This window comes from Eretmochelys imbricata, chromosome 2, assembly GCF_965152235.1.
Source record: "Eretmochelys imbricata isolate rEreImb1 chromosome 2, rEreImb1.hap1, whole genome shotgun sequence".
Classification (NCBI taxonomy): domain Eukaryota; kingdom Metazoa; phylum Chordata; order Testudines; family Cheloniidae; genus Eretmochelys; species Eretmochelys imbricata.
Genome location: NC_135573.1, coordinates 250393962 through 250538140, shown reverse-complemented (window position 1 = coordinate 250538140; position 144179 = coordinate 250393962).

The following is a 144179-nucleotide window of genomic DNA, read 5'->3' as shown; positions in this document are numbered from 1 at the left end:
GTTCCCAGGATGGCTTTAGCATTACAAAACATAATAGCTCTGCAATAATGCACATATTAAAAAGTCCCCAAGTATGCATTTACAAGTAGTGTCTAATACACTTCCTCTGAGATGGTAATGGCTCCGAAGGAGTTGTCATGATCTCAGTGGAAAAATACTAACATAATATGGAATTTCAGAGCTAGCCATTGAGATCTAGACTTTAATGATAAAGTAAGTTGTGAGTGTTTTAGTTCTCTTGAACATGAAGGACCAGCATAAGAATATCATTACTTGGGCGAGGGTAAAGATTGCACAGCTAACTTCTATGCAGCTTCTCAACACTATTTAAACAATACATTTTGATGCTGACCTGAAATCACTCTGCTGTTCCAGTCTTGGCCTCCTCTTGCGTGGTGTCAGCGAACCATGCTGAATTGTGGCAACCTGTCTGGTGGCCAAATGTGGACAAGTGGGAATTAGCAGAAGATTAAACAACTCTTTTCTACTAACTCAGAATTGATGGAGGGAACAGTTAGGGTAAATTAAGAGCCATCCTAAACCTTTTTGCACAGTTCAAAGTTCTTGGTTTTGAAGAAGTTCTTTTTATGCCACATTAGCTTCTTCTGCTCTTGTGGAAGTAGATGTGGTCTTTGCACATCTGTTATGCTGCCTCATGCACTCAAGATGTACTCAACATCTTGTCCATAAAGCAACCTTCCTCTCGTATTTCAAATCCCTCCTTACAACGTATTTCATACAGAAACACTTCCCACTTTCTCCTCCTTACCTGTGACTTTGTCTTGTCTGTTTCAGACTGAGCTTTTTCCTATATGTTTTGTAACACCAGGGCTGAAATCCCAGCCCCAATGGGGATGTCCACACTGCAATGTAAGCCTGAGCTGACATTCAGGCTTAAGACCAGACTCCACTTCCATCTATACAAAAATCTCTCAGACTTGAGCTCAGACCTCGAACCCTGTAGGAGTGGAGGGTCAGAGCCCAGTTCAAGCCAGGATCCAGGGTTTGAGCCCTATTGCTCTGCAGTGTTGATGCAGCCCCACTTGACTCAGATCCTGGGAGTCAGCCAAAACTATCCCCACAATCCCATAAGCCAACCTTCTTTGTCCTCTCTAGCCCAAGAATCTCCAATCAACTCAAATGAAAATGGAAGCAAACCCTCTTGGTGTACAGCAGCAGTTCAGGGAGTCAGCATTAACCCTTCCACTGGCTTCTGACCACCAAGTTGCAAACACACCATCGGAGAGCCTTCTGGGTTTATAATGGAGACGGACCAGAACAAATCTTTTGCAAAGCACTCTGCTTCGTGGTCATGGGAGCACAGTCAGATTTCAGTGAATCTCTGGTGTGAGGCCAGCAAAACTGTGGACTTTCGTAAGACTGCCAGGAATGATCACGCATACCAGCAAATATCAAAGAAGCTGACATCTTTGCAAACTTATTAGACCAGTGAGCAGGGCAGGGAGTGGATTAAGCAGCTCAATAGTGAATACCAGAAAACCAGGGACCAGAACCGCACCTCAGGCAAATCACCAATATCATGCCCATTTCATAAGGTGTTTGACCAAGTGCTGGGCACTGTGCCCATCACAGAGCTAGCCCTGGTGCATGATGACCTGATCAGCTGGGATGGTGCACTTCTGGCCCCAGAATCCAGCATGGGAACTGGTAGCCAGCAGCAGGCACCAAATGAAGACCATTAAGTCACTCTGTTGCTGAAACCAGTCCCAGAGCAGGCTTTCTGGCTCCACTTTAATGTTCATTAATACAATAATAGGAGGGACTTCCACTCTATGAACTGATGCAAAAGTTATGAGAAGCCACAGCCAGCAGCATGTATCCACTAATGGAAGATTGTATACTGGCACCTTGGTGTCTTCTCTGCCACTCCACTCCACCCACCACATGGAATTCAAAATGGTGACCGGGAAATACAAAGAGTGGAGAACACCTTGAAAGAGTATTTTTACTGGAAAAGCACAGAATTTTGCTAGTGCCATTCCTATTTCTTAAAAAAAATAAACTTATATTGCTGTGCTTTAAGTTTACCACTCTGTAACCACTCAGTGGTCTATGGTTCCCACCTGGGAACAAACACAACGAGGAGTCCTTGTGGCAGACTAACACTGCTACCCCTCTGAAACCTGTCACCTGGAAACAATGAACTCTGAGGGGAGGGGAAAGTGAAAATGTTTTCCATTTCCAAATCTAGTCCATTTCAGTTAGAGGCAGGCCATGCAGGCCAGGGGTGACAAAATCATTTGTCCCAAGTACAACTAGGGTTTTAATATTTGTCCAGAAATGTGCTGGGGGAGGGGAGAAGAAAGGCTGTGAGGTTCTATGTGTTTGGGTGCAGCCATAACAGCATAAGCCATGTGATAGCTAGCACCTGTTGGTTTCCTCATGAATTCTGATCCAATCCCAGGTGCTGATAGCTGCAAAGGTTTCCTGAAGCAGGAATTTCAGCTAGGTAGTCACATTGCAGGAAAGGACATATTTTCCAGGGCCACCTCGACAGCTGACCAGCCCACTACACTCACAGATGTGATGGTCAGTCACTATAGATTTGCTATTTCAGCTGCATAAACTGCAGGTTTCCCACCAATAGCTTGGAATAACATCTCCTTTTGCCAACGGGGCACCACAAGAACAAATATGTCCTCCAAAATGTGAAAGACCTGAAATGATTGAAAAAGCTTTTGAAGCAAAACTACTCACCACCCCTTCCCCAACCCAAGTAGCTATGCAATTTTTCTAAAACAAAACCAGCTTTGAATTTTTAACTTACCATTGTCTCTGCATTTCTTTAACCACCATTAACCAAGCTGTGTCCAAGGAGATTCTGTGGCCTGGAGCATCCCTTCCATGATATATTGAAGTTCAGTTTTGAAATGTACTATTTCATGTCCTGGAAATTCTACACGAATATTTTCTGTGCTCCTTCACTGAGCTATCAGAGACAATAACCCACTGTGTCTTGTCCTATTGCAGGCCCCTTGGCTTCTATTGGCTGCTGTACCTCCACGGCTCACCCACAATACAGGACAAGCCTGGCCCAACGTACTTTCACAGACCTTTCCAAGCGGAAGCACTTCCATGGTAAACTTATGGTTGCAGTTCTGGAGAGGGCCAACAAGAAGTTCCAGTGCCAGAAATAGACGGACTTATGACTAGAGGAAAAGCCTGCCAAGAGGCAGGAGGGAAGGCTGAGGCTCGCTGCACAGCTTGAGGACAGGGTTTCAGTGCGGGAGCAGGCTCTTGCAATACAGTTCCCAGAACAGGAATGGTGGCTTAGGGAGGAGGGAAGAACTCAGCAGAGAGAACTGTTGGAGTGGTTCATCTCAATCATGGCTGCAAGCATACAGGTTCCTGCTGCCTATCCCACACCACCTCTTTATTCCCCTGTGATGTACCCTCACTTCAGAAACAGCTTGAAAACTCTATGGCTGGGTGGCACATGCAATCAGGCCCCATGAGCAGCTGGGCAGGATAACTTAGCCCCATGAAGTCCTCCATCTTGAGACCCTATTCTGTGGATGGCCCCACCCCTGTGCCAAGTGCACAGAAATTGGGGAGTAAAGGCAAAGGAGAACCAGGGGCCGGGGACATGCAGTGGTAGGGAGTTTCTGTCAGGTTTGTGCTTGTTCATGCACTTCTTTAATTTTGTTTTGGAAAGGTTCTGTTGTAATGTCAGCAGGCGGGCCTGGCAATGGGTGAATCTTGTACTGTTTTATTATATGTTTATGAATAAAGCTTTTTATGTCATCAAGAAAATTTATTGCTATCACTGCATCTCATCATACAATCAGTATTTGACATAATAAAGCTAAACACTTGATCAGGAACAATTAGGAATTAGTAAGCAGACACTATTCCTTTGTTAGTTAGGTACAGCAATCCACATCAATCACTTCCTTATATGAATCATCCCCCACTCTCACTCCATTTCATAAGTCATCATGTCATTCATAAGTACGTTGCATGACAATCAAGCCCCCACCCCTTCAAAATATTCAACCCCCCCAATCAATTAGCACCACCCCCGCTCAAGCACATTCATAGAGGTACGATTCCCCCTCTTCCCTGGGGCTGTGCAAGTCCTCAGTGTGGAAGCATGAAGCACGGCCTGACTTCTGTTGCCCAGGTACAGCTCCAGCAGTAGCAGGTGCACTTTCTGGCTGACGTTTACCAGTTCAGAGGCCCCTCACTGTCATAGGTCCACTGAGGGGGGAAATGGCTCACCTCTGGCTGCACAAGGATTGTGAAGACCATAGCAAGCCACAGTAGACTTCCAAACAGGTCTGTAAACATCTCCAATTGAGATTTCAATCTGCCCACAGCACATTCAACAACCAATCTTCACATGCTTAGAGTGTAATTAAACCATCTTTTGCCAAGGGCCTCTGAAATAAGGGCATGGTTTCATAAGCCAAGTCTATGAATGTAGACTCCTGATCAGCAAAAAACACTGACATCATGAACTTTCCCAGTGCAGCCCACACGAACGTTCATAAATTGACATCTCTGGTCAATGAGGGCCTGCACAACAGTAGAGTCATACCCTTTTTGATTTATGTATTCATGTGCTCCTTGAGAAGGGAAAACTATGGGCACACGAGTCCCATCAGTAGCCCCAGAGCAGTATGGAAACCCTATTTTCTCAAAGCCAGCAATTACTTCAGGAATATTTTTTACGCCCACCTCCTTAAGTTAAACCACATGGCTGGTTGCCTCAGAAACCTCCACCACCACTTTACCTATAGTCAACTTTTCAACACCAAACTGGTTGGCAACAGATTTGAGCCCAGGTTAGAAAATTCTTAACATAGGGTTAAGAATCAGTGTAGATGCTCAAGCCCTGGGTTCTCTAACCTGGGTCAGCTGACTCAAGTCCCACTAGCCCTGGGCTTACATAGCAGTAATGACATACCCATTGATATCAATGCCAAGACTCCCATTGACTTCAGTGGGGCCATGATTTCACCCCAGATATTCAAACTAGGCCTTTAGCTGGACTTAAGTAGAGCATAGGCCTCTCTGCACAAGGATGAATCTCATCCACTGTACGCATTTAAAGCACATTGTGCACATGGCACCTGCACTGTACATAGAGCAACACATGTTTTGTGTTGCACTTTTTCCTGAAATAAATGTAGTCTGACAACAACATAGTATCTTAGTGTGAAAAACAAACTAAGAAACAGTTTTATATGTAATATATATAAAGCATTTTTTCATTAGCTGGTGAATGTATATATTTGCAGACATCTTATCTACATGATGCTGTTTTCCTGACAATACATTGAAACATATTTCGTGGCAACACAGTGTATTTTTCTCTCCCCCCCACGTACTTGCCACGTACATTCAAATACAAATTTTGAAAAGACTTAAGATTGAAAGGGGGGAATAATCTTATTATGCAACAATTTATTGTCCTGCCAAAAGAGGGTGCCTTGAAAGTCAAGAACAGCCAGCCAGCACACCTGTGTACATTGGCATGAAGTTAAATCAATAACAAAAAAAAATAGGCTAACAGCCAATTATCTGCCACAAAGAGATTCATTTTAAGTATTTAAGTGGAGTTTTTACAAGCACAAGTTGAATCATTTTCTACTTAGAAGATAGTCCACACAGGATATTTACAGACACTAAAATGTACAATGATATTTATCTAAAATTGGTCCATAAAATTAATAATCAGCACCTAATAATTGTAATACTACTGTTTGCCTCTGGAAAAGTTTATTTGTGTAAATGAGTGTTCTGGGGTGTGAATTTATTTTCAGTCAGTGGGATTTCTTGAGATCATCATTCTGGAGTAGCTGAACATTATTGAAATATGTCCTGTTTGCTCTACTGCTGGAATTTAATAGTCCTGCTTAGCATGTAAATGACAACGTCTTTGTAAAATATCAAAATCAGCCCTTCAGTTATAAAAAAGCAGCTGAAACGCCATAGAAACCTTTTATTAGCAAACAACTCCATTCTTGTAAGACATTAGGGGCCAGATTCCCACAGTTACACAGGTGGAAATCAAGGACAGTTTCATTAGGTTGGTGCAACCTCTTCCTACCTGGGAAGCAGATGTCTGCTGCAGAGCACTGCAGACAGGAGTCAGAGATAAGGCTTCCCCTCCTATTCACCATTTCTGGTTCCCTGTGGGGAGCACGCATAGGAGCACGTGGGAGGGAATAGTTCTTCTATTCTCTCAAACATGGGGTCCAGGTACTTCCATGACCCATGCCATGGCTAGAGGCTCCTTGCAGACTCTCCCATCCCATCTTTGAACCCCCACACAAGGACCTGCCACAATCTGGCCCTTAATTTACAAGATATTTTATGTATAGTACATTCAATTAACTCTCCCAAATGACCAATAGGTAGCTCTGTGCTACAATTTCCCTGTAGGCCAGTCTAAAGCACTGCCTTGCTGATACTTCCCTCCAATACAAGCTGTCATGGGCAGGCTGGCCATCTGAGCATGACTTAGCAGCTATCTCTCAGCCTCTTGAAGAGCTGGCAACATAAGGGCTAATTAGTGACTCCAGCTGGGTGTAATGGGGCTTAATTAGAAAGACTGACCCCAGCTGTGGGGGTGAAACAGGGAGATCGCTACCTAAATACAGCTGGGAAGTCAGTACAAGACCCTGGAGACAGGAAGAAGGGGACTTCCCCTCTACCAAGCATGTGAGGAAGTTAGACTAGAGGCACCCACAGGGAACAGGGTATGCATCTGTAGGGGGTGGGAATCTTGAGTTAGGGGCTGTAGCAAGAGAAAGAGACCCGTAGGGAGCAGAGTAGTTTCTTGTGGGGGAGCCCTGAGATGGGGCCTACAAGGGGTAGGGAGATCCACAGAGGTAAACGGTTGGAGTCCCTGGTAAGGGAAGCAGTGGGAGAATCTTGCTGAAGAAAAAGCTATTGAAGAGACTCTCTGCAGGGGCCAGGCAGCAGATTTCAGTCAAGCCCAAGAGGGGCAGAAGAACTATACGTTTGGACATTGTGAACTTTAAGTTGCACCTGTAGTTACCCCAGAAGGGGAGTGAACCGTTATGTGACTTGGCTGAAGGTCTGAGCAACAGAAGACCAAAGAAGAGGCTCAGGAGTAGACACTGTTGACCCCCAGAGGAGATTGGTTGTATCCTGAAGAGGGTAAATGGGCCCAAGGGCTAATCTCTTCTATACTTCTCCCACTCACAAAGCTCAGGGGAATCTTGCTTCCCCTGGGTACCCACCCAAGGACCCTCCTCTGCCTTTCCCCACTGCATGGCCCCCTGTAGCCCACCTCTGCCTGATTCAGACCCTCACCCGGCTCTAAGAGATTCATTACTGGCTCCAAGTCTCCTGATCCATGTCCTGAGCCCAGCTCTGAGCTGTCCCCATGGAACTCATGTCCACAGCCTGGCAACCACTGCAGCATCACAAAAGGCTTGCATCCATGTTCAGAGTGGCTGACAACCCAGGTTAGCAGGGTCAAGGGGAGTGGGACACGGACTCCTTGTTTCTGCCCTGAATGTCACCACCCCGCATGGCCACCTGACCTCCTGCCATCTACCGGTACAACTGAAGAGTGTATTGAAGGTGTATGCCACCCTCCTGGAGGATCACCTTACCTGCAAGGATCAAGCTCAGCATAGTTAACTAACATTTTATAACCCTGAAGATAGATGGCTTTTCCACCGCATGTGTCCACTGTGATAGTCTCACATGGTTCATAGTTTTTCAGATGATTGGAATTGCATGGTGATTGCTTTTTGCTGAATACTTGTACAATTCAGGGCAAGCTTTAAAAATTTCTTTTCATACAGTATGATATTGAAAAGAGTGAATGCCACCACCATCTTCTACAATGATAAAGCCATTTTATTTTTTTACTGCCACTCTACCTAGAACCGCCTCCTGTAGAACATGCAGTTTATTTGTACTGATCTGTTACATGACAATCTCCCAGATTCAAAGTTTTACTTTCAGTGACCTGACAGTTTTTGACTTTGGCCCAGCATGTCTAAACCTGCTGTTGTGTGATGCAGATCTATAGCATAGTCTACAGGGAAGATGACAGTCTTTTTTTCCTTTTTCTACTGAGATTACATGAGACATGCCAGTAAGAATCCACATGCCTGTCTTTATCTCCCTCTTTCTCCAAGATCCTATCATCCTATTCAATCTGTCTACCTACCTATTTATGACCTCCTTCACCATAGTATCTGAGCATCAGTGTAGGGGCCTGGTAAATACTGTGCAATCCTATGCCCTCAATACTGTCCATTTAAGGTAAATTTATATGCGAGTATAAATTGAGGCCAATCAACTACTTAAAGATAGTAGTAGTCTGTGTTACAGGCATCTTTCAGGAAAGCTATAATGAATGATACTACTTCCTGAAATCTTCTTCCTGGAATCCTGAAGAATGATTTAAACATGACAAATCAACAATGCCCTTTTGGCAAGTCACATGAGTCTACAACAAGGTAGCTGCATGGCTATGCAGGCATATTTCTGTGCACTTCATGTCAATTCACAACTTGACATGCTTGAAAGGTATGACAGTATATCCCACCTACATACCAGTTAGGAGTCACTATACCTTAATCTTAACTACCTTAGAATGAGATGTCCTCTCTGTTGTTCTTTCCAATGTTTCAAAATTGGTGGATTTGATCAAAATACATTTGCATCATCCTCAGTTCTTGTAGAGTGCAATATTCTTTAACACTGATATCTTCTGAGTTTTTGTGGGCTGTGGTGCTTACTAGATGTCGGTGTATCTCATCATGCCAGAGATATCAGAAATTAATTATTTTCAGCTTAATAGTACCTTATGGATTGGAAAAGTTGTAGTTTTCCTGACTATTAGATGAGCTTGATCAAGTTCAGTGTTACCAAAAAGAAAATTTACAGTATGTTATTTTTTGTACCATTGAGTACATTGACAATTGTTGATAGGGAGAATTCTCCCTTATGGACATCTTATTATTGTTCCTCATGCAAATGTAGACATCCTCTGATACTTTTTAGTATAATTAAAAAAGTGACTTCAAGATATAAGATTTTCCCCCTCAAACCGAAGTTGCTACTGTTTCACATTCCTTAATCTAAAATAAAAACTGCAAATTAATTATACAAAGATGTCTCAATATTCTATAGTGTTAATATTTTTATATGTATCCATTCTAGAATGGAATTCACCACCACTATAAACACCTACAATGTGATTGGGCAATTTACTCCATTTTACTGTATTAATGACCCCTTGACTGGATATACACATCCAGGTATCTAATCCAAAACTGTACTATTACATAATCTAATATAAGCAATATAGCACTCACCTCATTTTCTTTCTGGTTCTTTGGGTCCTGAATTAAGCCATATTATTCTGAATTTTCCACATTGTTATACTTATTTATGGTAGATGTTATTGTGGAATCATTAAGCTTCTGTGGCTGCTGGCTATTAGACTTTAGCTTGACTTTACCTTCATTCCCATCAACATCATCATCTCCCAAATTCTGGTTCTGAACTATGTCTACAGCAAGAAGACCTTGGATTCTCCCTAGTCTACTTAATGTCTGCAGTTCAAGATGCTCCCACGAGTCCTGAGGACACACAACATTCCTGAAACGTGGCCCCATAGTAATATCAGCTGTGGTTAGAGTGTGTGGCAGGATCCATGTAGGGAAAGAACATTTATCATATTCTTGGGACCTAGATATCAGGTTTCCTAAAATTACCAAGTATTTTAATATTAACACAGCCATACATTATACCTCAATCATTGCCAAACTACCAGAGACTCATAGAAGCCAGAGATGTGAAAAACCTATTAGGTCTCCTAGCCCACGTCAGTGTAGAAATGTTCCACACACTATGTTCCAAAGGGTAGAAAGTTTTTAATTATTTAACCCAGGGAGGTTTTGTCTGTTATTTCATTCTAACTGTTAAAATGCAACACACACATAAGAGATATGATTCACCGCTGCATGACTCCAATTTCACACCAGCATTACTCCATTGATTTTGGACTATAAGGTGGATAGAAAATTGGCTAGATTGTCGGGCTCAACAGGTAGTGATCAATGGCTCCATGTCTAGTTGGCAGCTGGTATCAAGTGGAGTGCCCCAAGGGTCGGTCCTCGGGCCGGTTTTGTTCAATATCTTCATAAATGATCTGGAGGATGGTGTGGATTGCACCCTCAGCAAGTTTGCAGATGACACTAAACTGGGAGGAGAGGTAGATACACTGGAGGGTAGGGATAGGATACAGAGGGACCTAGACAAATTAGAGGATTGGGCCAAAAGAAATCTGATGAGGTTCAACAAGGACAAGTGCAGAGTCCTGCACTTAGGACGGAAGAACCCCATGCACCGCTACAGACAAGGGACCGAATGGCTCGGCAGCAGTTCTGCAGAAAAGAGCCTAGGGGTTACAGTGGACGACAAGCTGGATATGAGTCAACAGTGTGCCCTTGTTGCCAAGAAGGCCAATGGCATTTTGGGATGTATATGTAGGGGCATTGCCAGCAGATCGAGGGACGTGATCGTTCCCCTGTATTCGACATTGGTGAGGCCTCATCTGGAATACTGTGTCCAGTTTTGGGCCCCAAACTACAAGAAGGATGTGGAAAAATTGGAAAACGTCCAGCAGAGGGCAACAAAAATGATTAGGGGACTGGAACACATGACTTATGAAGAGAGGCTGAGGGAACTGGGATTGTTTAGTCTGCGGAAGAGAAGAATGAGGGGGGCTTTGATAGCTGCTTTCAACTACCTGAAAGAGGGTTCCAAAGAGGATGGATCTAGACTGTTCTCAGTGGTAGCAGATGACAGAACGAGGAGTAATGGTCTCAAGTTGCAGTGGGGGAGGATTAGGTTGGATATTAGGAAAAACATTTTCACTAGGAGGGTGGTGAAACACTGGAATGCGTTACCTAGGGAGATGGTGGAATCTCCTTCCCTAAATATTTTTAAGGTCAGGCTTGACAAAGCCCTGGCTGGGATGATTTAGTTGGGGATTGGTCCTGCTTTGAACAGGGGCTTGGACTAGATGACATCCTGAGGTCCCTTCCAACCCTGATAGTCTATGATATTCTAAGACCTTCTTCTCTCCTGGAGTCCTCTCAAAAGTCAATATTACTTCCTGTTTCCCAGCTATGTGTACCTGCTACATCTCACAAACAACCATTAGGTGGCTCCATTTTACAACCTGTCTATAAACAGTCACATGACAAAATGTCTGCTCATTTATTGCCGAGGTAATAAAATCTAGTAGAATCCCAAGAAAAAAAAACAATGGTTTCCAAAAAAGAAACAGAAAGGATAGAATTCTCTTAAATCTGATAATTTTCCAAAAAGCTTTGATAAAAATGTACACTAACTTTTCCCAGCTTTCATGTTGGAAGTAGTGTAATAAACATACATTCTAATAGATGATCACTATTAGGAAGCCTGTTTGAAGCTGCAGAAACAATAAATAATTTACACTTATTAATATGTGTTAAGCTCTGACCATGTGCTCGGATAGATAGTACTATAAGAGGCTCTGGGGAACATCAGCAGGGTTAGTACGTTATGTATGACCATCAGGGTCAGTTCACACAGCATATGAAATATGAAGCTGCAGGAGGCTCCTGGACTGGTGCTGCCAAAGGCAAAGCATCATGCATCTTCTATGAGAGTTCACTATGAAAAGAAGGAAGGAGCTGTGTGTGCACCTTAGACAGCATAAAGGCTCTTGAGGTGATCAGGTTGAGACTGCTGAGTTGCACTTCTTGCTTGCTGGGATATCTCTGCCCCCAAGTGCCAGATCAGACCATAATAGTGCCTTGGGAATGAACAAGCTGACACTGTGTTGAGAGTCCTCATGTGCTGTTAGGCTGGCTTGAAAGGGGCAGGGTTGATTTCTCCAGGATAGCGTCTCCTCACTTCCAAGACTATGATAGAGTAAAATTCCCAGTGGGTCCTTTTGCTGTACTTCAGACTGATAAGGTGGAGGGGGCTGATGTATCACTTCAGCAGGAAAAGCCTGAGATGGAGAAGCCTTGGTTCAGAGTGACAGGGTTGATCTTGGCAGCATTACTTTTGGGCTGCTGGACTAGAGAAAAATGAGAAACGTTTGAATTTACCCCTTTGGGAACAAGTCCCTTTTTGTCAGAAAGAACTGAGACCTCTCTCACAATTTATAAGCTTGCTCCCAGGTCAGGGAAATGGCAGAGACACAGATAGGTGGTGATGACTTCAATCTTCTTCTAAGGAGCAGGTCTGCATTTTTAACTTCACACTTATTGCATGAGATGGTAGTTTTACTTAGACAATAGAGGGGTGCACAGAACCTCTGTAAGACAAACATCAGACTTAATTTCAAGTTATCCCTTGCTAAGATTAAGTCCAAGGAGGATCAATATAATGCCTCCCACCAGTAAGATTTTTCCCTTATTTCCTCAGACTTAGTGAAACCATTTTAAAGGCCTAGTCCAGAACCTTCCCAAGTCAAAGTAGAGTTTGTAATTGCTTTCATGAAGGCAAAAGTCACAGTGATGTTCTTACACCGTGATCACTACGCATTCAAAGATTGGCTCCAAAACACAACATAGTCAATGCTGAAACATGGGGATTTTTAAAGAGCACAATTAGGATGGTTTCATATATAATCTTTCCACACCCATATGGTTGGGTTTGGGAGGGATTTGGGTAACAGGTGCTATTGTGGAATTTCATGTTTGTAATTGTTGCACTCAGTGTAGGGTGCAATTGAGATAAAGATGTTCAAATATTGATAACAATATGTTTAAAAAACTGGAAACTCACATTTTTTCACATTTTGTAAAAGGCTTGAAAAGTACCAATGGGGGGGGGGGAGTGTTGTTGAGTATTTTGGAATTTTGAGGGGTGAAAATGTGCCTGTGTTTGAGTGGAAAACATTACACAAACGTTTGTTTTCAGTGCAAAAACAAATACTACAGTGAATTTTCATTCATTTTCAGAGAGGTACTGTTGATGGTACAAAAAGTGAGCAAGTTTTCACACAAAATGTAATGAAACAAATCACTGCATTCAGCAAAAATCTCATTTGAGACCAATCCTGACTTTTATGATCACTCTAATTCAAAATTAAGAAACAATAACTTTCCCTTTAAGTGTATATTGATGGAGCATGTAGGAGTCCATATGTTTGCTTAACTGGCCCTGCAACCAGCACTGCTTACAGTAAAACCCAAAGTTCCAACTTAATTCCTTGCTTTCAAGTATGCCCTTCAAACAGCAAATATCAGTTGATTATCCCTCTAAAACAGGGTACATCTTAACCAGGTGTAACCCTTCTGCCCATCAGAGTTGGCAGCAACAAGGGCTGGGTTCAGTATCTAGAGGTTTCATTCCAATAACACAATACAAAACCGGCTCGAGCCCCCACCCAGTGACTTGGGACAAATATATACCACCCCCGCTGGGCGCCTCCAAGAGGCAATACTTCCCCTCTCACAAGCACAGAGTCTGAGTGTAGCAAAAAGCCTTTTAATAACAGAGAGAAACAATGTGGCATTATGTTGGGGAAACACCACCAACAGGATTCATAACACAACCTATGAGCAAAAAAACCCACCCCAAGCAAATTTGGGCGTGTTCTTTCCCTTTGGTTCTTGAGTCCAGCAACCCAAAATCACCCAAAGTCCCAAAAGTCCAACGACCCAGAAGTCTCTGTCCCTGGTCAGGGCAGCCCCAGAGTTCGAAAGTTTATCTGCAGAGTTTTACCTCCCAACCTGGGTGGAGATGGGGGGGGGGGGGGAAGAGGTAAGGGGTACCTTACATGATCTGAAGCTGACTGCCCCGCAGCTCCATAGGGCTTCACTCCGATCCGCTCCACGAGCCATCCCACGAACTGCTCCACTCTGCTCAGCTCCGCTCAGCGTCCCACAAACTGCTCCACCAGCCGGTCCACAAGCCGCTCCAGCTGTCCCGCAAACTGCTCCACAATATATTTTCAGGCTCCCCCACTACTTAACACAACACTCAGTGATTTCAGCTCTTAGTCAGCTTAGCTCTTTTGTGATTTCAGCTTATAGTAGGGGAGCCTCAGTGCTGGTACACCATTAGCCCAAAGTGAATTCAGCTCAGCAGCCTGTAACTAGACTCCTAATAGAATCAAAATTAGTTCTAATATTCTACAGTGGAGAGAGGAGGAAATGCAATTAGCATGTAATGCCCTCCCCAAGGGGTCCAGGCCACCAAGTATTAATAGCTGTCCCCAGCCTCTCTCTAGTCACTGGATTTTGGAACCCATGACCATTGCCTAGCAAGCGCTGCTTAGTTGATGGTGAGTCCTTCCATCATTACAAAAGGCCAAGTACAGTTCCACTGTCCTTGATTCCCATAATCAGGGTAATAACAATTTATTCTTCCTGCCCCAGTAACAGAGACACTGGGGATCCCACAGCAGCCAAAGTGAGCGTTTGGGCAGCTATGGCCTCATTCTAGGTGGGGTGGGTGTGCCTATGCAAATGAAATCAGCCCCTGAAGTTCTTCTCCCCAACTTGCCACACCTCACCACCAGATGTCAGGGTGGAGCTCATCCTGACTCTGCTTACACAAGAATATATCCAATATATCCACATCAAGGTTCCTTGCACATAATATACCAAAACATTTTACTGACATTTTTAAACATACTTGCCACCAGCAATAACTGGTTGCAGTGTGTGTGTGACAAAAAAAAAACCCTGTATTTCTAAGTACTATAATATCCTGCCTGCTTCCTAGTCTTGCAAATATCCTTGAAGTGGAACAATATTTAACAGAAGGCAATGCAGCTAGAAAACAAATAAATGGGGGGGGGTCAGTCAAAGTAAACGGAAGAATATATCTTGCACCACCAAAGCCACAAGCATTATACAAACATTGACCTATTTTTAGGGCAATCACAGTTAGCTATTGCCCAAAGATTGCAGAAGGTTTCCAAGATTGTTTAATAATGCATGAAACCAAAGACTGAGGTATTATTGAAGAACTTGAGGTAACTTTTGATAGTGAAGGACAATATGATGACAATGTCCTATGTTCCCACCTTTTCTGCCCTCTGCCTGAAATATTGTGAGTGCTTACTGTGAAACACCATTGTGGAGCTTTTCAGCTGAAGTATGAAACCACACAGATGAGATGCTGGTCAACATTGTGATTGAGGGTATGTCCACACAGCAACTAGAAACCCACAGCTGGCCCATGTCAGCCAACTCGGGCTCACAGGGCTTGGGCTGCGGGGCTGTTTCATTGTTGTGTAGACTTCCGGGCTCGGGCTGGAGCCTGGGCTCTAGGACCTGCGAGGTGAGATGATCTCAATGCTTGACCTCTTGCCTGAGCCCAGAACTCTACAGAGCAAAAACAGCCTTTCAGCCCAAGCCCTGCAAGCCCAAGTCAGCTGGCACAAGCCAGCCACGGGTTTTTCTTTGCTGTGTAGACATACCCATAATGCCATCTGTTTTTTCTTTGTCTTCATACTTTAGTACATTATTTATTTGTTTATAAACATTTCTCTGTTCTCATCACCCTAGCATATCAAAGCATCTCACAAACATTAATGAACTTGATCATCCATCTGTTTGCATATTTCTGATGTCTGTTACCTGTCAGTGGAAAATCTGAGCAGTGAAAGTTTCAATTAAAATATATTTTGTGGGCATATTGGCAAGAATCAGAAGAGATTTTTAAAATGCAGCATTCACACTGAATGAAACTGTGTTTACCACTCTTATTCAACTCTTTAGAACCATATAAAGATAAAGAAACATGCAGTGCCTTAGTGGGTTTATTCAAAATGGCAGTCATTCATCCCATAATTCTTCAGTAGTAGAGCAAAACTGAGCCATGAATGAGTTAGGTGAGATCATCCCAAACTGCTCAGTGTCAAAATTATTTTGGCCTTCTTTTCAATGGATTCAACACACTGAGCACTTCAGATGATTATGGTTGTTCGTGATAAAGCAATAAAGGTAAGTTTGAGGAAACCCGTTATTTTTTGCAAATGATATTATTGAGCAATTTTGAAATATTCTACTTAGAAAGACCACAAGAAGAATACATGGTGAAGAGGAGTGTGAGATGAACCCACAATTCACAAGTGGCTAAGCCAACCAAACCTACAAATTGTTTGGAAACAATTTTCCTAGAGCCTATGGGTGAAATCCTGGCTGCATACCAATCAATGGGAGTTTGGGCATTGACTTCAGTGCAGCTAGGATTTCACCCTGTAAATGAAAACTATATCACAGTATCCTTGTGTCACACGCTACAGTTTATTTAAACAATGCTTTAAGAATATGCTATCATCTATAAGTATATTAACAAACGGCTACTTACTGAAGTAGCTTCTGTTCTCCAAATGTATTGCCTCTGCAGGTCCAGCCTATGGAACAGTTGTCATGCCATGCAGCAATGGAACCCATTTCAAAGCAGGTAGCCATAGGGGAAATAGGTGACACTATGTTCCAGTATTCTAGAATTGATTACATAAAGGCCCCCACCCTGCAAATGGACCTCATTTCCTCTTCAATTCCATCCAAATCCTTTAAATTTACAAACCAGAAGCAAGAAGTATGAGTCATTATGAGTCTATGGACACAATACTTTTGGAGGACAAAATTACTTTGCTCGATAACCCCTTTTTCTCCTTCACCCCTTTGCCTCTACAGATTCCCACTTTAGAAAATTAGCTAGCAGTGCACTCCTCAGGAGAAGAAAGTGTGGAAGGGAGGGTAACTACAACACTTCTCTCTTGAATGAAGCATCCAATCTGGTCTGGACCAAGTATTCAGCAAACAACATTTTGTAAAGAGATGCACTGAGCTCCAGGTAGTAGCCTTTCCGGCAATGAGATAGCGCTGAAGATGCTTCTCCATCTTATATAAAGTCATGAAGTCCTTCCAGTACAAGAACATCAGGGAGCACATAGCTTGTCTGCTTAGATCATTTCTCGACTGTCCCTTGAATTTTCATAAGAAGCCACAAACATGCTTTTTAAAAGGTATTGCTTACATCTTTGACAGGAAAAAAAGTCCTTTTAACATCCAAGATGTGCAATGACATATAATTTGGAAGATCATGAGTCTTAGCAAAAGTACAGACAGAGAAAAATTCTGATTTAAATGAAATTCCAAGAACACTATAGTCAAGAATTTCGGATGGGTTCTAATGTCTATCACAAGATTTCTGCTTTAGAATGTTGGACCACTTCATCCTTGGAAACATTTGTATCAGGAGTTATCTGCCACTAATGGCTGCAGTTCTGAAACTGTCCTGAACAATGCTATTGTCAAAAGTGAAGGAACCTTCAATGACAAATGCAAGAAGGAGCATACACAAAGAGGAGCCTGCAGAGAACTTGTGAGACCAAGATCTCAGTATCATGCACTTGCAAGTTATGATTCTCAATATACACTTTCATCTAAACTTCAGTAGAGTATATTGTTTTCCAAAGGATGACAAAAGGCTGAGAGCCCCTTGCACAGGCACATAGAAGGCAGAGATGGCAGCCAGGAAACTTTTGGTCATACCTCAAGGCAATCCAGAATCTTTCAATAATAAAGGATAATGTAAAGTGACCAGTAAAGGGACAAGGGACTAGATGCACCTCTTTGGACTATCCAAATCTTTAAATATTTTCCACTTACAGACATGACCCTCTAATGAAAGAGTTTTGTGTACATGTTTGACTTTCCCAGAGAAATACAAGAATTTCTCTTTTAACAACCTATCAACCAGGCCATCAGATAAAGTGATTTCTAGAGTGAGGAAAAACCTGGATTGAAATCCTGGGCCTACTGAAATCCATGGGAGCTTTACCATTGATTTCCATGGGGCCAGGATTTCATCCCTGACCTTACTGCTGAGGCCAAGTCTCTAAGTAGAAGGACAATCCCCTTTCAAAGTCATACCAGTCCCACAGACCCATTGCTATTTGACACAACTGTGGTATCCCTGTCTATTCAAATAAACCATTGCACAGAATATTATCTGCGAGACCTACCCCTGCTGTCCATCTAATCAGGGAGAAAAAAAAGCATGAAATGCAAGTCAGATGGACTTTCAGCCCCAATTAGTTCATGTGTCTTGTTAATACCAGTTGGGGCCACTATGTCTAGATCTCATTTTTGAGATCACCTACCAGAATTCTTCCCAGGATATTCTGAGAAGACAGACTAATGCAGGGAAGCCTTTATAAATCTTGAACCTGTGTGGAACTAAGACCAACTTTCCCATATTCACTCTTATCCTTAAAATGCTGGATAGAGAACAAGTTATCCTTAGAGTATAAATCATGCCCTGATAAATTCAGGCCCTGAGAAGCCAGTTGTGTATACATGGAAACACCTGCAGTCCTTGATAACAAAGGTTAGCAGCCACACCTGCCAGACACCCAGCAAACAACCTTATAGTTGCTGCTCTCCCAAGTAAGTATTATATCTGGTACAACCACAATGTCCTCATTTAACCTGAGGTGCTTCCTGTGCTTCTGTTGAGATATGGAACTGTGTATCCAGAAGGCCCTGACCGATCTTGAGAAGTCAAAGCAGGGATCTTTCTCCTCAGAGATGGAAAAGAAAGAATTGGCACTAGCGCACATTCTGTAGCCTCCATTTACAGAAGAGATTGGGCCACACCCCACAGAGTCTTTTTGTAACGAGACCACTCAATGCAACGAAAATAAATCTATTCATAGCACTGCAAGCTAGGAACTTGCTATTTAATTTGACTGCATCACAACAGCATGCAGGGAATACTGCCATTAAGTAAACAGGATGTGAGGGTGGATGAAGCATGACTCCAACCCATAACACCCAGTCAATCCTTAGTGACCATTCTGCTGCAATTATCATGAGCAAATAGAAACAGAGGAGATTTTGTTTTGGTATGACCTTAAACTATTGGATGAGGATTCACTGATTCAGAAATATCCTCCTATGCCTGTAAAAATCTGGACTACTGAAAACTAAAATTAAAGTCAGTTCGAGGTTCTCTAGAATCAACAGAAAAATCAGACAAACCCAAGCTGGGCAAAGATGACCATCTACATTTCTGGCAACCTCTGATTTTTCCCCCCACATTGACTAGAGAGCCATGATGGACCTGGAATCCCCTTTGAAGAAGAGGAGTGGAAAGATCAGGCTGTCTGATATCAGAAAGAAGCCTGCAGCTTCTTATGCAAAGATCAACAAATTAACCAGGAAGGCATGGACCATGGGTTAAAAGATGGCTGTCTACATTTGGGATATAACTGGACCTAACCTTTGACTAAGTCCTTACCAGATCCAGAGGTGTACATTATTGGATGCTTGTTCACCTCTATGTTTCCTGTTCTTCCTAAAAAGGGAAGCAGGTAAATCCAAAGAATCCCAATTCTTAGAATACATGGCTGCTTTTCTCACAGGAAAATAACCTTAAGACCTTGTGTCCTGATGTACAAAAGAACTTCTCCAAAAAGGCTGAGACCTAGAAGAGGCTGCCAGGAGCAGGTCTCTTCCTGATGGATGTGAAGATTTCTTAGGCAAAAACAAGTAGGCCTGGGACCTTTCCCACTGAATACGCTAACTCCTTCTTAGGCAAAAACAAAAATTTTAAACTAAAACTATTCACTAGCAGAAATGCTGATTGTGTAAGGAAAAGATTGGGTTCCATTCTGATCAGGCTGATGGAAAGAAAGGAAAGTCAGTGTTGGAGTTTCAATACCCTCTTTCTAGACTGTTGGAACAGAAGGGCGTATACATTCTCCTCCATTGGCTAACTGCTTTGAAATGGATCCAGTCATCATGTGGCCAGGCACGCAATCTCATAGTGGGGATCTGCTGAGGCAAAGTCATGAAGAAGAAGAAGAAGAAGAATTAATGTGCTCAAGAAAAATTGCTTTATTATTAGATGCAATAGACTTATATTGTAAAGACATGTAAAAAAATAATTTAAAAATACTTAACAGATGGTGTTAGCCTGTTGCAGCCTGTTACAAAGCAATTATAAATTGGAGTACATACAATGGTTCATACATGTGGCTTCATGTCAGAATACAACATCGTAGCCTAATTTGTTAGAAAAACCAAACTCTATAACTTATATAGGTTACCTTAATTTACGTTTGCCTGATTTGATAATTTACTATATCTAGGGCCCTACCAAATTCACTGCAATGAAAAATGCGTCACGGACGGTAAAATCTGGTCCTTTGTGTGCTTTTACCCTATACTATATAGATTTCATGGGGAAGATCAGTGTTTCTCAGATTGGGGGTCCTAACCCAAAAGGGAGTTGCGGGGGGGGGAGGGTCGCAAGGTTATTTTAGGGGGGTCACGGTATTGCCTTCTGTGCTGCCTTCAGAGCTGAGCAGCCAGAGAGCAGCAGCTGTTGGCCAGGCCCCCAGCTCTGAAGGCAGCACCCCACCAGCAGCAGCGCAGAAGTCAGGGTGGCAATACCACACCATGGCACCCTGACTTCTGGGCTGCTGCTGGCGGCGGCGCTGCCTTCCGAGTTGAGATCCCAGCCAGCAGCCGCCACTTTCCCGTTGCCCAGCTCTGAAGGCATCACTGCCACCAGCAGCAGCACAGAAGTAAGGGTAGTAGTACCGCAACCCCCCCTACAATAACCTTGTGACACCCCCCCCACTCCTTTTTGGGTCAGGATCCCTACAATTACAACACTGTGAAATTTCAGATCTAAATAGCTGAAATCATGACGTTTATGATTTTTAAAATCCTATGTCTGTGAAATTGACCAAAATGGATCATGAATTTGGTAGGACCTTAACTATATCAGATTGCAGAATCTTCCCTCTGTGGAATGCTGAACTAACATAGCTGGGACATACAGATTATGTCAAACCCATCCAACTCCTTGAAGGATAATTACCATAGACATGTAACCACATGGTCAATCTCCTATGTGTTTGTGTAGGGAGAGGACATTAATTTAACAAATTCTCCAGCAGCTGAACTTTTTTCATATCTAATAGTGGACCCTTAGATACGGCCTTCCACCGAGCAGCTGCAGGAGGCTCACCACCATGCCCATGACATCTCCCTGGAAAAGCTATAAAATACCCTCCAGATCTGTTATGTTAAGAAAAGGGCCTTGCCATCAGTTATGATGAGATTGTATGACACTTTTTATTGTTTCACAGAGAAACACCTTCCAGACCATAGACTGTACTAGGATTACAAAAGCTATATGGTAACTGATGCTGCTGTAGCATGATTTATATTCTGGTGTTTATTATTATTTTAACAGTGTTTGCTAACGTTGACTTAAAGAGGTATCAGATTTAGTGTGAGTTTCTGCAGTTATCTGCTAAAACATTATTTTCCAATATAACACAGCAAGACTCTCCTCAGTGACTCACAAAATACGTCCCTGCAACTCCTGCTACAATTGGATTAGCAGGGCGATTTCCCACAACATCTCCAGCATCAGAGATGATGAGCGTCATAAGAGACTATGCTGTCATATGTCAGGGATGTTCCTATCTTCACAATCTGGATCCAAATGGTTGGCTGGGAAGAAAATAACCAGAAGAAATGGCAAGTAACAACTGCCCATTTCTACCCATTGGAAACGTTTTTAGGTGCAATGTATAAAATAAATAAAACATGCTGCTCTTGATCTGCAGTGAAATAAGTGGTCAAATATGCCTGGATCAAGGCCAATTATGTCCCCAAGTGTCAGAATCCTATTGACAAACTTTAGGTTATTGTAAAACTGTATATTTTTGAATCTATGTCCAGAGTAGCTTATAGCTCATGAAAAATGCTTTGTCAAGCAGATTCTATAAATATCTATAACATCTATAACACCTGCAATAAAATTCATTACTTATGCAAAACTAGTAACACAAACAAAGAACATTAAATGAGAGACCTTTTACTTACCGAAAACATATCATAGCTATTTTACTTCAAGATCTAATTAGATTTAAGACTTCATTTTGAAAATAGAAGATGAAAATGAGCCTCTTACCTTAGGGAGATCTGGCAATAAGTCAACAGCATACATTTTTTATCATATAGCAAATTTGCCCATATAATAAGCAAACAAAAGAACTCTGCTGATTGTGCTTAACTGAAAGAAAAAACCTCAACTATATAGTGTGACATCAAAACATCAATTATTTGGATTATTTTTATCAATTACATCATTTTCTTTACTGCTACTCAGATGCATAAATATTTTTACAATCATGATTGTTAAACCAGTACCATGTATGCAACTATACAGTAGTTAATAATCATTGTTTTCACAGCTAACCTCTTTTTTTCCAGGCATTTCTAACTTAGACATAAATGAACTCCAAGCTCAAAACTGGCATAAACAATACCCCCAAAAAAGTATTTTGTTTTGTTTTTTGAGGGATTGCAGTATAGTAGTCTAATTATGGGATTGAGAGTTGAACTCATTAACTTGTCTATGTCTCAGTTTGCCATCTCTAAAATGGGAGAACAATTACTATCCTACTTCACCAAGAGAATTAGTTAGTTTGTGCCTGGTCCAAAGTCCACTGACATCAATGGAAAGACTCCCCATTGATTTCAGTGGGCTTTGGATCAGATCCCAAAATGCACAGGCACTTTGGAAATCCTAGGTTCTAAGCTCTCTGTACTCTATCCGCCAAATAGGTATTACAACACTTACCGGTATCTATCTCATAAGAGTGCTGTGATTTCAGGCCTAATAAGTCACCTGGTTTCTCCCAGAGACACCCAGTTTTGAGAGCCCTTTACTGGGTTCCTGAATGGTGGCCTCAATATACTTGTTTTCATGGACAGGGAGTTGCTCATTCAGCCCAACAGGGGGGCTCATGCAAGGAGATTGTCCTTATAAACTACTTGCCTTCCTTTGTGAGATCCTTAGACAAACAGCTCTATAATATAATTAATTAACAACATTCCCAGCCCAGCTGGAAGTAGGAACTATTGCAAATTTTGAAAGACAGCCTGTTCTTATGAGAATTGCAGCAGATACCAGCAGTTCAGACAAGATTTGGAGAAGTATCCAAATCCTTGTGAGTTTATCTGAAAACAGCCTCCAAATATGTTTAAGTTTAATTAGCAAGAGATTGTTTAGGGTAAGTCTGTGAGGGGAAGCCAGCATGTGAAAAATATCTGTGAGCAACAGGAGAGGAAGGAAGATACTATGGACAAATTCTGCTCCCACTTAGATGCTAGATGACCCCATTGACTTCAGTAGGCTTGTATGTTGTATGTAGACTAGAGCTTGTGGGAAAACAACAATTATTCTTCACAGGACATTTTGGAAATTTTTTAGGGTTTTTTGGAAATGTTTCAGTGTTTTTTAATTTCCCACAAAAAAATCAGTATTTCAAAACTATTTCAAGATAAATGTTAAGTGTTCGGTTTCCAGTCTTTAGACAAAAACCAGAAAAAGCCCATTTCACTTGAAAACTAATCAACCAGTTATAATATTGACTAACCTGTGGAGATAGTGTGCATTCACTTATTTATTCAGGCAAGCTGAGCTGAGAAGAATGTAGTAGCTGGTTCTACCACCGAGGTCTTGATTCTTATTAGAGATGGATCTAAACCAAAAACCCAGATCCAAACACCAGACTTTAGAAAAAATTAGATATGGATCTGGAGCAGAGCCTTTCTCTATATCTGACCCAAACAAGAATGTGAAGTTGAACATCCCCAAACTTGATAAAAGTTAAGGTCTGCAGCCAGAAATGGATATCACAGTTCCACACCATCCGGTCTTTTCGTCTTCCTTTCAGCAGGGTTAAGCAAAATAAATGAATACCCCAAAACCATATATTGTGAAGCTACCCCAGGATTACAACTAGCCCTCAGTACAGCATTTTAACCCAATAGGCCCAACACACTACCTCATTTGTTTTTCTTATTATAGGTTCAGCTTCAGTCTATATTGTGGGTTAGGGCCCTTTGTTGTTTTCCAAAAGAACAAGAGTAGAATTAATATTTGAAAATTTGCTACAGCATACAGCTTTACCCGTGATGCTTTCTAACATGCATACCATTGTCTTGTAATGGACCCACTCTGTAGAGTCATACTGTATGTTACAATAATTGATTGGTCGATTTATTGAGGCAGAAAGAGAGTGTGTATGACTACTAGCAACCTAAGGATCCTTTCATTACATCAGGGATAGTTATACCATAAAGGTTCAGCAACCCAGTTTGTTTGGATAAGTAGCCAAAACCCTTTAAACCTCATAAGTCTACAAAGTCAGGCTGGAAAACTCAGGAGAAAAGTCTTGATTGCAAGATTTCTTGTACTTCCACTTCTAGTTACTGTCTGAAATACACATGAACAGCCTCCCACACAGTATTTCGACCGTTCTTGTGCCGGTCCCAGCTGGAAATTGAATGTGAAAAAGGCATCCACCATCTCAGAACCTTAAAGAAGGGAACAGTACATGATTGGATCTAATAACTAATGAAGAGTCAGAAGTGGGAAGTTGTGTTGTTATATTTCCCAACCCTTCCTTCTCCCTCCTAGTAAGTCCTGCACTATGCTGTAACATTGTGGCTTGAGGCTACTGTGTTTGTTTCCTAGAAAATCATCCTTATAACAGCATTCCCCTATTGATGATAAACACATTTCTCAGCTCCCAATTACAGTGACATACTCTAGCTCCAGTAAAGCTCATTAAATAACCCATTAGAGAATGTAGTACAGCTATATCATTTTTGAATTATGAATATTGAAAAGCAGCAGCAAGAGCGACTTTGGTTCTTTACATAATATTCATTAAAAAAAAAGAAACTTTACAGAGGCTCATTCCTGAGTTAATAATCAAGGGCCCATTCCTGCTCCCACTATGTCCGTGGCGGAAGTCCCAAAGCAAAAAGGAATAGGCCCAAGCTAAAGAAAACAATGCCAGAGTTTAAAACAATCCCCTTGCCTTAAACAATCTTCTAACATCGCCTACTCAAGTAGATCAAGACAAGTTTTATAGCTTGCTTGCATGTTCCAACCTTAAAAAAAATGATTATTTATTTATGCCCTTTTTATTTAAGAAGTTAAATCCCCAGAGCATCTCAATTTAGATCAAAAGCAAGCTACCAAGCTTCACCTGGCACACCTGTGCCTTATGATTTCTTAATTACCTGCCGAACATTCCCAGAGCTATAAGGCAAAGATGCAGGATTCATTTAGTGCATATACAAATCTCTGAAATACACCTAATGTAACAGAGCCTTTCCAGAATGCCCGAGGTGTTAACCAGTGTTAAATGATCCCACACCTCCTAAGACACTTGCATTGCAGCAAATTGCTTTCTTCCAGGTTTCAGAAGATAGGGTGCTATCACGAGGCTATGAATCTGTGGAAAGTTATTTACTTCTTTCTGACTTTCTTGAGAAAATGTCTTAACACTGTGGTTCTCATCCAGTACATGTACTCCTGGGGGTACACAGACGTCTTCCAGGGGGTACATCAACTCAACTATATATTTGCCTAGTTTTACAACACACTACCTAAAAAACACTAGTGAAGTCAGTACCAACTAAAATATCATACAAACAATGACTTGTTTATACTGCTCTATATACTATACACCAAAATGTAAGTACAATATTTATATTCCAATCGATTTATTTTATAATTATAAGGTAAACATGAGAAAGTAAGCAATTAATTTTTCGGTAATAGTGCGCTGTGATAATTTTGTATTTTATGTCTGATTTTGTAAGCAAGTAGTTTTTAAGTGAGGTGAAACTTGGGCTAGGCAAGACAAATCAGACTCCTGAAAGGGGTACAGCAGTCTGGAAAGGTTTAGAACCACTGTCTTAATAGACTTAGCGGACTATCCAGAGTCTTCTGTCATCAGAAAGGCATTGGACTTGATCCTAATATCATTGAAATCAGTGAAGGTAGGGTAAGATCCTTTAGCTACAATAGCTACACTACATTATTATTAATCATGTTTATTACAGAAGTGCCTGGAGACCAGCCAAGAACAGGGCCCAAAGGTGCTAGACACTGTACAAACACAGAGTAGTAGAGAGTTCCTGCCCCAAAGAGTTGACAATTTAAATGGACAAGGCAGACATAGGGTGGAGGAAAGGGGTATAACACACAAACAGAGTGATCAGTGAAATGCCAGCAAATATCATTTGGTGCCACAATTTTTCTTGTTTTGATAAGGGTTGCGGGGGGATTAGTTAGGCAGGGATAATCTAAATAGAAAAATAAGGAAAGGGGAAGGAGTGAGGGGGACAGAGCAGTGGAGAAGAGGCAGGAATTCTGTTCCCAGTTACATTTTGCAAGTATGGAGTAACCTTATTGTTTTCATCTGACTTACTTTCAACTTTGACTGCTATCAGAATCTGGCCCCTGATTTCTGTATATGAGCAGCTTTGTAATTTAGTAGGACATTAGCAATAATTTCTTGTTTGCACTTGTTTTGCTAACAGTTAAACTCTTTAACCCTCCATACAAATCCACAGATCTCAGTATGTCTTAATCAAACATTACAGTTTGTTTCTTGGGCTATTTGTCAATAGTGTAATTTCACTAACTGGACAAATCACTGACTGAAGTCTCTATTAATCTGAATTTAATTTATACTGCCAAGAGGAGTTCTTTGGTTTTCCTTCTCAAGCTGAGGACATCTCTGAGGTTGGTGCTACATTCTCTGCACTGCTTTAGATGTCATCTTCGGATCAGTTGGTCTAGAGAAAACATACAGGACCTTAATTACAGATGATTAAAGGAAAACGTTATTAATTATATCATTATTATACATTTCGCAATATTGTGTGCATAGAAGCCCCAATGAGATCGGGACCGCTTACAGACACACAGAGTAAGAGGAAGTCTGTGCTATTAAGAGCCTACAGTCCAAATAGATGAGGGTGAGAGAAATGGAGTCCCATTTTACAGATGGGTGAGTAACTGAGATACAGGAAGACTAAGGCCCAGAATTCCAAGAGTATTTAGGCTCCTAACGTCCATTGAAATCAGTGGAAATTAGGAGCCTAAATTCCATTGAGGATCTGGGCCTAAGGGACTTAAAATCATAGAATCAAAGAAATGTAGCATTGGAAGAGACCTCAGGGAGTCATATAGTCCAGCTCCCTGTGCTGAGGCAGAACCAAGTAAACCTAGACCATCCCTGACTAGAGTTTGTCCAGCCTGTTCTTAAAAACTTCCAAGGATGGGGATTCCACAGCCTCCCTCAGAAGCCTATTCCAGAATGTAACTACCCTTATAATTTTTCCTAATGTCTAACCTAAATCTCCCTTCTTGCATCTTAAGCCAATTAGTTCTTGTCCTACTTCCTTTGTCATAACAGCCCTTAACATATTTGAAGACTGTTTTCAGATCCCCCACAGTCTTCTTTTCTCAAGATTCAACATGCCCAGTTATTTTAACCTTTCCTCATATTTTCTAAACCTTTTTTCATTTTTATTGCTCTCCTCTGGAGTCTCTCCAGTTTATCGACATCTTTCCTAAAGTGTGTCTCCCAGAATTGGACCTAGTACTCCAGCTGAAGCCCCACCAGTGATGAGTTGATCAGGACAATTACTTCCCACATCTTACATACAGCACTCCTGTTAATACACCCCAATATGATATTACTCTTTTTCGCAACTACATCACATTGTTGATCCACCTTCAATTTGTGATCCACTGTAACTAGGGCCCTACCAAATTCATGGTCATGACAAACATGTCACAGACCATGAAATTTGGTCTCCCCTGTGAAATGTGGTCTTTTGTGTACTTTTACCCCATACGCTACAGATTTCACAGAGGACACCAGTGTTTCTCAAACTAGGGGTCCCAACTGAAAAGGTGATGGCAAGATTATGGTAGGTGGTCCATAGTATTGCTACCCTTATTTCTGCACTGCCTTCAGAGCTGGGTGGCCAGAGAGCACCAGCTGCTGATCAGGTGCCCAGCTCCGAAGGCAGCTCTCTGTCAGCAGCATCACAGAAGTAAGAGTGACAATACCATGCCATGCCACCCTTACTTATAGCTGGCTGCCTTTGGAGCTGGGCAGTTGGAGAGTGGCGGCTGCTGGCAGCGGGCCCAGCTGTGAAGGCAGCAGCACAGAAATAGGCGTGGCAATACCATACCATGCTATTCTTACCTCTGCAAGCTGGGCTCCCAGCCAGCAGCTGTCATTCTCCGGCTGCCCAGCTCTGAAGGCAGCGCTGCCACCAGCAGCAGCACAGAAGTAAGAGTGGCAATACCGTGACCTCCCTGCAATAACCCCTTCTACAGTCTCCTTGTGAGTCAGCACCCTACAGCTACAACACCATGAATTTTCCGATTTAAATATCTGAAATCATGACATTTATTATTTTTAAAATCCTATGATCATGAAAGTGACCAAAATGGATGGAGAATTCAGTAGCGCCCTAACTATAACCCTCAGATCCTTTTCAGCAGTAATACTGCCTAGCTGGTTATTCCCCATTTTGTAGTTGTGCATTTGATTTTCCTTTCTGAAGTGTAATACTTTGCACTTGCCTTTATTGAATTTCATCCGATTGATTTCAGATCAATTCCCCAATTTGTCAGAGTTGTTTTGAATTCTAATCCTGTCCTTCAAAGTGCAACCTCTCACTGTTTTCTGGCATCTGCAAATTTATAAGCATAATCTCCACTCCATTATCCAAGTCATTCTTGAAAATATTGGCTGGTATCAGACCCACAACAGACCCCTGTGGGACCCACTAGGTATGTCCTCTCAGTTTGACAGTGAACCATTGGTAACTACTCTTTGAATATGGTCTTTCAACCAGTTGTGTCACCTAATAGTAATTTCATCTTGACCACATTTCCTAGTTTGCCTATGAAAATGTCATGTGGGACTGTGTCGAAAGTCTTACTAAAATAAAGATAGATCACATCTACAGATTTCCCCACACCCAACAGGCCAGTAACCCTGTCAAATAAGGAAATTAGGTTGGTTTAGTATGTTTATTTTTGACAAATCCATGATATATGCCATCATGTGCCAGCAATGCCCCTCTGCCATATACATTGGCCAAACCGGACAGTCTCTACGCAAAAGAATAAATGGACACAAATCTGACATCAAGAATTATAACATTCAAAAACCAGTAGGAGAACACTTCAATCTCCCTGGACACTCAATATCAGACTTAAAAGTGGCAATTCTTCAACAAAAAAAACTTCAAAAACAGACTCCAACGAGAAACTGCAGAACTGGAATTAATTTGCAAACTGGACACCATCAAATTAGGCCTGAATAAAGACTGGGAGTGAATGGGTCACTACAAAAACTAATTTCCCCTTGCTTATACTCACACCTTCTTGTTAACTGTTTGAAATGGGCCACCTTGATTACATTAGCCTCATTAGGACTACAAAAGTGATTTCCACCCCGTCTTGTCAACTGTTGAGATTAGCCCACCTTCCACCTTAGTTGAATTGGCTCATTTAGCACTGACCCCCCACTTGGTAAGGCAATTCCCATCTTTTCATATGCTGTGTATTTATACCTCTCTACTGTATTTTCCACTCCATGCATGTGATGAAGTGGCTTTTAGCCCACGAACGCTTATGCCCAAATACATTTGTTAGTCTCTAAGGTGCCACAAGGACTCCTCGTTGTTTTTCCTTATAACCGTGATAACCTGTGATCCGCTAGGTGTTTACAGTTTGATTGTTTAATAATTTGTTCCAGTATCTTTCCAGGTATCAAAATTAGGCTGACAGGTCTATTATTCCCTGCGTCCTCTTTGTTCTCCCTTTTTAAAATAGGTACTATGTTTGCTCTTCTCCAGTTCTCTGGGACTGCACCCGTCTTCCATGAGTGTTAAAAGTTCATTGCTAATGATTCCAAACTTGCTTTAGCTAGTTCCTTAAGGACCCTAGGATGAATTTCATCAGCCCCTGCTGACTTGAATACACCTAACTTATCTAAATTTCCCTATTTTGGCTTGCGGTCCTTTCCTCTTTATGTTAATATTTATTGTGTTGAGTATCTGGTCACCATTAACCTTTTAGTGAAGACTGAAGTAAGATAAGCATTAAAGACCTAAGCCTTCCTCATGTCATCAGTTATTAGCTCTCCTTCCCTACTAAACAGAGGACCTACACTTTCCTTCATCTTTCTCTTGCTTCTAATGTATTTAAAGAATCTCTTTTTGTTGTCTGTTATATCCCTTGCTTGGTGTAATTCATTTTGTGCCTTAGGCTAGATCTACACTTAAACTGCTATGACAGCAGCCCTGCAGCTGCACCACTGTAGCACTTCAGTGTAGATACTCCCTACTGTGACAGGAGTAGAATTTTTCTCTTGACTAGCACTTCACACACCTGAGAGATGTAGCTGTGTGATGTAAGTTACCATTGTAGACCAGCCCTTAGCCTTTCTGATTTTGCCCCTACATTCTTGTGCTGTTCTTTTGTAGTCCTCCTTAGCAATTTGGCCATGTTTCCATTTTTTGTAGGATTCCTGTCTGATTTTCAGGTCTTTAAAGAGCTCCTGCTGGAGCCATATTGCCCCCTTACTATTTTTCCGATCTTTCCTTCCCTTCAGGACAGTTTGCAGTTGTGAGTTTAATATTGTCTCCGTGAGAAACTGTCGGCTCTCCTGAACTCCATTATTGTTTAGGGTATGTCTACACTACGAAATTAGGTCGAATTTATAGAAGTCGGTTTTTTAGAAATCGTTTTTATATATTTGAGTGTGTGTGTCCCCACACAAAATGCTCTAAGTGCATTAACTTGGCGAAGTGCTTCCACAGTACCGAGGCTAACGTCGACTTCCGGAGTGTTGCACTGTGGGTAGCTATCCCACAGTTCCCGCAGTCTCCGCTGCCCATTGGAATTCTGGGTTGAGATCCCAATGCCTGATGGGGCAAAAAATATTGTCGTGGGTGGTTCTGGGTACATGTCATCAGGCCCTGCCTCTCTCCCTCCCTCTGTGAAAGCAACGGCAGACAATTGTTTCATGCCTTTTTTCCTGAGTTACCTGTGCAGACGCCATACCTCAGCAAGCATGGAGCCCGCTCAGCTCACTGTCACCGTATGATTCCTGGGTGCTGGCAGACGCGGTACTGCATTGCTACACAGCAGCAGCAACCCATTGCCTTGTGGCAGCAGCTGGTGCAATAGGCCTGAAAACCATCCTCATGATGTCCGAGGTGCTCCTGGCCACCTCAGTAAGGTCGGTCAGGAGTGCCTGGGCAGACACGGGCGCAGGGACTAAATTAGGAGTGACTCGACCAGGTCATTCTCTTTAGTCCTGCAGGCAGTCCTATTGTACCATCTTATGGTGAGCAGGCAGGAGAAGAGGATGGCTAGCAGTCCTATTGCACCATCTTCTGCCAGCCAAAGATGTAAAAGATAGATGGAGTGGATCAAAACAAGAAATAGACCAGATTTTTTTTTGTATTCATTTGCTCCCCACTCCCTCCCTCCATGAAATCAACAGCCGACAATTGTTTTGGTGAGGTCTGTCAGGGGCACCTTGAAAACTTTAATGGAGATTCAGTCCTACCTGAAATACCAGAGGGAGAAATAGCTTAGTGGGTTGAGCATTAGCCTGCTAAACCCAGGGGTTTTGAGTTCAATCCTTGAGGGGGTCATTCTGTGTGACAGTTATTTTTGTTTCTCCTTTATGTAAAGCCACCCCCTTTGTTGATTTTAATTCTCTGTAAGCCAACCCTGCAAGCCATGTCATCAGTAACCCTCCCTGAGTCAGAGCAATGGTGGACAATTGTTCCGCACCTTTTTTCTCTGCAGACGCCATACCACGGCAAGCATGGAGCCCGCTCAGATCACTTTGGCAATTAGGAGCACATTAAACACCACACGCATTATCCAGCAGTATATACAGCACCAGAACCTGGCAAAGCGAAACTGGGCAAGCAGGCGATGTCAGTGCAGTGATGAGAGTGATGAGGACATGGACACAGCCTTTTCTCAAAGCACGGGCCCTGGCAATGTGGGCATCATGGTGCTAATGGGGCAGGTTCATGCAGTGGAACGCCAATTCTGGGCCCAGGAAACAAGCACAGACTGGTGGGACTGCATAGTGTTGCAGGTCTGGGACGATTCCCAGTGGCTGCAAAACTTTTGCATGCGTAAGGGCACTTTCATGGAACTTTGTGACTTGCTTTCCCCTGCCCTGAAGCACATGAATACCAAGATGAGAGCAGCCCTCACAGTTCAGAAGCGAGTGGCAATAGACCTGTGGAAGCTTGCAACACCAGACAGCTACTGGTCAGTCGGGAATCAATTTGGAGTGGGCAAATCTACTGTGGGGGCTGCTGTGATGCAAGTAGACAATGCAATCACAGATCTGCTGATATCAAGGGTAGTGACCCTGGGAAATGTGCAGGTCATAGTGGATGGCTTTGCTGCAATGGGGTTCCCTAACTGTGGTGGGGCCATAGACGGAACCCATATCCCTATCTTGGCGCCGGAGCACCAAGCCAGCGAGTACATAAACCGCAAGGGGTACTTTTCAATAGTGCTGCAAGCACTGGTGGATCACAAGGGACATTTCACCAACATCAACGTGGGATAGCCAGAGAAGGTACATGATGCTCACATCTTCAGGAACTCTGGTCTGTTTCAAAAGCTGCAGGAAGGGACTTTATTCCCAGACCAGAAAATAACCATTGGGGATGTTGAAATGCCTATAGTTATCCTTTGGGACCCAGCCTACCCATTAATGCCATGGCTCATGAAGCCGTACACAGGCACCCTGGACAGTAGTCAGGAGCTGTTCAACTACAGGCTGAGCAACTGCAGAATGGTGGTAGAATGTGCATTTGGAGGTTTAAAAGCGCGCTGGCGCAGTTTACTGACTCGGTTAGACCTCAGCAAAACAATATTCACACTGTTATTATTGCTTGCTGTGCGCTCCACAATATCTGTGAGAGTAAGGGGGAGACGTTTATGGTGGGGTGGGAGGTTGAGGCAAATCGCCTGGCCGCTGGTTACATGCAGCCAGACACCAGGGCGGTTAGAAGAGCACAGGAGGGTGCAGTGCGCATCAGAGAAGCTTTGAAAACCAGTTTCATGACTGGACAGGCTACGGTGTGAAAGTTCTCTTTGTTTCTCCTTGATGAAACCCCCCACCCCTTGGTTCACTCTACTTCCCTGTAAGCTAACCACCCTCACCTCCTCCCTTCACCGCTTGCAGAGGCAATAAAGTCATTGTTGCTTCACATTCATTCATTCTTTATTAATTCATCACACAAATAGGGGGATAACTGCCAACGTAGCCCGGGAGGGGTGGTGGAGGAGAGAAGCACCGGGAGGAGTGGTGGAGGAGGGAAGGACAAGGCCACACAGCACTTTAAAAGTTTAAAACTTTAAAACTTATTGAATGCCAGCCTTCTGTTGCTTGGGCAATCTTCTGGGGTGGATGGCTGGGTGGCTGGAGGCCCCCCTACCACGTTCTTGGGTGTCTGGGTCAGGAGGCTATGAAACTTGGGGAGGAGGGCAGTTGGTTACACAGGGGCTGTAGCGGCGGTCTGTGCTCCAGCTGCCTTTCCTGCAGCTCAATCATATGCTGGAGCATATTAGTTTGATCCTCCAGCAGCCTCAGCATTGAATCCTGCCTCCTCTCATCACACGGCCGCCACCTTTCAGCTTCAGCCCTCTCTTCAGCCCGCCACTTACTCTCCTCAGCCCACCACCTCTCCTCCCAGTCATTTTGTGCTTTCCTTCACTCTGACATTGCCTGCCTCCCCGCATTCATCTGTGCTCTGTCAGTGTGGGAGGACAGCATGAGCTCAGAGAACATTTCATCGCGAGTGCGGTTTTTTTTACTTCTAATCTTCACTAGCCTCTGGGAAGGAGAAGATCCTATGATCCTTGAAACACATGCAGCTGGAAGAGAAAAAAAAGGGGACAGTGATATTTAAAAATACACATTTTATAGAACAATGGGTACACTCTTTCACGGTAAACCTTGCTGTTAACATTACATACATAGCACATGTGCTTTCGTTCCAAAGTCACATATTGCCTCCTCCCCACCATGTGGGTAGCCCCTCACCGCTCACCCCTCCCCGTGGCTAACAGCAGGGAAGATTTCTGTTCAGCCGCAGGCAAACAGCCCAGCAGGAACAGGCACCTCTGAATGTCCCTTTAAGAAAAGCACCCTATTTCAACCAGGTGACCATGAATGATATCACTCTCCTGAGGATAACACAGAGAGATAAAGAACGAATGTTGTTTGAATGCTAGCAAACATACATTGCAATGCTTTGTTCTATAATGATTCCCGAGTATGTGCTACTGCCTGGAGTGGTAAAGTGTCCTACCATGGTGGACGGAATAAGGCTGCCCTCCCCAGAAACCTTTTGCAAAGGCTTTGGGAGTGCATCCAGGAGAGCCACGAATGCCAGGGCAAATTAATCATTAAACATGCTTGCTTTTAAACCATGTATAGTATTTTAAAAGGTACACTCACCAGAGGTCCCTTCTCCACCTGGCGGGTCCGGGAGGCAGTCTTGGGTGGGTTCAGGGGGTACTGGCTCCAGGTCCAGGGTGAGAAACAGTTCCTGGCTGTTGGGAAAACCAGTTTCTCCACTTGTTTGCTGTGAGCTATCTACAACTTCATCATCATCATCTTCCTTGTCCCCAAAACCTGCTTCTATGTTGCCTCCATCTCCATGGAAGGAGTCAAACAACATGGCTGGGGTAGCGGTGGCTGAATCCCCTAAAATGGCATGCAGCTCACCATAGAAGCGGCATGTTTGGGGCTCTGACCCGGGGCGGCCTTTTGCCTCTCTGGTTTTCTGGTAGGCTTTCCTCAGCTCCTTAAGTTTCACGCAGCACTGCTTCAGGTCCCTGTTATGGCCTCTGTCCTTCATGCCCTGGGAGATTTTGACAAATGTTTTGGCATTTCAAAAACTGGAACGGAGTTCTGATAGCATGGATTCCTCTCTCCATACAGCAATCAGATCCTGTACCTCCCGTTCGGTCCATGCTGGAGCTCTTTTGCAATTCTGGGACTCCATCATGGTCACCTTTGCTGATGAGCTCTGCATGGTCACCTCTGCTGATGAGCTCTGCACTCACCTGCAGCTTGCCACGCTGGTCAAACAAGAAAATGAAATTCAAAAGTTTGCGGGCCTTTTCCTGTCTACATGGCCAGTGCATCTGAGAGTGCTGTCCGGAGCAGTCACAATGGAGCACTCTGGGATAGCTCCCGGAGACCAATACCATATAATTGCGTCCACAGTACCCCAAATTCGACCCGGCAAGGCCGATTTCAGCGCTAATCCCCTTGTCGGGGGTGAGTAAGGAAATCGATTTTAAGAGCCTTTAAGTCGAAAAAAAGGGCTTTGTCATGTGGACGGGTGCAGGGTTAAATCGATTTAACACTGCTAAATTAAACCTCAACTCCTAGTGTAGACCAGGGCCTAGAGTTTCTTCCCATGGAACCTTACCTTCCAGTTCTCTGAGATTGTTAAAATCTACTTTTTTGAAGTCCATTTTCCTTACTCTGCTGCTCTAACTCCTTCCTTCCCTTAGAATAATGAAATCTAACATTTCATGACCTCTTTCCACCTTTAGATTCACAACCAATTCTTCCCTGTTGATCAGCGTCCAGCCTAAAATGACTACCTTTCGAGTTACTTCCTCCACTTACAGAAACAATAAGTTGTCTCCAATACATTCTAAGAACTTATTAGAAATTTAGTGTTTTGCCCTATTATTTTTCCAACAGCTGTCTGGGTTGTTAAATGCCGCATTACTACCAACTCTTGTGTTTGGGATTTCTGTTACCTGTTCTAGAAATGCCTCATCCACTTCCTCTTCCTGTTTCGGAGATCTGTAGTAGACCCCTACCATTACATCACTCCTATCTTCCCCTTCTATCTTCATCGAGAGGCTTTCAACTGGTCTGCCTCCTGCCTCCTTCTGGATCTTAAAACCAGTGTACATATTCTGTATGTACAATGCAACACCTCCTCTGTTTTTTGCCCTATTTGTCCTTCTTGAACAAGCTATATCCCGCTATACCAATATTCCAGTCATGAAATTTATCCCACCAACTCTCTGTGATGCCAATTAAGTCATAATTTAGCTTATGTACTAATACTTCCATTTCTATCCATTTATTCCCCATACTTGCCCAAGAACACACAAAAAGATCATGGCAGAGCTGGTAACTGAGCCCAGATCTCCTGTGCTCCACCCCAGTGCCTTAAACGCAAGATCTCTCTTCTCCCAGGAAATAATTCTGAACTATTTTGTTTTAAATTGTAGTTACAATAGAATCTTGATTATCTAAATATAAAAATTGAAAGTAAATGGGAATTAGACACTTAACTCCATTAAGCGCTTTTGAAAATTCTACCCTAAATGCCTTCAGGCAATCTGAGGGTTCAGATAAATGAGGAAAAACAGTTATGTGCATGAAATCAAGTGCATAATCTTTAGTTTCTGGACAAACTATTTTCAGTGTTTTTATTGAAAAGTAGAAATTTTAATGAAATATGTGTTTACTTGAAAACCCAATTTTCCATCAATAAGCAAACACTTCCAATGGAAATTTTACAACCAGCACTGACTGATATCAGATCTCAGCACATAGCTATGGATAGTCTGAACTCTGCATGCAGTACAAACTTCAGGCAGAAAAGACTTCAGCAGACAAATATTTACGTGTGTATTTTGACACCACCACATAAATAGCTTTGCAGTGAAGTTTAAATTCCTGAAGTTGTCCATGCATAAAAGCTTTAACACTTTTTAAAAAAAGAAATGGAAGGATGTGATCCTGTTTTTACTAAGAATGGGGAGGGAAGGTCCAAATAAGTGAGATTTGGTTAAAGAAGGTGCCATTGCATTTGCTACAGTTAACCTTGGAACTTAAATAGATTCCTCTACACCCCCAAAAAAGTCACTACTTTGAAGTGAGGGTTGCTAGCCCATATTGGTGGTTTGAAAGTATGCTACCTGTCAAGAACATTAAAATTAAAAAAATCTTCAAATATTAGATATGCAGAGTTAAGGCAATACTTTTCAAACAGACACTTCCCTGCTTTCTGCAAGCAATAAACATCCCGTGATTTGACAGCAAGGAATTCTTCTGCTGTAAAACCATGAGGGAACATCAGAGGACCTCCAAAGGTCTGCAGAGAAGAGGACTGGGTGAGAATTGGGAGTGGGGGATGAGAATGGGTGCATTTTCCCACTCCAGTCTTGTGGACCTCCTCAGGCCTCCAGGAGGAGAGAACCACAAGCTCAGAGGCCCAGTGACAAGTCTACTGATAGAGAAAATGTTCTCATCCTTTGAAACACCTCTTTCATTAATGGGTTTCACCATTAGCTCTGTCTCTGCCAGGAAAAGGGCTGGAGACTTTAATTTAAATGAAAGCTGAGATCTCCAGCAAGCATTTGGCATTCTATATTAAACTCACCAGAACTAATGATCCCAAGTGATGTTACTAAAGAAATACTTTTAAACTTGTATATTACACAACTAAATTTTGGTCCTGTGCACTAGATCTCAGCTAGATCTTATAGCAAGACTCTACCTTGTACCCAGATCTAATTTACCAATTTTAAGATCAGTTTGATTTTGGCGGGGAGGCGGGTTGGGGTGTGTGTGCAAAAATGGGCACAGTGTCAGTTCATTTACATCTTTAACTACGGAGTGACTTCCATAGTATCCATATAAATAAGAGAACACACCAGCTGTAGGTCAACACCAAGTTATCTTTAATGGAGTTTTATTTCTTCAGAGACAGACTTAAGATCGCTGCTGCTACCCATAATTTCAAGGTAGACATGTCAGATGAGAATTTCCAAAGTGTTAGTTGGCCTAACTCTGCTCCCATGCAAGTCAATTCAAACGTCACCACTGACTTCAAGGGCAGCAAAAAGAGGTCAATGCTTTTGAAAATTCCCCCTTTAAAGTTGACTATTCAGCCAATGCAAAGAGAGATGAAATACTTCTACATACCCATTACTTTTTGGTCTAAATTTTAGTTCTTTATTAAATTCCATCAGCATTTCCAATGCTATAAATAAGAAGTCATGATCTCTGATGAAGTTTCTCATGATCTCCAAGAAGTTTACAATCTAATTGAAACAGAAAATAGTTCAAGCACATATATCACACTTAAAGACAGTTTAATGTAAAGTTATGCAGATGTCTTTAGAGAGATCTAAATTGGAAAGCTTTGCAGAGGAAGTATTTTATTGAGTGAAGATGAGGATGGGAAGCCTGATTGTTTATTCTGTTAGTAACCTTAAGAATCTTAAACTGCTATTTAAATTCTTTTAAAATCACCTTTCAGTTAGAAAACTATTTCTTGTAAAATGCTAAACAAAATTTTCATCCAAATATTGCATGAGGTTACGTTTAGCTTCTGAGCGTGGTGGCCAAATTGGAAAAAAATTCAACACCTGACGTTTCTATCTACCTTTCTTTTCATGTAATTTACTCAGTAAATAAATAGATGATTACCACAATAGGTATTCCTGGCTTTGAGAAGATGGGCTGTCTACTGGGGGCAACATATTTAAAGAATTGCACAGGTTTTAAAAAGCCTCTTGCAAATATTTATGACATTCAAACAAACAACTGGATTTTTTTTTAAGCAGAGAATAACATTCTTTACTCCATAGCATTTTCCCTTAAATCTTGGCTGTCAACACTGGCTAATATCCCCACCTATCAGATGTCATGGATGTCCCAGAGTTCCCATCACCCTTGAGCCATTTAAAATGCTTTGCTTTCTTTTTAATTGGAATAAGCTCAGATTAGCTCCCTTCAAACTTAGAGTGTTGTTTTTATAACGTTAACTGTCTGAGACAGAGCATGACAAACAATTCAAACCTTTCAATTGTTTCAACATATTTTAAGAGTTGTCACAGTTCTATAAATTGCTAGAAAGATATTAACACTGGGCCTCAGTCGCCACTCCAGTTTGATTTCAATGGAGATATAGCAGCATAAAACTGGAGTAATGTGGTGGTGAATTAGGAATACTGAATATACTCTGTGTGTGTATGCACACACACACACATACACACACAAGGTGCGACTGGTAGAACCCCACTTTTCAATTTTTTTAAAAAATTGCAGTTCATACATGCTTAGTAGACATCTCTTAAATTTTAGCAGCTAAAGTCCCCAAAGATTCCATCCATGCTGGAAATGCTCCAGGCCAGGAATGAATAGGACTTTCCCTGCCATTGCAGTTCTGAGCTGCTGGAGACCATGTCAGGTCCAAGTCTGGGCACCTGAACAGAAAGCAGAGAGAATGTCTCTCCTCTGCTGTAAGTGACCCACTGAAAGGGATGCCAATTTTGTTTGGATGTATTCCTGGAGATTTCATCACATGACATTTAATTAAAATAATCTTTAATTCCTGGAGACTCCTGGCCAATCCTGGAGAGTTGGTAACCGTACCCACCTACTGGGCCCAAGCTCCACTGAGGAGGACATTGCCCGATTCAAATGCTGAGGAGACAAGAGCCAGACTTGTTGGAGAGCCAGGAGGAATAGAGTAGGACAAATATCCTGGAGTGCGGGAAGACTGGAGACTGAGAGTGGGGAGAGGGAAACTGGGACTCAGATTTGAAGGAGATACTAGGCCTGGCTGGACAAGGGGAGCTGGGACTGGTTGGGCAAGGAACCTAGGACTGGGAGCTGGAAAGGGAAATGGGGGAAAGGGAAAGACTGTAATTGTATGAGGAGCCTAGGAAGGGAGAATGGGATTGGGAGCCAGTGGAGACAGGGATTTGGGGTAGGATGGGGGAGGCAACTGGAGGCAGGGGGGAAAGGAGAGAGACTGATGGGATAAAGAGCAGGGAGTGTCAGGAAATTGTACTGGCTGGACAAGGAGACTGGAAGAAAAGGAGACTGGTTTGGCAAGGCTGGAGGTGTGAAATGAGGACTGGTTGGGCAAGGAGACTAGGACTAGCATGAGAAGCCTGAGGGCTAGAGACTGGGACTGGCTAGGTGAGAAGCATGGAACTGCGATGAGGAGCTGGATGGGGACCAAGAGACAGAACTTGGTCAAGAAGAGTTGGACAGGACAGAGAATAAGGGGTCACACTTGGGGCAAATAAGCAAAAGAATCTTTGTCCACTATATTACATTCCCCTTCAGACCCTGGAATGGAACTCACCATCCCCAAGCCTCACCATTCCTCTGCTGCCAGCAAATACCCATGAAACCCACAGGCAAAATGTCCCATCCCCCTGTAGTGCTGGTCCACACAGAGCATAACACCCTACTACTCTTATCAGTGACCATTAGCTCAAGTGGCAGAGTTCAGTGTGGTGTGTCTAAAGGTTCCAACCCTGCTGCTGACCCAGATGGGTGTCAGTGTTACATCACATGATGGATTTTCTGTTTCTTTTTTAAAAACCTAGGAAATTGCACACTCAGAAACGATGCTAAAATGTCATTAAGGTCAAGCACTGACATTTCCAAACTTTTGAGGGCAAGTCTACACTACAGCACTATATCAGCCCAGCCACGCTGCTGTGGCATGTTTGGTGAAGATGCACTATGCCAATGGGAGAGTGTTCCGCCATCGGCATAATTACTCCACCTTGGCGAGAAGCAGAAGCTATGTTGGCCGGAGAGTGCCAATGAGGCCAGTGCAAAACTCGTGTCGCTCAGGGTGGGGGACGACACTTTCACATCCCTAAGTGATGTAAGTTAGATCGACTTCAGTGATAGTGTAGACCTGTCCTTAGTGTTTGTCTTTGCAACCTTAATAATGTTCTTTTAAGATAGACAGAAAATATCATCCATCTCTCCATCCCAATATTATAAGTATTATTCCAGATGACACTGTCATGCAACATTTAAAAGTCACTAAAATGTATCATTAGGATGCTCTGCATGCCCTATGCGACAAGAGATGGAAATTCATTGAATTCAGCACTCAACTTGTGATTATAGTTAAAAGATTTCCTTCAAGTTACTCTTACTAATAGTAGAGCTTAAATGCCATGGCTTGCATTATCGTATATGGAATACTTTTGAAATGGGATTTAAGTTAAAAAGAAATTTTCTTTTGATTATAAGTTGACACCATCTGTACTTATGAAGAATGTGTAAACCTACAAAAAAAAAGTTTTAATTTGATTAAGAAAATCACTAGCTCTAATAATTACAGAAAATACATCTTCACAATTCAAATCTGGGTTTAAAAAAACTAAATAGACTAACAGATTTATTCCTTTTCCTGTTTTCTATTTTTGCAACAAATATCCACGATCATATTATGTTCCTTGAAGCTACTTTTGCCATCCAGCTTGTTAGTACCTGACTTTAACTGTAGTTCCTATTGAAATTAGTATTTTTTCAAGATTTGTCACATCATTAATATCTTCATTCAAAGATCATACATCTTTACTTCAAATAAAGCATTCAACCATACAGTCAACATCTTGTTGACCTCACTTACAACCAACCTTTGACAGCTAGTGGAAGCTTGAGTAATTGCATACCACCTGCCCTCCCCTTCAAGAATAGTTATATTTCACATGTGCTATCAATTATCACTCCTTTGCTACATCAGGAACATTAATGTCTAACCCCACAAGTATTGCCTTTCACAAACATGTTAGACATCATACCCCTGAATTACTCAAATTTTATTATTTTTTAAAATGTTTCAAAATTCCTTTTGTGGGGAAATGTAAATTGGTCCTGCTTAAAACAAGTGCTGTTTTTAAAGTGACATACTTAAAACAACCTTGAGCCTGCAGATGTTTAGAATCTATAACAGTAGCAAAGCTACAGTAGAAGTAAGTATGTACATTACATTCACTGGAACCTAAATGTTCAAAAGTGACTACTAATTTTGGGTGCTCAACTTGATAAACCTGAAAGATACCTGATTTCCAGTGACTGGGTATATTCAACTTTCTGAAAATCAGGCCCTTTGATGGTGTCTCTACTTAAGTACCCTAATTCAAGCACATAAAATCACTAGTTACTTTTGAAAATGTAGGCCTAGACTCCTAAAACCAAATTATGCTTTCAGGTACACAAATACAATTGTATTGAAGTCAATGTTGTTTCAGGTGTCAGAATGATAGCAGAATTTGGCTCAAAGAACAGTTAGGAAAAATCTACACTGAGCATGACCACCCATGTCCCAGTCATTAACAGAAACAGCCCCATTTTAAAACAGGACCACTTGATACGCAGAGGTTACAAGTTAGATTGTTCCTTTAGGCACAGTCTTTACCAAGGGGCGGTGTGTAAACTCCACCTCAGGAGCAGCCCTGGGACATGGCATTACTGGGAGACAATCCTCTGAGTCACAATTCTTCCCTTACTTCCTCGTTCCCCCAGGGGGTTAGTAATTTGCTGCTGGCCTCTATCAGCAGCAAATTACAACATCTCTATGCCAGCTCATACACCGAACATTGATTAGTGGGACTGGAGTCAAGGGACTTTGGCCTTTTCCTGCCCCTCCCCATGCACCTGCTCCAGGGAGAAAATAAGTGGCATGTAGCTACCACTTACTCCTATGTGTCTGGATCCAAAGTCTGGGTAGCCCACGTGAGTATGTGAAGGGGGTTCTGACACTCATGGGTGGATGTGTAGGCCAAGTCACAATCTAGCCCTAAATGACTTGCTCAGGACCACAGAGGGGATCATTTCAGAGCTCATCCGCTCATGCTTCCTTTTGCTGTCTTCACACCAGGCCTCTTTCTCTAATATGCTACATATTCCAGTTTTTAAGTGTGTAGTAAGACAAGGGGCTTGTCTACTTGGAGACATCAAGGAACATTAATCCAAATTAACTAAAGGTGTGAATTTGAAGTGAATTGGGTAAACCACATTAATTCTGAACTGCAGTTTTCACAAAGGGATTTAAAGTAGCCTTAATTCACTTCTAACAGGCATTAAACTAAACCAAATGAAAGACACTTTAAACCCCCTATGTGAACACCCTCATTCAGAACTAAAGTGGTTTATGTAATCCACTTCAAATTCATACCTTTAGTTAATTCAAATTAATTTTCCTGGATGTCTCCATGTAGACAAGTCCATGGTTTTGGGGAATGTATCAAAAGGCAGCTACTCCAGACTCAAGAAATAGCAACCTGCAGAAGCTCCATCATCACATAAATGGAGTTGTGTTTCTCCCCCACACAGTTAAGGATGTTCTGCCACATGCACTCATGCCTGAATTCTGCACAGAACAAAGTACTTTGTTAATTCTCACCCAAAGGTCACTTCCCATTGATGTGATGAAAAGTGGTCCTAACTTCTACTACCATCAGAGAGCCCAAACCCAACATTAGTGAGAGAATTTAGAAGTTGTTCCAAAAAGGGACCAGAAAGGAAGTAACACAAATCCAGATGCCCATTCCTCCCCAGGTGCTCTGCTGGCTCTTGTACTTTCAGACAGGATATGTTTGTTCACTCTCAGTGCCCTTATAGGCGACAGGGGGTAAACTAATATAGTAGTATCCTCCCAAAAAAGTGCCATCCAAATTTTGCAACACTGAGGGCCACATGGGCAAGTTGCCAGAGTCACACATGGGCAAATCCAGTTTTCCCATCCCCAGTGTCTTAGCTGGGCACTGGGGAGATCCACAGAGAAGAGAGGGAAAAAATCCGCCCACAAGACTGGACTGGCAAAGCGTTGTTCCTTGTAGACTGCTCCTGCTCAGTGACTGGAATAGCCTCTATTTGCAGTTTGTCCCCTCTGCAGGGAGAAGGATTCAAAGACCCTTATAGTAGCAAACCCCTTAGCCCCATCCATGCCCCACCTATAGTCCCAACTCTCCGTCATTCAGGGAGCCTCTACCCTTACAGAGCTAAGTCTTCACAGCTGTGTAAGAGGTGCTCATTCCTTCAGGGCTCATCAAATCCTGTCCCGCTCCCCACCACCACACATGCCCACCCTCTCTTGCCCTACAGAATTACACTGGTTCTACTGCTTGAGTATTACCCTTTGCACCTATCAAGCTATGCCAGGAATTGTCTCTTAATTTGCATGTAAATGTAGATAACATTTAAATTAGGGCTGTTGATTAATCGCAGTTAACTCATGCGACTAACTCAAAAAAACAATCGCAATTAAAAAAAGGTAGCACGATTAATCAGTTTTAATCGCACTATTAAACAATAGAATAACAACATCTCTTGAAAATTATTAAATAGTTTTGGATGTTTTTCAACATTTTCAAATATATTGATTTCAATTGCAACACAGAATACAAAGTGTACAGTGCTCACTTTATATTATTTTTGATTACAAATATTTGCATTGTAAAAATGGCACACAAAAGAAATACTGTTTTTCAATTCATCTCATACAAGTACTGTAGTGAAATCTTTATCATGAAAGTGCAGCTTACAAATGTAGATTTTATTTGTTACATAACTGCACTCAAAAACAAAACAGTGCAAAACTTTAGAGCCTACAAGTCCACTCAGTCGTAATAGTTTTCTATTATTGTTTAACAGTGCGATTAATCGTGCAATTAATTTTTTAATCCCTTGACAGCCCTAATTTTAATGCATGCATGAAGTCATAATTTTTGTTTGTACTTGTGTTTTCCCTGGCAGGTGAATAGAAATTGCTTGCTGTCCAGTAACAGAAATCTCCAAGATGATCAGCTTCATCCTCATGCTACAGTCACAGGAAGAGGAAGGCTGAGTAATAGGATCCTGTGGGCAATATTTGATCCATTGAGATGCAGTCTGTGCACACTATCAGAGGCTCGTTCACCTGCACATCCACCAATGTGATATATGCCATCATGTGTCAGCAATGCCCCTCTGCCATTTACATTGGTCAAACTGGACAGTCTCTACGTAAAAGAATAAATGGACACAAATCAGATGTCAAGAATTATAACATTCATAAACCAGTCGGAGAACACTTCAATCTCTCTGGTCACGCAATCACAGACATGAAGGTCGCTATCTTACAACAAAAAAACTTCAAATCCAGACTCCAGCAAGAAACTGCTGAATTGGAATTCATTTGCAAATTGGATACTATTAATTTAGGCTTAAATAGAAACTGGGAGTGGCTAAGTCATTATGCAAGGTAGCCTATTTCCCCTGTTTTTTTCCTACCCCCCCCAGACGTTCTGGTTAAACTTGGATTTAAACTTGGAGAGTGGTCAGTTTGGATGAGCTATTGCCAGCAGGAGAGTGAGTTTGTGTGTGTGTGTTCGTTCCCGGGGGGGGGGGGGGGGGCGGAGGAGGGTGAGAAAGCCTGGATTTGTGCTGGAAATGGCCCACCTTGATTACAATGCACATTGTAGGGAGAGTGGTCACTTTGGATGAGCTATTACCAGCAGGAGAGTGAGTTTGTGTGTGTATGGGGGTGGCGGGGGTGAGAAAACCTGGATTTGTGCTGGAAATGGCCCACCTTGATTATCATGCACATTGTCCCTTCCTGCATTAGGAAGAACCTTACATTGACTGTCCTAGCCTTGTGTGTGTTCTCTGTGATATCTCTACTAATGTCAAATATGGTCCTGGAAAATTCCATTTCTTCCTTTGATTTTCTATGTAAACTGTAAAGGAGTTTTCCTACATTGGAGGCAACATGGGACTGAGAATCAGGAAAGGCTGGGTTCTTCTCCCACTCCTGCCTTGCTGTGAGACTTCAAGCAAATAACTGAACATTTCTGGTACCTCAGTTTCCCCACATGAAATATAATATAATTATCTCTTCTGTTTCAACCTCTGTAAAAGTGCTTTGAGGCAGATAGATATAAGCCTGGGGTATTATTATATAAATAGGTCTTCATAACGATCAGTTCTAATAAAGAAAAACCAAGTTACATTGCATTTATTTAGAACATCATATTTATCAGTTTCACATACTAGTTTTGAGTCAGCCTTCCTAGATTGGATGGCTGGTGGTCTCTTGTTCTCCTTTGAAGATCAACTCTTATTTGTGGGAGGGGAGATTTGCTGACATACATCTGTGTGAAAACAGAGAGGGAAAAGACGAATCCTGTAGAATACTGTATTAAGTAGTTTTACTTTCTTTCCAAAATCCAATTTCTTGACCTGATTCCTGTGGTTATAGAGTAGAACAATTACAAATTTAACATGCTCATTTATATAAAGTATTAAGCAAGTTACATTCTCTGTTATAACTGGACCTGCAATGTAGCGCCATCTGGTGCATGAACAAAGAATATGATGCACCAAAGAAAGATGTGTAAGGTTTAAAAATCCATATTGTCACAATGAAAAACTGCAACATAGCAGTAGCAATAATAATCCTTAGCATTTATCTTATATGTGCTTTAGAAACACTAAGACCTGACCTACACTTAGAATTTAGGTTGACATAACTATGGTACTCAGGGGTGTGAAAAAAATCCATACCCCGGAGCATCATAACTATGCCAACCTAAACCCCCAGTGTAGATGCAGCTAGGCTGACAAAAGAACGCTTGAGTTGACCTAGCTAGTGTTGCTTGGGGAAGTGGTTTTCCTATAGTGATGGAAAAACCCCTTCTGTGGCTACGCATCTGTTGCTCCCATAGTGTAGACAAGCCCTAAGTGATTAATCCTTAAACCATGTCAGGTAGATAAGCATGACTTCCCCATTTTGAAGACAAATATACAGGGGCAAAAAGGTTATCTGAGTTGCCTAGGGCTATAGAGGCAATCAGTGTTAGAGCTGGGATTAAGCGTTCCTGACTCCCCACTCTGTTCATATTCAGCCTAACTAGAGAAAAAGGTGTGGTACTTATTTAGATAGATGTGATTGCCCAGTGGTTCCAGGGCTAGCCTGTGACTTGGGAGCTTCAGTTCTCCCTGTCTCTTAACATACGAAAAAGAAGACATTCAATTAAATTAAAAAGTGAGCAATTCAAAACTGACAAAAGGAAACACTTTTTTCACATATATGTAATTAGACTGTGGAACTCATTGCCACAGGAAATTCCTGAGGCTAAGACATCAACAAGTGGTTGTAAGATAAAGCTGACCCTCTCCTGCAACTTTCCCTTTCTTCCCCTTATTATATAGGTTACACTAGCTTAAAGTCACTAACTCCCCAAGGTTTAAGTTACATCACTGTTTATTTTGTCACAGAAATTGGCCTATAGTTTAACCAGCATTTTTTTTAAAACCCCAGATAATATTAGGGGTGGGGTGAACACCTGGTTCAATAGAAATGAATGGCAAAACCTGCATCGACTTCACTGGAGCCGTAATTTCATCCAACATCTTCAGCTGCTGTAAATTGGTGCAACTTCACTCAAGTCAATGGAACTGTGTTGATCTGGCCCTCAAAGTTTAGCTACGAATAGTCATTTAGTTTTGCAGAAGTAATATGCAAGCTCTCCAAGTCTCAAAACCAAGTTCTCTTTATTTACTCTTTGCAATATAGACTATAGACGCTATAGAATATTTTCCAAGTGAAGAGGACATGTTTTCTCCTTGAAATAGAAACCCTTAACTCCAAAATACAGACATCAGCTTCACTTTCTTTTAAAAGTTCTCTAATGCTGACACTAATATACAGTATACACAGGCTCCATGTAAAGTGATAGCACAAGTTACAGCTATGAGGTAACTCAGAATTTTCCATAATATATAACATCTCACACAGTAAGTAGAGATGGGCAAACCTCAGAAGGTTTGGACTTTGGGGGGTGGAGGGGATGGGTTGGCAAACAATGCTGCTCTCAAGGTTATCTGAACTATCCGTGAAACTGCATTGGAAGTCTCATGGTAAAAAGTTTTTACGCCTATTTCATCACTTCCTCTTTCATTCTGAACCAGAACCAGGCAGTGGAGAGGCTGGGGAAAATGAAAAGCAATTGCCAAAGGGCAATGTGAGGGGTATCCACACTTGTTTGAATCTCAGAAACTGTTTGGGGCAAAAGTTTGGACAGGGTAAGTGTTAGTTTTTAGTATTATTTAACATCTATATTACAGTAAAGTCTAGAGGTCAGCCAGATCAGGGCCCCATTGTGCTAGGTACTATAAAAACATAGTAAATGACACCCTGTTCACCCAGGTTCACTACTCACCTGGGAGTTGCCTCCTTGTGGCTCGTCTGGGGATTAGCTTTCAATCAGTCTGATGCCCCCTCCTTCAATTGCTTGCTCTATGGTGTCTCTCTCCCTCTCTCTGGAGTCATTACTTCCTCTTGGTGACTTGAGTCCTCCCTCTTTCTGTCTTGGCCCTCCGGCCAGGTCACTGTAGTTTTCCCCTTCCAAAGTATCAAAGTCCCACTGGATAGCCATCTCAAGCAGTCTTCCACTCCACTGCCCAGACTGTGGGAGGGAAACCCTCACCTGCTCTCTACTCTGGGGTCCAGAGCCCAGGGACCCTATGTCTAGCAACCATGGTCTACACAATCCCAGACCCTTTTGCTGTTTCTGTGTCTCTTCAGACCCACCTCCAGATTACTACTGGAGCTTCCTCTGCTTCCCGAATCTACTTCCCCCTCTCAGTGTCTTACCAGAGTCTGTAATCCAAGGCAGGATCCCAGGGCCTACTCTCCCCCTAGAACTCCCCTGCAGCCAACACCCTTCCTCTCTAGGGAGTGGATGCAGACCTCCTCCCTACAGCCCTTTCTTACTACCAACTTTCTGTCTTTATGAGCCTATCCCAGCTTCTCCGCCAGCTGGGCCTGATCAGCCATTAGGCCTTGGCTCCCCTTCAGGTGCAGCCTATAGGTTAATTGGCCTATTTTACCCATTCAGGCCTTGTGTGGGGTGGATACCCCATCACACACCCTCTACTCCAAACAGTGTACACTCTAAAACTCCTTATTTTATCTAAAAATGAGACTAAACCAAAGCCCAGATCCAAATGCTCCTAAACTTTGAGATGTTCCAAACCTAAACCTAGAGATAGATCCACATTGTGCTGGTGACCAATCAAAGTCCAGCTGTTCAAAATCAAGATCCTAAATTTGCAGTTTGAGCCCATATTCAAGCAGAAGCAGGACCAAACTTGGTTGCAGTCCTTTCTTGGCTATGTAAATGCTATCATATTTAATGTGTGTAAGGCTTTGTCTACACACAAAACAGTTATACTGCTAGAGTGTAGCAGTATTGTTAAAGCAATACAACTCTCGTAGCATGGGAGCAGTTATACTGATATAAATGTGCTTTTCCTGGTATATTTTTATACCATTATAACTGTGCCCCACACTAAGGTTTGTACCGGTATAACTATATCAGAAAAAATCACACCCCTGACCAACAGTTATACTGATACACAAAGTGTGAGTAGACCAGACGTGAGATATGGTAACTTCTCTAAATATGTGTGACTCATTATTCGGCTCAATTGAGGATCAACAATTCACGTTCTCTAGTTTTATCTTAATCTGTTCACTCCCCCCTTAGGGTTTTCTAGTCTGGAAAAGAAGATTTATTTCTTAAGTGTGTTAGCTAAAAAATGTTAACAGAGACTGGTAATGGAAAGGAACTTTATTTACACTAAAAGAAATGGAGTACTTGTGGCACCTTAGAGACTAACCAATTTATTTGAGCATAAGCTTTCTTGAGCTACAGCTCACTTCATCATATGCATCCGATGAAGTGAGCTGTAGCTCACGAAAGCTTATGCTCAAATAAATTGGTTAGTCTCTAAGGTGCCACAAGTACTCCTTTTCTTTTTGCGAATACAGACTAACACGGCTGTTACTCTGAAAACTTTATTTACACTCACCACTTTAAATCACCAGAATAGCGTAAAGCAGCTTCAGCGTAGATAAGAATCAGGGCCCTGGCGTAAACAGGCCACAATTCCCTCGTAGGATTCAATTCACCCAAATGATGTGTGAATATGACTTGTCTGTCTACACTAGAATTTTTAAATGTGTTAGTTAAAATATTTGAGCTCACACATTTTAAAAATACACCTTTTTTCCTAATCTAAGAGTGCTCAATCCACCAATCAGAAAACAGCCTCTACTGTATTCAATGCTGTAAAACAAAAATCCTTAGATTTTCTCCATAAATTATCAGTCGCACTTCAGTTACACAGTCAATAAAGTTTACTACAACGTTGTCAACTTAGAGAGTGTATTACTTTGAAGGAGTGTATTGTGACTCAAAGAGAAATTTGTTATATGCCAGTAAGAAAATAACAGCATATCTACCATCTTGATCAGCACCTTTCTATTATAATGAACTTTTGTCCTACCGCTAAGTAATTTAATAAAATTTGAGAGAAGAAATAATAATGTTTCAGTTGAATAATGGCTTTCGCACTTTGAAAATGCACAGCAGAGTAGCTCTAGGATGCTCTAAAAGGATAAGAAAGACCATAAACAAAGGGGAACATGAAAAATGTATCCATCAAATCTAGCCTTTTTTCCTAGTGCAAATAATCCTCCAACAGATTGTGATTGTTATAAATATATCAGTCATTAAAAATTGTTCCCTCGATAATCTCCACAAACAGATTTCAAACTATGGAATATTTACAAACTGTAGTCATTCTTTAAATGAGTATTCACTATTTTTACACAGCTACATCACATAATACTGTTTCTATTTTCTGATTGGATGACCGAAACACAGACATGGATAAAAGCAACCATTCAGGCTTTGATTTTGTCATGGAGTAGACTGGGAAGGGAACATCAGTCAGAAAGGACAGGAAATAAGCAGGCCTAGAAAATGTTAGGATCTTTTAAATCTGTCCCTGCCCTTTGCTGTACAGGAAAGAGGATTATATCTGACTTTGCACATGGATCTCAGATTTTAAAATATCCCAGTTGAGGGAGAAGAGAAGACCTATAAGCCATATTTATTGGCTGCTTAGCAGACCCTGTTCAATTACCTCTTGTCCCGTTGTATTTATGTACACTTATATGTGCAGTGTTATTTGTGTAGAGTACAGGCCCTTATCCTTGTCGCTTTTGTTTGGTCAGCTGCCTTAGTGCCAGGCCTCTGGCCTGAGACATTTGGCGAAGCTGTTCGTGTAGCCTCCTAGAGCATATACAACACACAGTTTTGTGACTGAAATCAGTGGTCTCCAGTTTATGTTATGTTCTCACCAACCAAGCTCAACATGGCCAAAATTCCAAAACCCTCTCCACTTCTGCTATTGTCCATTGCTCTCTACAAACCTCCAGGAGAAGGAGGAGATTTCCCCAAGGTCATGAGACTGTCTGATGTGGAGGACTGGTGTGTTGTTAACAGTAATGGAGAATGGTAGAAGTAGAGAATGGTTAAGAGGAAAGTTAGGCTGCCTATTAGGAAAATCTCCTGGGAGTGAAATCTATTTGGCTATAGAATTGTTTCCCATGAAGATGGTGGGAGCCCCAACTGCTTGGGATATTTAAAACTGCACTAGACAATGAACTAGTAAATGTCATGGTTGGCAAAAATACTTGCATCTGCAGGATAGATCCAGATGATTAGATGGACTAAATGACCTATCAATAACAATCTTTTGCATCCCTAATATCTACCTACACTTCTGTGATAAAGTATGTTATCAGTGTTGGATATGAACCAGTATGCTTTGTAGGGATAAAGCCTAATTCTGATGTGCAAATGCTTTCAAGTGAGCCGTGGTTACAAACAGGGAAATACAGAGGATAGAGTTTATATGACTGTTTACAAGAATGTCGTTATTACCGTGCTATAAAACACAAAGGAATGTGACCAGACTAGCACAGAACATCAAAAGAATTGTAGAGTCATTTTAATTAGTTACTAGAAACTAAGTCAGGTTCTGCACTTTTGGAGCTATATGGTTCTACTTTGCTCATGGATTTAAGCTACTTAGCAACCTTTATACACATTGCAGCATGTTAGGGGCTGATCCGAAGTGGTGCTTAGTGCTCCCAGCTCTCCAGCTGGAGAATACATCCTATACATACGTTACATTAAAGAAAGATGCAAGTAAAGCCATCAGGCCTGATTCTTTGCTGCCTTGTCACCTTGTGTAGCTATTTACACCTGTGCAACACCAGTAAAAAGCCAGAACAGTAGCGTTCCATACCCATTGTGCACAAGGTGTGAGACTCACTCACATACAGATTACACTGCATAGACTGACAGATTTAAACACGCATGGTGGCTTGTTACATACACAGAGTGGTAAAATTATACTATTTTTATGCCATATACAAGTTATGCTTATCTTCTGCAGGAAACTGGTGCAGATTTACAAAGCCACAAATGAAAATCAATGGCAGTTGGCATCTAACAGCCATTATTCCCTTTGAAAATCTGTCACATGGTGTTTAAAATCTGTTCCAGTATTGTATTTTCTTTTCCTTTAACACTTTTCCAGTAGTTATTCTTTTCTAAGATACTAAGATACCACCTAGCTACCATAATACCATATATTAGATTAACATTGTCTTTTATTGAAGACATTGATTACAACATTTTACTATCAAATATACCTTTAAGGTTCTTATACCGCATCCATCATCTTGTTATTGGAGGACCTATGGACCTTATTCTTGGAGGTAGTGTGCACATGCAACTCCCATTGAAGGCAAGCCATCTGTTTTTTAAATGCAGCTCTTAATGCTTGTATGAACAGAACACATGAAATGAAATTTATTTTAGATAAATGGGATTTCAAAGAATGGAAGGTTTTTTGGTGCAGGTGATGCACATCAGAGAATATCACCTTGGGAGTGTCTAACCCTCAGTTCAAGATAAACAGAGCCCCCACACATACACACACACTCTTCCTTTCTCAATCACTGTGGAAAGCACCACCATTCTGCCTGTCACTCAGGCGCATAACCTGAGAATCATCTTCAGTTTGGGCCTCTCTCTCTCTACAGCCTCACATCCAGGCTATAGCTAAGGCTTGCTGATTCATTCTAAATGACATTCGAAGATATAGCCTTTCTTTATCCATCCACACAGCTAAAACTCTCAGCCAACCTCTGATTATCTCACTTCCTGATTACTGCAATTGCCTTCTCTCTGGCCTCAACAAATGAAGCTGTTCCCCTCTCATATCCATTCAGAATGCTGCTGCAAAGATCATTTTCCTAGCCTGTTGCTTTGACCATGTCACGTCTCTTGTTGAATCCCTCCACTGATCCCCATTTTCTTTTACATCAAACTCAAGCTGCTTGTATTCACTTTCAAGACTCTTCACAGTCAGTCCCCACCAGGGGTGAAAGTAACTCCAAAGACTTACAGGTACAGGGGCTGGGGCTGGCTCTGGCCCCTGGAAGGGGCAGGGCCTCGGGTGGAAGGGGCAGGGCTGGGGGTCAGCAGCCCCCAGCCAGCCCTTCTATGCCACCTGGCCCACACCGCCTGGGGCTCCAGGGGCAATTTAAAGGGCCTGGGGCTCCGGCAGGGCCGCTGATGGGGGCGGGCCCAGCAACGTTAAAGCACTGACGTGGCAAAGGACCCTCCTTAAAGCGCTGCTGTGGCAGCTTTTTAACATCGCTGCTCCTTTTGCCTCCCCTGTCAGCGGCTCTGCCAGTAGGGTCTGTACCAGCAGGGCCGCCGACAGGGAAGGGGCAGCGACGTTAAAGTGCTACTGTGGCAGTGTTTTGAGGAGGATCCTTCGCCGCGGCAGCGCTTTAAGGACCCTCAAAGCGTTCCCCACCCTACCTATCATTTTTCATTTGCTATCCATCTGTTGATACACACCTCTGCTTGGCTCATCATGTCAGCTTCCATCACCCGCTTGTTAAATTTTCCTACAGGCATCTTTGTGCTTTCTCCCATGCTTCCCCACATGCTTGGGAGGAGCTCCCCATAAACATTCCCAAAGCTACTTCATTATCCACCTTCAAATCCCTCCTCAAAATACTCCTTTGTCATGACGCCTACCAAAAAAATTGACAACAGTCAGGCAACTGGTGAGTTGAGAGCACTGCTTACCATGCTGACCAGTACTGTCTTGCTATATGCATCATCTGCTGTATCCAGCTGTTGACTCTTGTCTTATACTTAGATTGCAAGCTCTTTGGGACAGGGACTTTATTTTGTTCTGTGTTGTCCAGAACCTAGCACAATGGGGTCCTGATCCATGACTAGGGCTTCTGAGCACTATAGTGCTAATAAAATAATAATAATAATAATAATAACAATACCAAATATGCCAGAACCAGCTTTTCAGCTAAGAAGGCTTCATATATGCAGGGTTCTGCTTTAATCAGTGCATGTCTTCTGGTACTGCCACTGGCTGCTCTACAGATCTCAGGAACCATTGCATTTAGAACTGGTCAAAATATTTTTGTCAAAAAGCAATTCAACTTGTGCAGTGTCTTTAAGTGTGTGTGTGTAATAGAGCACTGAAATAGTAATATTAAGGTTCAGATATAGATCCACAAAAGCAAGGGTTTAAGTCGTGGTAGCAAACACAGTTTGACCCACAGCACATATGATCCTATATCACAGAGCCTCAATACAAATGATCATCATCTTCCTTCCTGTCTGGGACACAATACCAAGGCATTCGGAAAGTGAAATGCAAAGTCACACCAGGTACTTCCAACCACTGAAGTTGAGTGGTGGAGCCTCGCAAGAAGCACGAGGGTGAGCAAGCCATGCAGGGGCCCTCTACAACCTCTGTGCCGAGCTTCAGAAGGATCCCAACACAAGCCCCAAACAGGTCTGCACGTGTGGTGGTTTAGGACGGAGCCACACAATTCATGGTTACTCAGATCCATTGGCCCTAATACTACATACAGAGACTGTGGAACACCAGCTGCTCTTCCAGCCTGTGGGCTGGGATGAGCAGCCAGAGAAGGGTCACACAGTGCAACTCCGTGGGCTTCCATGTGGATTTGGGGAGGTGAATTTCAGACCTCATAAACTCTTTGCCATGCACTGCCCAAAGCCCAAGTCAGTTAACTGAGGTTCATACAGGTGGAATGAATTCTGCCCTAAGTGGTTAAATACAGTGAATTAAACCTTAAATCCTAATGTCCTTGAAGTGGTCAGACCCTTCACATTATTTTAACGTTCTTCGCTTGTATTTTTTGTTCATGGTAAGTTCAGCAACCAGCAGAGAGTATCCAAAGACAGCTTAATTTTTTTTCAGTTGACTGAGGCACTCAGTGTGTATCTATGACCATGGAACAAGAGCTGTGCAAACCTCAGAATGTTTCTTACAAAGGGAGCCGTCTGACTCATTTGAGGGGAGGCAGTCAGTACACGTAGGTTTGCACTGAGTTCGCATGTGAAACAAGTCCTAGATTCACAGGGCTAGTCTATACCTGTAATCCACATGGGTGTGGATAGAGAGAAAGGGCACAACACAGCCCAAAGGGAGTGAGGAGGAGGAGTGGGTCTGAAGGGATTATGCAGCAGGCACCCTGAGTGCTAGGTAGCTCCAGGAAGAATTGTACCAATACAAACTTATGCCTTAAAGGCACAGTCTGGACAAAAAAAGAGAATCAAAACCGATTCAGGTTCATTGGACACGCAGCTAGCTATCAGTCTCATGTACTTATATGATCCTCCATCGCTATAGTATTTGAGCACCTTGCAGTCTTTCGTGTATTTACCCTTACAACACTTCTGTGAGGTAGGGTGTTAGGATATAGATATTCAGGCCTGTCTGTAAAGGCCTATACTTTAATTTAGGTGTATTCTTATCACTTAGCTAGTTACAGAGGTATAAAAGAAAGAATCAAAATCACTGTCTGCCATTGTAAGGGCCTTCTCTTACTGTGACAATCTGAGGCCCTGTTCTTAGGCTAAGATCTTTGGCTAAACAGCAGAGGCAGCCATAAGCTGGGAAGCGACCGGTCACATCCTCACATTCCAAACCAGTCACATTGAAATAAGGTGCTACTGGGCTGTTAGGCATTCCTATCACCTTCAGAGAAAGGGAAGTGCCTAGAAGATGTAAAAGGAAACTTAGTTTGATAGCGTCCTGTCTAGCAAGAACTCAAGTATCAATAGCTGGGATGTGAAATCATCATTTTTTTGTTGTTCTATTACTGTAGTTCCCATTTCCCTATTGTGTCTCTGTATAATCTCTGTCTGGTTCTGTGATTGTTTCTGTCTGCTGTATAATTAATTTTGCTGGGTGTAAACTAATTAAGGTGGTGGGATATAATTGGTTAAATAATCATGTTACAATATGTTAGGATTGGTTAGTTAAATTTTAATAAAATGATTGGTTAAGGTATAGCTAAGCAGAACTCAAGTTTTACTATATAGTCTGCAGTCAATCAGGAAGTAGGGGTGGGGGGGGAAATGGGAATAGGGAATGGGGGTGGGGAATTGGAATCATGTTTTTCTAATGGGGGGAATGTTAACAGGGACACAGGTAAGGCTCTGTGGTGTCAGAGCTGAGAAGGGGGACACTAAGGAAGGAAACTGGAATCATGCTTGCTGGAAGTTCACCCCAAATAAACATCAAATTGTTTGCACCTTTGGACTTCGGGTATTGTTGCTCTCTGTTCATGTGAGAAGGACCAGGGAAGTAAGTGGGTGAAGGAATAAGCCCCCTAACATAGGGCAATGCTATTATCCCCATTTGACAGATGGGAAACTGAGGCACAGATAAGCTAAGTGAATTGCCTAAGGTCACACAGGAAGTCTATGGCAGAGCAAGGCATTAATAGATTCCAAGGCCAGAAGGGACCACTGTGATCATCTAGTCTGACCTCCTGTATAACACAGGCCATAGACCTTCCCCAAAATAATTCCTATTTCAACTAGCACGTCTTTTAGAAAAACATACAATCTTGATTTAAAAATTTCCAGTGATGGAAAATCCACCACAGCTTTTGATAAGTTGTTCCAATTGTTGACTGTTAAAAATTGATGTGTTATGTCCAGTTTGAATATGTTTGACTTCAGCTTCCAACCACTAGGTCATGTTGTACCTCTCTCTGCTAGATTGAAGAGCCAATTAGCAAATATTTGTTCCCTATGTAGCTACTTATAGGATATGTGTACAGTAGTGGCTACATACCTGTCCATGTGCAGGCTTATGCCATAGTCCCCCTACTGTCCACACTAAACCCCCTAAAGCAAGTTTCTCAAGGCAAGTGGTGGGTAAGTTAACTAGCACACCTAAGAGATGTGTGGGTAAGTACATGCCTTAGCTGTGGCACGGTCCTGTACCCATGCCAGTTTGCAGTGTGAACGGGGATGAGGAGTGTGTACCAGGTCTCAAGTTTCACTAGTCCTCCTCCCACAATGCACTCACCTCTTTTTCTTCCTGACCCTTACACAGTCTAGGACCTATGGACCAATGCCAGTGTGCAGTACTGAGCACAGTAGAACAGCTTTGGTGTGTACTGGTTACAGGTGACGATGAAGCCAGCTCTGAGAGCAGCTGCTTAGCCCACCGAGTACACCCCGGTGCTAATCAATGTATGGGCACAGTACACCATCCTCCACAATTTTGGCCTGAGCAGTAGGAACATTCACCTGTACTGGGAAAACTCGTGGAAACTGGAGTAGGCAGGCATTCAGCTGACTCCATCCCAGTGCCGTGAACGTATGAGGTATTTGAGGCTCCTGTACAGGAAGGCCAAAGACAGCAACAGTCGGTCTGGGATGGCTCCTTGTACATGCCTCTTTATATGAGAAGCTTGACTGGGTGCTGTCACGGGCTCTGAGTTCTTAGTCTGAAGTGGCTCATGATCTCCTCCTCAACACCTTTGTTGTCATTGTCCAACAGGACACTGATGAGAGCCAGGGTGAGTAGGTGGCAGGGGCTGTGGAGGATATTCTAGAAGACCTAGAGGATGAGGAAGCATGTGATTCTGCACCTTTACTCAGAGGTGTATGGTGAAGAAGCCCTGCCATGAGGAACCTGAGGAGGACCTCAAGCTGTGGCAGGAACCCGAACCCCAGGTTGGTAAATTACAATGCCCCCCTCTCCCTGCCCCCAGCCTCCCCACCAACATCCCCTTTTATTCTGGTGCTAAAATTCCAAATTTTAAGATCAAGCATGTTTGAACTACGGTGCACTGACTTTTCCTCCCTCGATAATATGCCATAAGTCTCTGTGTGTTTGAACTGCAATACTAAAGCCACAGCATTGTCAGGCATCTATGCGCCATCCCCTTGCCAAACTTTTCTAACTTCCCTCCTCCATCCAGTTCCTGCTGTTCTCCACCCCATATTGGGCTTCAAGTGAGACAGTGATTCTAATTTTGTTGATTTCTGATTATCCGCAATTATGCATTTGGTTTCTGAAGCTATTTTTTTCAAATATTTCATAAAAGAAAAATCAGTGTTGCTCTGTGTCTCTGCACCTCCCAGCCACCAGTCAAGCAGCAATGGGAGGTCCCAGGGGAGGTGGAGCAGTTTTGAAAAGGTCCAGGTTGGGGAATGGAAGATGTTGTAGAAAACTTAGTTGTCTAAGGCAAGGGTTCTCAAACTTCATTGCACCATGACCCCCTTCTGACAACAAAATTACTACATGACCCCAAGAGCGGGGACTGAAGCCTGAGCCCCACTGCTACAGGCTGTGGGGCCAAAGCCAAAGCCCAAGGACTTCATCCCTGGGTGGAGGGCCTGTAGCCTGAGCCCCACAACCCAGGGCTGAAGCTGACATCTGAGCCCCGGGTGGTGGGGCTCAGGCTTTGGCCTGGGGCAGTGAGGCTCAGGCTTGGGCCCTGGGCCCCAGCCAGTCTAATGCCAGCCCTGACAATCCCTTAAAATGGGGTTGCAACCCACTTTGGGGTCCCAACCCACAGTTTGGTCTAAGGAAATGTTAATTACAGTAGTCTTTTCTCCCTTGGAAGATTACCACAAAGTCTTTGCAGTCTCTGTCTTTATTACTTCACAAGTCCAGAGGAGAAGGGATGAGTGGTCAGATAAAAAGAGTGCAGTGCCCCCTTTAAAGTTGTCTGAGGCAAGGGGTTGTGGTGCTGGGCTGAATCTTCAGGAAATCTAATGAAGTTGCAATGTGTCTCTTTCTTTCCTGTCCATTTCACCGTTGTTAGGCAGGCAGAGAGGTAAGATTTTCTGGGGAAGCCAGGGGTGGGATGGGGGATGGATTGTGGTTCACTCTCCTTTTGTATGAAATCTCTGTATGCTAGCTGAGAAAGCAGTCGATTTCCAAACAAATTGCATCCCAATCCTGTAAGCTTATGCTCAAATAAATTGGTTAGTCTCTAAGGTGCCACAAGTACTCCTTTTCTTTTTGCGAATCCTGTAAGCATATTTCAGCAAACTTCTGTTGCAGCAAGAACTCCAGCTGATTCTTCAGGTTCACAAGCAGTGCAAACCTGTTAGGACCACCTTCATAGCTGACCAAACTCTTCCATTCAGCAATATGTAGAGGGGTGACCATTAACAGAAACACAGATTGCCAGATCTCTTCCACAGAACTAAAAAGTCACTTCTCTTTTCCATTCTGGTATTCTGGAAATCACCATGTTCTTGAAAAGTTGGCCAGCCTTAAGGGAAGAAATTGTAAACTGGTAACATAGCCCCTGGAAGGAATTACCTCACCTTCTTCCACCCCCATGGAGACAGTATAAACATTTTAAATTGCTAAAAACTCTAGTTGAGTTTTCTTACCATTACTAGACTCTGCTCCTTCCTCACAATCTGCAAAAGGTGACTGAGAACCAAGGACAGTGAGACAGTTACATTCCTGGAATGATGAAAAGTATCACAACTGTGGCCTTCTACAGCAAAGTAATGTCATGTGGGAGTATTTCTCAGTTTGTTCCAAGTCCAAAAAAATAATGCTCTCCTTTTTGGCTCCTGAAAGTGAAACCATGCCATCAAGAAGGCAGGAGCAGCACCCCAGACGGAGCAGAGGTAGATGGAGATGAACCCTGGAGGAGCTGATAATAGGGATGGACAGGAGACACGAGGAGCAATTTGAATTCCTCAGGGCTCTGGAAGAGTGGTGTATTCAGCAGGAAGAGACATTTATGAACCACCAGTTCCTGGAGCTGGAGGCACATCATAGGGAACAAGAGCGTTCCCTAATGGAAAGGCTAACTGAATTGATGGCCAAAAAAGTGCAATGCCCACCTGCTGCCATGTCCCCAGAACGAGCCCATCAACCACCACTACCTTGTCCTCCTCCTCCTCGTCTGGCTGCTGCTCAGGGCACTGCTGAGCCAGGAATCCTGTTACAATGAACTCCCCACCTGACAAACCCAGTAGAGAATGCTGAGCCTGCAGGAGTCCCGGACCACCCCCATGTACTGGCCCCTGGAACTCCTCGCACGAAGCATCCTTGGTTTTCACCAAGAGTCATTTTTCTCCATCGTTCACCCCTTCTGATGAGGCAGAGAAGGAAATGGGTGCAAAAACATCACACTGTGGGTGGTGTTCTTGGTTGTGAACCATTCCTTCAGTATAAATACATTGTTCTGATTTCAAAATCTTCCCATTAAGCCTTCTACCTCATATCTTCAGCAAATGTTATGCTTTGTTTAATGGTGTGTTGGCCTTCCATCCTAATGATGAACTGAAGGCATTTTTTATTCTTGAATGGGCCACAAGCTTCCTACATCATTTAATGGAATGGTGTGTAAAACTCTGGTGTCATCATAGGGCAAATAAGCCTCCTCCCCAGGGTTCAGAAATATCTTAAATTGATACGTGGGAGGGATGGGGAAGTGCAGTTTATGTTATGTGCTTCGAAAAGCACTCCTGTTTTTCATGTGTGTCTAAAACTACAAAAGGGGTCAATTAATTTCTCAGTGGCTTTATTAAACATGTTGAAAATCAAAACCAAAGAACAACAAAAAAGAGGGAATACATCAGCAATAAGAGTGCCTTGTACAGTACCCCCACCTCCCCAGGCCCTTAAGCAGTATCAGTCATATCAGGGATTAGTGCTCTAACAACTGTTAATTGCATTTAGCACTGCTGACAGTAAAAAGTCACAAAACACAATGGTTGGAATCTTTCCCCTACCCTACCCCATCAAAACAAACCATCATAAGCTTGGTAAAAAAGTTTAAGTGGTCTGGATAAGACAGGTTTCTAAAGAAGACAAAAACATTGAACAATGACCATGACTCAGCTACCAACCTCTACAGCAGAAACCCAACCTCAAGGTGATAATCCAATGGAGGTGCCCTGGTACAATTGTTTTTAATATGTGCAATGTCACATGAACAAATGGGTAATGACCTTCAGCTACAGGGGAACAAAACCCTCACAAAGCTAGGTAGCTCCATAAGTACGTACCAATATTCCCGCAATGTCAGGATCCCAACAAGGGCACTCAGGGCCAAGTGTCAAAACAAGGGCAAACCTGTGGCTAGGAGTAGCCAAGGAGTTTGTACTCAGTTCCAGGCCAGGGTTGATACTGAGGGTCAGAGTCCAAGCCAGATTTCAGGGTTGGAGTTGGAACGCAAATCAAGCTGAAGTCAAGCCAGCAGTTCAAGAGCATAGAACAGGAACAGTTGTGGCAGCTACAGAAGATCTGCACTGTTGCCTGTACACTTCCTTGAATACCTTTGGGTTTATATTGGGTAGGGAGCCAATCAGGAGCCAGGGGGGCTGCTGCCTGTCAAACCCTTCAGTTAGAAATTTCCATGGTCTGTGTCCACAGCGGGTCATGGGAAGTGGAGGGGGGGATTACAGGTGCCACTGGCTGTCAATCTGGAGATGTTAATTGCCTGGTAACTCTATGGGTCTGGGTTCTAGACCCATGGAGCCTTACACTTGTGTGTATTTCCAGCATATTTACAGGAAGTGAAGGTGTCCCTTGGCACAGGCTGATGTCATCCTCTGCTTCCCTGATGTGCCAAGATGTGTACACATATGGCATCCTTGATCTTCCTTGCCTGCTGGGAACCAGAATTAGTGTGCATCTTGGTGGGATCTGGCTGTCTGTAGAGAGTTTGTAATCCCAAACTTGTCCTGAGCTCACTTGGGACAGTAACACCCCCCTTTACCATCACAAATGTTATGTAGGGTGCAGCAGGCAACAATTATGCAAATGGAGTTTGCCACATTGGCATCCAGATAGGAGTGCAGGCAGCACCAATGAGTTTTCAGCCTACCAAATGCACACTCCACAACCATTCTGCAGCCACCTTGACTTGTAATTGAATTCCCTATTTCCATATTCATTGATGTTGGGGTACAGCTTCATAAACCCAATCAGGAGTGGGTATGCAGGGTTCCCCAAAATAACAGTTGGCACAGACACATCATACAGAACCATATCATTTTTCATTTTACATACTCAGGTTCCCCTTGTGGTTGGCAAAGTACTGGGATATGAGCACCATCAGTGCCCTCTGCACAGTTCAGAAACATCATCTTCCCAAATCCACCAATTATTTCTGGAACTTTTCTTATGGAGCCACCCATGAGTAAATCAAAGTTTATAGCTTCACAAAGCTGCACAACCATGACCCTGACGGTGGACTTTCCAACCCCAAAGTGGTTTGTACCAGACCTATAGCTGTCTGGAATAGCCAGCTTCCACAGGTCAATAGCAACCCACTTTTGAAACGGCATGGCTTGTCAGAAGCAAGTGTTTTAGCATTGGGAAGTTGGTGCTAGCTCATCACACAGCTCCGTGAAGGTCTGGTTCCTCATTCAAACATTCTGAAGCCACTGCTGGTTATCCCAGATTTCCAGAATGATATGACCCCAGCACACCATGTTGGCTCTCCTGCAACAGAAGCAACAGTCAATCAGAGGGCATACTGTGACAACACGGGCATTCACCATATCTGTACAGTGTGAGCTGAATGAATTGTCATTGATCCTCAAGGTCAGCTATCTTCAGCTGGTCAGAAAATGCTGCCCAAATTCCATCCAGTATCTCACTGAGCACCTACTCCAGTGCATAACCATTTGCCCCACAATAAGAAGCGGGAGCACGACAAGATCATCATCCTATTGCTCCATGTCTTCCACCCAGTTTTGTAGGGAATAACAGTGAGGGGCAACAGGAACTGCTACTGGCAAATGTATGAAGGTGGGGGAGAGTACTAACAAAACACACCAAATCAATTATTAGAGTGTCTCCCTGTGACACACTGAACCCTGGGATACTGCCCCTGAAATGGTAGTACTAATGTCATGTACCTACAGCAGCAGCATGGAAGCAGGTATATGTTTGTACACAGCCTTATACCAGTGTCCAGCACAGTATGTGTGGATGCTTGGGCATGGGTATAAGAAACACACATGAACATGAACATGATTCAGTCCTTGGGTATCTGTCCAAGGGTAAACATAGCCACAGATTGTGATAAGTCACCCCTCAAACTTATCTTTCTTAAACTAAATAAATAAACTGAACTCTTTCAGTCTATCACTGTAAGGCATGTTTTCTAATCCATTCTTGTGGCTCTTCTCTGAACGTTCCCCAGTTTATCTACATCCTTCTTAAACTGTGGACACCAGCAGTGACACCAGTGCCAACTACAGAAGTAGAAAAACCTCTCTATTCCTACTCAAAATACCCTTGTTTATGCATTCAAGGATTTCATGGGCCCTTTTGGCCACAGCATTGCACTGAGTGTTTGTGCTCAGCTGATTATCCATTACAACCACCAAATCTTTTTCAGAGTCACTGCTTCCCAGGAAGTAAGTATGGCCTACATTCTTTGTTCCTAGGTATATACTGTGACACTTCCCAGCACCTCACCACCACTTGTCCTTAGTATGAAGAAGTCGGGTCTGAGTGTTGTGGATCAGTTCCCTGAATCCACCAGCCTCTGGCAACATAAGCACTGCCTTCCAGACCCCAGCAGGCCTCACTCTCTCTGTGTAGGCAGCAATAGCCACATCTCCCAAGTCCTCAGAGCATTCACTGCAGTGTCCAGCCCTGCATCCACTGGACACTAACAGAATTACCAGGTCTGTTACTCCCAAAGGAACAGTACACACCAGCTTGTAATATTCAGCTGAGGACCAGCACTTTGCTTAGCAATACAGCAGTTAGATATATTCAGTGAAAACAAGAATAAATTTATTATCAAACAAACAAGTAATAGTGAGTAAGAATACTGGAAACAAATTGTTACATAAAAAACAAAATCATAACACTTTCTAGAAACTAAACTTAGCTAACAGGTTAACGTCCTATCTAAAGAAGTTTATCACATCTAGAGTCCTCTGCAGTGTTTTCAACCAAAGTTAGCTGAGATCCTGCTTTTGTGACTGCAAATGCACTGTCTGTTTACTTCCTAGGCACAGGATGAAGGAGTGACTTCTTTGCTGTCTAAAAATACTCCCAGAGTCTTTGCTCATAGACAGGATAAGCCCCCATGGCTTGTTTTTTCCTATGTGCTCCTTGCCTGTTGACTTCACATTTCTTTGTTAACATTTCACTTCGTATGTAAACAGGCATCCACTGTGTTTGCTTACAATGCTTAATTTACAAACTGACAGAGAGATACATTTCTTACCTCCTGTCTGGAGGAACCAGTCTAAGGCTTTGTCTACACTAGCATTTTTGTCAGTAAAACTTTTGTCAGTCAGGCGTGTGAAAAAAAACCACACCCCAACTGACATAAGTTTCACCAACAAAAGTGCTGGTTTGGACAGCACTATGTCGGCAGGAGATGCTCTCTTGCCAACACAGTTAACGTCGCTCACTGGGGACGGTTTAATTATGTTGGCAGGAGAACTCTCTCCTGCCACCAAAGAGCGGCTACATGGGAGACCTTACAGCAGCACAGCTGTAGCGGTACAGCTGTGCCGCTGTAAAGTCCATAGCGTAGACATAGCCTAACATGCTCACCTTTACATGCTTAAAAACATAATTTTCTGGTACAGATACAGAACTCCTTGCATAGTACATGTACGTACATTTCTTATTTATATTAATGATCAGTGTGACACTGGCTTCCATATGAGACCACACATGACATTCTTTGGTGAACCAGAATGTACATACCAGAATCAGGAGGTACCTGTATCCTTCTGTACCCCCTTGTCAGTCGGCACAGGAAGGTTCTTTACATTTAGCCACATTAAAACATATATTGCTTGCTTCTGCCCAGCATATCAAGTGATCCTGGTCACTCTCTATCAGTGACCTGTCATCTTCATTATTTACCACTCCCGTAATCTTTGTGTCACCTGTACATTTTGTCAGTAATGACTTTATATTTTTTTCCATATCACTGATAAAAATGTTAAATAGGATAGGGCCAACCAATCCCTATAGATATACACCTCATTAGATATACACCTGCTTCGATGATAATTCCCCATTACAACTACTTTTTCAGACCTATCAGTTAGCCACTTCTTAATCCATTTAATGTGTGCCATGTTAATTTTATATCATCCTAGTTTTTTAATCAAAATACCATTCAGTATCAAGTCAAATGCCTTACAGAAGTCTATTTCTTCAATGCTATTACCTTTATCAACCAAATTTGTAATCTCATAAAGAAATCAAGTTAGTTTGACAGGATCTATTTTCCATAAATCCATGTTGATTAGCACTAATTATATTAGCCTCTAGTTCTTTATTAATCAAGCCCTGTATCTTCCTCTCCATTATCTTTCCTGGGATCAGTGTCAGGCTGACGGGCCTATAATTACCAGGTCATCCCACTTTAAAATATTGGTGCATTATTAGTTTTCTTCCAGTTTTCTGGAACTTCTCTAGTGTTCCAGAAGTCATTGAAAATCATCATTAATGGTGCAGCGAACCCAGGTCTCCCAAGTCTTAGTCCACGGCCCTAATCACTGGATCATCATAGAATCACAGAATCATAGAATATCAGGGTTGGAAGGGACCTCAGGAGGTCATCTAGTCTAACCCCCTGCTCAAAGCAGGACCAATCCCCAATTAAATCATCCCAACCAGGGCTTTGTCAAGCGTGACCTTAAAAACTTCTAAGGAAGGAGATTCTACCACCTCCCTAGGTAACGCATTCCAGTGTTTCACCACCCTCCTAGTGAAAAAGTTTTTCCTAATATCCAACCTAAACCTTCCCCACTGCAACTTGAGACCATTACTCCTTGTCCTGTCCTCTTCTACCACTGAGAATAGTCTACAACCATCCTCTCTGGAACCACCCCTCAGGTAGTTGAAAGCAGCTATCAAATCCCCCCTCATTCTTCTCTTCTGCAGACTAAACAATCCCAGTTCCCTCAGCCTCTCCTCATAAGTCATGTGTTCCAGACCCCTAATCATTTTGTTGCCCTTCGCTGGACTCTCTCCAATTTATTCACATCCTTCTTGTAGTGTGGGGCCCAAAACTGGACACAGAACTCCAGATGAGGCCTCACCAATGTCGAATAGAGGGGGATGATCACGTCCCTCGATCTGCTCGCTATGCCCCTACTTATACATCCCAAAATGCCCTTGGCCTTCTTGGCAACAAGGGCACACTGCTGACTCATATCCAGCTTCTCATCCACTGTCACCCCTAGGTCCTTTTCCGCAGAACTGCTGCCTAGCCATTCGGTCCCTAGTCTGTAGCTGTGCATTGGGTTCTTCCGTCCTAAGTGCAGAACCCTGCACTTATCCTTATTGAACCTCATCAGATTTCTTTTGCCCCAGTCCTCCAATTTGTCTAGGTCCCTCTGTATCCTATCCCTGCCCTCCAGTGTATCTACCACTCCTCCCAGTTTAGTATCATCTGCAAATTTGCTGATCCTTCTTCTCCAAGGCTTTTCCATCCTTGATGTATCTTTTGGTGAAACTAGGTTCAATTTCCAGATTGTAACAAAGCCGTAAGTCAGGGATGTTTCTCCTTATTTTTCGCTTTGATACAAAAGTTCTGCACAGCTTTCATGAAACCAGCTTACATGCTCCCCGCCATTATTAGAGATGTATAGCAATTTTCTGGTATGCACATAAGCTAAGGAGCCTGAAGATACAAAGCTTCATTAAAGCCAAATATAAAAAACTTACAAGCAAACGAACAAATGTTAAGACGATGCTAATAAAATAGCTGGAGAAATTGGCTATTGTGACATCAAGTCCAAATTTAGTTCCAGGCTGTATTTTATTATTTACACATCTGCTAGTGAAATGCATGATGAAGTTATATTTTGGAAATCAGAAATAAATGAACAGAAATAATCAATCAATCATCGTCATCATCTAAGCTAGTTTCTGCTCTCAGTTTCCCTGGAATAATTCCATTGCCTTCAGCAGAGTTACTTTGGATTTTCACCAATCTAAATGAAAGCAGAATTTGCCCTTCTTTTAACTCTCTGCATGCCAGAAGATCTAAAGGAAAAATTGAAGGTGAGATAGATGACAGTTTTTTAAAACCTGGCTGGATAAATGGCTCACTTTGACAGGATGCCTGTAAGATGTAGTCAGCTCCAGTGTTAATAGCTTAATCATAATCAGTATTCATGTCACTGGCTTCCTACTGTAGTGCTCCCTAGAGACTAGAAATAGAGTTGATACATGCTGAGTGAGGGAAAAAAAGCCTTGCCCACTTTGCATGCACAAATGAGTTTTACCTTGGTTTCTAAAAGAAAGTGCAAGGAATAAATACACCTGCTATGGATCTTTGTCCATAATGAGAAATACACCTCTGTCAGTACACAGGGGACTTATGTGTGTGCACTGCACTACAGTGTACCAATTGCAGAACCGGCCCCTGTAATTCCTCACAGTCCAGGCAATTAGAGAGACAAGGTGGATGAGGTAATATCTTTTATTGGCTCAACTTCTGTTGGTGAGAGAGACGAGCTTTCGAGCTACACAGAAATTGGTCCAATAAAAGATATTACCTCACTCACTCTGTCTCTCCAATATCCTGGCTACAACAACACTGTGTACGTTCTGGGCAATGGCATTCATAAAATAGATAATCAAATAGTTGAGGTCCTGCACTACTAAAGGAACTCACTGGTTCCAAAATATGGCTGCAGCTGCCAGACGGAGAATTACCCTGACCAGGGGACATCTCAACTGACATAAAGTCAATATCCTTTTGCCTTGTCATAAGAGGACACATCAGAAGAGGAAAGGTATGTGTCAGGGCAGGGCACAGCCGAGCTCTGTTCTGCCAATTCACAGCCAGCGTATGGTCTTTTAGGGACCATTGCCAACTGTCATAAGTTAGAGCAGCCTTTTGACTGGTCTAGGGCAGTCTGAGGATCAGGCACCTGTAACTAGTTCCTTGATAACCTGCCCACTTTGTCACACTTTCTCATGCCCAGATCCTCTCACCCATAGGGCCCCTTGACTTCTATGGGAGCAGGATTTAGTACATAAATGTCTGTGTTCAAACACCAGCCACTGGTTATTTTATTTTTTTATTAATTTGTATTGATTTTCATAAAGAAACAGATAATGAAAAATACAAAAAGGCAAATGACTTGCACTTTACATAACATTAAAAATGCTTCTCTAGATTTCAGGCGACACTTCAAAAAACAAAACATTCTATTCAAAGTGTACTCCATGCCATACAGGTTGCACAAGATAAAGGCCTTATGCTCTCATAGTTGTTGGCATGTTAACAAAGAAAAACGAACCATGATGGACATGCTATTGGACTATCCAACAGCCAGGTAGCTGTGGAAAGATGTGGACACAAGCATTAAATAGTGCTCAGCTCCAGAAGCCAAACCTTAACTGAAAATTATATCCTAGGTTATTTACCTGCTGAACTGGGTTTAACTCCACCACAGAGACTTTGGTTCTTGAGGGCTGACATGATCACCACACATATGATTTTACAAAAATGGAAGAGTAGGCTTATGTCCAGAATAGAGTAATGGTATTTGGACCTGTCTGAGTTAGCATCCAAAGAAAGAACAGTTTATTGCTGTTGAGAGCAATTATATGAATTAAAAGATATTTGAACCCCATTTGTAGATAAATATGGATAAATAATGTTGAGATGGCTCAGAGAATGACAGACCTCCATCCCACCTAATGCTTCCTCTTCCCCCTCCTTTCCCAGGTCATAGACTCAGAACTTTGAGGCCAGAATGGACTATCATGATCATCTAATCTGACCTGCACATTGCAAGCCACAGAACTTCATCCACCCACTCCTGTAATAGACCCATAACCTCTGGCTAAGTTACTGAAGTCCTCAAATCATGATTTAAAAACATCAAGTTACATTTACACTAGTTTAAACCTGCGAGTGACCCATGCCCCATGGCACAGAGGAAGGCAAAAAATGCTCCCACCCTAACATGTTATGTCTATGTATCTGGTTTTGTATTGTGTCTGGTTTTGCAGCTTAGCTATTATCCACTATTTGAGGACCCTAGTGTTATCTCTTTAGTCCATAAGCAATCAGGTCTTTGCTATGGGGGTCCTAAGGAATGAAACACGCTCTACCCATGAAATCCATCTCATCCCATATCTCCTCACATTATAAATAAATACATACATACATACATACATACATACATACATACATAGAATCTTACTGCAAAAGTGTTTTTTTGAAAGCAGCTTGGGTGCTTTGGAAGGAGTGCTTTAAAGTTAAAAATATGATTATCATATCACTACGTTGGGGCTCACTCCTGCAGTTCTCACTAATTCTATTGGAAGTAATGAGCCCTTTCATTCCAAAATGATGATTCTATGCACAGTCTCTATTTGCAATATTCTCATCTGCAGCATTAATAGAGCTACAAAGCTGAAAGGCAGATAGAATCAACAATAATAGGCCTTAGTCCTTTTCCAGGCAGAACTCCCCATTGACTGATTAACGTCAACAGGGAGTTTGGGCTGAGACTGCAGGATTGGGCCCATGATGAAAGGTGCTGTAAAAGAGTCAACTGCAAGGTCAGTGTACTTTACACACACATGCTGAAAAATAGGCAAATATCAGTGTCCAATTTAGTTGTCATCACAGAGTGGAACTCCAAGACAAAGGAATGCTGTAAACTTGTAAGGACCACACTTCTCTCTCCCTTTGATGTAAGCCAAGGTAATGGAGATTCTGCCAAGGCGTGACTAATTCCTTCTTACTGTATTGCATAATTTTCATATAATTTTGAAAAAAGCCTTAAAAAAACTGGAAGGAAAGCGAAACTTGCCCCTGACACATTCCACAAAACACAGCCAACAGTACAAAGCAGATTTTATTAACAGATGGTGAGGGCTCTATTTAAAAAAGTACTGTGGGCATTAAAGGAGATTGTTTTATGTCTTTGACATGAATACTCAGAGTAGATGAACTATCAAGAGTTTGGTTTAAGTGAGATTAATGCTTAGTACTTGGAATTCATCCAAACTGATTAAATCTGATTGAGTAAATGAGCACTACTTTCTCCATATGCTTTCCAAATGATATGATCAAGCTGGATATGTAGTAACTGAAAGTGTAAATATAAGCAAAAGACGGGAAAATACCCTACCCAAGTTATCAATGCAAAAAACTAAACAATATGAAAGACAAACTTTAGTGATCATAAGAAGACTATTATAAAATATGCCAAAGAGAGCTAAAATATAAAATTTCTGTATGCTGAAGAGCAATAACAAAGCCCTGTATTCTGCCCCCAAAGGCTGGACATCTCATTCATGCCCAATAAACTCAGTGGAAGGATTTAGGTCAAGAGAGAATCTGGCCCAAAGGCTTTTGGTGGAGGTGGGGATAGGAAAGATGTGACATTTTAAGTCTTCTTTACTGGGCAGAGTGGCAAATTAGCAGCCAGTAATCACAGCTGGTAACAATTTCCCCTATTTGCTTAAAAATCCAGTTTTTAATATTTCATCACACATTTCCTCATTTTTTAAAAATTTTGCCAAACACTATTTTACATAACATCTAAAGAGTATTTATCTAAGTGTATGTAAAGCATACAAACATTTACAGTATCGTGAGTGTATCTTGGGAAGCACTGGCTCTGAAAAGGACATAGGGGTCATAGTCGATAACAAACTGCACATGACCTCCCAATGAGATGCTGTGGCTAAGTGAGCTAATGTGATTCTTGGATGTATAAGCAGGTAGGAGTAGGGAAGTAGTGTCACCTCTGTTTACGGCATTAGTGAGCCCATTACTGGAATACAGTGTCCAGTTCTGATACCCATGCTTCAAAAAGGATATTGAAAAACTGGAAAGCGTTCAGGACAGAACCACAAGATCCCAGGCACAGGAGGCATTGTGACACCTACAGTGGAGGACCCGTAGGAACATCACTCAAAGAAAAACCTGCCTTACAGGGAAAGACTTAGGAAGCCCAATCTATTTCACTTATGAGGGAAGGTTAAGTGATTTCTTGAGCATCATCTAAAACTACCTATATAGAGAGAAGACGTTTGATAGTAGAGGGCTCTAATTTAAAATTTTAAATTGACTGGAAACTGAAGCTAGACAAATTCAAGCTAGAGACAAGGTGTAATTTGTGAAGTGAGGGCAATTAACCACTGGAATAACTTACCAAAAGATGTTGTTGATTCTCCATCGTTTGAAGCATTTGGGTGAAATCCTGGCCCTGCTGAAATCAAGACTGGATTCTTTCTAAAAAAGTACAGAACCATAGAATTATAGCAATGTAAGGGTGGAAGGAATCTCAAGAGGTCATCTAGTCCAGCTGCCAGTGCTGAGGCAGGTCCAAGTATATCGAGACTAACATGTGTTTGTTTAACTTCTTCTTAAAAACCTCCAATGACAGGGATTCTACAGCCTCCCTTGGAAGACTATTCCAGTGCTTAACTAACTTTATAATTAGAAAGATTTTCCTAATATCTGACCTAAATTTCCTTTGCTGCAAATTAAGCCTATTACTTGTCCTACCTTCAGTGGGCATGAAGAACGATTGATCACCGTCGTCTTTAAAACAGCCCTTAACATATTTGAAGACTGTTATCAGGTCCCCTCTCAGTCTTATTTACTTAAGACTAAACATGCCCAGGTTTTTTTAAACCTTTCCTCATAGGTCACGTTTTCTAAACCTTTTATCATTTTATTGCTTTCCTCTGGACTCTCTCCAATTTATCCACCTCTTTCCTAAAGAGTGGTGCCCAGAACTGGACTCAGTACTCCAGCTGAGGCCTCACCAGTGCCATGTAGAGTAGGACAATTACTCCTATGTCTTACATATGACACTCATGCTAATACCGGAATATTGGTCTTTTTTGCAACTGCATCCCATTGTTGACTCATATTCAGTTTGATTATAACCCTTAGATCCTTTTCAGCAATTCTACCACCTAGCCAGTTATTCCCCATTTTGTAGTCATGCATTTGATTTTCCCCTCCTAAGTGTAGTACTTTGCACTTGTCTTTACTGAATTTCATCTTGTTGATTTCAGACAAATTCTCTAATTTGTCAAGGTCATTTTGAATTCTAATCCTGTCCTCCAAAGTACTAGCAACACCTCACAGTTTGCTGTCATCCACAGTCTTTGGGTGACACAAATCCAAGTTGTTAATAAAAATATTGAATAGTACCAGACCCAAGACAGACCCTTGCAGGATCCCCTGCCCCCAAGATACATCCTCTCAGTTTGACAGGGAATCACTGATAATTACTCTTTGAATACAGGCTTTCAACCAGTTGTGCACCAACCTTACAGTAATTTCATCTAGATCACATTTCCCTACTTTGCTTATGAGACTGTGGGACTGTGTCAAAAGCCATACTAAAATCAATTATGAATTAGTTCAACCTCAAGATATGGATTTGATGCAAGCATAAAATGCTGGGTAAAATAATTTGGCATGTGTTACACAGGTGGTCGAACTAGATGATCATCATGGTCTCTTCTGGACTTAAACTTCATGAATTTATCTCTAAGCGTTGTAAATTGCATGGTATAATACATAGGTTTCATTTATAACACATGGAAAAAAGCATGCCCTTATTACAACTTATCCAATCTAGCGCATTATATCAAACTGGATAGTGCATATGTATATCACTGCCCTTTACTTGATGATGTCAGAATTTCTCAGCTGGGTGTTATGGGCCACTTACTGGTAAAGGCCAAAGAAGGTTCTCCCTTAGCTCAAGTGGTAAGGTCTGTGTTTTATGAACAGAAGGATATATAATCCTGTATATCTTGAATAGATGTAGTGTTCAGTAGAGCGGGTCGGGACTAATTTTTTTTTCATTGGAGTATGCTGATTAGTCAAAAACAAAACTTCCCAGGAAAGGGTCACTTCTGACAAATTTCTCATTTCAAATTATTTTGTTCCTTCTTTCATTCTGTTCCATGACTTTTTGTTTAGACATTTAAATGAAATAAAGGTTAAAACATTTTTAAAAATTATAAAAGTTGAAATCAAAACAAAACATTTTGAAATTATAAAAACAAAATGTTTTGATCAGTTTGTGAAAATTTTCAAAATTTCAACTTTTTGCAACGGGAAAAATGTTCAAAATCTTGAAAACCCTCATGGGACCGGAAAACTGTTTTCTACTCACTTCTAGTGATCAATTCTGCATCCCTGGCATACCCCAATCTCACGCTGCCATGAAAGGGAATGTTGGGAGTGGAACAAATGCAGGATGTGGCCTGGGGATTGGAAGACAATACATATTTTAAAACTCAGAATTTGCAACATTTAGAAGAAAATCCATATCACATGCAGCTAGATTAATGATGGCACAACGTCTCATGAAATACCCTTGTGTTAGTATCTAATATGAGAAGCTGAGTAATATATCTGTTCTTAACATCAGGGGTCTACTGTGTATTTAGCAGGTGACAGCTATGGTGTGGATATACAGAGGGGCACTGCCTCAGGGATGGTCTCTGGAGGCAATCTTTCTTGCAGAGCACACAGTCTCGCAGATCCTGGGAGCTGCAGGCAGCTGTGCTCTAGCAGCCTGGCTTTCTTGTCAATTTCATAGCTCCTTCTATGAAATTGACAAGATGGCCAACAGCCATAAGGGACCCAGTGCCTACACAGACACGGAGTCATCCTAACTACACCATCATAAGCCTTATGCCTCTCGTGGAGGTGGAGTGAGTATGTCGGTGTAGTAGGGCTTACATCGGATGGAGGAAGGCTTGTAGTGTAGACACTGACATAATTAGGTCTACATAAACTGCCTTATGTCAACCTCACTGCAAACTGTAGACCAGCCTTAACTGAGGGGCGAGGGGCTGTGTAGAGAAGATGTGCTTACACTTTTTTGGGAGGGATGTAGCGTGTACTCCCCCATCTGGTGGCTGCACTCTGCCGGCCAGTGCAGAAAGGGATGAATGGCAAAGCCAAAGAGCATCCAGCATCACTAACAGCCCTAAGACAGTCTGCCTCTTGCATTCTGGTCTTTCTCCATCTCCATGTAACTCCCAGTCTTTTTATATGCTCTCTCCTTTGTGGGTCTCCATGGAGGCCAGCCATAATCTGGCCCTTACCATTTTATGAAACATTTGGAAACTTTGTCGAGGTTTTATATAGAGGGACTATATGATGGTGTGGCATAAAGATTTTTCATATGATGGTGAGATAAAGGCAGGGCTCAGAGAGAGAGAGAGAGATTATAGCTAGCCAATTAGTATATCAACTAGAAATTCAAGAGTGCTATTCCCAAGAATATAAAGCTCTCATTTCTAGCACTGATGGGTGGCATAGCCTTAAACCTGTCAAAGGTCAAGATCAGAACATTGCTTCAACTTGGTCTTGTGACAGTTTAATTTTGGGGCAGAAAATTCTACATTTTGGGGAGAGTAAATATGTTTGGGGTAGATTGATTTAAAAAAAAAAAGGAAAGGCTTTGAATTGCTTTGAAATGTTAGAACCCAAGCCAGAAGAGACAGATTAGAGGGCAGAGTGCAGGTGAGTGGTTCAGAGGTGCATGAAAAATTCAATTTATTAGATGGACCTGCAATTTATATATTGATATAACAATCATATGTGGATAGATCGATAGATGTGATGCTGGCAAACCAGGTGTCAGCTCATGTCAGGGTCCCCATGTCTCAACTGGACACTGATGGATACATAGCTGGAATCTGTCTGACTCACTTGTGGATTAATATTGATAGAATAGGAATTAGAATTATAAGAAAAAGCGTATTGTTTGGAATTTATTGAATGTTTGTGAGGTGCTCCATGTATTAATCTTACTTGTAATATCTGTGTTCCATATTTGTAATGTAATATCTGAGCAGTTGCATTATGAACCTCTGTGTTTGTATGAATCCTCATTCAGGAGAGAGACTTTAATTAGTGTGAAGAGCAGCTCTTCTATAGAAATTGTTACGCCCCTCCTGAAAAAGGAGACATTGATACCAGACAGGCTAAATTTGGGTCTTACAACTGGAAACTCCTTGTAGCTGGATTATGAAACTGTCAACAAAAGGACTAAAGACTCTTAGTGTAGTTCTGCTCTCCTCCCTGTGAAGATGAGTCATGCAAGTGGACTCCTCCTATCAGCTGGGTTTGCAGCTCCTAGCACATGGCACTAGGGGGATAAAACCCCCAAACCAAAGGAACTAAGGATCGCTATGCTGATTGGATTATGGTGGGGACAAGGTGTTTCTAGGCATAAGCAAGAAATCCCCAACTGTTTAGTGTCAGGGGCCAGCCTGCACCAGAGCCAGTATCCTGGCAATCTAATGAGCGCAGCTGACCCTGATAAAAGTTGTCTGATTGGCTGCAGGAGTCAGCAGACTGATTCTTTAACTCAGTAGCAGCAGCAGTCCAGTGCTCTTCCCCTGGCACCTGCACTTGGTCCTGTCCCTGTCTCTATGCATGCTCCAGCCCCAGCCTGTACCTGCCCCTGCTCCTGCCCCAGCCTGTGCCTGTTCCTGACTCAGCACCCCATTCCATCCTGGCTTCTGACTCCAGTCTCTGCCCCTGGGCGACTGACTGTGACTCCAGCTAACACTTCAGCTTCTGACTCCTGGCTTCAAATTTTGGCTATGCCTTCTAACTACGACTTTGGCTTACCCTTTGGCTTAGGCTTTGGCTTCTGACTCCCAGCTCTGAGCTTTGACTTCACTCCAGCTGGATTCAGCTCTAACTGGTAGGCCAGACTGTTGCACCAACTATTCAGCCAGACCACCCACGACTCAGCTGTTAACAGTTTGAGCAGTCCCAAAGATGGAACAAGGGCAGCCCTCTAGATGGATTCTGTAAGGGCAGCATTGCCCCTGCTGGACAATTTGGGAATCCTGCAGATTCAAGCCATCTCACCTGTATTTGCTGTCTCACTTCTAGGGAGCTGAAGATTCAAATACCAGATAAGTTTGGCGGAGACCGTAGAAAGTTCTGCTGTTTCATGAACCACTGCTGCTTCTGTCACACTATGGTTCCAGTCATTCTCCACTGATCAGATTTAAGTAGAGTTTATTATTAGTCTGCTAACCAGGCAGGCCCTGGCCTGGGCATCTCCCACCTTGGAAACTTTTAGCACCCTGCTTGGGCAGTCTGAAGAGTACGACCAAGCCATGGCAATTGCGTTTGACAATCCAAATCACATGCAGCCCACCAAGTACGTGCTTTGGGGGCTACATCCAGGAAACAGGTCATCACCAACTGTGGAGTTCTGGCACCTGGCAGCAGACACCAAATGGAACAAGGTGGTGCAATGTGACTACTTCCGACATGCCCTAAACGAGGAACTCAAGGATAATCTGGCACAAGTGGAGCTGCTGCCCAACCTGGACACCTTCGTCAGGTTGTGTATCAGTATTGATGATTGCCTGATTGAACACCACCTGGAAAGAGAGTCAGGTTCCTGACCCCTTCCACATTCTCATCACAGGGGCCTTGAGGTCTGGGGTCATGCTTCAGGATTATGCCTGTATTGGCGAGAATCTGGACACTATGCTGTGGGATGCCCTGCTAAAAATCAGGCCATGTCTCAACCAGAAAGACTCCAGAAATCATACCCAATAAAGGGATCCGGGCTGAGACTGTGTTCCCCTCCTCACTCCAGAACCTTAAATCTCCCTTTCTCTACCAGTACCCTGGCTATAGAGTACACTTCTATGACCCCCTTTCCTGGGGAAGGCTTGATAATAATCCTTACCAATTGGTACAGGTGAACACAGACCCAAACCCTTGGATCTTAAGTACAATGAAAAATCAATCAGGTTCTTAAAAGAAGAATTTTAATTAAAGGAAAGATAAAAGAATCACCTCTGTAAAATCAGGATGGAAAATACTTTACAGGGTATTCAGATTCAAAACACAGAGGATCCCTCTAGGCAAAACCTTAAGTTACAAAAAGACACAAAAACAGGAATATACATTCTCCAATCATATGCAATCATTCTCCAACTGCCCCTCTGGCTACAACATTCCACCATGGCAGAGATAGAGCTGAGGGCGCTCGTGGACTCGGGGCCCTCCAACATTTTCATGGACTTGGACTTCGCTGGGTTCACAATATTTCAACTCAGTGAAAGAGCATCCCTGATTTGGTGGTTTCTATTGATGGATCCCTCCTCTCCTCTGACCCAGCTACTCATCAAATGTCACTCTTGCTTGTTACCATGTTCCAGGATAACCAGGACTTTCTACAGTTTGGCCTAATCCATACACCTTAATCCCCCATCATCCTCTGTATTTCCTGGCTCACCACCCAAGATCCACACATTTGCTGGGGGCCAGATATGGCATGCTTTGTGTTAAAATTCTGCTGACAATTTTGCCTCCCAAAACCATGTCCCAGACCAGCAGCCCCCAGCAATCTCTGCCACATACCTGTGAATTCAGATATTGCAGGAGGTACTCTGAAGGCAACTGCTTCCATTCCTGTGCCTCCCTCAATAGCTTCAGGAATCCTGTTTAAATATTGGAATTACACCGATGTTTTCAATAAAAAGAGAACCCCACCCTCACAGTTATGACTATTCAATTGATCTGCAACCCAGAGCTGAGATCCCCTTTGGCTGCACATACTTCCTCTTGGAACCTGAATTGAAGATGCTCTGGGAATACCTCTGCAAGAACCCAGAGAAAGTGTTCATTCACCCTCCACTTCTCAGGCTGTGGTTCCAATCTTCTTCATGGCAAAGAAGGATGGCTCCTTACACTGCTGTGTTGACTATTGATCTCTGAACAAGTGACTGTCTGAAACCTTTACCTTTTGCCACTTATTAATGAATTTTTGAGAGGCTGTGCTCAGCCAAGATTTTTACTTAGTTGGACCTTTGTGAGGCCTACAATGTGGTCTGAATCACAGAGGGCAATGAGTGGAAGACTGTCTTCTGCATCCAATACAAATATTTTGACTCTCTAGTTATGCCTTTTGGATTAAGTAATGCTCTGGTGACAAGTCAGCATTTCGTCAATAATATCTTCCAGAACATATTGTACTGATTCATGGTTATTTATTTGGATGATATTCTTGTTCCTTCTGAAAATCAGATGGTCTCCGAACAACATGCATGCCATGTTCTCAGCAGACTCGACCAAAACCATTTTTATGCCAAACTGGAGAAATTGAGTTTGACAAAGACACAGTTGAGTTCCTTGGATATATCATTTCCTCCAAAGGGCTAAAAGTGGAATCACAAAAGATATCTGCCACCTCTAGGTGAAATGCCGCAAAGGATGTAAGAGGTGTTCAGCAGTTTCTGAACTTGCCAAAATGCCTGGAGCCTCAAATTCCTCCAGGCATTGTATCAAAGGATTCTCTTACCTAATAGCCCTGATAACTGTGCTTCTCCAAAACGGGGTTCACTTTGTTCAGTTGCCAGAGGCAAAGTTTGCATTTGATCAGCTAAAGAAATCTTTTACCTCAGCTTCCATTCTTGAACACCCGGATCCTGCCAAGCTCTTTACCATACAGGCTGTCATAAATATAAAGGGAAGGGTAACCACCTTTCTGTATACAGTGCTATGAAATCCCTCTTGGCCAGAGGCAAAACCTTTCACCTGTAAAGGGTTAAGAAACTAAGGTAACCTAGCTGGCACCTGACCCAAAATGACCAATGAGAGGACAAGATACGTTCAAATCTGGAGGAGGGGGGGACAAAGGGTTGGTCTGTCTGTGTGATGTTTTTGCCAGGAACAGATCAGGAATGCAGCCTTACAACTCCTGTTAAGTTAGTAAGTAATCTAGCTAGAACATGCGTTAGATTTCCTTTTGTTTAATGGCTGGTAAAATAAGCTTTGCTGGATGGAATGTATATTCCTGTTTTTGTGTCTTTTTGTAACTTAAGGTTTTGCCTAGAGGGATCCTCTATGTTTTGAATCTGAATACCCTGTAAAGTATTTTCCATCCTGATTTTACAGAGGTGATTCTTTTATCTTTTCTTTAATTAAAATTCTTCTTTAAGAACCTGATTGATTTTACATTGTTCTTAAGATCCAAGGGTTTGGGTCTGTGTTCACCTGTACCAATTGGTAAGGATTATTATCAAGCCTTCCCCAGGAAAGCGGGTCATAGAATCACAGAATCATAGAATAACAGAGTTGGAAGGGACCTCTGGAGGCCATCTAGTCCAACCCCCTGCCCAGAGCAGGACCAATCCCAACTAAATCATCCCAGCCAGGGCTTTGTCAAGCCTGACCTTAAAAACTTCTAAGGAAGGGGATTCCACCACCTCCCTAGGTAACGCATTCCAGTGTTTCACCACCCTCCTAGTGAAAAAGTTTTTCCTAATATCCAACCTAAATCTCCCCCACTGCAACTTGAGACCATTACTCCTTGTCCTGTCAAGGGCTTGGGGGGATATTTTGGGGGAAGACGTCGCCAAGTGGGCTCTTTCCCTGTTCTTCGTTTAAAACGCTTGGTGGTGGCAGCATACGGTTCAAGGACAAGACAAAGTTTGTACCTTGGGGAAGTTTTTAACCTCAGCTGGTAAGAATAAGCTTAGGGGGTCTTTCATGAGGGTCCCCACAGCTGTACCCTAGAGTTCAGAGTGGGGAAGGAACATTGACAGACGGAGATGCTTCAAGTTTTGCTGTAGAAGCCATTCTGTCACATCCAACTAGCCTTTGTAATCAACTCCATCCTTGCACCTTCTGTTCAACAAAACAAGGAATATGGAGTTAAAGGCAGCACTTGAAGTATGGAGACACCTACTAGGAGGAGTTCAGTTCCCTGTCGAGGTTTTTACCAAGAATCTGGAAAAATCTCAGAACTGCTTGTAATCTCAACCAGTGACAGATTTGATGGTCACTTTTCTTTGCCAGATTCAACTTCATCGTCACCTACTGCTCTGGATCACATAATAGGAAGGCAGATACCCTGTCCCACAAGGACAACTACACTGAGTCAGATGAGGCTCCCTGGGTTACTGTTTTAAGCCCATCCAATTTTATTAGGGGGACAACACACAGAAACCTGATGTCCATTACCCAGTCCTTGCCAGACTTGAGGTGTTAAAGATGTGCTATGATATCCTGGTTGCTAGCCACTTCTGCCGCTCCAAGACCCAAGACCTAGACTGACATTAAGAGGTACATTACTTCACGTGATCGAACTATTGGAACAAGTGTCCATGTGCCAAACTGCTTGGTCTTCTCCAGCCTTTGCCTACCCCGTCTTGGCCAGCATCCTAGGTATCCTTGGATTTCACTGTAGGGTTACCTCACTCCCAGAGTTGTACTGTCATCCTCATCACCACTGATCTCCTTACTAAGATGGCACACTTTATTTCTGTTCATTCTCTCCCAACCACCCTGGCAATGGCCTGTATTTTTCTAGATAATATTTTTCAGCTTCCTGGACTGCCAACCTGAATAGTCTCAGATCAAAGTCTGTAATTCAATTTCCCATTTTTGGTGCAAACTCTGCAAACTCTTAGGCTGAGGAGGTAAGCAGCTCCTATCACCTGCAAAGGGGAAGACAGAACAGGTGAACCAGATCCTTGAGCAATACCTCCGTTGCTTTCTCAATTATTGTCAAGACGACTGGGTCACCGTCCTGCCATATGCAGAGTTTGTGTGCAACAATTCCACTCATGCATCCAACATAGTCCATTCTACACAAACCATGGTTTTCACTTTCACTTCCATTCTACTGTAAGTACAGACTCCGCAGTCCGCACCACAGCAGATCTAGTTGACCACCTTCATCAGGTCCATCAGGAGCTTACCAAACACGTGGAAGCTGCCAAGGAGGCATACAAAAGTCATGCCAACCAAAAACAGCAAGCCACAACAACTCTGTCCGTAGGAGATAAGGTCTGACTGTCCTTCAAACACCTCAAATCCATCAGTCCCTTAGCCAAACTGGACAATCAGTACCCAGGCCCATTTAAGATCACAGAACAAATAAATCCTGTAGCATTTAGGTCCAGTTGCCAGAATCCTTAAAGGTCCACCCAGTTTTTCAGGTGTCCCTTCTCAAACCCCATGTAGAAAATCCCTTTCCTTGGCACTTCACTTCACCACCACCTCCTGTAGATGTCCAGGGTCAAAAGGAGTATAAGGTCAGGGGAATCCTATACTCCAAGCAAGTTTGAGGCAAACTTTATTATCTGATTGATTGGGAGAGTTATGGACCAAAAGATCAATCATGGGAACTATTAGAAAACATCCATGCTCCAGAAATCATTTGTGCCTTCCACCAAATATCCCCTGAAACCAGATCCCACTGCCCTTAGGAGGTGACCTTGAGTGGGAGGGTACTGTCAGGGGCCAGCCTGTAGCAGTGCCTGTATCCTGGCAAACAAATGAGTGCCCCTGGCCTTGATAGAAGTTGTCTTATTGGCTGCAGGAGTCAGTAGGCTAATACTTAAGCTCAGTAGCAGCAGCAATCCAGTGGCTGCTCAGTGTCCTCCTCATATGCAAGTGCATTTGGTCCTGTCCCTGTCTCTAGCCCTGCTCCAGCATCAGCCCATCCTGTACCTGCTCCTGCTCCAGAACCACTCCATCCTGGCTTCTGACTCCCATCTCTAACCCTTGGCTACACCTCCTGACTGTGACTCTGGCTAACCCTTTAGCTCCAGCTTTGGCTTCTGACTGCCTGCTCTGAATCTTGGCTATGCCTTCTGACTATGACTTCATCTTAGGCTTTGGCTTCTAACTCCTGCTTCTGACCTTTGGTTCACTCCAGAACCCTACCCCCACAGGATTCAGCTCTAACTGGTAGGCCAGACTGTTGCTCCAAAGATTCAGCCAGACCACCCACAACTCAGTCATTGACACTTAGCCTGGGTTAGCCCTAAAGGACAAATAAAGCTATAGAAACCTATATTACCTTTTGAAACCTAAGACTACGCTCATTCTTGTGTCTATATTTGCTTGTTTAAACTTTGTAAATAACTCTCTAATTTCCTTTTCCTATTTAATAAATCTTCATACAGTGTACTATAGGATTGGCTACATCCTTTTGGTGTGAGACCTAACGCACAATTGACCTGGGGTAAGTGACTGGTCCTCTGGGATTAGGAGTAACTTGAATGTTGCTGTGACTCTTGGTGTAAAACTATATCTATCACAGTGATACGCTCACCTGGGTGGCAAAACAGATTGGAATACCCAAGAGACGGACCGTGACCCTGCGTTAAGGTTGTCAATGTGCCTGAGAAGTTTGCACTTGGTGCAGATGGTTGGTGAGATCTAAGTTTAGAACTCACAACCAACTTGGTGTTTGTGCCGTGGTTTTTAACTGTCTTCTCTGAGGTTGATACTCGTGTTCTTGCATCACTGGTAGATGGACAGACAGGCATCTTTTTAGCAAGCTAGCTGGCAGCTTGGATAGACAGATGGGTAGCTAGGTTAGATAGCTAGCTAGGATTAAAGGCAATACAACAAATCATAAATTCTAGGCAAGTCTAAGATGTCTCTATTTGACAGCATTATTTAATGGGTAAGAGGCAGTTGAAGAATATAATATAGTCCCATGGTTTCTTAACTAAAAAAAAAAAGAATAACAAATGCTGAAAATCTCTGCCAAACAACAAAGCAAATTTTATACACACTCATCAATTTAACCCTAAAACCTTAAAAGCCTGAGGGTTATCCCAACGCCTTTAATACCAAAGGCCCTAACTATGCCACAGATCAAGCACCAAGCCCAAGCCTGCTTTGTCTGAGAAAGATGAAAGCACACTCAAACAGGTGAAGGCTTTTTTTTAATCATCACCTGCAATTAAGCAAAGGAAAACTAAGAGGGGAAGAGGTAAGCTGAACTTGTTTTAAAAAGACACCACGGGAGCAGGTGGATGCTTGCTAAGGATGGCTGTGGTGTCTGCTGTCATTCTTTCACCAAATGATATGCATTCATTGGGATTTCCTGCACGTTAACAACAGATCGGTTGGTGGGAAAGTCTGGTGGATGCTGCAAAAGCAATTTTTTTCTTCTATATCATTCTGGAAAGTATATTGCTGAAAAAAGTTCTCAGGTAATAGCAGGCTTCTATTGGAAAAGAGCAGCATCAGAAAGCAGTTCATTTCAGAACATGGAGGATAATTTTTACCTTCCCTTTTGCTTTAAAACCAATAACCCCAACTCTCTATTTTATTGCAAGGACTTGTGACAGTGGGTATTTTTCTTAAAGCCCCAGCTTCTGAAGTCATGTTATCACATGAGAATGTCAACTATCACTGGGGGTAAAAAACTTTCTAGCCCGCATTGTCACTGAGAAACTCCTGAAAACATGAATGCCCTAATGGTTCAAACACCGAATGACAAATAAAAAGAATCCAACATATATTATTATTTTAAATCCCCTTTTAAATTTTTAAGTGAATCTCATGATTTTGGGGTGTGACTCATGATCTTTGAATGCTTGAAGCTAGCAACACAGTAGCCATGGTCATTAAAATCCATTTTAAAAGCTCTTCCATTTTGCAAAAATCTGTAGAATGATGCTGTTATTTGATAGAATTAATTTTTATGTATAAATTTTGCATTTATGCAAAACTCAAGGCACTAACAACCTCTTTTGCACACAGGGCCCACTGACTTCAATTTCATGTTACATACCACATAAATTCCATAGAATTAACATCTATTAAAATCACTCCCAACTCACTCCCGAGAAAATCATCCCCTTTAAAACCCATTCAGTAGCCACAAAAACTTCCCTATCTATCACTGATAAAATCCTCCCTCACAACCCACTCACACTTCAACCAACTCACCTATTACCTGGGAAATTCTGGGAGAATAGATAGGCCTTGATGATCAAAAAATCCAAGTTGCCAGACCAGAGGAGAAATAATTGCCAGAGTTGAGGTCCACTCATTGAAAACACCCTGCTGCCAACCCTCAATTGTTTAGTTCTCTGGGCCGCTAACTCAAATGACTGCTGTTCTATTCCCTATATAGAGACTGCCAGCAGGCAGGCCTCAATATGCGTGCAAGGGTCTATCTGTATGCATCTCTTTGCAGGATCAGGGCTTTGAAAAGTAAAGTTGCAGGGCAAAATGCCTCACCCTAAAAAGCCATCATTCCATTCTCCTTCACATCAATCCCCATCTCTCCTGAGCACGTAACATTTATCAAATCTGGATTCTCGCAGACTAAGGTAGGATTAAACAATTTCCATTGGGACACCGATAGGAAAGTTTTCCAGAAAGTGATGATCATCTGAAAAGAGCAAGTCATGATGCAAATCGTTTTGCAACCTAAGTGTAGCTTTTTCTACAGCAAAACCTAACACACTGGTGGGGACTAAGGGGAAGAGAGGGAGAAAGAGATGCATGTAAATTACCATCAATACTAAATGCCTCTGATCTGTGCACTGACAGCATGAAATCCACAATCTGAATAAAAATTTCAAATGAAGATTGTATAACAAGAAAATCAATATGATCCAAATACATAAATAGAAAGTTAATGGAGAGAGCTTTTATGTCTGCACAGAAGAGCACAATATTGTCCAAAACACGGCAGGGCTTTCCCTCCCTCCCTGTTTTCACTTATATTTTTCAGGTCACTCTATCTCATGAAAATCAAGTTGTATTTCTTCTGCTGTGCTTCCTGTAAAATCAATAACAACAATCAATTAAAACTTGTTTTCTGCCAGCTGGCTGTTGTTTGCGATAATAATGCATGGAGCAGAAAGAAGATCACTTTATTTCCTTGACCTACTCAGTGCCCTGCTAAATACAGTGTCTGTTCCATCTAGACCTAAAACACTTCTACCCTCCCTCCCCTATGTCCCCTCAGATTTACTTTTAAATGTTGTGAAAGAGATTAGAAATTCTCACTGTCTACAGATAATTCAGAGTATTTACTTTCAGTGTCTCCTTAACTGGCTGAAAGTTAATGTTTAAATTTACACTTAACTCAGCACAGAGTCCCAACATCAGTTTGGGCCAAATTCTGTGCTGATTTAAACCCTGTGTGATTCCATTGATTTTAGTAAGCTTGCAACAGGTGTAAGCTATTAACAGCTGATTTAAAGAGCTGTACAGTGGGAACCATTTGCAGTTCACAAGAAAACAAGTTTTACTGGTCCTACAAAATTCAGGAAGTACACTGCATATTCTTGGGCACCTTATATTATCTGTTTACATCTACACAGATTTAATGTCACTGTAGAGTTTAGACCTTAAATCTCACCGTCATGCTGTACTATTATTATTATTTATTATTTGTATTATAGTAGCAACTAGTCAGGATCAGGGCCCTGTTGTATTAGATGCTGTACACACAGAGGACAATCCCTGCCCTGAACAGTCATAATTTAGATAAGCTGCAGTACTCAGTAAGAACATAAAAACAGCCATCCTGGGTCAGACCAAAGGTCCATCTAGCCCTGTATCCTGTCTTCAGACAGTGGCCAATGCCAGGTGCCCCAGAGGGAATGAACAGAACAGGTAAACATCAAGTTATCCATCCCGTGTCACTCATTCCCAGCTTCTGGCAGTGCGACAAAAGTAGGGAAAAACCAGGGGAGGAGAAGGAAGGAAACAGCAATAGGAACATGTGTTATGATAGGTCAGTGACACACACTGCCAGAAGTAAGGAGGTATGGAGTCCTGTACTAGGTCTGAAAATGCAGCTAAAATTGTTTGTCAACTAGAGATGGGCAATTATGCAACAGCTTGAACATAAGCATTCCTGCCTGTTAAGAAGGGAGATTAGGGGTTTGAATACTCAGACCTCTTTTCTATCTTTTGAATAATGAGTATCATATGACCAAGTCCACCCTGGACTTTTCTCCAGGTAGCAGGATACAAAGGACTTATTTGTTTTATTTATACATTTAGTCTAGGGTTTTCTAAGGAGAGTAAGGGATTTAGGCACCCAACTCACATTGATTTGTCAATGAGATTTGGGCACCTAACCCCACCAGGCCACTTTGAACATCCCAGTCTTATTGAAGATAGAGTGTGCCCATTGCTGTGGTATCCACATGTGTTACAGTGATTAAAAAGAAACAAGGGTCGCCAGCATTTATCACAAAACAGACAAGTAATACAATACATGCTACCAGCACTCTCTCCCATTGGATGAGGACATAGCCTCTGGTGGCGGTCCTAAGCAGTGAAAAAGCCAGAGTGAACAAATGCATTTTGAACTGCTTCTAGAAACCCACCAAACTGGGAAGTCCTGGGGACTGTCGGGGGAAGTAAGTTCCAGAGCAGAGAATCTCTTATCTCCTGATAATTTCCAGCCACCTGTTAATCAAGCCTGGGCACAGGCATGAATTGCTTTTTGGTGGAGCAGAACTGTTACAATTAGGGCATAATGCAAGGGACATTCTCAGATGCCAGGTCCAGGGTCATTCAAGACCCCATAGAAAACAATGAGCCCCTTGAATTATACCCAGAAATGAGCTGGGAGCCAGTACAGAGGACACAGGACTGGAGTTGTATTTTTCTATTGGCCTACTTCACTTAAGAGGCAATCAGCCAAAATTCCACACTCACCAAAGCTTCCAGATTCTTCAGTGGAGCCCTATCATAAGCCAAATACTCAGTCCTGGAGGTAACAAAGGCAAGGTTAAGTGCAGCAAGTTGAAAAGTTACAAATGTGAAGACCAGCTGAATATGGTAAAAGTCATTTCAGACCACACCTGTCATCTGGCAATCCAGGAGCAGTGATGGATCTAGTAAGGTCCCCAAGAAGTTGAGAGAAGACTAGTAATATCTCTTCAGAAAAGGGAGCAGTTGTAACCTCCTTAAGTTCCTCAAAATGCTTTCCCCGCCCATCAGCATCTCTATGTTGTCTGGATTAGCCTAAACTAGCAAGTTTATATCTAGGACCCTAACTCAGCCGGGCACTGGGAAAGCAAGAATACTGCCGATTATGGGTTCAATGAGAAGATATAAAGCTGGGTATCATCATCAACCACCAGGCGACTACAAAACAGCAACTTTAGAGAAGCAAATTTAACCCACTCAATACCCTAATAGCAGTGAACTAGTATGTGTAAAGGATGGAGAGGAATGCAAGTGGCAGATGGCATTTTAAAAAGTCATATATTAACAATAGACAAATAACCCTCGCATTACTTAAACCTCTACCACCGGGCTCAAGGGCACCCTAGGCTTGTCCAGCATGAACAGTGCAGACTGCTGAGCTCCCAGCAACCAAAACGTTCATGGCCTGAGCCAGGAACGAAGCAGATACACATCTGGGCTAATTTCCCCACTGTATTTTCCACTGCATGCATCCGATGAAGAGAGCTGTAGTTCATGAAAGCTTATGCTCAAATAAATTTGTTAGTCTCTAAGGTGCCACAAGTGCTCCCTTTCTTTTTGCGTATACAGACTAAAACGGCTGCTAATCTGAAACCTGGGCTAATGACAGTTTCATTCTATGAATTTATAGGTTCCTTAAACCTTCCAGCCCTGTACCCACATTTGAAATGGAGACTATACAAAGCTAAAGTATCAAGATCCCACTATCAGTGATTCTTCTTGAGCTTATTATTTGTTTAAAAGCTTAACATTATTTTATCTTCTTGGGCTGGATTACTTTTCCTTAGGTTTATACTTTTTTCTGGCCTGTCTCCTGTTTTTCTTCATCAGTTTGATTCTAAATTACATTTCTATATAGGTCCCTTCCCTGAATATTTGCAATTGCAGATTACCTCTCTTAACACCATTGTCTAACACCTTGATTTGGTATTTGTTCTATAGATTATGTCCCTTATACATACAGCCCTGGTTACTGCATGGAGTTTGATAAAGAGGACATTCTTATGGGAGCTTCTTGTTAAAATATTGACAGCACAGCACGAGTGAATGTGTAAAACACGTAGTAGACCAGTCTGGATCGATATTTGTATATTTGTCCAGTGGCATTCTGGGTACTGTTGGGTGATAAGGTTCAATCCATTAGTAGTTGAATTGTTTATGTTTAAGCTGCTTTTGGAGTTTTACTTGTGTGTGTTTTAGTTATTAATGTTAACTATATTTCATAAAATAGAATCACAGAAATGTAGGACTGGAAGGGACCTCAATAGGTCATCTAGTCCAGTCCCCTGCACTTAAGCTATCAAATCAAAGTCCCTGGTAGGAAACTAGTCTAAACTGTGACACTTGATTAGACTTGAGTGGAACTGAAAATTCTGGGGGAGACTTTACTAATACTATTGGATGTTCTGATTCTTGTTATCTGGGCTTAATCTTTGTCTCTGGGCTCTATTCTGGTCAGCATTTTTGAAAAGCAACTGAAACAAATTGCTATGAATCTGATATTGAGAGCAAAAAGAGTTCTACACAATAATGAACTATGTAGAGATATCTGTGCTGAAAAATAAAGTGAAGGATTTACAGATTTTTACACTGGAGTTCTGTGTGGCTTTGCAGTACATATTTAGTATTAGTAGTTCACATATACAATCTAACGCAATCATGAAATGGCAGAACCCACCTTAAGTCTAGCTATCTGATGAAAATATAATAATAAAGAAGAGCTAGTTGCTGGGTTGCAGCTTTCATGTTTTATTAATGTGAGAAGCTAAGTTAACAACAGTATTAATATTTGTGTGTCATTTAGGGAAAGTTTGTTACAAAGGCTTAGAATGTCCATTTTTCACAGTTCAGATTGGGTCACAGAGATCTTGAAAAATAAAAAACAAAATTTGTTTATCAAGAATAACAACTGACTCGATCAACTTGATTAGTTCATCTAACCTTTCTATGTTCTTTTGTACCTCCATTTGTTTCGATTTTGCTTTCACTTTGTAAAACTGTGAAGATACTTTGCTGCATGGCTAAATAACAAATATTTTCTCGTCTGCTTCACTCATATGTTCCCCTGGCAGGTATCCCAGCCTCGGAATATTAAACCTGATGAGCAGTTAACAGTATTTGGCATTGGCTTCCCGGCCCTTGCAAGAACTTGTGTTTGTGGTATTTGAAACATTAACATAGTACTCACTAGGCCAAAACTTGCCTTAACTTAAATCCCATACAGCCCCACAGAAGTCCACCCTGGGAAGAAAGTGGAGTTGCATAGGTCAGGATTTGGCCCAATTTTTGGACTTTCTCCTTTTTTGTGTTTTATATTTTACTGTGTCACCATCTTATGAGAACCCTTTTTCCCCCATATTTTCTATAGTCTGTTAAATAGGCACAACAGCTTTTCATTTCTGTTGTGTCCTAGGTTTGTTATATCCTTTTGCTTCATGTATCTCCTTATGTGCCCTAGCTTTTGTTAAGCTCTCTAATGCAGACCTTATTCATTTTTTTTTTTACCCTTTTATGTGGAGGACTTTTCTGTCCAGATGTTTTTTGTATTTGCATGGGACTTATTATTCAAATTCATTATAAACAGTTTGAGCCAAACTCTCACTGTTTACAATGACATTTCTTAGATCCCATATATTTTTCATCTGCTGCTATGAATTCCATCAAAACCCCCAAACTGATGCCTCTTACTGAGAGTTCTAAGTACAGACCTAGCGACTCAGCAAAAATGGTGGTCAACAGTCACATTCCATTTTGTTATAAAATATGCCTCAAACTCTCTCATTGTAATACAAATTTTTTTCCTGGGCATTGCTGGGTCTGATTTTCCCAGAAGGGAAAGAAATTTACCGTTTTTTGTAGGAAATTTGAGATTCTCACAAAAATCACATCTTCAGGAGCTGGGGCTTAAAACAAACAAACAAATGCCAAATACCATGAAGCTCACAATAAAATCCGGAGGAGTTGGCAACACTCAGAGAAAACAGTACATTTTATTAACTACACAAGCACTCAGCTCAGTCTGATTCTACTCAGCCTTCTGGAAACATATAGTACACACTGGGCATGTTCAGAGACTTAACAGAGACAATAGCGTAATCACTCTCATATAGTTTCTTCTTAAATTTTGAACTTAACTTCAGACTTGCCATTGTGGCCCTTTTCTCCATCAAGAAATAACTCACTTTGTGGACTTGCTCATGTCAAGTGTTTCATTCCAGTCTCCAAATAACAGCACCATGCAAATTACAGCATTAACTATAGGTTTCCCCATAGATGTGGGATATGTGTTTGTCTATATTTGACATATACTTGTGTTTGTTTTCAGTCTAGTCATCTGCGAACTGCATGTGAATTAAACAAGTGGCACACGAGAGTGCTGTTACAAGACTGGATCTTATTTCTTGGCTCCAGTATCTGTCTGAGTGAGGTTTACAATAGTTGTCACATGACAGGGATCAGTATTCACTGAATCTAGTGATTAGTGTTAGAGCAGGGATTCACTGGCCACAAATGTCATATAAGTGCTACAGCAAGACACTGGTCTATGGGCTCCATAGCTTACATCTCCTGGCTGAGAAGGATTATGTCACCCTTCAGATTTCAGCTTGGTCTTATACAATGCCTTTTTACTCAGGCTTTGTGAGAAGAAGCAGAGTTTTATCCTTATATTTCTTGTCTTTAGAACTGCACTTTTGTTTGGTCCTTTTCTTTATTTACCCCTTATTATTCTGATATTATATATTTAGGGCTTGTTTATTCTTCATCCTTCATCCTTGTTGTTTTCTTATTATTGGTTTCTGCTCCTGAAGATTTTCTTCTATTCGCCTTTGTAACTTCCAAACACACACACACACACACACACGTTTGAGAGTCAGAGAGGGAGAGAGAGAGAGCACAGTCAAAGGTAGTGGCAGATTTTTCCTTGATTACTTGGCTGAATGGTGTCAGCAAAGAAAAAACAGATGTCGGCGGAACAGCTCCTAAAGGCCAAACAGGCCAAATTAAAGGAAAATGAAAAGATGTCCAGGCTAATACACTCATTCTTCAGACAAACTCATATTCCCTATCAAGGTTTGAAAAAAAAAAGTCAGTCCTATAACAGAAATATTAAGGGGTGTTTATGGTCTGCCAGATGACTGGAGCATAATAAATGTAATTTTGTAAGCTTGTAAAATATCTTGACATTGCCTTACAAAACCCACAATAAACCATGTGGTTAGATTGTTTAATTTCAATTTCTATACTCTTATTAAACTTATATACAGAAAATATAGCAATGAAAAATGAGAAAAAAATTTGCTGATTGTGAGCAGCAACTGAAATGATTGAGAATGGCATTCTTTTTTAAATCTGTAGTAGGCAACAGTAAATTTGAAATGTAGTGTATATCTCTTTAAATTTTACTGTAAACCAGATTCGGATCTCAGATGCAGGCAGAGTGCCTGTTGACTTCACTGGGACCTGCACATTCATATGCAAGGGAACAGAATTTGGTCCAAGTATGTTAGTTAAGAGTTTCTGAACTTAACAAGTTGTTTCAATGTTCCAAAAAAGAAAAGGCCTGCAGTACAGATAAACCTCTGTTGATTCCTGGTGAAGCTATCCCTACTGCAGTTACTGGGCAAGTCATAACACTCAGCGTGCCAGTGTTTCCCTGAAGCATGACATGCACCTACAGAATACTGAAGACATTTAACTTTTTGATTGACAGAACCTCAGTGATGCACAGAAAAAAACAATTATTGCAACATAGTGGCAACCCCCTTGGATTGAAATTTCCCTCTCATCTGCCGGGTAAGAAGGATGCCAGAATTATAAACACTTTAATAAATAGCTACTGGAAGTTTACAAACATGCCAGATGTCCTAGGAGATTAAGTGCTTGAACTTGAATACTTAGTCTCAAGAGTTTCCGTAACATGTAATCTTGGTAACATATTAAAGTCAGAGGCTGGAGTAGTGACTGGCTGCACCTTTCTCACGTGCAGAGTTTGTGGCCAGCTGATCCATGCAGATCAGAAACCTTGACACCATGCCCTCACCATTCCTATGGCCAACCCACAAATCCTGGAGTGGTCTATCACAGAGCTTGGCTTCAGGGTCCACAGTGGTTGCAGAACCCCTGAAGCACCACCTACCTCCATACTCTATGAGGCAGAATCATGGCAGCCTTCTGTGGCCTCTCCCTAGCCAGGACCTACAGGAGGGTTAAAACTACAACCAAGCACCAGTAGAAAGTGGAATGAATTACAGAGCTATAAAAGCCCTGGATTTCAATGTTTACTTCATCGCTTGAAAGACTGAGTCCAAAGCCTCTATACTGTCCACACATTTTATACTGAACATATCTGTGTGATGATAAAGAGCATTCCTTTCAGCAAGGGGTGAATGAAGTCAGGCATCTTCAACAATTTCTACAATGAATCTGTGGAGGGAAAACCCTCAGCTACAGTACTGCAGCGGTGAAAAGCACCAAACAGAAAGATCAGACTGATTATATTTCAACTAGTAGCTGAAAGCCTGTGCTACCACCTATGGGTTATTCATATAAAAAAGCCAAAAGTGGGGGCTCTTGTTTCCATGTGTGGTGTTAACGTGAGCAGTGTTGCTATTTGTACATGTTACCTAGAGTTTGTGCAGAGTGCTACTCCCTGGCTGGAGGCACAACCACTTCTTTGTTACCCCACATAGCTGTAACTGCCACCTTCTCTGATCAACTGTCACTTTCCATCTGCCACAGAACCTTTGCACTCCAACATTCCATCAGGTTCTCATACGGCCTAGCGCTACTGAATCTGGAGATATTCTAAACAAAATAGCTCTCAGCCATGCTTGTAGCTGTTGCCATCACTTTATGCTGACTCAGACATTCTAGGCTTCCGAGTGACACACCACGCAGCAATCCTGGAATCATAGAGATAATTAAGGCCCAAAAGGACTGGTTGTCTCAGTGAGAGGATAATGGGAGTACAAAAGGCCTGATTCACATTTACACTAAGATCCCAAGTCAAATCCAGCCCAGACTGGTAAGAAGCAAAAGTCATTATCATTTGATGGATGTTTGATGGTCCCAGTCTGGTTCCTAGTGGATAGGTGCCCATTTAAAAACAAAACAAAAATCCCTAAAGTAGCATTAATTGTTGCCCCTTTGCTGGAGTTACTGTAGAAGCCAAGCACTGAGCAATATATAGTGTGAATTACTTTCTCGCCACAGCGGAGAAGGATTGAGACAAACTGCAATTGACTCTAAAGCACTGCAGTTGTCCATAGACTAGAGAGCTTCAAGGTCTGGCTCTCTCTTCTTGCTCCTTGCATAGACAGTTACACCTGTGTAAAGTGTATGGCAAGTGGGTATAAAATGCTACCCATTTTTCACAGGCAGGACTACAGAACGAGCCAGGCAATAGAGAATTAGGGCCTCAGGGTTGTTCATCCATCACCTTCAATCAGTATCAAAGTCACTTAAAATATTTAAAAATCAAGGACAAATAGGAAGTTTTTGTTTTCTGAACATTGTGGTGTAGGTCACATTGTGTTGTGCATTCCTGCTCTTGCACAGATCTTTTGAAGATAATGTTACGTAAATGGGACCGCTGCTGCTCAATATTTAAAGTATGGGCCCAATTCTGACCTCAGTTGTGTGGGTGAAGAGCTATGACCCCGAGTCTTAAAACACCAGATATGCTATAATTTAAAAAACATTCTATCATGGTATGATGATGTATTTACCTAGGAATCCCTTCCATCTCAGTGCCAGAGATGACCTTTATACAAAAAGCAAAAGTAGCAGTAGTGGTGACTTTTTCAAATACTATGTGCTCAAAGACACAATAAAACAGAAATAATACCTTTCACTCCTACAGCTCACTCCATCTGAGGATCTGACACCAACTAAATGAGTCTCACTACATTTTGTCAGGTATGTAATCAGACAGATCAACCTTAATACAGATGGGGCAACTGAGTCACAAAGAGATCAAGTGACTTACCTAAGGTCTCACAGGAAGTATATAGTAGAGGCAGGAATAGAACTCAGGTGTCCTGACTCCTGGTTTTGTGCTTCAATCACAATACTGCTCTTAGAAGATGGTCCTTCCACTTATGGATCACCCTATTTCAGAACTGCAGGATATATATATTTACACTCATTAACTTTACACTACACCTTATTCCATGAAACATGAAGTTTCTTAGGCCGAGGAAATGGAGAAAGAAAACACAGTAATCTATAAGGTTAACTGCAATAACTGAGTTAGAAAAAGTGAAATGGAAGGGAATTGAAGAATTGGAAGAATGGATTGCAACCGAATTTCCCTTTTCAGACATTATCACAGCCTATGATAGGCCAACAATATCTACTTAAAACCATCCCCAGATGATTACATGAATAATCCTTGGACAGGGCCTCAGTGGCACCAAAGCAGCACTAAGTTCAGCTAAAAGGGGTATACAGGCAGCTGTAAAGTCACCCTTGTAGCTCCCTGAATCTAGAGCTGGTCAGTGCCAACCTTAATCCATGACATAATGTAAAGCCACTTTGGGGCCACTCTATACTATGCCACCTGCCACCAGGCCCAATTAATCAGTTCAGAAGCTGGGAGATACCAGAGCACATCCGCTTTCTGGCCACACCCTCTTTTGCCAGGGTATACCTGCTCTGACAGGGCCTGGAGGGGCCATGGAAAAGAAGAGCTGCTACAGGAGGCTCTTCTCCAGGCACGTCTTCCCTCATACTGGAGGAATCTGCATTTATTCCAAATTAAAATCTGCTTTGCATTACTCCAGCAGTCCAGAGCAGACATAATGTCACTGTGGATCTCCCCCTTTATCTACCTGGGTTATCTCAGGCAGCGTAGGTGGGGGTTAGGAGGGACTTGGTCCAGAAAAAAGAATCCCAGAAATATGGAGCACTGACAGTAACCTCAATAAAAAGAATGAGGAGTACTTGTGGCACCTTAGAGACTAACACATTTATTTGGGCATAAGCTTTCGTGGGCTAAAACCTACTTCATCAGATGCATGCAGTGGAAAATACAGTAGGAAGATATATATATACACATGGCTACCACTCTGAAACCAGTAACCTCAATGTCATCTTTCAAAATTTTTACCTACGTAGATCATGTGCATCCATCTATTATCAGCTACTCCCCTTAACCTCTTCACAGCTAGTCCTCCAGGATACTGCTGTGCAATCACTGTTCCATTGGAAAACTGAGTGTGTAATGCCTGTCACGTTTATCAGAGCACCAGGTGTATGCAGCCTGATATACTGTTCATGGAAGGTTCAGTAGCTGTCATGGTGATAGTCATCACAGTCACACCTGGCAGTTTTTTCCCAAATTATTCCAAAATGCATATAAACCAGTTCTCCCAAGCCCAGGCTTAAACACAGCTTAGTTTTTACTTTATTTTCCACAGCTCTCTTCCTAGTAGGTATAACACTCAATGTCTTTTTTATTCCGCACATGACCTTTTCAGTATCTGAAATCAAAATCTTTGTGTATCCAGTAATAACACTGTGCATTGCCCCACTCCTCCTATTTCTTAGACTTCCTCATTTTTCAGTCCTGTAGCCAGCTGTCAAAATTTTGCCATCCTATCAAAATCTCAATTATTCTTAAATAGTCCCAGATGAAAAGGCCCATACATCCACCACTTTTTCCAATGTCCTGGATTTTTCAGTAAGCTTAATGCTAGTGAAAAGATCCAAAATGACGGCTTGGAGAACGAAGTCTTCAACCTAACAAACTTGTTCTGTATCGGCAGTCGCAGTACTACCTGCCCCATACTTCAGGAAGGACCATCTCTAGTGGTGTGAAGGTTGTTGAATTTCCAGTAAAATGCTGGCCTCTCTGTTGAGACCATAGAAAAAGATGCCAATCAGTACCAATAATGCTGTGTACACATGTCACAGGAGCTACAGAGACACCACCAGCTCATTCCATGCAGGCCACCAAACAACCATCAGAAGGTAATCAGTTTTGGACATGCTAACCTAGGTCACATTTGGACTGGTGACCTAGCAATGAACGATCTACATTTATCTAGGATATCATAGCTATGCTTTTCCAGTGTGCCCACCAGGATACCTAGGTGTCAGTGCCAAACTGTTCAAACTTGCCACCTCAATCCATGCTAGGACACCTGGATAAAAGTGGCCTGGTTTTCAAACATCTTGAGAACTTGCAGCTCCCAATAAAGTCAATAGGAACTGTGGGTGCCTTTGAAGATCACCCCACTTTTCATTAAGCGCCTAAATATTAACTGAGGTAGCTAACTTTCGGCATTTAGGTTTGAAAATTTTGGACCAGGTACCTATCACTGGATAGCATCGATCTTAGTACTAGTCTTCTGGGCCAAACATTTGGATTTCACATATCTAAATAATCCCATAGACAATGCACTCTGAAGCAGGCAGCCAGAGAAGGAATGGAATTGTACCTTGAAAAGCTCAGAAAAAAGAAGCTGCTGCAACTGGTTGGCTCTCTACCTTATCAGTGAACGCAAGGGGGCTTTGAGTGGGGAGAGCCACTAAGAGCTTGTTCAGGGTGTTCCTGGAAAAGGAGGGTGACAGGAGCTATACACTTGTCAGAGGAGCAAACTGAAGAACTGGAAGGTTGTGGGGTTGGAAGGGATTTTAAATTATTTGAGTTCAGATATTAACTTGGAAGTTTTGGTACTTGGACAACTCTCTTAAGGTTTATCAGTCACTATTGTAACCCTATCTGTGATTTACCCCAGTCTCTCAAAAATGTAATTTATTATAAACTGTATAAACAAAATACAGATTTGACTGTGAAATTTAACATATAGGTTTCCTAATTCTCCTATATTTTGAAAGGAAATCAGTATTTCTCCCTGGCTGAGATGAAGTTGGAACTTCACAGCATACTCCAAGCCAAAGAAGCAGCAGGATGAGAAGGGGGAGTAGTGCCCCCTGAAGCCAAAATGAAAGTATTACTCCCATTTCAAGGACATCTGTAGCAGGGGTTTGAAGACAGCCTGGCTGGTTTGTGTCAAGCTTACAGTGATTTCATAAAGAAATATGCTTTCATCAACTATGAGAAATGAAGGCACTTACCTCCCTCGCCTCAAGCTACCAGAGACCAAGATGACATACATACACTCTTCTTCCTTCACACATCCTCTACTGATCTTCTTGAGGGTCTTCAGGTGTTTCTGCTACCCATTGCACTGCTACTGGCCCCACCACAAATGATGTACTAAACCACAGGCGGGCAGAAAAGAAAGAAATTATTCAAGGACCCCAAAAAGGCCTAAAGTAGCACTAATATTTTTAAGTTGACTGAATTGGTTACCCATGTGATCCTCACAATTCTAAAAAGTCGGTGTATGCATGCACACGCACATATATTTAGGAGTTGCTTGTAAAGGTAACTGATGGAGAACCTGGAAGTTACCTTCTATTTCATTTTAAGGCATGGTAGGAGTCAACTTTTAGTGCATACAGTGTGTGTATTAAAAGTTGACTCCTACCATGCATTAAAATTAAATGGATGGCAAAACCCAGGTTCTCCGTCAGTTACCTCTATAGGCAGCTCCTGAAAGCACTATATCTTTGAGGATATTTGACAGCTTTCTAGAAGGTGAATTGTTAGATAACTATATAGTGCCCAAAAGTTACTTATGTTTCAATTAGATTCCAGAACAGTGTGTCTATTTACCTTAATCATTCATGTTGAGGTTTTCAAGGTCTTTTGTCTTTGTGTTCCCATCATGTGAACTCATCAAGCATCAAAGTTTTTCAGCTTGTGCACTGATAACATTACAGCTGGCATAACACCATAAAAACATTTTGGCAGCCAAACAAATAGCTTTACACGAGACCCAACATAATTGTGGGTTATTAAAAAATGTTTCCTGCGCACTACTGGAATTCCCCTAATTAGCTGAGTATTTTCTAATCTGTCCAAAATACATTGTACATTGTGCCAAAACTTCTACATGTTTTTACCCTTATTTGCCCAGTGTACTGGGGGGGTTTCTTGGTCGCCCTTATAGCACTGCCTTCAGATCCACTACTAAAGCATGTAGAAGAATTGAGGCAGTTGAAATCTAAAAATGTTAGGAATTTTCTTCCAGTGACTTCTTTCTACCAAGCCCAGAATCTTTCACTAAGCCAGAGGTGGCCTGGTGTCTTGTGGGCCAATTTCAACCCAGGGAGCTCAAAAATACAGCCACTCCTATTTTTAATATGGAGGCTTGACCAGCAGAGATTACAAGTCCCAGCATGCAATGCTCCACCTCACTCCCAGAGTAAATTCTCTTAGATAAAGGTGCGTTGCATTCTGGGATCTGTAGCCTCAATAGGCTGCACCTTCACAGTTAAGATGGCAGCCGCTGTAACCTGCTGGATTTCATGCAAATTAGCTCCTCAAGCTCCTGCCAGTTTACTAACGTGGGCCTCGGTTGGCAATCCCTGCACTAAATTAATAAAGAGCAATACCCTCTTCTTTTTCCAAGCACCAGTGAAAAATGTCCATCCCATAATGATTAACTCCCAATCGCTCCCCTGCTGATATTGCAGAAAACTTCCAATTTATAATGATTTAGTGTAGTTACGCATTGTGCACTGTAAAATGTCCTTAGGGAAAAAAACAGGATCCTTTCTTTCCATAAGCTGAGAAGTACTTAAGTAACTTCTCTAATGGTTTTACTCTGAAAATAACCTAAATCTTAAAGACCAAAAGAGAACTCATAATTTTTATGATTTTAAAATAATGTTCATGGCAATACATACAGTATTTACTTCCAACAGTTTGCATGTGCATGCAAAACTTTCTAGAAAATAAAAATACAATCCCTTATCTCCATAAATTATATACTATTATGAAATGTATTTTATTAGAGTCATCTTAAAAAGTAAGAGAAAGGTTGATTATGATAATTCAATAAACTTCAGTGGGAGCTTTGCCTGAACTAGGACAGAATAAAAGCTGCAGGATATGACCTTTTATAGTTTGCTTATCTTTTAGATAAGATTCTTTCACAGATAAAGTCTATGGTCCTGATTCATTCTTTCCTTGGACCTATCCTAGTCACTTACATCCATCAAAAATTATCATAAAACACTACCATTCTGATCTGATAGCAGTTTACATCCAGTTTGCACTCATGTAAATGAATGCACTTGTTGCAAGAGTATTGCAAATCTAGAAGGCCAGATTCTACTATTAGTTATGTTGGTGCAACTCCAGAGTAATGCCACTGAAAGAGTTATTTTAGATTTACTTTGGTGCAACAGTGTAAAATTTGCCCGATGTGTTCTTCAATATAATCTTACAGGTTCATATCCTCTGCTGATGACAAGAATTGAGGCAGTTGAAATCTAAAAATGCATGGAGCTCCACTGATGTACACCTGCTGAGTTTCTGGTCCATAATATATAAAGCCTAGAGCATGCAATTTGCAGAAAAACCTGCAGGTAGGGAGAGGGTTTCACAGAGGAAACCTCTGCAGGATCTCCTCACTAAGACCTTATCTACACTACAGGTTACTTGGGTATAATTTACATCGCAATGGGGTGGGAATAATCCACCTCCCTGAGCAACGTAAATTATACCAACCTAAGTGCTGGTGTAGACAGAGCTTCTCCCACCAACATAGTTACCACTTCCCCGGGAGACAGAGTTTTCTCCCCTTCCTTCCACTTAGAGTGTGTCCACCACAACCGCTACAGTGGCGCAGCTGCACTGTAAGTGCTGTGGTGTAGATGCAGTGGCGGATTACCGCATGGGCCAATGGGGCCCATGCCCAGGGGCCCTGGCCAACTTGGGGGCCCCCGGCAGGATTGCCAGAACTCTGGTCCCACCCCCTACTCCTCTGCTCCCTGCACCAAAGGCCCTTCTGCCCTGCTCCTCCTCTTCCCATTGAGGCCCCACCTCCTGGCCAGGCCAGAAGCCAGAGCCCAGCTGTGGTGGTGAGCGCACATCCCCCCGCCACCCCGCACAGAGTTGGCCCAGCTGCTCGCCAGAGCCCCTCTCTCTCCCCTCCCTGCACAGAGCTGCTTGCCAGAGTCCTTCTTTCCTCCCTTCCCCCCATATGTGTGGAGCCACTCACTGGAGCCCCTCTCTCCCCCGTGTCCCCCCATGCTCGGACTCAATCCAAGCCATTCCCCAAACCCTACTTCTCCCCGACACAGGGCTAGCCAGAGCCATGCTGTTCGCCCCAGGCAAAAGTGGGCATTTGTCCTGTTTGCTCTTGCCAACTGGTGATTGTTTGGCAAGAGTAAATAGGACAAATGCCAAGTTTTGCCAAAAAAGTTGGGACATCAAGGGCAGGGCTTAAAAAGGGGACCGTCTCAGCCAAAATGGGACATATGGTCACCCCCTAGGCTGTAATAAGAGCCATCCAGGGAGCATGGGCAGAGCCCTGGACCCTCCACCTGCCCTGGGCAGGGGGTCAGGGAGCCCAAAAGCAGCCCCTGGCCCATGTCCCTGCCCCCCCCAGGGCACGCTGCCCAGGGCACATAGAGGGTCCAGGGCTCCGCCCAGCAGCCCAAGCTCCCTGCACAGCTCTTACCACAGCCAGGGTTCTGGCCAGGCCATGGGGCAGGGCCTGGGGAAGGGGAGGAGCCCCGTGGAGGGAGGTGGGATGGGGGGCCCAAATGTTCTTTGTGCCCAGGGCCCTAATAAATCTTAATCCGCCTCTGTGTAGATGTAGCCTAAATTTCCTCCACATCATTCCATAATTCATTTCAATGGTATTCACAACCCTCTTTTGTTCGCTTCCCTTGAACAGTCATACCAGTAAATTTTTGTTTGCAGAAGTGTTCACAGAAAGAGAAAAGTCACGGCTATTCATGCAAATAGGTATTTGTGCCTGAAGTATCGACCCAGCCATCTGAAAAGCTTTTTGTGATATTCTGAGTCATCCAGTCTGGGAACAGAAATACAACAGCATGTGACTCAGGTGAGCAGTCACACAAATACCAAATACTCAGAATTTTACTTCTAGTGCAAAAGGAGTCCATAGACTGGAATGTATTTCAATAAATAATTTCAAATGACCAAATTTATGATCAAATTCTATCCATGGATAATTCATGAACAGAAACAGGATAAATTCAACTCATAAATTGTTCATTGCAAATAATCATCCAGCTTTATTTTTCGATGGAGATATTTAGAGAAAAAGAAGCATAACTCCTCAAAAGCAGAGAGACAGTCTATGAAAGTAAAAAGAAAAATAATTACTTACTCCATATATTACCATGCCCACAACACATTTTCTGTGAAATTTTTCAGAATATAATATATTGTGCAATCACAGAGTCTCCCATCTTTCTACATTAATTGCCATATTTTGAAACTGCAGACTACTTTTTGAATATGTTGGCCTACACTATTAACTTATGTAATGCAGAATCCAGTAGATTTTATCATAGATTTATAGCATCTATTATTGAGTTTTATATCAGTCCACGTATTAATATTTCAGTCTAAACACCCTTTTACATTCTCTACAATATAACTTGTCATTGTTAATCTCTTACGCTGATGTTAAACATTTTCTTACTACCAAAGTCTAAGAACAATGTGGACCATATTTTCTGTGCAGCTGGAAAGAATGACTGAAGAGTGGATTGATTGAAAACCTTGATTTATCTCATCTAAGGTTTGCTATAATGTGCAGTGATTTATGTCCTGGAGCAGGCTCTTTGATTAGTTTACCATGCTCTAGAAAGGCTAAACATAATGGGCATTAAAATTTCAACACAAATGTTTTCTCTGCAGTAAGCACAATAGTGACATCTTGTGCCTATCAATACACATATGAACTGGAGTTCTGACATTTCTCAGTAGACACTTACCTCTAGAGCTTTGTGGTTTAATTGATCAATATTTAACCTACTTTGATGCAATTTACACACCAAAACTACATTAAAATAACATTAAGGGCCTGCCTTAAGCTAACAACAGTCAGGAAATGCAGAGTTAAGGCTAAAACGCCATTTTTAACCCATCCCTCGTTATTTTCAGCCTCTCTAAGCAATGTGTGGTTTTGTGCTGCAATGCCAGACTAGAGCAGGATTTCAGCATGTGCACTAATTTTCTTGGCTTTTCTTATGATAAGTCGGACCTTGTTGTTCATTACAAAACTTAAACTGATTGTACAGAACATGGGACAGATTGTGCTTGACTCCTTTGTAAATGTGTACATTACTGGTATTGTGAGTGGGTGTGTATTACAGGTCCCCCTCTGTGCCAATCCACAGATGATATGTATTGTTATAGCCCTTAACTACAGAGCCTTGATTCTTTAACTCAAGCTGTAACAACTCATGCTTTTAATTCTGTAGGTCCACAGTTCAATCCCAGATGTGTCAGCCAAGATGGTGACCATCACAAATGCACAAGGAGAGCCTGCAAGGAGCTTCACTGCACCTTGCACTTCCTCCAGAACAAGAGACACAACCAGTGGTGTCCTTGCCCTCAGGAAATGCTTCCCTCCCATCTACCTCAAAGAGGTTCTGCACCTCAAAAAGCATGAATGTAGTTCCATCATCTTCCTTCCATACAGTGCCCAATCACTCTCAGGATCAGCCAGCCCGTACCGGGTTTACAATGGTGCTGTGGTGCCGGGCCCACACTTGATCAATATTCCAAGCAATCATATCCCAGTGGTATTTCTGCCATCCACTCCATGTCACCTTAAACAATCAACTGGATTGCCAACCTAGATTTGGATATCTAACACTGCTGTTTTTTAAAATCACATGACAGAAGATCATTTATGAATAGTGCCTTTTCTCCCAAAAGATTCCAGGGCACTTTACAAACTCTGTATCACTTATAAAATATTCACTTCACTCAGCACCACTGAAGGACAGCCACCTCTGGGATGGAATGAAGAAACTGTACAATAGTAAATAATGTTTATTTCAACTTAAAACAGGAAGTGAAGAAAATGCCATGTTGAAGTGAACTGAATTTAGGCAAGCCCAGTGTCATTATCCAACTTGAGTTCACCCAGGACACCTGGTCTTATCAAATTAATTCTTGTGAAAATAAGTAAGGCATCTTTTATGGTAAGGATCTCCATTTCACCAGACATTCAATACATAGCACATCCAGCAACACAGCAACTCCATACTGGGTCATTGGGTCAGTAAGGGAAGAAAACACAGATACAACAATGAAAGGCAATATATAGAAAAATAGATTAGATAAATACAGAAACACACACAAGACAGATAAAGTGCCACCTGCTGAATTACCAAAATCCACTCTTGTGACAACCTGGACTTTCCTTGAACACTTTGCATTTTGATACACATCAAGCCTGATTAGCTTTGTGTGCGCTGATGAGATCACAGCCCAAGTGGTGTAGCTGCAGCCCATTCATCAAAGTGTATGTACTGTTAGCAAAAGCTCCGTGCGTTATTCACACAGTAAGCGTATGCTTGCCTAATAAAAGGTCATTTTCTTAAGCAACTTCCACCCCAACCACCAAAGCACAGAAGAAAATGTCTTCATTTCCAACATAAGAGAGAAAAAATTGAGAAAAATTGGAAAAACTGAATTTGACCATCATATGACCATCTGATTTTTTTTTTAATCACTTGTGTGGAAGATGAGGAACTTTTGATTTTATTTTCTTCCTGCATCAGTTTATATAAATATTTTTAATGCTACCTCCATTGGCATTTACATAAGATAAAAGGGCTGAAATCAAACTTTTGCCTCAATATTTTTTTTTTACTTTTATGACTTAAACCTAATTGTAGGTCTGCATTGCAGTCCTCAAACTCTTCTGTATAAAGCATGCATAATCAGCAGACTTGTAAGATTCTGCTAATATCACAGTTAAGTGCCTTGAGCAAACACACTATTATAATTTTGCACCAACTTGAAAATATCCATTTAAATATTAAATGAAGAGGAACTAATCAATAAAAACACACAGTCTCCTGGGAAGTACACTGGAAAAGACAGCAATAATCTGCCATTAACATGCAAATAAAGACCCAGCAGGAAATAATGAGAGCACTGACTTCATTGTGATGTTTTAGAAAGAACATTTTACTAAAATTTGGGCCAAATTCAACTCTAATTTAAAGCGATGTAAACTCAGACTACTCCCATTTACCTCAGTGAGCACAGACTTGGACCTCTGAGTACTTGCAGTGCCCAAACATTTAGAGATAATGCTGAACTGGGAAAGAGAAGAGAATGAGCTACAATCCCTATAGTATAGTCAATGCTAGGCGCTGTACAGATATTTTAAAATAGACAATCCCTAGCCTAAAGAGTTTAGAATCTGAAAAGACAAAGGATGGAGTAAAAGGGTACAATGTACAAGCAAAGTGGTCAAGGTGATGTGTTGGCCAACACCTTGATGGTTTCATTTTTAATTTTAGTTTTAGATTTTTTTATTATTATTTTGTCATGTGTGCCATTTCCCCCCATACTCCCTCCACTTACCTGTTTTTAGTTAGCAAGTTTCCAGCAGATGTCAAGGTAGAAATGGGTCTTCAGGAAAGATTTTAAGGCAGAAAGGGTGCTGGACTGGCAGGCCAGCATTCTATACATAAGGAGAGGCATGGGAAAAACACAGATAGCTGTTGGAGAAATGGACTAATGTCATCAAGGCTGGCATACCTGGAGAAGAGAGAAAGTGTCAACAAGGACAGATAAGTAGGGAGGGATAGAGTTATACAGGGCTTTGAAAACAAGGCCAAGAAGCTTGAACTTAATGTTGTGAAGAAGGGGGAGATAGTGGGAGGATTCAATTAGAGGTCAGAAAGGTGGGTAAGGAAAGTCATCTTAGCAACTGAAGTTTTTGGCAAGGGCTGGAAAGGGGAGATGGGAGTGTGAGGGAGGCAAGAAAGGAGGAGGGAGTTAAAGTAATTGATATGGGAGGTGGGGCCTCTGCCACAGTTCTAGATCCCCAGATCATTCAACAATAATCCATTGTCAATATCCACAATTGTTGCTGTGTTGGTTATTTATGCACAGTAAGCCATGTGTTATTGCTTTTGTTCCCTGATTCAATTACTTATACATGTAATGCCTCATCCGACCTGGTCACCTCCTCTGGCACCACTCTTCTTATGGGTTTGACACACAGGCCTGGGTTCTTTTAGGTCCTGCCACCAGCCTCAGCTGAATGGGTTTATTTTGTCTTGTTCTGATACACGACTTGGCAGTGCCTTCACCTCCTAAACTCCTTCCTGGCAAAAATACTAGAGATGCTGCTTTGGTGCTAACAACCATCTAAGCCTGACCCAGACAGCTGATATATGTAGATTCCCAAGGAATAACACAAAGACATACGGTATAGCAAGCCCGGTAATTGTATTAAATAAATGGTAAACATTAACTAACAATGCAAACACATAGTGTTAGCATCGCTGGTGCCCAACCCCATGACTTATGCCAGAGGTCAGTAAGACTTTAATGTCCTGTTGGTATGTGTACTATATTGGTGTGATCCTTAACACTCCTGTATTCACACCCTCTAGACTACTGTAATAATCATGGTACAAAATATGCCTTGTCAGGTATAATCTGAAAATTAATAACTTGCTATCAATAATACCATGATGAAATGTATGTAACAACATTATATATAAAGTTACAAATCCCCCCGGATGATGTTACTAGCATATGTTCAAGACCAAACAGTCTTTCCTAGGAAAAGGTGTTACAAGAGATCTATCTAAATAAAGAAATGTGGGTTTACCTCATTTACATATAAGCAGTAAACAGGGACATCAAACTAACAAGGGGAGAAGATTTCAGCAAACAGAACAATTTGTATTTTAGCAAACACCAGCAGTGGAAAAAAACAACAACACCTTCCTTCACCACCAGGCTTCATGTTGCCTTCCTCATAGCTTGAATAAACTTTACTCTCAGCGGTAACCTGCAGAAGAATCCAGTTCAAAGGTTCACTAGACTGTAAAAGAAATGGGCATAAAACCCCAAGTTATCTCTTTCACCTAGGATGACAAAGGAACCAGCACTTTGGGCTTCTGGAGGAGATCCTGACTGAAGGTGAGGGGTCAGCCATCTTGCTGGAAGTCTGCAGGTGAAAAAAGCCATCTTGAACAAGGTGCCTTGCTATATTAAGTTTTAGACTTTTAGATGCATGTTTTCACTTTTATTTATTTGTAAACATTTCTAATGTTACCTCTTACACTTCAACTCACTTAAAATCCTATCTTCTTTTCTTAATAATCTTGTTTTTCTTTCAGTCTAAACCAATAGTGGTGTGTTTGAACTAAAGTGTTAGTTAACTTCAGTTAATGTAGCAAGCTGTTGGGTTTTGTCTCTTTAAAAGAGCAAATGGACCTTATTATTCCTCTGAATGTTGCAGAAGGTGACTAGACGTTGCAGAGCTCATGGGTTTTGGGACTGGGAGTGTGTTGGGGTCACCAGCTAACATTAACCAAGTCTGGTAAAGACAAGAGTGTGTCTGTAATAACTGTTGGCAAACTGTTAGATTCAAAATGGTTGAATCAGAGCTGTGCAGTACAGAACATGGAGTATTTACTGGCTGGGTGTGTGTGTCCCAGGCAGGGGATCCACAAAGTAGCAGAAGCATTTTGGGGCACTCAAAGTTATAATACAAGCAATGACACAACTTCTCACTGGTCTGAATTGCACCCTAGAATGTGACAGTTGAGGTCCTGGTGAGTGTGGTTTATTCAGTAGTAGAAGAGAGCAAGTTATCCAACACAGTCAGCTTTAGGATACAGTCAGTGGATTGGCATCTTGCAAGCAATGGACCCAACTACCTACTTAAGGGTTGGTGCACTCACAAACTCTATAATGTAGGTGATTTTCAAGTTTAGATCTTGCTCGCTTCCCTCAGCAACTGTAGGAGAGGTCCAATGGTCTTGGTCAAGGCCCCTGCTATCCCAAGCTGGTCATGTAGAATTTTTTTATTACCCAAATTATACATCTTCTGCTTCTGAGGTACCTCTCCTCATAGAGAGACTCAGGGAGCCGGCACAGACTAAATAAAAAACTAATTCTAAATCCACATTTTTATTCTATAAAATCCAACTGTAGATTAAAACTGGTAGGAACTCCTGATCTAGCAACAGGAAGTATTTCTTGCCACATAGTAACTGCTTTAGCTAGGGTCCGGGACCTAAGGGACTCATCTAGTCCTAAACTAGAGCCACCATGAACAGGGACCGGCACAAACTTAGGAACATTGCTGCCAAGTACCCAGAGTCCAGTTTTCAGGGGTGGCCCTGCATGCAGGCATAGGTCTCCCTAGCTCACCCCATATTCAGCATAGGACAATATGGTCACCCTAATCAAATGGAAGTTTGCTTTCTAATTCACATGATTACTTATGATCCATTTTTTCACTATTCTCTCTGCTCTACCTTTGTTCTTGATTGCGACACTGCAGTCCAGTGTAAGACCAGTGCATAGACACACTGCCCCTGGAGCAGCCCAGGAATGAGACTAGGGTGACCAGACAGTAAGTGTGAAAAATAGGAGGGGGTGAGGGAAATAGTTGCCTATATAAGACAAAGCCCTAATATCTGGATGTCCAGTCACCCTAAATTAGACTGACTGCAGGAGTCACACTCTCCTTCTCCCCAGTGCTCCAGGGAGGGACTAAATTGTACCAGGTCTATAAATTGCAACATTTGTTCCCTGAGGCACTGGCATGGCACAGCCTGCTTCCCTTGCTGCACTGTTACCAATGGTTATGCAGGATTGTCTTGCATGCCCTTAACCTCCTTGCATTACCTTACTAGCTGGGACATTATTCAGCCCTTAACTATTATCCCTTACTGGACCACTTCAGATCTGACCTTGAGCAAAGGTAAACTTAAAATGGATATCTGAGGCGGGGGTGGGGGACCTTCATAGCATGAAGGTCTATTACAGTGAAGTTATCTCCCTGGGGAAGTGACGGAATACCATTCACCCAAGCCATTCAAACTGGAATTAAGAATATACTTGAGTGAACAATCCTTTACTGGAAGGGGTAGGGACTAGATAATCTAATAGATCTTTTCCTTCTCTGGTTTCTATGATTCTTGGTGAAAGAAAGATGTGGACTAAGTGAATAAATGTTCTTTCAAACAGCTGATACTTTCCTGTTGCAATGATTTATTTTTAAAGGTGCCAATAGTTTTTTAATGCCATGTTAAAAAGCCCATAGACAGTCATATCTAATTCTCTGGAGCCAATAATGTGTTCCTTATTAGGTGCAAAACCCTGAGCTGTTGGTTTATTTATTCATTCACGCGAGGAACACTTGCTGTCCCTGATTTTAAGAAACATTTGGCTTTCTGCCCAGCAGCCAGACAGCCGGTGTGGAGAACAGGTTGAAACCAATCTGCCCCCTCTGGGGCACTAGTAGCAGGAAGCATAGAAACTACTAATGTGTTGGCCTCTGCATGGAGGTGCAAAGTGGGGAGAAGGCTTGTTGCACCCTATTCCTCCCCACATTTGCACATCCTCCTGTATTATGCCTTTAAACATAACCGTTGCAGATATATAACTTTTACACAATTGCCACCTTTGGGCCCAACTGACTTCACTGGACATACTTGTGAATTCTCAGCACTTCTCAGGATCTGACTCCATGTCGCAGTGAAACATTTAAATTTAGGATGAAATATCGAATGCTGTTCCTATTTATACATTTTTTGTGACCACACTGATAAAATCACCTGATGAATCAGACAACAGGAGCACTGGCATTAGCCCACATTCTGATCTCATTCAAGCCAGCCTGCTGCCTGATTAATGAGTTGTGATATCATAGTCTGTGAGGATGAATACTTAAGTGGCAAGAAGAAGAACAACATTAGACTTTGTCAGGCTCTGTGTAAAAAACTAAGGAAGAAGAAAACCTTTTATAGGACAAAGTTTTTTCCAATAAAGATACAATCAATTATTCTCTTCTCCATGCTGCATAAAACCATTACAAAACTGCTTAAAACCATCAGTTACCACTGAAAACAGAGAGAAATGCTAAGAACCTTTACCAGGAAATTTCACTACAGTTGGCAATCAGGGAATTTTGTATTTTGCTTACCTAAAAAAGAATGTTCAGTCTTTCAGAAAGAGAAGCACCTCAGAGCAACTGTAATCTTATGGGTTTGGTGAAGTGTCTTTGAGGCTGGTGGGCGTGGCACTGCTCTTCATTTAAGATAGCTGTAAGAGAGCTTAGCAGCCCCTTCTAAAGCAAAGGCATATGTGAGACAGGAATTTGAACCATGTGGAGGGCTTTGGCTGGGCATTGTTTTGGGTGGGTGCATAAAAGAAGCAGGAGAGAGAGAGAGAGAGAGAAACAGACAGCGGCTAGAAAAGCACAGTGTGTAGACCTGGCAGAAGCCTTAAGGAGGGGCTTCTGGGTCTGAACAAGGTGGGTAAGGAGGCTTGAGGCTGTAAGCAAAAAAAGCTTTCTCCTATTGTTTGGTTCCACCTATGTTTGGGGAAACAGGACTTTGTACATTCCTTGTAAATAAACAAGATTGCATCAAGAAAATACCTATCTCAGCTTGTCCGCCTAACTGGCACAACCTTCAACACCCTAAATTTGGCTAACTGCTCAGGTCAATGAATTACCCAATATTTTTCAAGGAAGTTATTAATATTTTTAAGTATTCATCCAGTTCTACTCTAGGAGCTTATAAAAGGCTAGGAAGGGTGGTTTTTTGGTTATGGTATTGGACTGGGATGCAGGTAATCTAGGTTCTATTCCTGGGTCTTCCACAGATTTCCTGTGTGACTTTGGAGAAATCACTTAATCTCTCTGTTGCCTCAGCTTCCCATCTATAAAATGGGGATAATAAAACATAGGTGTTTTTAGGATAAATTCATTATATATTGTTTGTATTTCCGTGTAGAGCCCCCATCTGAGATCAGGATCCCATTGTGTAGTTGTGTCCCCACAACAGCATTTCAGTAGCCTCTGTGAAATGAGTTTGTGGCCTCTTCCAGTCTCTAGCAGTTATATGCATCATTACTACTAGCAGTCTTCTTGGCTCTCTCTCAAAAGTGGGCAGAGTTCTGAAATGACATAGGTCCAGCTCCACATAAAGTTAAGCACCTGAGTCCAAAACTCAGGCCTCACTGAGATGCTCCAAACCCCTGCTAAGCTGCTGCCTCATCTTGAGGGCACCTAAAGTCCCTCAGTGCCTAAATTTCCACTGTTGAAATCCTTTAGGGTGCCTAAGTTTCTGCCTTTGAGCATGTAGTACTGCTGCCTCACTCTAAGCAGGTTGGCACCTATCTTCTTGCAATCATTCATTGCTTCTTGTCCGATCCTCAGAGATTAACAAGACCAATTTTTCACCCTCCTCCTTGTAGCAACCTTTTATGTACTTGAAAACTGATATGTCCCCCCTCCGTCTTCTCTTCTCCAGACTAAACAAACCCAATTTTGTCAATATTTCCTTAGAGGTGATGTTTTCTAGACCTTTAATCATTTTCCTTGCTCTTCTCTGGACTTTCTCCAATTTGTCTGAAATGTGTTGCCCAGAACGGGACACAATACTCCACCTGAGGCCTTATCAGCACGGAGTAAAGTGGAAGAATTAATTCTTGTGTCTTGCTTACAACACTCCTGCTAATACATCCCAGAATGATGTTTACTTTTTTTGCAACAGGGTTACACTGTTGGCTCATATTTAGTTTGTGATCCACTATAATCACCAGATCCCTTCCACAGTATTCCTTCCTAGGCAGTCATCTCCCATTTTGTATGTGTGCAATTGTTTGTTCCTTCCTAAGTGGAGTATTTTGCATTTGTCCTTATTGAATTTCATCCTACTTACTTCAGACCATTTCTCTAGTTTGTCCAGACCATTTAGAATTTTAATCATACCCTCCAAAGAACTTGCAACCCCTCTCAGCTTGGTATCATTGGCAAACTTTATAAATGTACTCTCTATGTCATTATCTAAATCATTGATGAAGATATTGAACAGAACCAGACCCAGGACCAATCCCTGTGGGACCCACTAGATCTGCCCTTCCAGCTTGACTGTGAACCACTGATAATTACTCTCTGGAAATGGTTTACCAACCAGTTAAACACCCATCTTATAGTAGCTTCATCTAGGCTATATTTTCCTAATTTGTTTATGAGAAGTTCACGTTGAGACAGTATCAAAAGACTTACTAAAGTCAAGATATACCACATCTACTGTTTGCCCCTATTCACAAGGATTGTTACCTTATCAGTGAAAGCTATTAGGTTGGTTTGTTCTTGACAAATCCATGTTGACTGTTACTTATCACCTTATTATCTTCTAGGTGTTTGCAAATTGATTGCTCCATTATCTTTCTGGGTACAGAAGTTAAACTGACTGGTGAGTAATTCCCTGCATTGTCCTTATTCCTCTTTTTCTAGTTTGACACTATATTTGCCCTCTTCCAGTCCTCTAGAATCCTGTCTTCCATGAGTTTTCGCAGATAATCACTAATGGCTCAGATATCTCCTCAGTCAGCTCCTTGAGTATTCTAGGATGTCATTCATCAGGTCTTGACGACTTGAAGACATCTAACTTGTCTAAGTAATTTTTAACTTGCTCTTTCTCTATTTTAGCCTCAGATCCTACTTCATTTTCACTGCTGTTCACAATGTCAGATGTACGATCGCTACTAACCTTTTTGGTGAAAACTGAAATGAAAAAGTAATTTAGCACTTCCGCCATTTCTACATTTTCTGTTGTTGTCTCCCTGACCCTCCCCCCATTGAGTAATGGGCCTACCATGTACTTGGTCTTCCTCTTGCTTCTAATGTATTTGTAGAATGTTTTCTTCTTGCCCTTTACGCATCTAGCTAGTTTAATCTCATTTTGTGCCTTGGCCTTTCTAATCTTGTCCCTACATGCTTGTGTTATTTGTTTATATTCATCCTTTGTCATTTGACTTAGTTTTCACTTTTTGTAGAACTCTTTTTTGAATTTCAGAGTATTGAAGATCTCCTGACTAAGCCAGGGTAGGCTCTTGCCATACTTCCCTATCTTTCCTACGCAGTGGGGAAGTTTGCTCTTGTGCCCTCTACAATAGCTCTCTGAAAAACTGCCAACTATCTCAAACTGTTTTTCCCCTTAGACTTGTAGCCCATGGGATCTTACCTACCAGCTCCCTGAGTCTGCTAAAGTCTGACTTCTTGAAATTCATTATCTTTATTCTGCTAATGGGCCTTAACTTCCAGGGCCGTCAATCTGAAGCCTTACACACACTCTTTTTCCCACCTTTTTTCCTTTTTTGTTTTTGTTTGTTTTTAAAATAAGGTCTTAAAAATGAATGCTGCAAACTATGCATTAAAAGGTTTCATCCTGCTCCCACTGAAGTCAATGGCAATACTGTTGACGTTAATGGGAACAGGACAAGATCCAAAGAGATTGGCCCTGGAAAAGAAACATAGTAATACATATCTTAGAGTCATCATTTTATTACATATGGAAAAGGGGGTGAACTTGAACTCCACATGTTAATGTAAACATTGTAAAGGTAATTATATGTACAGTTCTACCAAGAAGGAAGTTACAGTATGTACAAATCTTTCCTTTAAACTAACAAGCTTCCACAGATTGATTTTTACCATAGAGATTCCAGTTTATAGCACCATTTTTCTAAGTGATGTTCTGCACTAGGGTATAATTTAGATGATGGATCCCTCTCAATTACTGTCCATTAGAAGACAGGAAAACATTAAGATCAACTGAGTATTGTGAGAATTATGGGTTACTCTTTAAGTGAAGAGATTGTAAGTGAAAATTAATTTAACATGTTCATTTCTGATGTTGTGTAGCACAATCTCAAGCAAAAATGCCTCAGTACAAAAATTACCCTTTGCCCAGGAAAAAGACTACTTGGTAGTATTTACATGGACAGCAAAAGAGAGAGTGAGAGAGAGAGAGCTGCCTGGGAATTTTTCAATAAAACATTTTTTCATCTGAAAATGCCAATTTGTTGACATTGACATTTTTATGGAAAAATCAGTTTTGATGGAAAAATTCTCAGGTCTAAGATGGAGAGAGCAAGGGGAAGAGAGAAAGAGAGGCTGCTCAGAGGCTAGGGGCTATTTGTGCCTACAAATATGGATAGAGTGTTCAGTTACCCATTTTGTAATGGCAAATACCAATCTGCCTGGGCAACTCAGGCAGCTGTCTTTGATTACCTTCAGGTGTAATCTTCATTGTAAGAGTAACTTAGAAAAATTATGTGGCTGTCTTGGGGAATGAAAGAAATTTCTCCAATATAATCTTTTCCAATTTATTTTTAAAAGCTAAAAATTCTTTTAACCTGGATGACGTTTATGTTGTACATTATAGTGAAATAAGAAATATCACATATTAACTCTTTCAACTTGGCTGGAATAACATCCCAATACTATCATAGGGTAAAAGCCTTGTTCCGCTAAAGAAACCTATGTGAAGGCAAGGGAAGTTAGAGCATTTTGCCCAACATGAAGAACAATCACTCTGGAGCTGCTTCCACAACCCTTGGACTGCGTGAGAGTCGTGGTCTGCTTAATTTCCCGTACACAGAGCTTTTGGCTTGTGTATCTATTTGGTTTACAACCCAACCACAAACCCAGTTTTGCATCAACTGAACAAGAATTCCACAATATCGTTGCCCCTGTGGCCTGCATATCCCCATGCAATGGAACTGCTGCATTTCATGCTTTCCTTGGGTGAAATCCTAGAGATTCCTAGGGTGAAATATTGGCAGCTGGGCACATGCCTGAGTAGACAAACTCATGCTACTGCATGAAAAATAGCAGTGTGGGCATTGCAGAACTGGGGGAGGCTGGGTCCAAAGTCAGATGGCTAGCCCAAGCCTGTGCCAACACTGCAACATCCACACTAAGCTCAAGCTAGTGCAAGTCTGTCTACCCAGACACTCCCACACGTAGAGCAGACATACACATTGAACTGTGTTGATAAAGAGGGAAGAGGTAGAGTGTCCTCCTACAGTGTATTATGATTTAGTAATGCAGATTTTACCTTATTAGCTCAAAAGAATCCTTCACAGATGTTTATGCACATTTAATTAATCATCAGATATAGTAATAATAGTCACTCAAACAAACTGGTTAGTCTCTAAGGTGCCACAAGTACTCCTTTTCTTTTTGCGAATACAGACTAACATGGTTGCTACTCTGAAACCAATAATCACTTGGCACTTCTATAGCACTTTCTATATAAGGATCTCAAAGCATCTGATGAGCTTTAGTTCCCTCACAACTGATCTCAAGTCAGTATCGCTCTCATCATTGCACAGACAGGTTAAAGGCCTGATGCAAGTTCACACAGTGAATCAGTGGCAGAGCAGGAAATAAAAGGCAAGAGTCCTGACTCCCAGAGCGAAATCCTGGCCCTGTTGAAATCAATGGGGATTTTGCCATTAACTTTAAAGATGCCAGGATTTGACCCCCAGTCTCTTTCTGTATCCCACTCCCTCTTTGAGTGCCAAATACTGGGCACCAGCATACATATATGCAACTGCTATGGATGATAAAATATATTGGTATTGAAAATCCATCCCTGGTTTATTAACAAAGAGGTTTGGCTCATTAGTGTTTGGGGGTCGAATACAATGGCTTTGTGATATTTCACTGACATGAGGTTTTGCCTAATTTACTTTAGGGCTCTTTCAGTCACTTCAATGATTTAGGTCTATTAGAAAATTAGATAACACATGGTCTTGGAAGAGCCTTGACCCTTCACCAGTCACATCAATGGTGAGATTTTCCATTGACCTGAATGAGAGCAGGATGAGCCTTATGTAAACAGCCTTGTTTGCTTATATACCATGCCTATTGCGTCTCCAATCCCCCACACCCTACCTTCCATGATGTCACTAACCCTGCCCACAGTGTCATCCACTGAATGATAAATAAGTAAATACATAAATACATGAACTGGCTAATATAGTAGAGTTATTTAGCATCTTCAGCGCAAAGATCTCAAAACACTTTATATAAAGATTAATTATTATCATTCCCTACACGCTGTGAAATGTATTATCTGCAATTTAAAGATGGCTGAGAAGTAAAGCAGTATCATGCTGATGAGCAAGCAGCAGGGCTGGAAACAGAACCCAGTCTCCTGAATCCTAGCCTGTGCACTAAGTACTCGACCATGCTCTCTTCCACAAATGTTATCGGAATCTCACTGCACAACGATGAGTTATTCATAGAGTACCCAGAAAGTGAGAGCAAAGGAAAAGAAAAAGAGAGACTCTGACAAAAAGCACCTGGAATGGAGAGGCCAGAGACACAGACCATTCATGGAATACTCAAATAATCAACCAGTAATTTAACAATAAACCAATGGAATTCACCTTCTAGTCTAAGAAATTAAGACTGGACCATTAAACTCACTGAACTAGTGGCGTAAAACATATTATAATTTAAGATATTATGCACAATATTTTTCAGGGAAGAGCAGACAGTGTTCAACCTATGCCTATACCCATGAATGAATTTTGTGTTCACTGTGTGCTTTGTTTTGCTTGCCCAATGCAGAATGGGCTTCCTAAGAACCCACAGCCATCATAATAAATAAATAAAACAAATAAACTTCTGAAAAACAACTGTTTTGAAGTGTGATTAAAAGAAGGGAGAGGGATGAAAAATGTCAAAAATTGGAATGGGGTTCAGACTATTTAGTTTATCCAAGAGAAGGTTAAGAGGTGACTTGATCATGATCTACATGTACCTACAGGGGAAGAAATTTGCGATAGTTGACAGTTCTTTCATCTTGCAGAAAAAGGCATAACAAAAGCCAGTGGTTGGAAGCTAAAGACTAGGAATAAGACACAAATTTTGAACAGTGAGCGCAATTAACCTTTGAAACAATTTACATAAGGACATGCTGGATGCTCCATCACTTGAAGTCTTTAAATCAGGATTGGATATCCTTATAAAAGATATGCTACAGCTCAACCAGAGGTGATGGACTTGATGCAGAAATTACTAGGTGAGGTTCTATGGTCTATGTTATGCAGGAAGTGAGACTAGAGGTTCATATAGTCCCTTTTGGCCTTAAAATCTATTAATCTAGACGAAGATGGATGTCAAGAGTCAGTCACCACAGCTAAAGCACAATCATTTTCTGGTCTATATAAAGACTAAGCAATCTTTTGTGAAACTGCAGGGTCTGAATAGATTAGTCATTACACAACTTTCCAGGAAAGAAATCTTTCTCTCCCAATTCTCATGTTCTATTTCTGGCTGCTACAATCACCAGTTGCACAGAGACCCATAAACACACTGCATCATTTTTATATGTAAGCAATGTCCATCTCTTGTGTCCTCTCACACTTGGAGCAAGACCTTCAACTGGTGTAAATCTGTGTAGCTCTAAGGTCAATAGTGTTCTGTGAAATCATGCAAAATGAAGCCTATCTTATATTTATGCTAGAGATTTCTATGAATCATTTCTTTGACAAGAAGTTGAACAGAAATGACCTTCTAGAGGGCTTAAACACTAGGGGAAACATCCTCCTCTTTCACATATCCGAATCATTTATTAAATCCTTTCCCCCATCCAAAATAAAATCAGAGGCATTATTATTATTTAACAAAATATTAATTAATATTTATTTAAACAGACAGTACTCCCTATGGTCCCTAGTCAAGGCACAACTCTCAATGAAGTTGAGAGGTCATACGTAGTCAATGGGAACTTAGGGTATGTCTACACTACAAAATTAGGTCGAATTTATAGAAGTCGTTTTTTTAGAAATCGGTTTTATATATTCGAGTGTGTGTGTCCCCACAGAAAATGCTCTAAGTGCATTAAGTGAATTAACTCGGCAGAGCGCTTCCACAGTAACGAGGCTAGAGTTGACTTCCGGAGTGTTGCACTGTGGGTAGCTATCCCACAGTTCCCGCAGTCTCCGCTGTCCATTGGAATTCTGGGTTGAGATCCCAATGCCTGATGGGGCTAAAACATTGCCGCGGGTGGTTCTGGGTACATATCTTCAGGCCCCCATTCCCTCCCTCCCTCCATGAAAGCAAGGGCAGACAGTCGTTTCGCGCCTTTTTTCCTGAGTTAACTGTGCAGACGGCCATACCACGGCAAGCATGGAGCCCGCTCAGGTAACCGTCACCGTATGTCTCCGGGGTGCTGGCAGACGCGGTACTGCATTGCTACACAGTAGCAGCAACCCCTTGCCTTGTGGCAGCAGACGGTACAATACGACTGGTAGCCGTCATCGTCCTGTCCGAGGTGCTCCTGGCCACGTTGGCCAGGAGCGCGTGGGCAGACATGGGCGCAGGGACTAAATTTGGAGTGACTTGACCAGGTCATTCTCTTTAGTCCTGCAGTCAGTCCTACTGAACCATCTTATGGCAAACAGGCAGGCGATACGGATTGCTAGCAGTCCTATTGCATCATCTTCTGCCGGGCAGCCATGAGATGTGGATGGCTTGCAGTCCTTCTGCACCGTCTGCTGCCAGTCAAAGATGTAAAAGATAGATGGAGTGTATCAAAACAAGAAATAGACCAGATTTGTTTTGTACTCATTTGCTTCCCCTCCTCCCCCGTCTAGGGGACTCATTCCTCTAGGTCACACTGCAGTCACCCACAGGGAAGGTGCAGCGAGGTAAATCTAGACACGCATCAATCAGAGGCCAGACTAACCTCCTTGTTCCAATAAGAACAATAACTTATGTGCACCATTTCTTATTGGAACCCTCCGTGAAGTTCTGCCTGAAATACTTCTTGATGTAAAGCCACCCCCTTTGTTGATTTTAGCTCCCTGAAGCCAACCCTGTAAGCCGTGTCGTCAGTCGCCCCTCCCTTCATCAGAGCAACGGCAGACAATTGTTCCGTGCCTTTTTTCTGAGCGGACGCCATACCAAGGCAAGCATGGAGGCCGCTCAGCTCACTTTGGCAATTAGGAGCACATTAAACACCACATGCATTATCCAGCAGTATATGCAGCACCAGAACCTGGCAGAGCGATACCGGGAGAGTAGGTGATGTCAGCGCAGTCGCGTGAGTGATCAGGACATGGACACAGATTTCTCTGAAAGCATGGGCCCTGGCAATGCTGCATCATGGTGCTAATGGGGCAGGTTCATGCTGTGGAACGCCGATTCTGGGCTCGGGAAACAAGCACAGACTGGTGGGACCGCATAGTGTTGCAGGTCTGGGATGATTCCCAGTGGCTGCGAAACTTTTGCATGCGTAAGTGCACTTTCATGGAACTTTGTGACTTGCTTTCCCCTGCCCTGAAGCACATGAATACCAAGATGAGAGCAGCCTTCACAGTTGAGAAGCGAGTGGCGATAGCCCTGTGGAAGCTTGCAACGCCAGACAGCTACCGGTCAGTTGGGAATCAATTTGGAGTGGGCAAATCTACTGTGGGGGCTGCTGTGATGCAAGTATCCCACGCAATCAAAGATCTGCTGATATCAAGGGTAGTGACCCTGGGAAATGTGCAGGTCATAGTGGATGGCTTTGCTGCAATGGGATTCCCTAACTGTGGTGGGGCCATAGACGGAACCCATATCCCTATCTTGGCACTGGAGCACCAAGCCAGCGAGTACATAAACCGCAAGGGGTACTTTTCAATAGTGCTGCAAGCTCTGGTGGATCACAAGGGACGTTTCACCAACACCAACGTGGGATGGCCGGGAAAGGTACATGACGCTCGCATCTTCAGGAACTCTGGTCTGTTTCAAAAGCTGCAGGAAGGGACTTTATTCCCAGACCAGAAAATAACCATTGGGGATGTTGAAATGCCTATAGTTATCCTTGGGGACCCAGCCTACCCCTTAATGCCATGGCTCATGAAGTCATACACAGTCAGCCTGGACAGTAGTCAGGAGCTGTTCAACTACAGGCTGAGCAAGTGCAGAATGGTGGTAGAATGTGCATTTGGACGTTTAAAGGCGCGCTGGCGCAGTTTACTGACTCGCTTAGACCTCAGCGAAACCAATATTCCCACTGTTATTACTGCTTGCTGTGTGCTCCACAATATCTGTGAGAGTAAGGGGGAGACGTTTATGGCAGGATGGGAGGTTGAGGCAAATCGCCTGGCTGCTGGTTACACGCAGCCAAACACCAGGGCAGTTAGAAGAGCACAGGAGGGCGCGGTACGCATCAGAGAAGCTTTGAAAACCAGTTTCATGACTGGCCAGGCTATGGTGTGAAAGTTCTCTTTGTTTCTCCTTGATGAAACCCCCCGCCCCTTGGTTCACTCCACTTCTCTGTAAGCTAACCACCCTCCCCTCCTCTCTTCGATCACCGCTTGCAGAGGCAATAAAGTCACTGTTGCTTCACATTCATGCATTCTTTATTCATTCATCACACAAATAGGAGGATGACTACCAAGGTAGCCCAGGAGGGGTGGTGGAGGAGGGAAGGAAAATGCCACACAGCACTTTAAGCACAGCACTTTAAAAGTTTACAACTTTAAAATTTATTGAATGCCAGCCTTCTTTTTTTGGTGCAATCCTCTGTGGTGGAGTGGCTGGTTGGCCGGTGGCCCCCCCACCGCGTTCTTGGGCGTCTGGGTGTGGAGGCTATGGAACTTGGGGAGGAGGGTGGTTGGTTACACAGGGATTGTAGTGGCAGTCTGTGCTCCAGCTGCCTTTGCTGCAGCTCAACCATACACTGGAGCATACTGGTTTGATCCGCCAGCAGCCTCAGCATTGAATCCTGCCTCCTCTCATCACGCTGCCGCCACATTTGAGCTTCAGCCCTATCTTCAGCCCGCCACTTACTCTCTTCAGCCCGCCACCTCTCCTCCCGGTCATTTTGTGCTTTCCTGCACTCTGACATTATTTGCCTCCACGCATTCGTCTGTGCTCTGTCAGTGTGGGAGGACAGCATGAGCTCAGAGAACATTTCATCACGAGTGCGTTTTTTTTTTCTTTCTAATCTGCACTAGCCTCTGGGAAGGAGAAGATCCTGTGATCATTGAAACACATGCAGCTGGTGGAGAAAAAAAAAAGGGACAGCAGTATTTAAAAAGACACATTTTATAAAACAGTGGCTACAGTCTTTCAGGGTAAACCTTGCTGTTAACATTACATACATAGCACATGTGCTTTCGTTACAAGGTCGCATTTTGCCTCACCCCACCGCGTGGCTACCCCCTCAACCCTCCCCCCTCCCCGTGGCTAACAGCGGGGAACATTTCTGTTCAGCCGCAGGCAAACAGCCCAGCAGCAACGGACTCCTCTGAGTGTCCCCTGAAGAAAAGCACCCTATTTCAACCAGGTGACCATGAATGATATCTCACTCTCCTGAGGATAATACAGAGAGATAAAGAACAGATGTTGTTTGAACGCCAGCAAACATACACTGCAGTGCTTTGTTCTACAATGATTCCCGAGTACGTGTTACTGGCCTGGAGTGGTAAAGTGTCCTACCATGAAAGATGCAATAAGGCTGCCCTCCCTAGAAACCTTTTGCAAAGGAGTACATCCAGGAGAGCAGCGAATGCCAGGGCAAATTAATACTTTCACATGTTTGCTTTTAAACCATGTATAGTATTTTAAAAGGTACACTCACCGGAGGTCCCTTCTCTGCCTGCCGGGTCCAGGAGGCAGCCTTGTGTGGGTTCAGGGGGTACTGGCTCCAGGTCCAGGGTGAGAAACAGTTCCTGGCTGTTGGGAAAACTGGTTTCTCACCTTGTTTGCTGTGAGCTATCTACAACCTCATCATCATCATCGTCTTCTTCGTCCCGAAAACCTGCTTCTGTGTTGCCTCCATCTCCATTGAAGGAGTCAAACAACACGGCTGGGGTAGTGGTGGCTGAACCCCCTAAAATGGCATGCAGCTCATCATAGAAGCGGCATGTTTGGGGCTCTGACCCGGAGCGGCCGTTCGCCCCTCTGGTTTTCTGGTAGGCTTGCCTCAGCTCCTTAAGTTTCACACAGCACTGCTTCGGATCCCTGTTATGGCCTCTGTCCTTCATGCCCTGGGAGATTTTGACAAAGGTTTTGGCATTTCGAAAACTGGAACGAAGTTCTGATAGCACGGATTCCTCTCCCCATACAACGATCAGATCCCGTACCTCCCGTTCAGTCCATGCTCTTTTGCAATTCTGGGACTCCATCATGGTCACCTCTGCTGATGAGCTCTGCATGGTCACCTGCAGCTTGCCACGCTGGCCAAACAGGAAATGAGATTCAAAAGTTCGCAGTTCTTTTCCTGTCTACCTGGCCAGTGCATCTGAGTTGAGAGTGCGGTCCAGAGTGGTCACAATGGAGCACTCTGGGATAGCTCCCGGAGGCCAATACCGTCGAATTGTGTCCACAGTACCCCAAATTCGAGCCGGCAAGGCCGATTTAAGCGCTAATCCACTTGTCAGGGGTGGAGTACGGAAATCGATTTTAAGAGCCCTTTAAGTCGAAATAAAGGGCTTCATCGTGTGGATGGGTGCAGGTTTACATCGATTTAACGCTGCTAAATTCAACCTAAAGTCCTAGTGTAGAGCAGGGCTTGCTCTGAGTAAGGGCTGCCAAACTGTGTTCTATACCTTTTCCCTTGCACTTTGAATATTAATTGTCACCATTTTCTGCGGTGCATTACATTATTGGCATGGAAGCATGAATAGTCTCTTGTGCGTAAAGCATAGGACTGACTAGGAGTCAGAATTGGGGAAATCACTTAACTTTTCTGTGCCTCGGTTACTCCAGCTGAGGATGATAACACTTCCCACCTCACTGGGGTATTGGGAAGCTTGATTCATTAGTGTTTGTAAAGCTCTTTAAGATCCTAATGTGAAGGGTGGTATAAAAATGCAAAGTACTAATTAATTATTAGTATTAACATTACTGGTGTCACACAGCACTGGAGCTGTGAGGTTCACCCTACTCCATGGTACCACATCTCCTAGCCGTGACTACTCCAAGATTCCTTTAAAACTGAAGGGGTTTCCTTTATCATATAAAAAGCTCTATCGGAACAGCCCCAGGCTATATTACCTTCCTTTCCTAGCTGATGTCCATGTGGCTGGTGAGGTGATGGTTTACGCAAGAAAACCACTCTCCAATCCCAGCCTATCGACTCCCTGTCTCCTCTCAACTAGGGTTCTGGGAAAAGGAGAGGGGAAAAGCCATCTTGCCAAGATGGCTGACCCCCATCTTTTGAAGTGGAGGTGGTGAGATGAGGGCATGATCTGGTCCTTGGATTGGGAGTTCAGATAAAGTTCCCTACTCTGGTCAGAGAGCACTTGGAAGATCTTCATCACAGCTCCCCCAAATGTATATGTCACAACTTTTGTGCTTTACTCATGGCTACCAATGCAAATACCAGCGTCCAGCAGTTTGTCAAGCAAAGATGTTATTATGAGAAAACTCTTAAGCATCTTTCGCCAAACACATTAGTTTGAGACAAACTTTATTGTGAACATTGCTTTATTGTGAACATCTTGAATCCTGAATTGAATACTATAACATTTAGAAGTCATTTACTTACAAGTGAATTTTCTCTGCATAATGAGTGCATGATCTAGCCCTTTAGGATAACAGTCATACTTGATTGTATATAAAGATTTCGTAGCTAAGTTAAAAAACACTGAAAAAGAAAATGCCCAGAAAATGGACTGGCAAGAAGATCTTCAGCAAAACTCATACATAATAAACTGCGCTTCTAAAAAAAGCTACTCACTTCTCCTGCATGTGCCAGAAACATAAGGATTCCTTTCCCCTATCAATTTTAAGGAAACATTTCATCTCATTAACGTCACTATTACTTGAGAATCTTTTAAATATATATTTTAATTAAAAATTCTAATTCTTGATAAACTGAAAGAAATATCTGGTGACAACAAGGTTATAATTAGTCTAACAATAGCAGTCAGTGAACCCCATGTAACTGAAGCAGAAACTATGAATGAGGAAACTCATGCTACAGAATCTCCCAAGTCCTTTCTGTGGAATTAATACTTCAGAGACCACAAAAGATTAATCAAGATAAGCAATCAATAACTTCTCAAGTGCTAATAAGCACTGCCATGTTCCATGATATGTTGAGCAGTTTATCATGTTTAACCATATGAAGATTTATAGAAAATCCATTGTTAAAACTAAAGGATGAGGTAATGCACCACTTAGTAAATGAAGTGCAATTAAAATTTATGCTTGATATTATACATTCCAAAGATCTGTAAAGATCATTTTGATTTCCTCTTTTTAAAGACAAGAAATGAAGGTACTAGTCATGCTATTCAGCTGGGAGTCCTAGGAGAATAGCTAAGAAGGCAATGGTAGTCTTCAAGTTAATACCCACTTGCAAGTGAAAGCCAATGAAATACTCTTAAAAATTGTTAAGCTTTTTACTCGCTTAATTTTATTCAGTAATCAACTTTTGCTTGAAAATTCTGAAAGTTAAATAAAATACCTATTAGATCATAATGGTCCCTACTATCCATCAATCTGATGGATTTGCAGGTCAGCCGAGAGAATGACTTAATAGCTAATTAATAGTCCATAAACTATAGGTTTTGACCCTGGGGTCACTGTGACGGAACTCCACACTACAGCATATTATTAATTAAAACCATCAAATTATGTGTTTAGTAAATCAATTTTAACAATATTATGCCCATTAGAATGTATTGACCTAATTCGTTATTATTTAGTTATATTAATAAGCAACAAGTATATTCACACAACCACAGCATAAGCTCTTACAGTAATTTTAAAAAAAATTTACCGTAACAAAATATATTTGTATCACATTCTTTTCTAAGCAGCCAAGTTTCTACATATTAACTCCTAGTAACAAGGGATTTAGTTATAATGCTCAATAAAACTAGGAATTAAGATAGGCTTTGTGACAACTTTTAAAAAGCAAGAGTATACTCTGGATAGGTGATCATACAGCCCATCAACCAGGTGCACCATTTCAGCTGCTTAGGAGCCTAAACCCTGCTTTTCTCTGCACCCCTCTCCTCAGCATTTCATTCCAGCTAGCTTTGGCACCCCCTTGCTTAGGTTGCTGACTTCTGAGGATTGTTTTCTTAGGCATTTAACTCTCCTTATGCATTGTAGGAAGAGTCTATAGGCACCTGTCTTGGGGCTGAGGATTGCAGTAGGTGACAGGCTGCCAAGGGATTAGGCATTGCAGCTGAGTGGAGCAACACCTAAGTATTTTTGAGGATCTGGGCCCAAGAGACACAGGATAACATTTTCAAAAGCATTTAAGTAATTTAGGAACCTACATCCCTGCGCTGATGGTTTATACGGGGAGCACCATCACTTCCTCCTCTGTTGTCTTTTCTATGGAATTAGATATGCTCAGAGCACACTTATTGGATTGGGCCCCAAAGGCAAGATAGTGGGCGGGGGAGAGACACCTACTCTGTGAATCTCACTGAGGGTTAGGCACCAGGCTGTTGGGTGGTGTCAGGACTCACATAGCTGTGTGCATGCCCAGCCACCAAAATTTAAGCACCCCAAGGACTTTAATGGTGGAAACTTGGGTGCCTAGGGACATTAGGTACCTATAGAGTTAGGCAGCAGCTGAACAGGGGTTTTGTGAATGCCGGTGGTGCATAAAATGGCAGTTAAGCATCTACGTCTCCCTTGTGAATCCCATGCTTTAGAGCAGTGTTTCACAAATGGTGGGTCCTGATGGGTCACCATGTCTAGGGCTGGATTAACCCATTACTGGGCCCTGGATGAGGCAAACATACACTTCTCACAGCCTGGTACAGAAGGGAGGCCATGAGAGGATGGGACTGGAGCATGAGCCTGCCCCCCACTCACCCTGCAGCTGTGGCTTCTGTCCCATAGGGCTGGGACTGGGCTCCCTGCTCTAGGCATTGTGACCTGACACATGGGGTCACAATCCCACTCAGATGTGGTCTGTCATGATGAGGGGCAGCTGGCCCGAACCCTGAGTCATGCTGCAAGGCTTTGCACAATGTTGCAATGGAATAGAGAACCAGGCCCAGCCCTATGGGAAAGGAGCTGCCACTATGAGTGTGCAGGGAGGGCTCAGTTTCCAACTCCCCCTTGCCCTAGGTCCTCCCCTCTGCACCCAGACAGATTAGGGTTGTGGTGTTGCAGTGGAGGGTGTATATATGTAATGGTGGGGCACAAATAAAAACAATGCAGCTTGTGGGTCACCTTGGTAAAAAGTTTAGGAGCCGCTGCTTTAGAGCCTAAGTCTCATGGAAAAATCAATAGGACTTACAACGAGGAGTCCTTGTGACACCTTAGAGACTAACAAATTTATTTGGGCATAAGCTTTCGTGGGCTAAAACCCACTTCATCAGATGAATGAAGTGGAAAATACAGAAGCAGGTATAAATACACAGCACAAGAAAGGATGGGAGTTGCCTTACCAAGTGGGAGGTCAGTCTAATGAGACAATTCAATTAACAGCAGGATGCCAAGGGAGGAAAAATAACTTTTGTAATGGTAATGAGTGGTCCATTTCAACCAGTTGACAAGAAGGTGTGAGTAACGGTAGGGGGAAATTAGTATGGGGGAAATTAGGTTTAGGTTTTGTAATGCCTAACCACTCCCTGTCTCTATTCAGGCCTAATTTGATGGTGTCCAGTCTGCAAATTAATTCCAGTTCTGCAGTTTCACATTGGAGTCTGTTTTTGAAGTTTTTTTGTTGAAGAATTGCCACTTTTAGGTCTGTTATTTAGTGACCAGGGAGATTGAAGTGTTTTCCTACTGGTTTTTGAATGTTATGATTCCTGATGTCAGATTTGTGTCCATTTATTCTTTTGCATAGAGACTGTCCGGTTTGGCCAATGTACATGGCAGAGGGGCACTGCTGGCACATGATGGCATATATCACATTGCTGGCACATGATGGCATATATCACAATAGGACTTAGGCTTCTACATGTCTAAGTCACTTTTGAAAACATGGGACTTAGGTGATTTTGACAATATTGCTCATCTAATGTCACACAGAAAGTCTGTGGTAGAGCAGGGTGTTGAAGAAACGGTTACTTACTGTAACTGTGGTTCTTTCAGATGTGATGCAGATATGTATTCCACTTTTGTGTATGCATGCCCAGCACACCACAGCTGGAGAAATTTGCCTCGCAGTATGCTCAGAGGAGCAACGCTCACACCTTGTGACCACAGCTACTCCCTTGGCTACATGACCCTCACTCAGTTCCTTTGTACTGGACACCCGGACATGAGACTCTGATCCAGAGGGGATACAGGGTGCATCGTGGAATACGTCTGGATCACATCTTGAAGAATCACAGTTACAGTAAGTAACTGTTTCTTCTTCTTCTTCTTCTTCAAGTAGATGTAGCCACCATGCATTCCACTTAGGTGACTCATGAGCAGTACCCCATCTGGAGGCAGGGCTCCAAACAGGGACTGGAGGACCACTCTACCAGAGCTTGCATCTGCCCTGCAAGATGCAGTTATGGCGTAATGGTTTGTGAACATACATACTGATGACTACATAGCAGCCCTGCAAATGTCCAAAATGGAAACATCACTGAGGAACATGATAGTCGTTGCTTGTGCCCTCGTATAATGAGCTCACACCTGCTGAGGGAGGTGTAGTGGAGACTATTTCATATGCTGCCTTGATGCAGGATGTTATCCATTTGGAGGTCATCTACAAAGAGACTACTTGACCCTTCATTCAGTCTGCATACAACACAAACAAACGAGGCAAAGCATGAAAGGGTTTAGTCCTGTCCAGATAAAAGGCTAGATATCACCTTGCACTGGCCCAGGTATGGAGATGCTGCTCCTCTGGAGATGAAGACAGCTTAGGAAAAAACAGGTAACTATACCACCTAGTTCAAATGAAACTGAGAGACCACTTTAGATAAAAATGTGGAGTGTAGTTGTAGAGTCACCTTGTCTTTGGAAAAGTGTGTATAAGGAGGCTCTGCCATCAGACCCTGCAATTCACACAACTCTCCTTGCAGAAATAATTACTAGCAGGAACACAGTTTTCTGACACAAGAGCAGAAAGGGACAAGATGCTAGGGACTCGAATGGAGGACCCATCAGAGCCACCACGACTGTTCAGGTCCCACAGGAGAACCAGATTTCATACCAGAGGATGTAGACAAAGAAACCCTTTTAAGAATCTCATTACTGTGGCACTAGAAAAGACTGATCTTTCCTGAAAAAGGGGATGAAATGCCAATATCGTTCCCAGATGCACTTTCAATGAACTAAGCACAGGCCCCAATGTCTGAAGATGTAGCAAGTACTTCAAGACGTCCTAGATAGAAGCCAGTGTCAGTTGGATTCTGCGGGCTAACGAGCACACCAAAAACCACTTTCATTTCATTCTGATAGAGGACTTTCAACTGATGAGCAGGACTTGTTGGACAGCTGCCAAACACTGCTCTTCCTCCTCATTCAACCATGCGGAACCACACCGTGAGATGCGGGGAGCTGAGTGCAGGATGCAAGGTGTGCCCATGATTCTGAGTGAGCAGGTCAGGATGGAGAGCAAGTGGTATGGGAGGCTGAATAGTCCATGTGAGAAGGTCAGAGAACCAGCACTGTCTTAGCCATGCGAGTGTAATTAGAATGTGTGTTGCCTGATCCTCCTTGAGCTTGAGGATGGCATGAGGGATGATCAAAGAAAAAGCACACAGGAGAGTCGACTGTCAACTGCAGTGGAAAGCATCAGACAGGGACCCTGGACTGAGGTCCCCTCAAGAGCAGAATAGATGAAATTTCCTGTTATCCCTTGAAGTGAACATGTCAATCATTGGGATGTCCCAGGCTGTGAAGATGACCCAGAGGATACTTGTTTTCAGGGACCATTCATGACTTAGGGAAAAATACCAGTTGACATGGTCCGCAAGATGATTCTTTACCCAGGGCAAGTGAGCGGCTATTGGAATAACATTCTCCTTGACGCAGAACTGCCACAGCCTGATTGCCACTAGGCAGAGCAACCTGGAGCGTGCGCCCTCCTGTTTGTTCATATAATACATCATAGTGGTGTTATCAATAAGTACGTGAATCACTGAATCTCTGATACGGTGCCCAAAAAGCATGACTTGCCGTACTGAAGGGCTGAAGCTCCAGTAAGTTGATATGGAGTGAAGCCTCCTGCTCCAACCACAACCCCTGTAGATTCAGCGACCCCAGGTGCGCCCGACCCACCCAACTGACCTGGTTGGTGAGGGCTGGACAAAAGGAATGTCTTGGCAAATGTTCTGTGGACATATCCACCACTGCAAGAAGTCCAGGGCCATTGGAGGGAGAAGAACCAGTCTGTCTAGAGAATGAAGAGTAGCACTGTAAACTGTCCTGAATCAAATTTGAAGGGGGCAAAGGTTCAACTTTACAAACTGGACCACCTGTGTGCAAGCGAACATGTGGCCCATGAGCCTCAGACATGTCTGAGCTATCATGTAAGGCTGAGACCACATACTAAGGCAAATATGGTGAATTGTCTGAAATCAGTCAGTCAGCAGAAGTGCTCTGAACATTGTGGAATCTAACAGGGCCCCAGTGAACTCAATATTTTGAGTGGGAGACAAGGTTGACTTTCCTTTAGATATGGCTATCAGGAAGTATGGGGAGTAAAAATCCTGGGCCTGGTGGAACCTTCTCCACTGCTCCCAAAGCCAGCAGAGAGCGGACCTGCTCAAGGAGCAGTATCTCACGAGAGGGGTCCCTGAAATGGGACAAGAGAAGGGTAAGGAGGAGGTGTGGAGAGGAACTGGATGGCATAACCTGATCTGACAGTGCTTAGGACCCATATGTCAGTAGTGATTGAGTCCCAAGCACTGTGAAAGTTGGCCAGCCTGTCCTCAAAGGGGGAAGAAGAGGAGGGAGGAGCAATGATTGGATCATTGCTTTGGACCAAGGAGTCAAAATGGGCACTTGGAAGGCACCGGGGGAGGGCGTGTGGACTGACTGAAACCCAAGCCCAACTGCTTTCTCCTCTGGGACCTATCCCTTTCTGGGGCAGTCCCATTGCCTCTGAGGAGGGAAAGGCTGGCCAAATGTGCACTGCAGGTGATAATTCTGCTGCTGGACACTGTATTGGTGCTTCTGAGCCGTCAGTGTGTACACCCCCACAAGGACTGCAGGGTAGCTCTAGAGTATTTGAAGGAGTGCAGCGTCTCATCAGTTTTGTCCAAGAACAGCTTTTTGCCATCGAAGGAAATCCTCAATTGTTTGCTAGACATCAGGGACAATACCTGAATTCTGCAGTCAGGAAGCCCAGCTCAGAGTGACCACAGAGGCCATCACCCTGGCTGAAATGTCTGCAATGTCAAGCACACCACCACAGACCTGGCTAGCGATCTCGCATTTGAGTAAGATGAAGAGCAGGACCTCTGTGATTGAGGAGTATCCCACAGATTCTAAGGAGGCCACTGGCATGGATAAGGCTTTGGTGGCCAGTAGGCAATGGGCTAAGGACCTGCATCCTGACTACAAGACAATCCTGGTACCCATAAAGGCCCATCAGTGGCCCTCAATGCTGGTTGGGTGATGAAAAGTGGGAGGATGACAATACTGACTCAGAAACAGAGGAGCCTTGGGATCTCAGAGGTAAGGGTGGAACGAGATCAGAGGAAGCGAGTACTCATCCATCTACCAGAACAAAGCAGGAAGCAGCGCTGCTGATGGAAGCAGTACCATCAGTAATGAGCACGTGGCAGACTGACGCAGGGTGCAACCTGGAACTGGAATACTGCTGAGCCCTCTGGCATACCAATCTGGGCTCCCTCACACACTGTGAAGCTATGACAAGCTGCAGACTGCTCCTAGTCCTGCGCTCACACAGACATTTACACAGGCAGGGACATACCGAGCTGCAGTTACATGAATGCTACTCCTCAGCCACTCATGAACTAACAATAGAGAGGCTTCAGCCAATTCCCCACAGCTCCCTAGCCTTGCACCCCTGGACTGTACCGTCCTGCCCTAGTCAAAAATCTGACCAGTATAAGGTTATTAACCAGTCTGCCACTCCCTCAATGTGGAGAGAACAATGCACCAGTTTTTGTTCCTGAGCAGATTTCCCAAGCATTTCAAGCAAAACACACTGTTTTAGGTAAAAAAAAATATAAAAAAGATGTATTAACTACAGAAAGATAGATTTTAAGTGATTATAAGTAATAACATACAGATCAAAGTTGGTTACCTAGAAAATAAACAAAATCACAATCTAAATGCTATAAACTAGACAGGATTTGAATTAAGCAGTCTCTCACCCAGATGGTACAAACAGTCCACCAATCTTCCATACACAGGCAGGACTTTCTTTTTTCCAACCTGGGACCCCTTCCCCAGTTCAGTCTTTATTCCTAAGGTGTTTCCCAGTGTTGGGTTGTAAGGGGAGTGAGGCCAAGTGATTATGTCACTTCCCCTCTTTTATAGCTTCTTCCAGCTTGCTGGAAAGATCTTTGTTCATGACGTTGGGGTCTGCCTCCTGGTCCAGCATCCTCCATTGCCAACATGCTTCCTCTGAGAAGCCTTCACTGTAAACAATTCCTGAGATAGTCCCTGGGCATGTGATTCTTTTTAATGAGGCCATTAGCACTGTCTAGCTTCTTCATTGTTGTACCTGAAAGGCTAGTTGTGGTTTCCAACTTCACAACATATTTCAGTAACACACACATAGCAAAACTTCATAACTTCACATACAATGACAGCACAACAGGATATTAATATTCAACAGATCAAGACTTTTAGAATTATACCTTACAAGGCATATTTTGTACAAAACATATCATAATTATATGACAATGGTGAATATGGGTGTGTCAGGGTGTTTTTTTTGGGCACAGAAAGAAAGTGTCACAGAGCATGCCACTGCTGCAAGTGTTATCGGTCCTGAAGTGAACAGCAGTACCAGAGTATCTGATGGTATTGATGTCAAAGGCAGTGAAAGCTGCCACAGAAGCATTTGCGGTACTGACTGCAGCAGTGCTGAGGAGATTCCCGGTACCAAGGTCCCCCATACCAATCGTGGTACCAGCCCTACTTCCACAACCTGTGGAAGGGGAACATTGGCGTGCAGTGCCGACAGACCCAACAGTTCAGCGTCTCGTTCAATCACAGCACTGGCAAAGTCCAGGACCGAAGGAGAGGTCAGGAGCAAAAGGGAGAGGAGATCTGTAACTGCCTGGTACACCGCCAACATGGCAACTGTCAGTATCAGCACCTCCTTCATCGGTACTGGACTCAACAGATGCCTGGAGGCTGGAACCAGAGCCAATGGTACATGGTTTCTAACCTCCCTACTCGGTATCAGGGAAGGGTTAGAGGTGCCTGTGCCATCCTGCGCACCAGCTCTGTGCTGGTACATGTTTTTCGTGGGGGAGGCGGAAGAGTCACCCTGAGACCTAGAATGGTCTCAAATGGTCTTATGCAACCTTTTCCTTTTTGCAGTCGATGGGGAATGGCTCCTCCATTTCTTTGGAGAGGCACCAGCTCTGGAACATGAAGCGGCAGCATGCTTGGAGCCCGAGAGCAATCTCTGACCTGACAAAAGCCTTGGTACTGAAGCAGGCTGTGGGCCTGTTCAAAAAGGCACTGTTCCAGGCAAAGTTCTTGAGCCACTTGAGTCCATTTCCTAAAAGATCTGCAGATCATGCAATGCTCCCTGAGGTGGGCATCGCTGAGACAGAGTAAGCACTACACGTGGGGATCGCTCCCCTATATCAAAGACAATGTTTAAATCCCAGGGAGAGCATAACCAAGGGAAAAACTACTACAACTAACACTACTCTAACTAACGCTAAGGGTATTACTAACTATATACACAAAAGAAAAAACTAAACGAGTTGAAAGGTGGTGAGGGTGAGACCACACAGAGTTCTGACTCTATCCATGGGCAGTAAGAAGGAATTGATGGAGAGTCAGGGTGGCACCACCTCCTACCCAGAGGCGGTGCTATGGCCATGAGGTGTGAGCACCACCCCTTTTTGGGTACTGCTTGGCAAACTTCTCTGGCTCTGGTGCACTGGGCATGCACACACCTAAGTGGAATACACAGCTGCATCTTCTTGAAGAACTCAGGTCTTCCAAGTCACAACATAGTGCCCTAACCACTGGACAATCCTTCCTCTTTAATAAATCACACCTCTTCAATAATTTCATAACTACTGATCTCAAAAAACACAATAAGTGGTCAGGATAATTGTGTCATAAATTAGGTCATTATGACAGGATCTGCACATCTCAAGTTGCCTGGCTCATAATAGTTTAATTAAGCAATATTCTAATTTGCAATCATCATCCAATGCACTTGCAGATTATATAGCATGTATACAGTAAAATATATATGGTGCCTGCCTGGATTCTTTAAAAGGAAGTGATACTGTAGTAATGCAAAGAATTGAGGAACATAGCAGTAGCCATACCAGATCAGACCACAGTACTATCTACTCTACTGTATCTCTCCATGTATTTTAATGCATTCTTCACCATAGTACTTTTAGTGCCATATGCACAAATTGAGAATAGCAAGTGATCCATCCAAAAGGACTTTCCTAAACCAATCTACTTCCATATCCTGCCTTTAGTAGTGGCTAATGCCTCATGCGTTAGCAGAAGAGGAACAAACATTAATACTAAATGATCTCATGGTGAATAAAAGGGGAAAATCCTTCCTGATTCCTCCAAAAGATTAGCTGATGCCGTGACTTGTAGTGTTTGAATACACTTGTAATGTTGCCATTTACCTTTCATAGCTGCAGCTGATAATGAAGATCATGTCGTCACCCAGCCCTTTACAAATAAGCTAGTTATACTATTTGCTCGATGACTTCCTGCAGGGGTGAATTCCAGAGCGCACCTATACAATGGGTAAGTAAATATTTCCTGGGAGGGGGTTATTTTTCAGTATTTTGTGGTATACCAGAGGCTCTCACAACACCTTTCAGATTAATGAATTAGGCTTCACAACACCCCTCCAATAACTATTATAATGCCCGTATTATAGATGGAGGAACTGGAATACAGAGATATTTTACAACTTTTCAATGGAACTACACCAAATTACACAGCTAATGATCTAGCTCACAGTAGTTAAGTTTCAGACACAAGTGAAGGCTTCTAACCTTGATAGAGAATTCAAATTCAAGATACAAAATAGCTATGCATTGCTCCTGTAAAAATCACTTGCTATGCTCCACCAGTGGCTTCTAGTGTCTGTGCAAAGCAACATACAGCTCCTCATGCCTGTGTATGGAAAGTGTCCACAAAATGTAGGAACAGGAGGAGTTAAATGAGTATGTTCAGAGAGAACACACTGGTACACACCTGATAGAAGACTGACAGAAGATGACTTGACAATATCACTGCAGTAAGTCACCCTTAAGAGTAAAACAAAGAAATGTCTCACTGGAGGCTCCACCTAGTCACCAAACTGAAGGGTACATGGGGATAATTTTTTCCTGCGTCCGACAGAATTCACCCCCTCAACGGATACTGTTAATCATCCCAGTCAAGGATTTCTCAGACTGTTAAAAATACTTATTTAGACCAAATATTTTGCATTCAGAATGGACCATAGTGTACCAAGTGGTAAACATTTTTAAAATATTTCCCAAAAGAGGATAATCCTAGGTCTGCTACATGGTATTCACCACACCTTCTACTTGTTCATTATTATTAATAATAATATAATGGTCCACATTTTCAAATCTGTTCACTAATTCTGGGTGCCTCCATTTTCAGGAACTCAATTTGCCTAGCACAATGGGGCCTCAATCATGATGGGGGCATTTGGGCTCTTAAGTAATAAACAGGACTAAAAATAATGGGAAACCAAAGTGTTTGGCACCTCTACAAATCAGTCCATATATTCTCAAGACAGATGCCTAAAAATGGAAACACTTGGAATTAGTGGACACCTCTGAAAATGGCTGCCTACTTGTTTAGCTCCACGGCTTGTTCAGCACTATAGGTAAAGACAGGCCCTGCCAAAATAATTTACACTTTAGTCATATAGATGCCGAAACATGGCACACTAGGAAATCCAAATGGCAAAGGTCCTGTCAATGGCAACAGGAGCTGGATCAGGCTCTTAGTCAAGGTTTTGCTTGGTTGTGTATTTATTATAAACTCATGTCCTGCAAACATTACGGAAGAAGTGGGATTTTAGGAGTGATCTGGATATGGGGAAGGTAGCATACTGAAGAACTAGCATGAGAACATTACTCTGCATATAGGAGCAGCATGAAAACTAAGGATCTGTCCTGGGTCCGATTCTATTCAATGGCTCCACAAACTATTTGGATTATAAATGTGTTCTCTCTGCCAGTAAGTTTGCAGGTGATACCAAGCTGGGAGGTGCTTGAGAGGACAGGATTAGAATTCAAAATGATCTTGACAAACTGTAGAACTTGTCTGAAATAAATAGGATGAAATTCAATAAGGACAAATGCAAAGTACTACACTGAGGAAGGAACAATCAGTTGCACAAATACAAAATGGGAAATGACTGCCTGGGAAGGAGTACTGATGAAAGGGATCTGCGGGATATAGTGGATCACAAACTAAATAGGAGTCAACAATGTAATCCTTTTGCAAATAAAGTGAATGTCATTCCAGGATGTTGTGACAGGGTGCTCGACTCACTGATAGGATGGCACCTCCTCCTGGTCACTCTGAGGAATAGCTCGTGAGGTCAACGCCCCTTCCCATGGTTAAACACCATCTCTCTGCCTCTCTCTCTGGGTCTGCAGCCCCTCTCTCGCTCCATGAGCTGCAGACTCCTCTTTGTGACTTGGCCCTCTGGCCAGGTCAATGTATGTGTTTTCCCCTTCCAGGGGCACCAAAGTCTTTCTCCCTAGCAGTCTCAGGCAGTCTTCCCTTTCGCTGACCCCCAGTGCCACTCATCAGTGGCTGGCAGGGGAACCCAGGCTTGGCCTCTACTCTACGTTCTGGCTCGGGACCCTTTAAGCAGCAGTCAAGGTCTTCTCCCTTTTAGACCTTACAGCCCTTTCCTGAGCCCTTTCCTTACCATCTGGCATTCCACCATCTCTGGGTCTGCCAGCCTCCTAACTCCTCTCCTCCCCTCCCCCACAGAGTAACTGTGGAGTACCTGTTCCTGTAGTCTCCAATCACTCCTCCCTTCTCCCAGGGAGTGACTGCAGACTTTGCCAGCGGCCCCCTCTGCAGCTCAATTTCCTGACTGTATAAGGCCAGCCCAACTCATTCCTCCCCAGCTCGGCTCCCTCCCTAACTCAGGGGACTGCTTAGCCACCTGATTCCTCTCAGCTGCGGCCTGTTGGGTTAATTCCCCTTCTCAACCTGCTTTAACCCTTTCAGGGCAAGTGTGGGGTGAACGCCCCATCTCAGCTGTATTAGCAGGAGTGTTGTAAGCAAGACATGAGAATTAATTCGTCCAATCTGCTCAGCACTGATAAAGTCTCAACTGGAGTATTGTGTCCTGTTGTGGGCACCACACTTCAGGAAAGATGTAGACAAATTGGAGAAAGTCCAGAGAAAAGCAATAAAAACTATTAAAGATCTAGAAAATATGTCACCTATGAGGCAAGATTGAAAAAGTGGGTTTATTTAGTATGGAGAAGAGAAGATTGAGAGGGGGATGTGATAGCAGTCTTCAAAGACATAAAAGGTTGTCATAAAGAGAGGGGGATAAATTATTCTATTTATCCTTTAGGGACAGGACAAGGAGTAATGGGCTTAAATTGCAGAAAGGGAGATTTAGGTTAGACATTAGGAAAACCCTTTCTAACTGTAAGGGTAGTTAAACACTGGAACAAATTACCTAGGGAGGTTGTGGAATCCACATCACTAGAGGCTTTTAAGAACAGGTTAAACAAACACCTGTCAGGGATAATCTAGATAATACTTAGTCCTGCCTCAGTGCAGGAGACTGGACTAGATGACCTAATGAGGCTCCTTCCAGTCCTACATTTCTATGATTCGATGACTGAGATGGGAGTTGGAGAAGAAAATGAACAGGTCCTAAAGACTATCCTTGTTGATGGAGTGGAGAGGTCAGGTGTGAGGACATGACAAGCAGCTGGGACCATAATTCTGAAGGGTTTTGATTCAGATTATACACATTCTGTCACTCACCATCTTTGCCACAAACTTGTACAAGCTGTACTGTGCTATAGTATCTATATAGTCAGTGCATTTTTTTCTCCAAGAAGATAGTGCCCCATAAACATTTATAGCAAAGGTAAGTTTGTTTGCAAAGTGGGATTGTCTCCTTCCTTGGTTATGAGTAAGAGATTCCTCAGTCCAGCACCCTTCCTGGTACACAGAGTTTATCACAGTTTCAAGTACTATTAATGTATCACTGATTTGGCCTGAAACCTACTAACATTTCTAGCCTCCTTGATTGACAACGGCGAGGATTACATATCATAGAACTATGCTATTGAACACAAGCGACCAATATGCCTCCCTATATTACTGCTATCCTCCCCATATTAGGCCAGATTATTTTTTCCTCTGTTAATGGTTTTATTTAAAGTTTCAGGGACATCTCCTCACTGCATATTTTCCTAATGTGACCTTCCTACTCAACCTCAGCAGTCTAATTATGGAAGCATGCAAAATTATAGTCCCAGAAGGTAATATCAGTCAGAGTTTGTGCATCACTCATTTGTTCAGCTGTTGGCCCTCAGGTCAACTCACACATCAACATGGGAGCCCACAGTGCCATCTTTCTGACTTGCCATTCAAAGTGGAATCACACTTTGAATACCAAGCAATATTAACAAATGAAAAGAAAACCCTAGCATTAATAAGTCATGCTGGATGTATGATCTGAAGAAGAAATGTTACTTTCACTACAAAAGAGAGTACCTATTTCAAATACATCACTTCCTGGCATCTCTTGGGTATAGGATATCCTGGTTTTATAATGATCATTCTAATGTATATTATATTAAATCTTTCAGGCACTTTCACTTACCTTTCATAATTACAAATTAATTGATTTCATGACTGTGTACATTTAACCAAGTGTATTGATCATATTCATATTTAAAAGCAGGACACTGTTGTATTTTAATATTGCATATTTTAAGGCTTGCCTATTAATCATATTTTCAGAACTCCTGATAGTCCATTTAACTCAATGTGTATACTAAGTGGCAGAGTCTCATCTCACGTACACTGATGTAAGTCCATGGAAGTCAATGGCTTTACATTGGTGTAACTAAGGGTCTGGTTCTGCATATTTTTTAACCTTTGTTGAAATGTTTGACATTATGATCTACCAAATCATACTTCCCTGAAATCCTTAAAACTAGGGGCACAACCCTGGAACACACACCACACAACAGAACCACTAACCCAGGAACCTATCCTTACAACAAAGCCCGTTGCTAACTGTGTCTACATATCTATTCAGGGGACACCATCATAGGGCCTAATCACATCAGCCACATATCAGAGGCTCATTCACCTGAACATCTACCAATGTGATATATGCCATCATGTGCCAGCAAGGCCCCTCTGCCATGTACCTTGGCCAAACTGGACAGTCTCTACGTAAAAGAATAAATGGACACAAATCAGACGTAAAGAATTATAACATTCAAAAACCAGTCTGAGAACACTTCAATCTCTTTGGTCACTCGATTACAGACCTAAAAGTGGCAATTCTTCAACAAAAAAACTTCAAAAACAAACTCCAACGAGAGACTGCTGAATTGGAATTAATTTGCAAACTGGATACAATTAATTTAGGCTTGAATAAAGACTGGGAGTGGATGTGTCATTACACAAAGTAAAACTATTTCCCCATGTTTATTGCCCCCTTCCCCCCCCCCCCCTCGCTGTTCAGACATTCTTGTCAACTGCTGGAAATGGCCCACTTTGATTATCACTACAAAAGGTTTCCCCCTCCCTGCCCCCCGCTCTCCTGCTGGTAATAGCTCACCTTACCTGATCACTCTCCTTACAGTGTGTATGGTAACACCCATTGTTTCATGTTCTCTGTGTATATAAATCTCCGCACTGTATTTTCTACTGAATGCATCAAATGAAGTGAGCTGTAGCTCACGAAAGCTTATGCTCTAATAAATTTGTTAGTCTCTAAGGTGCCACAAGTCCTCCTTTTCTTTTTGCGGATACAGACTAACACGGCTGCTACTCTGAAACACTGGAACCCTTACTTATGTGAGAAGTTTCAGTGATTTCCATGGGACTGCACATATGAGCAACAACTGTTCATACATGTAAGGAACAGGTCCTATAAAAGTTTGAGTAGACCCATACAATTTGTACATGATATAAGACTCTGTAGTTTTGTTTGTGTTGAAGACATTCAGAGTCCAGTTCTGCAGACACAGTTCATGGGAGTAAGTTGACTGACTACAATGGAAACAGTTCCATTGACTTCAATGATCATCGCTCATACATTTCATGACTAAGCTCTTCAGGGCTGGGACAGTATTTTTGTATGTGCTTGTCTAGCCCCTAGCACAAAGTGCCCGAATCAATGGGTGCTACTACAGTATAAATATTAAACAGCCACAATGATGCCTAGATGTTATGGTGATGGGCACATTTGAAGTGTAACTAGATTAGTCAGACAGATACTCAGATCCTCACAAATGCATAGTTAAAACAATAATTATAGAAAGTTAACTAAAGAGCCTATACTTGGAGCTACTATTTTCAAAACTTGCAGTTCCTTATTGCTTCCATTTGAAATATTTACAAGACAAACATGACAACAGTTGGCAATATGAGAAAAAAACAACATCTTGCAGCTGATTTAACAATACTAAACTCATGTTCCAGCAGTGCTCTGTTTCTCACACATCTGTAAAGGTACATTTTCATCCTGGTGCAGAGGGATTTAGCCACATAGATCTCATTAATATTAATGCCAAACAGGCAGCTAAATACACATGTGTACTCCATGCTGAAAACATATGACTTATATAGTATAGTTTCCTGAAATAGGTATAGACTGATCTGGCAGCAAAGCATTAATAATTTCTGGACACTGACTGGAAGGATCAGCTGGTGAGAACATGTAAGAGAAGATGGCACTTGCCCATTATACTGCTTTTCTATGCTTGCATTCCTTGTTGTTGCTGTTCAGAACTGCTATTGTCGTGCCTTTTTATAAGCAGTAAATACAATTTGTAAATAAAACACATATAAATAAATTATAAAGCTCCAAGTGAAAGAAGCGCTTTAATTTAATTCACTTCCATCATTAATTATGAAGACTATCTGACACAGTCAATAATATTTGATAACTGAACCATCCTGAAAATTATGTGCTATGGGCCTGAATCTCATCTCAGAATGGAGTAAATCAGGAGTAACTTCAGGGAAGCTACACCAATGTTAATGACATTATCTGTTCTGTTCATTCCCTCTGGGGCATTTGCCACAGGCAGAAGGCAGGATACTGGGCTAGACGGACCTTTGGTCTGATCCAGTATGGCTGCTATTATGTTCTTATGTACATCAGACCCAAAATAACTAACTGATTTGCCTCAAAGAGCTCTGAATGGTGAGAAAATAGCAACCTGACTGGATTCCATGCATGCAGAGGATTCCCCTTTAATTGCATCACTTTGTGGCTATCTTTATGAAATACATTAATTCTTTCCACAAGGAATCAAACACTACCTGTGATTTAATGTTCATAAGAAGCACGCATGGGCCCAAACTAGGACCTTTTAGCTGAGCCACTTCCGGAACTCTGGTGCTTCAGATAAAATGTAACTTGTATTTGAATACAAATTAGGTTTCATTTCTGTAAAAATCTTGACTGGCTGTGTATCCAAATCCACTTTGGTTCATCCTTACAGAGTTCAGGCAAAAATCAAAAATTTGTATCCAAATTTCCCTGAACCTTGATGGTTTGGATAAAATGGGATTTGGATCCAAACTAACCCGGGTTTTATTAATAGAAAACCGAAGCTGACTGTTTAGGTTTTGCAAAACCAAACCCAAAATCCAGCCCTCTACCCATCTCTTCCAAGAAGCAATGACATCCATCTCTAAATATCAATCTTTAAGCTCTTATACCATATCCCTTCTCCATTTTCATAGTATCAACATTTTGGCATTAAAAACAGTCTCCTTTTTCTAAAGGAGACTTTCAAAAATGTTGTATCTTTCAGTGTGTAACTTAAGTATTTTTGCTAATAGGGACAATCTATAGTTCAAATTTTAACAATGGTACTTATGAATTCCTGTCATCCAGTTCTCCCTTTGATTCCCTCTACAATTCTTTCCAAAGACAGCTCTCAAACCCACTAGAGCCTCCTCCTGGTATAGCCTAATGGCCTATCCCTCTGTCTTTCACAGAATCTATTATGCCTACCTATCTGTTTCTACGAGATCACCCAGCCCCGTGGTACCTGAGCACATTCAGCACTGTACCTCAAACTCAGTAGTTAAAATGTATCTCCAATGTTATTCTATTTGAGTTAGACCAGGGATGAATCTGCTGCAGTATGTCTAATACTGCACTTCTCTTCCCCAGCCCTTTTCTTGATCACTTTTGCTAGCACCACCAGCCTTTCTATCACAAAAACCTCACAACATTGCCATTTTGGAATTGTCACAATCCTTCTGTCACATCCAGACCCTACCATTTCTCCACTTTCAGAATCTCTAAACTGTGTTCCAGCCTCTCCATCCTCACTGCCAAGACAACATCTTGAGCCATGCACACTCCATCTCTCTGGCCCTTGACTGTCTCAACCCTCCCAAATCAGTTCTACCTGAAACACAGCTCCCAAAATCATCTTCCTTTCTGCCACTCTGTCTCACCTCTTCTCCTATATTGAGATTTAAGTTTATCCTTCTCACTTTCAAAGATCTTCATAAGTTACCCCATTCCTGCCCACATCTCTCCTCCTACAACCCTTTGCTCCGGCAAAACTTTCCTCTTCACCACCCCACATCATCTCCTTTGTTCACTCCTAATGTTGGGCCTTTAGGAACATCACACAATATGCCTGGAACAAACTCAATAAATATTTAGCAAATCCCTCACTCTGCTCCATCAACTATCTAACAAAAACCCATACTTGTCTAGTGAGTCACAGCATTCTACAATGACCATATACTATCCTGTGTTTCTGCTGTCTTGTCTTGTACTGTCTTGCATATGCTTTTGCTCTTCAGGGCAGTGACTTGTTTGTTTGGTATCATTCCCTGAACATACAGCACTTGATACTCAGTGTAAATAATAATTATGAACTCCTTTCAGAAATTATTAACTTTGGAATAAAAACAAAGGTGGGTAAGATTGCCACCTGACCTGTCACATCTCCAAAGACAACCAATCTCACATCTATGTATATGAAGAGTCCAGCAAATTCCCTGCAGCATTTGACAATGCAGCAATTTTAAATCTACTTCCCTCTCTGTCCTCTGAGCAAAATGGAGAATTTGTGCCCACTGGTTGTCGTAAAAATGAGTATAGTTCACGCTCCCATTTTACCCTAGGGGAATCAAAAGAATGCATTAGATTTTCCAATCTAATGAATAAATGATAGATGTTAGATATCTAGCTTTCTGTGTACATGATGATACCAAAGAGTTTGTGATGATACCAAAGAGTTGTCCTAAGGGTTTGACAGAGACATTCGGTTTATTAATGCAAATCTCTGGGCTTTGATTGTCATCCAGACCAAAATTGTTTTACAGGTATGCCAAATTAATAACAGTGCCTTCTTGATACAATTTGCCCAACCTTGTATTACCTGCCTGTACCCATTCACACTAGAAGAATGGTCTGACCTCAATTTTGAGCTAGAAGACTCCAAAGAAAGTTCAGAAGACTTTTTACTCAATTTATGAATATGTATTCATCTTTTCTATTACATAAAACCCATAGAACTAAGTTAAGCTATTGCCTCCCTGCTGTTACCAAGTTTGTTTGAACTGGCAATGGCTCATTCTCTGCCAATTCTAAATGTAACTGCTAGGTGGATTACATACATTTGCAAAAAGTCAGTCCACAATGTGTAATGCAACAGAGTTCTACATTCAATCAGCCTAAACAGGCCTGTGATATTGTGCATGGAATCAACAACAATAATAAAAATGATTAAAGGTCTAGAAAACATGACCTATGAGGGAAGACTGAAAAAATTGGGTTTGTTTAGTCTGGAGAAGAGAAGACTGAGAGTGGACAGGATAAGTTTTCAAGTACATAACAGATTGTTAGAAGGAGGAGGGGGGGAAATTGTTCTTAATCTCTGAGGATTGGACAAGAAGCAATGGTCTTAAATTGCAGCAAGGGAGGTTTAGGTTAGGCATTAGGAAAAACTTCCTAACTGTCAGGGTGATTAAGCACTGGAATAAATTGCCCAGGGAGGTTGGGGAATCTCCATCGTTCGAGATTTTTAAGAGCAGGTTTGACAAATACCTGTCAGGGATGATCTAGATAATATTTAGTCCTGCCATGAGTGCAGGGGACTGGGCTACATGATCTTGTGAGGTCCCTTCCAGTCCCACAATTCTATGATTATATTCTACTTAATTCTAGGATGTGTTCCGGTTTAAGTAACTAATTTAATTAAATATTCATTGAGGTCTGTAGCCTAGTGACTCTATAGCAGGGAGAGTAGATTGGGCTCTCAACTGGGGTGTAGGAGACCCAGGTTCCACTCTCCCTGCTCCAATGAATATTTAGTTATTTATACAGAGTGGAAAAGCTTCCACAGGAGAGACTGAGAGAAACCTGCCCCTGTATGTCCCTTAGCGGAATGGCTAGGGCACTGTTCTGGGAGAAGGGAGACCCAAAGTCAAATCCCTTTCTCTATATCAGGCAGAAGGGGGAATTGAACCGATGTGTCCCACGTCCTGGATGAGTGCTCTGATCACTGGTCTAAAAGGTATAAGGCACCTCCTCCTTCTACTGTGAGTTTAATCACGCTCTGTGAATGTTTACTGAACCAGGCCACGCACGCAAGACAGGTGGAGGAATGCCTAGTTTGAGGATCCCACCAAGACATAGGTGTGAGACAGGTGCCCAAATGCCAAGACTGAGGCAGTTATGGGCATGGTCACTGGTAGAAACTTAGGCACCTAGGACCTTCCAGGAAAATGCAGCAGCTGAGTGAGAGTTCTGAGGTCTGGTACCTTAATGTTGGACTGGGGCACTTAAAGTGGCAGTTAGGCACCAAGGTCCTTCTGTAGATAGAGCTTCATCCAAAGCTCACTGAAGCAAATGGAATGTCCCGCTGACTTTATTCACTTCAGTAAGCTTTGGATCAGACCCATATTTCATTAACATAAGAAGAAGAATCATTGCTATTTGAGAGCCAAAAAGGTGGCTATGCAGTAACACTATGGTGAGAGACATGCTCTTTGCCATAAGAGGTGGATAAATTTCAGAAGAGGTTGGCAAGGTCGTTGCATATTGTGATACAGCATAGCCAGAGGGCAGCAGGAGAGTGTTAGAAGGGAGCCTTATTCCCTGTACAGGGAAGAAAGTCTGCTATAGATTAATTAAAGCACCTGAAGCCAATTAAAGCACCAGAAGCCAATTAGAGCACCGGAAGCCAGTCACCTGATAAAAAAACCCTGCTTCAATCAGACAAGGGAAGGAGTTGAAGCAGAGTGGATTGATGTTGAATTAAAGAGCAGTTTGGAGGAGTTGAAGCAGAGTGGATTGATGTTGGAGTAGAGAGCAGTTTGGAGGAGTTGAAGCAGAGTGGATTGGTGTTGGAGCAGAGAGCAGTTTGGAGGGAAGTAGAGGAAAGTTTGGAGAAGTGCTGTGGTGGGCTAAGAAGACCAAGACCCTAGGGCCCCTGGGCTGGGACCCGGAGTAGAGGGCGGGCCCGGGTCCCTCCCTCTCCACTCTCCTCCTCTAGGACACTAGTGGGGCAGTTAATACCTCAGTTCAAGGGTGAGAAACTCTCCTGAACTCTCCCCAAGAAGAGAAAGCGTGAGACCCATCAAAGTAGTGCTGGTAATTTGCCACAATATACAGCAGTTTCAACTTGAAAGAGGAAGGTGTAGCATATTTATTAAAGGTTTAAAATTAAAAACTATAAACCCTTTTTGTGTGAATGAGGGAAGGATTGCCATACTGTTATTCAAATCACAGGGCAGGACAATGTTGTTAGGATGGTATATGCTCTTTACTCTGAAGGGGGAGGTTTCTATCACGTAAATAATTTCCTGTTGGACATTCCTACACTTCTCCGTGCATTGTTATAATAGCTAATATCAAGGAATATTTCTGGTTATGGGTCACATAATTCCATTGTTTTACATTTTAAAATAGTCCACTTGTTAATTCTGATGGGTTCACTTTAACAAGTCTAATAAAAGCTGAAGTATTGTGTCGATGATTTACCAGATATAATATCCCGGATATCCCACTGCCGACTGAACCTGGTGAAAACTGAGCTTATCTTTCCTGGGTCTCTCCTCTTCCGTTCACTGCACTGTTTTTGACTCTCATCCCTGCCACCCAGATTAGTAACTGGAGATGAAAATCTATCTCCTCTCTCTCTCCTCACACATCCATGCCAGCTGTTTTTTGAAAGCATATCTCAAATCCAAAACACTACCTCTCTGTTCCTATGGAAAAACATTGCTCCATGCC